The following is a 144,179-nucleotide window of genomic DNA, read 5'->3' as shown; positions in this document are numbered from 1 at the left end:
TTTTACACTTAGTACATCCTCCATCCAAAGTCTATCTAGATCGCCATCTAAGCTCTACTTGAGAGCGTACAGGTGGACAGCACTATCACTTGTACGTAGCTCTTTGGTATAACCAAAATTTTTAATTCTCTCCATTGTGTATCTATTGCATTGTCTATTGTGCTTTGTCTTGCTATCTCTCTTTCCTTTATGCCATATTCTTGTACAAAATACCTGCAGTTTATGAAGCTTAGCACAATAGCATATGTCTTTGTGAAACTATTTTGTTAAATATATCATATACTATAATGACCCACCACTACCTAATAAATCTATCCTTAAAGAAATAGTCTTCTATGCTCACTTATGTTTAGCCCAAACAATCATATTTCAAGCATCAAATGGAGTGCTAGAAAATCAATGCATTTTTTATCCATATGGCTTTCAAGGAAAACATAAAAATTTTGGTCAGCCTGAAAATCCTCTTTCAACAAGAGCTAAAGAATCATGACATGTAACTCCTCACCAAAGTTTCACCCTATCAAGTTGTTAACCACACTAGTTAACATCATTTTTCAAGCGTGCTTATTCTTCTTGTAATCCATCATTATATGTAACCATGCTTAGCGCTTATTGAGAAGATATATGGTATGATCAAGCTTACGACTTTTCTAATGCCGGTCGTAGGAATGAGCTAGATGTACATAGAGCTAGCAAGCCAATTTTGGGCCCCCAATTGTAAATAGGCGGCCGGCCATTGTAAAAAGTGAGCTCATGTATATAAGTGATTTATGAAATATGAAAAGGGACAATCCTATTTGTCACAATTAAGTCTTACCTTACCTCTCCCTGTCACTCTCTTGTGTTTATGGTTGTAAGCTTTTGTGCTTGCTTGCTTGATTATGGTGTATACATTGAGTGGGGATAGTGCTAGTCTAATCTTCTCTTCTCTTCTCCCTTCTCTTGTCTCCCTCCTCTCAAGATCCCTCTTGCATGCACATTGGCATTGAGTGGAGGTAAATCTTTCCATAGCTCCCTTCTTCCTTACTCATCTCACTACCTAGCTTTTGGATCTCCATTTGAGTGACACAAGTGGAGGTGGAGTGAGCCCCTAGTGGCCTCACATCGGGGAGTTAACCCTCATTAGGGTTGGCTAAATGCAAGTCTCCAAATCGACCCTTGCATGGTATCATTCTCTTCTTCTCTCCCTCTCTTGTGCAAGGTAGTATGTTTTGGTTAACATCTTTGGGACCGCTGTGCCAGCAGGGATTTGCATTTAGCTTAGGGTCCTCCATACATTTTCACCACTTGCTAGAGCCATCACATTGCCCGGTTAGAGTGCAAATCCACCGCCGATGCTTACATGTTGGATGATTTTGTTTTCTTGTTGTTTGCTTTTGTTTACTCTTGCCATGGAGATCAATGGAGCATGAGGAGCATCGAAGTCTTCATCGGATGCGAGAGACACAAATAGGTGCTTAAACCTTGCTCTTGTGACTCATGCAATTTTTGGTTTTATTCAACATTTGTCAAGTTTTTTATAATTAACTTAATCCTCTAATTAATCTTAGATAATTTCCAACCTGAACCCCAAAATCTTTGTTGCTTTGTGCGTAAATCACGCAACAAGAAGTTAGCGCTTTTGCAGAGAAAGAAGCCAAAAATTTGATAGAAAAGGACAGAGCTAAAGAGGAGGAGACTAAACAAGTCCCAAAACACTTCAGAACCTTTAAGATGGTCGATTGATTTGTACAATATGACTCGGCCCAAAGGACAGAGCTAAAGAGGAGGAGACTAAACAAGTCCCAAAACACTTCAGAACCTTTAAGATGGTCGATTGATTTGTACAATATGACTCGGCCCAAAGGACTCACAAGAGAGAGCCAGGGACCTTGTATGATGGTCCAGCCAAGGTGAAGGAAGTTAACCTGGCAGGCCTGGGCGAAGACCCAAGGCCTATCTACATTGGGGATGACCTCTTGACTGAGGAAGAAATAGAACTCATCACTCTCCTCACTGATTTCTATGCCTGGAAGTAAACAGAGATGAAGGGTGTACCTCCCAAAGTGGTCAAACATACCATTCCTATATGGTAGATGGAGTGAGACGACCGGTCAAGCAAAGAGCTTATCCCATGAATCCAAAATACTCCAAGATGGTCCGGGAAGAAATTGATTGACTCATAGGTGGCGGATTCATCTACGAAATTGAGCACGTGGAATGGGTCTCACCCATTGTGATAGTGTCCAAGAAGAATGAAAAGGTGCGAGTGTGTGTGGACCCCAAAAAGGTTAATGCCACCACTATACAGGATCACTATTCCTTGCCCTTCATAGAGCACGTACTCGAAAGAGTTGCAGCAAAGGAAACCTACAGCTTCCTAGATGGATTCTCTGAATATAATCAGGTGTTGATGATAGATCCAAAAGATCAACACAAAACAGCCGCTTGCAACCGAATGGGAAACTTATACATATCGTGTCATGCCTTTTGGGCTAACAAATGCCCTCGGCACCTTCTAGTGCCTGATGTGCACAACCTATAAGGAGTATCTCCAAAAATTCCCTGAAGTATTCATGGATGACCTCTGTGTCAATTGCACGTGGAAAGCACACCTTGACTGTTTATGGAAGGTAATAGAAAGATGTAGGCTCTACCATATTTCCCTGAACCCTCTCAAATGCCAATTCTGGGTTCAACATGGAGTCATCTTGGGACATATTGTCTCCAAACAAGGAATCTCCACCACTGATGAGACAACAAGGTGCGACTCATCCTTGAGGTGCCACCACCAACCAACTTTAAAGGAGTCCAGTGCTTCATGGGAAATGTTGGGTACTATCGTCGTTTCATTTTCATGTACATCGATATAGCTTGCCCCCTTTATAGACTTCTAATCCTCTTTGAGTGGATAGAGGAATGAAAAAAGGCATATAACACCCTAAAGAAAGCCTTGGCAAGTGCTCCCATTTCGAGGTCCCCCAACTAGGACGACATCATATTTCATGTCCACATTGATGCCTTTGCCTTTGCAGTTGGGTGTGTGCTGGCTCAACCTGGTGAACATAAGATGGATTTCCCTATCAGTTTTGCCAATCGATAACTCAACAAGGCAGAATGAAATTATACCACCACTGAGAGGGAAGGGTTAGAAATGGTTTACATGGTCAAGAAGTTTTGCCATTATCTTCTAGCAACCAAATTTATCTTCTTTGTAGACCATCAGGCTCTTCTCTATTTAGTAAACAAGCCCTGCACAACCGAAAGGATCACCCTATGGTTGTTGATCTTGCTCGAGTTTGACTTCACTATCACAGTGCGGAAAGGCTCATAGCATGTCTTAGCGGACCATATGTCATGAATTCCCAATGGCGAGCTGCCGGTGGGAGTCGATGACAATTTACCAAACACCACCTTGTTCCAACTGTGCGTAATTCTAGAATGGGGAGAGGAGGTTGCACACTTCCTCGCCCAATGGCCATTGACCCACTCATCAACAAAGACCAAGCAAGGTACCTCATCAAAAAGGTGGCCACCCTACCAATTGACTGCAGGCCCAACTCTTCATGCAGGGAAGGACAAAATTATAAGATGTGTCTGAGAAGACGAATATATATTTCTTTTAGAAACAGGCTTAATCCACCTGTGCTAGGGGGCACTTCAAAGCAGATATCACTGCTCGCTCGTAAAGTCCTCATAGCAAGGCTATGGTGGCCCACCTTGATGGCCAACATAGCTGAATATGCCAAACGGTGTAACAAATGCCAATGAGTGGCAATTCCACGCTTTAAGGACAACATGCCCCTGAACCCCGTCGTGTCCTTGTTGTAATCGTTTGAAAAATGGGGCATTAATTTCAGATGACCCATTAGTCCAGCGGCTCGATACACTCAACCTCAATACATCATTGTAGCCACGGACTATTACATGAAATGGGTCGACCCACAAGGTTGATGCATGATCCACTACCAAATTCTTGTATGAGTCAGTGATCACTCACCTTCAGAGGCCCTCTTGAGATCATGAGTGACAATGGCACACACTTCATTAATGAGGTGATACAATTCTTCTTACAAGAATTCCTAGTCACTCATAGAAAATCCTCCCCTTACTACCCACCAAGCTAATGGCCAAGCAGAAAGCACAAATAAATTCCTTTGTGCCATTTTAACCAAAACAATTGAGGCTAGCCGCGCAATGATTGGGAACAAAAGTTGCCTGCAGCACTCTAGGCCTATCGAACATCCTACAGGGCTACCACCAATGCAACACCCTTCAATTTAACCTATGGTACTGAAGCAATCATGCCTATGTAGTTCTTCATCCCTAGCTTACAAATTGCAGTAAAGGAAAAACTCACAAGCAATGTCCTCGGTTGTTGCTTGTTTGAGCTAGAAAAGCTTGATGAAACATGCCTCCTCTTTGTATATAGTATGATTGTCAAAAAATTAAGGCGTAAACAATGGTCTGATGACCAAATTAAGGATAAAAAAATGAACAAGGGTGACATGGTCCTCCTCTTTAGCACAAAAAAACCATAAAAATAAACTCAAACTTCGAGGCTTAGGACCTTTCCTAGCCATTGAGATAACCCCACAAGGCGTAGTGCGCATCAAAACACTCGACGGCGTCGAGCTGACGAGATATTTCAAGGGTACAAATTGAAACGCTACTATGGCCCACTCACCGAGTCCACACATCCATGACAAAAAACAACAAAAAAACAACACGAAGAAATGAAAGAAACCGCCCAACAAGAGGCTAAATAACGCCAAACCAAACTTCGGGGGAAAAACATCCTGGTCAACATGGCCCAAGTAGTAGACCTTGAAGAAGAAGAGTGGGAAGTGAAACATGCTTAGTTGTGGTTAGGAATGACCACCCTGACAAGCTTCACCCAAAAATTGGCTCTTGTCGATACATGGGCTAATCACAACTTAATGTTGTATGACACATTGCTTTCCCTCGAGAGGCCCCCATTAAAAGATACCCCAGCCACGGTCACAACAGTGGCCTCAGAAGCAGTTCAATGTTTAGGCACAATCACAACCTTATTCCACATTGGAAATAATCCCTTATGTGATGCCTATAGGAACTATGAGTGAGGAAATTCTTTTCATATGAGGATGGGACAAAACCGTTGTAACATCGCGACTGGGATGCAAGGACTGCCACCACCCTAGAATTGGCCTCCAGCCAAGTTACAGTCCTAATGATGGAAGAAGAACCCGTGCCCTTTGATCACTCATTCCAAGATGATAACCCCCTCCTTCCCTCACCACTATTATTCTACCCTCCTTCCCCCTCCTTCCCTCACCACTATTATTCTACCCTCTGACCAACACCGATCCATGCCACTTAAAAAGAGTCCTCTTCCCACTCTGAACACCCAGTTGCCTCACATATCCTTACCACTACCCAACTCTGCAGAGCAGCCCAACCCAACATTCCAAATGCCACTGCTGCTGCTACTGAACCCCCTCGCAAGACTAACCCCACTCACAACACTAACCCTACTAACAAATCTAACCAGCATACACAGGGCACGCATTCTCGCCAGTGGATACTTAAGAAGCTTCTCACAACCCAACAGTATTATGAAGGTGACACTACTCTGTGGATCCCCTGCCAACCCACTTCCCACACTCACATACTGGAAACACCAGTTCCTTGTCCCTCTCGAAAAAAGGTAACCCATTGGGCAAACCCAAGCCCTCAGGGTAATTTCCGGTCCAAATGCCCCCTAAGGCCAAACCATCCTCACCCACACCCTCAGCCTTGCCCAGGACGACGGTGGGTCCCTAAGCCTCTGCTTTAAGCTCAAAACTACTATCAAGGAAATTGCCAAATTTGGGTCCCCAAACCACCAAGGTACCCCCTTCCTCCCCTTGTCATCTCGCAATTACCAACATTTCCAATGGAAGCCCAAAGTGACCTCCACCACTACCATTGCAGAAGAAAAAGGAAAACAAAAACTTCACGAAGCACCCTTTCCCCTCCAACTGAAGCCCATGGTCCCCAACTATGATATACCCTCGACTTTGACTACTCCCCCACCACTTAAAATTCAGCTCCCTTGATGTACTCCCACTCAACCCTTGGCCTCTCCACCCTCAGCTGCTCCCTCCTTTGAAGCCTCTAAACTTCCAAAGGATATCCCAACCTTGCCAACTCCAAATTGGAGCCGTCTTCTCACTTTGGCAAATTGGGCACGGAGTCAGTACAAAACCCGCAATGGGGTGCTGACTACATAGCCCAGGGGTACAAAACCTGTTTGTAGGGTGCCTTTAGAAAAAAGAAGAGAGAGAAAGAAAGACACAACCATACCATCTGTCAAAAGACATGGGCATACCTTGTGAAGCCATGGGCATACCCTTCTCAATAGCTCAGACCACAGCCATGCCAACCTAACACACGGCCGTTCCAACCATTAGCCATGGCCATACCAACCATCAGCCACCACCACAGGAATACCCTAGAGAAGACACACCCATACCCTTATCACCACCTTAAGCCACACCCATTCCAACCTCAATCCCCGTCCGTACCTTTCTCTGCCGCCATGCCCATGTCCTTCCTACAAAACTATAAAAAGGGGCCCACCACTTCATTTTCCTCATTCTTTGCTCTCTCCCTAGCCAAACCCTTGCCAATTTTTTTCTTGAGCACTCACCTTCCAGCCTCCTATCCTTAGTACAATAACCGAACATTCAGACTCCTCCCTCAAGGTACTCACCCATACCCCCAAAAGAAGAAGCATCCTATGGGGGGCCGCTTTGAAGAATATGCAAAGCACCCCTAAACAGTTGTCCCACCTAAGGAAGACCTTGATGCGTCAATTCAGTGAACACACTATCCACAGCCTTATGAAAAATAATCAAAAGGTGGAGCAGAAGCCCCTTTACAGAGCTGTTGTGGACCCGGCCATTGTCACCCGCCTGGAGCAAATTAGGCTTAGCGGTCTGCCCACACTGGAACCATGGGGCCCAGATTTGTTCAACTACCTCTATTTTACCGAGACGTATGATGCCAATGCTGCCCACAGGTTAGGTGCTGGATAATACAGGCCAAACCCAGATTGTCAATCTCAATCTCGATGTCATCTACGAAGCCCTGCATCTGTCAAGGATGGACCAGCCATATGTTCGTCTGACCCAATGCCACCCGCCTTTCTCGTAGCACTTAACTTACCAATGCACCACCACCAAGAATGGATTGGAGTGGTCCAACATCACCAAGCCGGACCTCATCATGCTGGCCAGGGCCTTGTCATTTCTTCTCACCACCAGCAGATGGATAGACTATTTTAGTAGTTAGTGCAGCATGTCTACACTCACCCCACAATCTCGGGGGGTTCACTATAGATGTTGTATGGTATCACGCGAGTGTAAGGGAGGGGGGTTTTTGGAAGGGGACACTTAAGCATATACATCAGAGGTAGACCCCTCTTAATTTCCTATATTGAACTTAAATTTAAGGAGGGGATAGAGGGAAAAAAGAAGGGGGGGGGATGCATTTGATCACCTCTCTCCATAGATTGGTTTTTCCATGGCATATAAGACACCTTGACAACTAAGGTTAAAAATTTTAGCCCTCACATAGTAGGGTTATTGACCCTAAGGTTATTGACCCTAAGGTTTCTAACATAGTAGGGTTATTGACCCTAAGGTTTCTAACAAAAAAAACGTTAACAAACTGTGAACAAGCATCGACTGTCGTTTCTGCTCCCGCCGCAACTTTGGATCATCGTCCTTCAAAGCTCCAGGTTCTTTTCCTTCATCATAGTTGCCCACCATGGATAGTTTTTCCATAGATTTCTCCTTTTGCAACTCTGTTGTTCCTTTCTCTCTACAGGTCTTGCTTTTGTACAACATGATTGACCTTCTCTCTTTTGGATAGCTTGCAGGTTGCAGAGGTTTTTATTGGGCTACTGTTTTCTTGGGATATATGCTGTGTGAGCTTCCACAAAAAAATGGCACTATTCCATTCTCCACAAACACCCTTGTCTTCATGAACAGGTATGCAACTTCCCTTGACCACTCCATTCTTGTTGCGGGCTTGATTCTCCTCTCTAAATAGCATTGCTGACTATCTTCTCTTCTGCTCAAAGCTCCTGCAAGGATCCACGCACTGGCTTTTGTTTTGACCTACTTGTGTTGCAATTGATCTTGTTCATAATGGTCCCAAAGATTTTTTCTTCTCTTTGGTTGACTTCAAGCAGCCCACTATTCATTTTGAATCATCGATCAGCACCATCTCCTCTCCTTGAGACATCTACTCTTTCTTACTTCACAATTCTACTTCACTAGTGTTCTCTCTGCCACTTCTATTGTCTAACAACAACAGAATCGTGGTTCTCTTGTTGCACTTTTTTGTTGCAACTAAGAAAATAAACAATATCTTTGCTTTTTCCTTCTTGCTACATTTATAAAATAGTACGTAATTTGAGGCACTATTCCATGAGCTCACAATGAGAGAATCCTCAGTTTGGAGGTATCTTCAACATGTATTTCATTCAAGGATATCTATGAAGGGAAGTACTTTTAAACACATACATGTGATGCTTGTGTTGTTGCTACTCTTTGCTAAGTTCACTCATTCATGTGTACTGTAATTTGTGACTACTAACTAGATTTTAGTATCATGAGTTTCAAGGTGCTTGGTAAGAGGTTAAACCCTAGTTTTTCTTAGAGCAAAAAATTAAATCTTTATTTTTTGTTTGATTTTTTTTTCTTGATTTGTATTAATCATAGTGTGGGAGGGGGGAATTGGCACTCTCCCATGGTTTTGGTAGAGAGATCCAACTCCCCCTCTTCCAAAGAGAGCTTGGTGTCCGCTTGGTGTAGTCACTTTAAGTGTAAAGGTGGGTTCGATTCCCCTACTCTCTCTCCTCATGTGGTAAGGGGGCACGGGCACTCAAAAACATTGCGACACATACTTCGATGGTATCCAAGTTTCACTACATAAATCACTTTGTGATATGACCATTTTGATACTTTTAATTGCTTAGGATAATTCCAACTTTTAAAAAGAAAGTTAGTATATGTTCTATGAAGACTTACATTTAAGAAAGGGGATACATAAAAAGTCATACATGTATATATCTTATAAGCTTAAATAGGGGGATATATTAGTCTTACAAGCTTCATAAATAGGGGTTTTTTTAGCACGTAGGTGACATGTCTTCTTTACTATGAGTGAACCCCCCGGGCCCACAATTAACCAAGGTGTATCTATCAACTGGGTGGAATACCTGCACAAGGAGCTACACTCTCTATGTGAAAACCCACAGGGAAAGCTCATGACCGCATCACTGCTCACAAAAGTTCTATATCATGCCGCAAGGTGGGAAGAACTCCCCAGAGCCATCCAGCTAGAGGGTCCCAATGCCGTACCAACCTCTCTCCCTCCGCCTTGCTCCTCTCCCACCTCTCCACCCCCCAAGTGCCATCACCCCGACCCTCAACCATAGGAGCATGCTCACCCCCACTAGATCCATAGCCCAAATACCAAGGCACAAGATGTTGAAGCCCGCCACACCCGCAAGGCCACTGAGGAGGAGGTACAACGCAAAGCATTCTTTGACCAAAACCTGTATGAGACACCACCACCCCCGGTTCCTCTCCATTCTCTTCTCACTTCTTGGAAGCCGGCTCCTCTTCCCCTGCCTCCTCCTAGTGCAACACATTGGAAACCCTCTGCTGGGTGCAAATAGGCAAGTTTCGCTCACATGAGGCTTACTTGGAGGGCATCCGTTCATAGCATGGAGAAGTGCCAAACTTCGCCCAAGGCTTCTCACACTTGGCCAGAGACCGTATTAGCCAGATGACAGATTGCATGTACCGACATCAAGAGCAAGAGACTGTAGCATAGCAACAAATGTTGCTTGCAAAGACCCAAGAGCAACAAAGCCAGGAAGCTCTTTATGATGCCACCATCGCCAACATTAACCTCCAACGGGCATTGGAGGATCGTGAGCAAACTATTGCACATACCCTCTCCTAGCTCTTAGAGCTTCAGTGGACAACTCCATGCGGCCCAAGAAGCAGAACATTGGGCACTACATGCCCTCTCTCTTGCCCAAGCCAAAGCACAGGACCTCGGACAAAGAGCAGCAAACAACAAAATCTCACAACCATAAACCTCGCCTTCTAGCAGTACCACGAGGTCGTCGAGGAAGCCCTCCACCACAAAACCTCTCAACTCGAAGCCGCAAAATCCCAACCTCCACCCACCCCATCTAGCCATGTCCCCAATGCACTTAAAAAAAGGTCAACACGCTAATGGACATAGCCATCGCACTCCCAATCCTCGCCATCCCCCCTTAGAACCATGCCCAACTCCTCGAGCTCCATTTCCACGCCATTCACCTAAATTTACTCCAACAGGATATCTTCATTGACGACCCCTCTCACAAGCCACATTCTTATATGTCCTCACCAAACTACCCCTCCATCTCCCTCCCACCAACCTTTTTCTTTCAGGGACATCTTTCTTTCACACACCCCACCATCTTTTTTGATCTCCCTCCCCATCCCCTCCAAGCCAATCTCATGAACTGGGCTCATCTCCTTCACATCGGGAAACCAACAGAGCAAACCGTCCCCCATCGACCTCACGGTTCTAGCTGGGCTATGCCCTTGTCCATCTTCCTCCCCCCGCACTGTCGACACCCTCCAATGCCTCCACTGCACCGGCGGCTGGGATATTGTATACACTGCATACAAATCCCTCTGTCGCACGAGATTCTGCCGTATACAGTTGAGGGTCTCCTCATTCCTTATCAACGGTGCCATCTTCAACTAGAGGTAATACAAGTCACGGCGGGGATCATGCAGTTTGATGACTCCCACGTGGCCTTCCCCATGGAGTTCACCCCCCAAGAAGTTCAACCCCATGGAGTTCACCCCCCAAGAAGCCACCTGCCTGAAGCTTCCTCCACTCCAAGAGCCCCGACAACACCTCCTTCAAAGACGATAACAATGACAACAGCCGGCAACAGAGGAGCCCCAGGCAACCACCCCCCACCATCAGCAACCCCCACCCTCATCTCCCCCACATCAACCCCCTCCTCCCAACCCATCTCACCCTAGCACAAGCACCCAACCACCCCCACCCAGCACCACCACACTTTCTCTATTCCCCTCACAATCCTATACACCCCCTCACCTCCCCACTCTACCTCCCTAATCAACTCCTCCCTCACCTCCCACCCTGAATCTCCACTTAGGCCTTCACATACCCCTCAATGACATACACTCGACATCGACAAGGCCTCCCCCTTTATTTACCGCAACCCTCGCTACTCTTGCATTATCATCGGCCACTCCTCCACCTTCGTCGAAACCACCCCTTGACATCCCTTCCCCCACACCCTTGGAGGAAGGGTAAATCCCCCCACCCCCACCGTAAGAGCAGAACAAGGTAGATCCCCCCCTTGAACCCCCACACCCTTGGAGGAAGGGTAAATCCCCCCACCCCCACCGTAAGAGCAAAACAAGGTAGATCCCCCCCTTGAACCCCCTCAACTGGCACAATCCATTAGATCACATGAAGTTCGATCAAGCAATAAACATCCTGCTCGATCGACAACTCCAAGAGGCCCCCATCACCAAGGTGACCCACCAGGGTGACCGACCATGGACATCCATTTCCTACGGCCCTACCTTGATGCCAAACATCACCGGTGGAAGCGTGAGCACCCCCTCGTCAACGTGGTGGCTACCACAGGCCCCCTGCCGTGTGTTTCTCTCCCCATCATGTTTGAACACATGGGCAAGCAGTCGGCCCTTCCTCCTCAAACCCTTCATCTAGGAATAGTACTAGAAGGGCCATGCCAACTATGCATCAATCTAGCATATTTGCCCATCTACTGCCCCACTGGGCCTCGAACCTTTTTCATCAGGAGCAAGCAAAGAACCCAAAACTTCACTACAACTTTCCTTGGTTCGCTCCTCCAAAGCCCCAAAACCTTGCACTGAAGACACCATGCTCAAACACATACACGCCTTCATCGTCGATAGATACGAGCAAGTGCCAGATCCCACGGTGGTGGCCACCATCCAATTTTTAAACCTCATCATCACTCTCTTGCAAACCGTCCTAGATGGCACCACTACCACGAGGGCAGTTAAGGCCTGGCCTTTGACCTCAACAAAGGCCTCACTCTAAAGCAACTTTTCGGCTACTATACAAGTGCATCCAGTGGATGCCTGCCTAGCGCCTACAGACATTTGAAGATATAATGGAGATCACCTTCTAAAAAAGTTACAAAGTCTTCCATCGAGCCCCCCCACATCCGATGTCGTGGGCGAGATTTCATCCACACTTACTTGATCTACTACCGCTAGATCCTTTGCCAGCTCCAAGGACGGATCTGAATTAGGGAGGGGGGTATGTTAACCATACTAGTTAACATCATTTTTTAAGAATGGTTATGCTTCTTGTAATCCCTCTTGCATGCACATTGGCATAGAGTGGAGGTAGAGCTTTCCATAGCTCCCTTCTTCCTTGCTCACTACCTAGATTTTGGGTCTCCATTTAAGTGACACAAGTGGAGGTGGAGTGAGCCCCTAGTTGCCTCACATCAAGGAGTTAACCCTCATTAGGGTTGGCTAAATGCAAGTCTTCAAATCGATCCTTGCATGGCATCATTCTCTTCTTCTCTCCCTCTCTTGTGCAAGATAGTGTGTTTTGGTTAACACAAGTATCCATCCCCCGACATCACTTGATAAAAAAGAGGAGGAGACAACAAAAAAAAGTTTCTACACAAAGCATTGCAAGTATACCATTAAGACATTCAAGTGCACAAATGGCACACTATTGTACACAACCTCATTTACTACTGTGACATGTGATACATCTTCTTGGTAGCATCAACAAAGTTTCATTGAAAACTTGATAGCATGCACTAAATGTGAGTATATCATAGTGTCTGGCTGATTGTCAAGCTAACAATAGGATAGGCTTTCAGTTTTCTTATACCAATTTCCTTTCACAACATAAGTGTTTGTAGCAATTGTGTTTACCCACTAGTCCTTTGTTGCCTTTTCTACATGTTCCTTTTCTGAGGTGCAATGCATAACATAGAAGTCCACACCTTCATCATTTTCCTCTTCAGCATTCACAGCAAAGTTGTGCATCACTAAGAATCTTATGATGGGCCTCGTATGCTAGTTCATTGTAGTCTCATAATCGGCTAACCTCCTCATCTTCTGTGGCTTCAATAATTTGATACTTTTAGGCTTCAACGTGACCTCTTTTTGCACATCTTCTCCACTTTCCTTGCATACATGCAATACAAAAGCATGATCGTCTACTTGTTCTCAATTGCATGCTAGTGGATTAGCCCTGTGAACACAATGCAATGAGTATGATTCTGGAATAGCTTTGCATTCCCACTTCTTAGATCTATCAACATCTTCAGCTTTGACTTCCCAAAACACCCATGTGATGGCTCTTTGTTTTGATTTAAAGGTTGCCTGGGTCCCATGGCTCAAGGTGTCTGTAAGAAATTTCACATCAGAAGCACATTGTAGTTTTCTACCATCAACCTTTAGCTTCTCATCTCATGAGTCAAAGCTCTTTTCACCATAGCACCTACTCCATCATGCTCACCCTTCCCATTTCCATATCCAAAGAAATGATGAGCCATTGTCAAATCTATCAGCCCTTTGTACCTAGCCATAAAGTAGAATGATCTTTTGGCTTTAAACTGGAATGCTACACCATCAAACCAGACCCAATGTTCACACAACAACAATCCTTTCTCCTTCAACCAAGCATAATGTAGCATAAATTAGTGCTGAATAAAGAGAGTATCATGCACTCCATCATCAGAGATATAGAAATGTACTATCCTTTTGCTCTAGTAATACAAACATAGGTGATGTGAACTAAGACTGTCACCTGACTAATACAAACATAGGTGATGTGAACCAAGATTGACACCTCGCTAGAGTGCCAGTGCATGGACTGTATCTCATTTTGCTCTGAAAATGTATTATAATTCTTTGCAAAATCAACAACAAACACCACCACTTCCTTAGGGAATGTAGGTGTAGTCCAGCTTTAGAATCACTGGCAAAGATCCGTCACGTCTACCATGCGTGCCAATGATATAAATGTGGAACAGTCAGCCATGCACATCGTGAGTGTTAGCTCTAGTTGAGCTTGATATCTCAACACTCCCCCTCAATCTTAACTTCACCTCCAAGACTCCAAGCATGCTGCAGAATCTATGAAGCTTCTCAACTTTCAAGGCCTTGGTGAAAATGTCAACAACATGCTCCTCTATGCCGACCTACAAGAGATCAATATCTCATGCTGGTAAGACCTTCTCTCTGATGAAGTGATAGTGGACCTCTGTGTTTGTTCCCCACACATGAAACATTGGGTTCCTGGCCCCAACTGTATGCTACTAAGGTTGATAACCACATGCATCCCCAAATTTTCAAGTAGCTTGTGTAGCCAAGCTACCTCATATCTTACCACCCCTAAACTTTGCCTCTGTACTCGTCGCGAGACAAGATGCTACCAGCCCAATATACATCAATGTATCCATACACCTGTAACTCTATTCTAGCCTCATAGAAGAGACCATAATCCACTATGGACCTCATGTAGTGTAGTGTGTTCCTCACACCATCCAAATGTGGTTTTTGAGAAACCTTCATAAAGTGGCTCTCCAACCCAACTATGTAGTTCAAGCCTAACCTGGTGATCGTCATGTAGATCAAGCTACCCACTATCTTCTTGTACATGTGGGATTCTCCAACACATCTCACATGTATTCGCACTCAACTTGCCCCATTCTATTCCAGTGGTATAGAAAAGGGCTTATAGCCAACCATACCATATTTGCACAACATATCTAAAACATATTATCGCTGTGATAGCCATATGCCCTCAAGTGTCCTGACCTCAATGCCAAGAAACTATCTCAACTCACCCAAATCCTTGATGTCAAACTTCTTCTTAAGGAGACCCTTCACATGCTCAACTTCCTGCTCATTATCACCCCCAACAATCAAGTCATCCACATAAATGGTAATCAAATGCTTTAGTCTTCCTTACACTAGGTTTTCTGATAGTTGGAATCCCAAACTCTTCCTCAAGGCTCTACTCTGAGCCACTAGACTCTCCATCAATAAATGAATGCCCTACTAAAATGTCAAGCATACCAAGGGGCTCGTCAACCTTCTCTTTGCCTTTATGTGATGTACCTAGTGAATTTCTAGGACTGACATTGTGATTCAGCCTACCAATCCATGGTCTATCAACAGACCCACTACTAGAGGAATCTCTCGGTCCACTCAATGATTGTGATTGTTGGACTGCATTTTGTGCAACCATCTATTCTTGTGCATCATCCCCAATTGAGTCTTTTACATCAACATACCAACTACACATCTCATCAAATACAACATCCTTACTTACCCTCATCTCACGTGTGATAGGGTTATAACATCTATATCCCTTTTGCTCAAGGAAGTAACCAATGAAAGCACATTTTTCAGCCTTTGGATCCAGCTTATTGCATAGCTCATCATGAATATATATATATGCAATGTATCTAAACACTTTCAAGTGTGACAAATCTGGTTTTTGGCCATTGTACTTCCCCTCTAGAGTCATACCATGCACTGCTAATGTGGGGGTCCTGTTTATAATGTAAACTGCAATCACAATTGCTTCAGCCCAATAATAGTGAGGCATGATTTTCTCAACCATTAATGCATGAGCAACTTCTGTAATGTGCTTGTTTTTTCTCTTAGCAAACTGCATTTTAATGTGGAGTGTATCTGCAGGTAAATTGCCTCTAAATTCCATGCTTTTTCATATACGCATTGAACTTGTTGGGGAGAAATATTCTCCCCCTCCATCTCTGACCAAAGGCACTTAACCTACAAACCTATTTATTTTTCAGCCAACATTGTGAAATTATGAAAGTGAGTAAACATTTCACTTTTATCTTTCATGAAGTACACCCACATCTTCCTTATGTGGTCATGAATAAAAGATACAAAATAGTGACATCCTCCCATTGATGTCATCTTTGTCGGCCCCCATACATCTGAGTGCACAACATCAAGTGCCCTCTTCCTTACATTTCTGTTATGTGGAAATCCATTCTTTGTTTGCTTTCCAAATTGACATGCTTTATAAACCTTCTGCATTCCATCCACCTTAAACTTTGGAAATACATTCTTTGTTTACTTTCCAAATTCACATGCTTCGTAAACCTTATGCATTCCATCCACCTTAAACTTTGGTAAACATGTAACAATTTTACAATTCTACATGGCTTTTAATCGCTGCTCATTTACATGATCAATATGTTTGTGCCAAATATCTATATCAGCTACAACACCTGCACCTTGTGCAAACATAGTAGCTTTGACCTCAGGCATGCTTACATCCAAAGTAAACAGTTTTCCCACTCTCTTGCCCTTTGCAACCAAACGACTTGAGTTGTGATGTTGGGCACATGACTTGCATAGGATGAGTTGTGTCATCCCCCATCTCTACATAACATGGCTTTTCCAAGTTCTTCACATCTCTAAACCACTCACCATGATAGGTCATGTGGTTAGAGGCTTCTGAGCCCACATACCATACATCAGCATTTGTGAATACTTCTGTAGTCACTATTTTTACCATGTGTTATATAACAAATAAACTCCCATATCTATCTTCAGCCTACTTTCTTGAAGATGCATAATTATTTTGCTGTAATTTTTCATTCTTCATGTCACTTTGCTTCTTGTGACATTCTACAAAAAAATTGGCATGGTTTGCTACAATAATAGAAATCTCTGGAACTTATTCTTAATTGGTATCTATTGCCACGACCTCTTTGGCTCCCCTTTCCTTGAGACTAGTCTCTTTCACATGTGTATGATTACCGCTGCTCTGTGAATCATTAGACTATTGTTGTCCATAATTCTAGTTTCCATGCCGGCCACCACCTTGGCCTCGACCATGACCATGACCTCTACCCTTTCCTCTATCTGAATTGGAGTAGAAGGCCTATTCTGTTGTGTTCTTGCTTTGTGACGAAGAGTCCTCACCCAGAGACTTTTCTGCTATGATCAACATAGACACTAAGTCCTGAAAGTTGGGAACATTCTCCTTGACTACAATGGAGGTCTTGAATGGCTTGTTCTCTTTACCAAGACCATTTACACAAACGCTCACTAAATCATCATCTTCCACCAATACATTGATAGACCCAAGGGATTCAACAATACCCTTAATCTCTATGACATACTCATTGATAGACATGTCTTTCTTCTCCATAGTATGTAGCTCTTGTTTTAGCTATAACTTCCTTGCCTTTGTATTGGTCTAGAACATCTGCACTAGGTTCTGCTATACAACTAGAGTGTTGGCATCCTGTAAGCATCCTATCATTGTGTCTGTAGTAACACTGATTGAAAGCCAATACATGAATTTCCTTGCATCCCGGTTCCATTCCTTGAATGCCTTTACATCTACTAGAGTGGCATTCTCTTCAGACAACTTTAGAGGCTCCTCGTTTTCTTCGTTGACATAGTCCCGAAATCGTTCACCCAGCAGGAAATTGGTTACCAAATTCTCACTGAAAATTTGATTGAGTCCGTCAAACATGTTTGCCTGTAAAATAACCATAAACCTGCAAACAATTATTGTATGTAACTTGTAACACAACAATATCTTCTATGATTGCGGTAGGCGCAGCAGTACTTCTACCTAACATGTATGTCACCAGATGTAACCAGAGTACATGTACATATATCCAAGATCAGCAATACATATGCAAACACTATCTACACTCCTAAAATGCACTGCTATAGTGCAATAGCGAGGTTTCGAGTAGAGATAATTCTCAAGCAGAACTTCCCGAAACTGCCTAAAAACAACTTGCCATAACCGAATGGAGACCGAAACACACTCGAAATGAAAATGTGGCCACAAAACTGTAGTACAAAGTATTGTGCACCTTACAAGCACCTCCATGCCTATGAAGACAACTCCTCAATTGTTGTTGCAGACATGTAGCTCCCAGCGCGACGGAGCTACCTAGGGAGTGTCGTACCTAAACAAGAAGGGAAAAAGATGATGATGCTCTTACCCATGTACTGCTTACTTTGCCTTTGTAACTTTCTTTACTTGTCGCTCAACTCCTTAACTTGAACCACTCTACTGATACCATGAAAAGATTGGGGGAGGAGAGAGAGCTTGAGCTCTTGTAAGCACACACACACTCTCTCACAATAATGGATAACATACACATGAAGATGGAAGACTGAAATCTTCTTCTTCCTCTTACTCTCAAAAGAAGGCTACAAAAGATAAGTGAAAACCCAACATAATTACTAGAGTACTATGTACAAGCGATCCATAATGTGAATACGCTGAATTGGTAAGCTTGCAAGATAAGTATACCACAACTCAGTGGTGGACTATGTAGGTGTAGTCCAGCTATAGAATCACTGGCAAAGATCTATCGTGTCGGCTCCCAAACATGCCAGTGATATAAATGTGGAACCACATGTCATGCCAGCCTTGGTTTTACACTGGGGCTAGTCACAATGTTTTGTCTTAGGAGACATGGACCTCATTAACCACCCATCCCTTATACCATTTGTAGCTACCCTTACCATGGTAAAGAAATTCTTAATCCATAATCGTTTTTTGTGGTTATTTTAAAGAAAAGTTTTTCATTAGATCTAAACCTACATTTTGTAAGTTTTATGTGAGCTCTCCTTCTTCTCCTTACCCTCTTGCTTATGTTCTATTGATGAATCTTGATTTCTTGATGGATACTTGCTAGATAGGTTTGATTATATGCTTCTCCCTCTCATGAGATTCTTCTCCATCCACCTTTTACAAAAGAAAACCACTACAAAGGCTATATCCTTCTCGTCTCCATCAAGGCAAAGGAATCTCTTCATTCACCCCTTATTAAAGAATCATTCTGGTGTAACAATGAAGTGAGAATGTGACGGATTTGCTAGCACACCCACATGGGGATGTTATATTCTCTATGGTAAAGTACCACAAGCGACGACACTTGATTTGGCAAGGCTAAAGCACTTGGCTTGAACACTAGGTTAAGTTAATTTATGTCTCTCATTGATCCAAATTTGGATCTCTTGTGGATCTCATGATCTTAGAAAACTATATCCATGTAGTATCTAGTGTTGAAATAGCTTCACTTGTTTGGGATATTTCAAGTTAAACATCGGGCTCATCCCTAGATCAACCCTCTCTTTTTGGCTCATGATTGACACATTCACTATTGCTAGAATCTTGACAATTGAAAGATTTAAGAACTTCTTTGAGTACTTTATGATAGGATAAATCTCTACTAGACAGATGAGATGACTAGACATTGTTTACAACACTTTCTTTGTAGAGTAGTGGCATATTCCAAACAAATTGTCCTGAGTGAAAGTGCATGAATTGGGTGAAGCAAGAAAAAAATTGCCAAGTTTGATCAAACTTTTACTCTCTATACCACCTTTAAATTCTTCAAAATCATTTACTTATGTAGTCATAGAAGTCCTACACTTTTATAATCATAAAAGTTGGACTTATTTGGTCATATAATTGCTTATACAATAGTTGTAGAAGTGTTACTTTTAAGTTTTCCAAAATCACTGACTTCTTTAGTCATAGAAGTCCTACATTTGCAGTTAGAAAAGTTGTTCTTCTTTTGTTCATAGAAGTGTTCATACAACAACAATAAGTGTTACTTCCACAACTTGAGAATTGTTAAGATTTCTATGAAAATATAAGTGTGTATCCAATTTTTTACAAAGATGATTTCCACAGCAAACAATTTTTGATTGGCTTAAATGGAAAAGTGATGAATTCTACAATCGAAGAAGTGGTACTCCTATGAACAAAGAAGAGGTACTTTTACAATCAAAAAGTGGTACTTCTATGAAAACGAAGAAATCTTTCTTCACATACAGTCATAGAAGTGGTACTTCTATGAATAAAGAAGTCTTTCTTCACATGCAGTCATATAGAAGGTAGACTTCTATAATTGGAGACGATTGGAGAACGGTTACTTCTACTATCAAAGAAGTGTGACTTCTATGGGCAATCTTATTCAACATGTGGCAAATTTTGATTGGATAAATTTGTTTATATACAGTGCTTGTAGAAGTCATACTTCTATGGACACAGAAGTGCATACCATAAGTTTGAGAAGTCCTTCTTGAGATTAGTTCCTCATACTCTGAGTTGAAGCATATGCTGGTGCTTTTCTTCTCGCCTTGATAAGTTGAAGCATATGCTATATTTGTATGTTGTCAAATGTCAATGGCTAGAAGAAGGGAAAGTTATAATAGAAATGAGAGTTTTGTTTCTTCTCACCACCAAAATCTAAGGATGCATTGATATATACTTGGTATGTAACATGGATCAATCCTTAAGCCCCTTGGAGTTTGAATATACACTCGTGCATGCTTAAATCCTAAGGAAATCCTTATGCCATCGTGCTAGCTAGATTTTGAAGGCTTCTAGGATGCTTTTGTGTTCCACTTGTGGTAGTTGTACAATGGCATATAGAGATCTGCTAATTGGTAAGCTTTAAGTGCTTGGCCATCTTTTCCCATAAGGTACCTTCACCACTTATTGGTACTAGCCCGACCAATTTTAGCATTGAAGCTCTAATAGGATAAGGCATCCAAAATGTCTATTTCTTTGTGATGAAAATGTCTCACAAAATGGATTAAACGATGTTATTTCCAATAATGCATTGAGCATAGCCTCTTCTTGCCTCTATCTGTTAATCTCTTCAACTATTGTTGCTATGCCAATGTCTTCACCTTGACCTTTAGGAACCACTATATTTTTCTATGAAGCCTCTAATTCCTCAGGATCTAGAGGGTTAGTAGGTGAAAAGTGATGAGGAGAAGAAAAAGAATAGTTAGTAATGTTATCCTCTACATCGACATTGTGGGTCTCATCCTTTAAGAGAGTAAGAGGGAAATAGGGTGGATGTTAGATGGTGGGTCAATGGGATAGGTAAGCAAGTTCTCTTCAACTATTGTTGTTTTGCTAATGTCTTCACCTAAACCTAGACCTTTAGGAACCACTATTTCTCTATGCTTCCTCTAATTCCTCTAGATCTATAGGGTTAGTATAGGTGAAAAGTGAGGAGGAGAAGAGAAAGAATAGTTAGTAATGCTATCCTCTACATCGACATTGTGGGTCTCGTCATTTAGCAAGTAAGAGAGGGAAATAGGGATGTTAGATTGTGGTCAATGGGATAGGTAAGCAAGTTCTCTCTATCTTTTTTCTCTTCATTCTCATCCTCATGGTCAGGGGGGAGGTTGTGGCTTAGTGCAATGAAAGAATACACATCTCCTACTCCTTGAGAAGTTATTATGGGGTGAATAGAAAAGTCATAAATTGTAGATGATAACAACCTTTCTAAATGAGTAAATACATTACAATATAATATTAGAATACCCATGAGATGATGTAATTAGTTGTTATGTAGGAGCAAGCATTGATGGGTATCATAGGCTTCTAGCAAACCTTATGTTTTGAACCAATCAAAACTTTGTTATAACTTCTTAATGGAGGCTAATGTGGAAGGTAGTGGATTGGGCTCTAACATGTCCTCCCTATCACCAAAGATGGTGGAATTCTGTAGCACTCTACACTAGGATTTAAAGTTAAGCATGGGTAAGAGTAGATAGCATTAACATCTAAGATGTCTATGGAAACATGAAAGACATAATAACAGTGGGGTCTACATACCTTTTTAGTGTTGTGCTTAATGAGTCCTATATAGACTAGGGTTAGTTCCTTCACAATGTCAATATTAAATTGAATAAGAGAGAGTGTTGATGTAGAAAAGAACAAGGAGAAGGTTTGAGGAGGGGCTCAAACTTATTGATAGAGTAGCCAAAGTAGAAGCCTATTAATAAGCATATCCATCTTGCTATCTCCTTATTATGTTTGTGACCTTGTGCTGCTTATGAGATTTTGCTCTAGCTTTTGCTCTAGAGTGGTCACCTTTTGTTCATGTGCTTACAAAAGTTGGGAGATTGCATCTTCCCTAACATGTCCTTATACTTCTTCTTCTTGTTTGGCTTACTTCAACTGGCTTTGTGCTTTTGTAAATTCATCTCGTACCTTATATGTATCCTTCTTTGTTTTTTAGGTGACTTGACACCTCTTGGTGGCTCTTGTGCATGTCTTCTTTTTACTAGTACAGTCTTTGTTCCGAGTCATGTGCTTCCCTTACCTTTGACACAATGTCCTTAAGGCTTCGACATGAGCTTTATTACTCCTCTTGCTGTTTGGCTTGCACCAACTGGTTGCACCTTATATGTATATACTTCTTTGTCATTTAGGTTGGTGGAGTCTTTGTTTCTTCATGTGCTTCCCTTAACTAATGTCATTAAGGCCTTTGGCATGAGCTTTATTAACCAGTTTCCTCTCTCTCTCTCTCTCTCTCTCTCTCTCTCTCTCTCTCTCTCTCTCTCTCTCTCTCTTTATAGCTTTGTTATTTGATTGGTGTAGCTCTGTTATTTGATTGGTGAGGGAGTCTTTTTGTATCTCAAGTTCATTTATTCGATTGCGTAGTAATTTTTCATGGCTATAGCTACATTCTCTACTAGAGTGAGCGTTTCCTGCATGGAGGCAATATATTTTGCCTCTTCCTTGAGCTGCATTTCATGATTGAGCTCAGCATCCTACATCCTTACTATCTTCCTTTAGACTTGCAAATCCAGCCTTTACATTGCAACAAGAGAATGATTATCCTCCTAAAGCTCTTTGACCTTAGCATTTTCTTGCTACTTTTCTCTACATAGCGTCATCTTCGAGCTCCTTTTTTTGGCATCAATTCTTTGCTTTTCTAGTACCTTTTCTCTCTTTTTTTTATTTCTGCCAGGAATTTCGTGTCTTCTCATCGCAATTCTGTACATATTTTGTGATTACAATTTAAGATGTGCCTTAAGGTCTGTCACCCGATCCTCATGGATCTTGTCATGCATATGGGGTTGCCCTAGATTGGCATAATGGGATTCATACTTTGATGCTAGTAGGTATTGCTCTCATACCTAATTTCTAATAAGAACTCTTCTATACATTCTTCTGGAAGCTTACTTGTTGTGCATAAGGGATGTTGTGGCAATATAGCATCTTTATACTCCTACACAAAAAGCTTCCACTTCTTTGACACATGCTCTTCTTTTGATTTATTTCCTATACCCCTTTCATCATGCTTTGTGGATGTGCTTATAGATACATCAAATATGTTAATTAATTACGGCATCCCAAGTGTCCTCACAGTCAGCATACTAGCCATTACTATAAAGGCATCTAAAGAGGTGAGAGCATCATCATATGAGGTTGTCTCACTACCTGAGTGACTACAACGTCTTGTTGCTTAGGCAATGGCATTACTGAACAATTGAGCAACTTGTTAAATTGGTGGCACATTGATCAACACATCATTTATGTTTGACACCTACTTCTCCACCCAATACTTATCCACTTCTCAACTGCTTAGCATTGCTCAATGAATTTCTTAATGAATAATGGCACATTGATCCTCAAAATATCATTTATGTTTGACATCTACTTCTCCACCCAATACTTATCCAATTCTCAACCGCTTAGCATTGCTCAATGAATAATGGGGCAATTCTACCATGCCCACTTATGCTATGATAAAACATCAATATGCTTGGTGGAATTGGTGCATGGTAGAATGGTCCCAAGGCCATTCTCTACCCCATGCATCATGCAAGGAAAATCAAGAATGTGCATGGTATAATGGCCGAAGGGCCCTTCTATACCCCCTTGTTCATCGTAGAATGGCCTCAAGGCCATTCTACCATGCATAATGTGCTTTAGAATGTGTGCTTTAGAATGTCCCAGGGGCGATTCTACCATGTACAAGGAGGTATAGAATGGCCCTATGGGGCCGTGGCCATTCTACCATGCACATTCTTGATTTTCCATGCATGCAGGGGGTAGAGAATGGCCTTGGGACCATTCCATGCCCATTTGGGAGAATGGCCTTAATGCCATTTTATCATGTCTAATGTGCTTGTTAGAATGGCCCTACGGCCATTCAACCATGTACAATGTGCTTAATAGAATGACCCTAGGACCATTCTATACCCCTTATGATACATTGGAGCAATAATTTACATTGTAGAATGGCCCTAAGGCCATTCTATGCCTCTTGTGCTACACTAGAACAACAATGTCCATGGTAGAATGGCCCTATGGCCATTATGAGCATGGTAGAATGGCCATAGGGCCATTCCATACACCTTAAATATTGAGTGCATTCTATGTTTCCAACTTCTGGGCATTTGCATGATCATGTTTGTGATAATCTGACATTAAAATGACAAGGATGGATGCTCAACCTGGAGACAATGTCTTTATGATGCTAGGTTGAGTTCTCCAAGTGCAACTTGTGTAGTTCACTCAAGGCTAGAATGGGAGTCAAGCCAAGTCTACAGGAAAGAGCAAAGATTAGGGAGGAAAGGAACATTCACATGAGTGAGCAAACAAACAACAAAGTTGTAGAAAGTTGTACTATATGCATGGCGCGCACGTTTTCAGAATTACAACCACAAAAAATGTGTGCATCATCCATGACAAGATGGATCAAAAGAAGACAACCATTCCTAGACTACAGACGATACCAAAGGATACGGATCCAGCATGGCAACTATAGGTGGCATTGATTGGTATAATCACTCATGGACATGGGGAGGGTCATTATGGGCACTTCGTGCGCTAAATGGTTTATGGCCATCTGATCCCAATCTCACATTTGGATCCATTGCATTCTGTTTACAGAACTTAGAGAGAATGGATAAGCACCCTCTTGGTGATCTAGCAACAAACCGGCCTCCAAGGAGCAATGTTTCACTTCCTGGTGCTTTGAACTCAAGGGAAGATTTAGACTACCATAATATCAATGATGGTAAAGATCCTATTGCTAAACAAGTGGCAAGTGATAATGCACATGCCACTTCCACAACTAGGAATCCCGTGCCACCTTTTCAAGCAGCTACTACCTCACCAACAAATCAAGCAAGTTCTTCTACTTCCAATGCATGGCCCATGGTATCAAGAGCACCAGCCACACCAATGCCTAATTTAGTTGACCAACCATCTGTAAATGAAGGTGCCAGTGTGGTTTCATCATTCCGCAAGTTTTCAGAGAACTTACTACTACAGTTGGGTAGATATAAATAAAATTTGGTACTTGTTTGCATATTTTTCTTTCCTTTTGTGTTTTTAAAACTATCAAGTTGGGATTTTTAATGGTTGGACACACACGAGGACATAGATGCAATGTTTAGTAGGTTTTCTGAGAAATTGAGAGTTGGGCAGACCTTCACTTTACCACATTTGATGGATACTTAAGGACTAGCTTAACTTCCTCTCCAGCGCTCTTCTTGCTTACAAATGTCCCTAACTTCAAGAGACATTATGATGGCTTCTTTTGTGATGGGAAAGAAGCACTTATAGGCCACTCAAGACCGCTTCAATTTCAATTCTTCATGAAGGAGGACACATCAGTAATGCAATATAAAGTGCATCTAGACACTTGATCTAAGGCCTAGTGATGGAGGCATCCCAATATGAAAGAAAGACAATGAAGGTAAATCGATGTTACAACCGGGGTAATCCACCTCTATTGCCAATGGCAGAGTATGTAAAGGGGAATGAAGATGTGATATCAGGGATAAAGTCTTACATAAAATTTTGGCATAATCTTGGAAATGGTTCATGTGTTCCAAGATATTATAAGCTTGTGATAGATTATTGGAATAATGTAATCCAAGAGCCTGAGAAACAAATAGCATCAAAGGCTAGATTATACACACATTTTTGGCCAAAATCTCAAGGAGCCCAATAGCTGGATGATGCGGGCACTAAAATGGATGTTGATTCTTAGGTTGTAAAGAGCACAATGATCATTATTGTGGGCCTCAAACGAGAAAAACCAAGGGAAGAATTCAGCCCAATGTTAGATGTTAAGCAAAGGGACTTTATCTTGTTGCACCCAGATAACAGAGACATATATGCCATGTGGCTTGCTATGGCTGAATCAAAAGCTTCTTGTAGTTCGGTGACGTCCTGTGTCCATATCAATGATTGGAGACATATGCTATGGTTGAATCAAACATTGATCTGGACAGGATGTCATCGAGCTACAAGAAGCTTTTAAAACAATATTGGGGACTTTGTGCAAGGAAGAATGGTATGACAGATGCAGAGGCCTATGTTGATTGTTGGAAGGGGTTTTGGGTGGAGAACAAGATAGATCCACGAGTGTGGGAATAGGCTAATGTAATTGTTTGATAATGGAGACCCAAAAAAACCAGGGCCATACACAAGAATCAAGATGCTAGTTAGGAAAGCCAAAAAAGCACAAGGCTTGCGCCTCACTACTAGCGTGCACGAACCTAATGGGGATGAACTTGATGGTGCCTCCATTGAAGAGTAGCAGAATCTAGATTCAATTTTTTGGATACTGAAGTTATGTTTCTCCAAAAAAAAATGCTTTTTTGTATCTTCTTTTTTGTACTTAATACGAACCATCTTTCGTACCTATATTGTTGCTTTGTTTTTTCAGTGTTGATATCTATTAGATTGTTTCATAAATTTTGTGTCATTAACTATAAAGTTTCAATTTTTAAGTTTTACTTTTTATACAATGTTGAATCCAATTGGTGCAGGTCTATGCAAGAGACAAATGCCACTTCCTTGTATAGTTTATCAATCTCCTTTCCTACATGGTTTACCAATCTCCTTGCAAATATGTATCTCTATACCTCGGGGGATTCAGTATAAGTAAACCTTATGTATCACATACGTTCAAGGCCTATTTTAAAAATCCCTTATCTGTGAATTTTTCATGAATAAAACATACCCTTTTTCTATTCAACCTGTGAATACCAACTTTAAATGGTACCGTTCTATATATAAAAAATGTGTTAAAAAAGGATTTTAAAAATCCCTTCTGTTGAACCCATGTGCTACGCTTACATATTTATGAATGACCCCCTCCCCCCCCCCCCGCCCCCCGAGCTCTATACCTACGTTTGCTTTCCCACATTAACTTGGAAATTTCCAACTTATATAAAACCTCTCAATTTTGAAATTCCCAAAATGCAAGATTTTTTCCATATTTTCTAATATGGTGTTTTAACACCAAGCCCTCTTGGGCCTAGTGTCTTACGGATCTTATCAATACATGATATTTACCACATGGCGACTTGTAATGAAAACTTGCAACTCATTAGAAGAGAAAGATTTAGAGTTCCTTAGAGCAGTCAATAAAGGTGACCTCTTTTTTCCACTCCCTCCATGCCACCAACTCCAATAAAGATGGGTTCCACTCTATACGAAATCTTGCCCTTCATGCCACAAACTCCAGTAAAGACAATTCTGCTCTATAGGAAATCTCACCCTCCCACTACAATGTCTTGAACTAGTTGTTTCAATTATTGTTATAAACCTACTAGGTTCTTTAATTCAATGTTTTCTTCTTACGTGTGATAAGTTGTAAATTATATGGTTCATCTCAAGTAAAATGTTAATTTTGATTAAAGTCTCTCAAGTCACTCTATGTTTTAGGAGTTCTAAGGCTATTAATCACTGCTTGTGTTAGCAGGCATCACCATCATTGAGTATGCCCAATATCTCTGATTGAAATTTATAGAGGTAACATATGTTGGTTGCATGGGTACTAAAATACCATGGTGTAATCATAACTTTAAATGTAGTCATCTTATCTACCTTGTATATAAATTTTGATGATAGAGATTAACCTGCTTTGATACTTTTGAAGTTAAACTTTGAGTTCACAAACATAGTAGATACATAGTATTGAGAGTTTTATCATAATGTCAAAAATCATATATAATACTATAAACTGCACGAGTATATAAGTTGGAGATGATTAGGAATAGCTTGATTCAACCCAAGCCTATTTATAAAATACATGAGATTTAAATTTTTATCACACAACTATATAGATGGCACACAAGTGTATTCATGCAGAAGTGTTGTGCTATAAATGCATGGGTTTGCTTCTCTCAACCCAAAACTATATAGATGGCACACAAGTGTATGCATGCAGAAGTATTGTGCTAGAGATGGGTAGCCCCCGCCTTGAATGATTAGTCAATCAGTTATATATGCAGCACAAGAGGTTGGGACATCCCACTTGTCATTTGTCTGAGGCCATCCACTACAACCCATCAAATTTAGCAAGCTAGATAGAATGTATGCCATTGGAGAGCTAGTCAGATCCTGGGAACAGCTGGAGAGAGCATTCTCTTACACTCACTAAGGAAAGGTCCAAGAGTGCCTCCTCTAGACCAAACTACTTTAAACAATAAGAAAATCCCATGCTTGGAACTACCGTCTCTAGCTATGGCATCTCATATATGGAGGAGGTTGATGAGTTTAATTAGTTAAAAGATGGAAGAGATGACCAGACCTCAACTGATATCTGCAAATTCTACTCATCATATGATGTTACTCAAACTTATATAACAAGAGTATGGATATGGCAAGCTTGCAACAGAAACACTATCCTCACAAATCAACAAAGGTCATTCCATTAATAACCCTTAGACAATGGGACTTTGAGCAGCTAATAATTATGTTTTTACAACCAATACATGATCAAACCAATATATCATTTGTATGACAACAACATGATAGCTTCTACACATGCATCTATTGCACACAGAGTAGCCAACATCACATTGCAAGACCATATTAGGGAGTTTGGAAAAATCCCAATTCCCATTTTGTAAGATAAAAAAGATGGGGCACAATGAACCCTTTTAAACTTTTATTAAAACTAGCTCATCTAATATATCATAAAGCTCATGAAGAGTAGGTTCTAAATCCACATTCTCCATCAACTTTGGATTTAGTATGCTAAAGATATACTAAAAGTTATATTGAAAAGAAAATTCCTAAAGTAATGGGAATTTTCCAAGCTCCCTAATATAGTGTTTTGTGATGTTGCACACATTTTGATGTTGTAATGCTGTAAGATTCCTCCCCAGCCTCTCAAAATGTCCAGCATCTTCCCCTGTAATCAATCCCTCTTCAGAAATATAAAAGACTTGTTTCTAACTGTTTTAACCTAGAGAGAGAAAATATTCTAGAGAGAATATTCAGATTTTTAATATTTTTGGATAGAAAATTATCTCATCTTATTAAAATAAGTTCCCCTGAAACAGAAATTCAAAAAGAACTTTCCAATGTGCAATTGGAATTAATTGGAAATGGGTATAAAGGACCTTAGCCTAAGGGTCTAGATTTTCAAAAAATTTTGGATTATGGTCCAATTAAGGTTCCTATGGGCCAATAGCATCAATCCATGTGTAGGGAGGAGATAAATCCAATTTGTAAAAGAAGATACCCAAAAATGAGTAAATGCTCACATAAGATGAAGAGTTGAAAATGTACAAGGCTTATTAGTAAAAAACTATGAGCAATATTAAAAATATGAGATATTTTGGGTATCCAAAAATGAGTAAATGCTCACATAAGATGAAGAGTTGAAAATGTACAAGGTTTATTAGTAAAAAACTATGAGCAATATTAAAAATATGAGATATTTTGGGTATAATGATTCCATTTTGACACATATGTAAGGAAGGGGAGTTCTTTAAAGGAGGTGCATATTTCACATAAGATGAAGAGTTGAAAATGTACAAGGTTTATTAGTAAAAAAACTATGAGCAATATTAAAAATATGAGATATTTTGGGTATAATGATTCCATTTTGACACATATGTAAGGAAGGGGAGTTCTTTAAAGGAGGTGCATATTTCACATGCTTGAATGAGTTTTAAACTCATAAAAATTGAGATATTTTATCTCTCCTCTCTCCTCATTCAAGTCTAGTTCCAAAAAGTTAGCTTAACTGACCTAAAAATGGTCAAATATTGACCAAACTGATTTAGAAAATTCTAGAATCAGTTTGTTTGGTTAGGAGCTCAATTTTTCCTATAAATAGAAGCCTCCTCCTTGTTGAAAAATATATAGTGTTTATGCATCGTTACTCTACTCCACCTAAGCCAAGAACTGTGAATTCATTAATAATTCACTAGTTTTTGGAGCTTCCCTCTTTCTTCAATCCTCATTAGTGGCTCCATCAACATACTAAACCAATTGATTGGTTGGGGGCCTCTACCATGAACAAAGAATCAAGCAATTTGTAAGGTAAATGGTGAATTTTGATCTTTTCTATAATTCCTTAATGTTTCTCTCTTCTCAAACCCTCTCAAGCTTGAGAAGCTTAATTGGAATGGTTTTTGAATGCTATTGAAGTTAATTGATGAATGTTAGTGAAGAGTTACATAATTTGATGAATGCTATTGAAGTTAATTGATTAATAATAGTTAAGAATTACATAAATTTCCATTTATGCTTAATTCTAATGGTTTTTATGTAATTTCTCTCTCTCACTCAAGAAATGGTCATACTCATGACCCATTCTCAATCCAAATGAAGCTTTTCATAAAGCTTTTCCTTAATCCAAGATTAAGCTATGCTTGAGGCCAAATTAATGGCTTTTTTCTATGCTTTTAGTTTATGTATATTGATGATTCAATCCATTATGGATTGATGATCCAATTAGAGACCATTCTAATTATTTCCTTAATGATAAGCTTTATCCCTTAGAAAAAAATTGAGATTTATCAGTCATAGTAGCGGAGCTATGGCAAAATTTTTATAAAATTTACGCATAAAATAATTTCATTCAAAGCATAAAAAGAGGACTTCCTACCATATTCTAGGAATTATCATCCTAGATTAATTGAAGATATTCATTGTAATCATAGAGAAATTGATTTTTATATTATGCATAATTGATTTTCATGCATAGAGGTATGCATAATAGATTATTATTTTAACATAAAAGTGTTACTTTTATCATAATTAGATTTCATGCATAGAGGTATGCATAAAAGATTATTATTTTAATGTAAAAGTGTTACTTTTAACATAATTGAATTTCATGCATAGATGTATGCATAAAAGATGATTATTTTATTTTAAAAGTGTTATTTTTATCATATTTGGATTTCATGCATAGAGGTATGCATAAAAGTTGATTATTTTATTATAAAAGTGTTACTTTTATCACAATTGAATTTCATGCATAGAGGTATGCATAAAAGATAATTATTTTATTATAAAAGTGTTACTTTTATCACAATTGAATTTCATGCATAAAGGTATGCATAAAAGATGATTATTTTATTATAAAAGTGTTATTTTTATCATATTTGGATTTCATGCATAGAGGTATGCATAAAAGTTGATTATTTTATTATAAAAGTGTTACTTTTATCACAATTGAATTTCATGCATAGAAGTATGCATAAGAGTTTATTATTTTTTTATAAAAGTGTTACTTTTATCATATTTGGATTTCATGCATAGAGGTATGCATAGAGGTATGCATAAAAGTTGATTATTTTATTATAAAAGTGTTACTTTTATCACAATTGAATTTCATGCATAGAGGTATGCATAAGAGTTGATTATTTTATTATAAAAGTGTTACTTTTATCACAATTGAATTTCATGCATAGAAGTATGCATAAGAGTTGATTATTTCATTATAAAAGTGTTACTTTTATCATAATTGGATTTCATGCATAGAAGTATGCTCCAAAAAAAAAAAGATATTCTTTTTATACTAAAAGTGTGATTTTCATCATAAATGGATTTTATGCATAACTTAGATGCATAAGAGAAATTCTTTTATTCTAAAAGTGTAATTCCTACCAAATTGAATTTATGCATAGGAAGATGCATAAAAGATTGATTCAAAAGTGTCATTCTCATCTAAATTGAATTCATGCATAGGAAGATGCATAAAAGATTGAATTTATGCATAGGAAGATGCATAAAAGATTGAATTTTAATTCAAAAGTGTCATTTAAAATGAATTTATGCATAGGAAGATGCATAAAAGATTGATTTTTACTTCGAAAGTATTAATCTTCTTAAATGGAATTTATGCATAAATAAATGTGTAAAGAAATCTTATATCAAATATAAGAATTCTCTTGTATTCTATAAATAGATATGAGATGTGATAGGATGTGATAAGAGGTGTATAAGATGTGATAAGAGGTGATAAGATGCTTATGAAATAAGTTAGCAGGTGATAAGATGAATTAAGATGTGATAAGATGTGTATGAGATGAGGTAAGAAGTGTATGTGATAGAATAAGATGTATATGGGTTGTGATAGGGTAAGAATGGATGTGATGTAAAAGATTAGATGTGAAGGCATATGGGGTTATATGAATGGGAATGTGGAAATGGTGGATGTATGTATGTGGATGTGTGAATGTGGAGATGGGAGTGTGTATGTATGAATGTGAAAATGGATGTATGCATGAAGATGTATATGCGTAGATGTGAATGTGGATGTAGATGTGGATGTATGTATGTATGTGGATGTGGATATATGAATGAGGACGTGATAATGGATGTATGCATGTAGATGTGAATGTGGATGTGGATGTGGATGTATGGATGTGGATGTATGTATGTATGTGGATGTAGATGTGGATGTATAGATGTGAATGGGAATGTGGATGTGGATGTATGAATGTGAATGTGGATGTGGATGTGGATGTATGGATGTGTATGTATGAATGTGGATATGGGATGTGGATGTATAAATGAGGATGTGAAAATGGATGTATGCATGTAGATGTGGATGTATGGATGTGAATGTGAATGTGTATGTGAATTAATGTGTCGTCGATATGAGGAAATGGATGAGAATGAGTACACATTGAATGGAATGTGAAATAAGTAATGTGGACTAAGGAGGGATAATGTGGAAAGACGAGAGTTCGATTTAGAAATTGTATTTTGTGACTGTTTGTAAATGATTGTTTTATGTCAAGAATGCTGGGGAAGCATTTTGACCATCTTATGGATTAGGGTCATGGAGACCTAACTGATAAAGTTGCAACTGTTGACGGAGAGTCAATGGAGGACGTCTCGCGTAGCAAGGTCGGCCGAGGTCTTGACCAGCCTCGGTTCGATTTAAATGGTGAGCTTCCGGTACGGTGGATTAGGGACCAAGGAAGCGACCTATGAGTGAAGCGCTAGGTCACCTGACCATACGGTGCTCGGGCTCTGGGTCGTCGAAGATACCCACACGTGCGTCAAGGAAGATATTGGAACAAGGAGTAAGAGTTGTTTTCCGAAACCGGGCATGGATCTGGTTGATTTCCCTTGCTGGTCCTCAACGGATGAGTCCATGGCTCTTTTATATGGATCTGTGGGTTGATCTTGCTGATCTTCCACGGAGATTCCATTCTATTATATGAATATATTGCCGGTTACTATGAGCTAGGAACTATGGAAAAGGCCCCTGAGTGAACAGGTGGTGAGCGTTCTGGTTGCCAATGATGCCATAAGTATACCGATGAATGAATGACTGGAAATAAGGATTCAACCAGAGACTTTGAGGATTGTCATCAGTGACATAATGGTTTCATTAAAGGATTGTTTTAAAGTTAGCTGATGCTAAGAAAAAGGCAATTTCATATTGGGTGTATAAGTGGTGTGACTAGTTTTATGTTTGCATGAACTTCCGGCTAGGGGGCCTTGGAACTCTTTTCCTTGTGGTACCCGGGACAAAACCTAACCAAATTCTTAATTGGATCCCATCACTACAGTGGTTGGGCAGTTGGCTAACCCATGGGACTGGATGGGGTTAGGCTGGACTGATGGATCCGTAAATCGAGATTTAATTTCTATTATTACGATAGATGAAGTAAATCCCGAATAGTAATTGTTCTATGGATAGGAATCAACGGCTGTGCCTCTTGATGGGAAAAAAAGCGTTGATCCCAATGATCCAAGTGCAAGTTTCTTCCTTGATTTGACCAAGTATCGTTAGAGGTGCAGTCAGATCAGTTTGATCAGTAATGATCTTGACTACGTTAGAGTAAAGAGTTATCCTGGTGGAATCGCCCGTGCTTTCCGGGTAAAGGAAGTTTTTCCGGTTTCGGTTTTGGACAGACCGACGGATTAGTCTCTTGTCCGGATATCCATGGGTGAGGCCCCGAGTGTGAGACCCCTACCCGCGCACGATGTGCTACTTCCGCTGCTAGTACCCCGAATCCGTTGCGTGGTGGAGACCGGGATCTTACAGTTGGTATCAGAGCGAAATTGAAAGCTAATAAAGATAATTAAATTCTTATCTGAAATTGGTAATAAGAATTCAGAAACAGCATTTTCATAATGTATTTTCATTCCATAAGCTTCTTAATGAAGAAATTTTAATCAAAGAAATTGTTTTTATAGATGGAAGTTCCCCACTTATCTGGTATTCCCGACCTCACCCAGTCTCAAGATATGACTGCGTTCGCCTTCGAACATCTCATCTCTTCCGCTTCAACTCAAACAAGCCGAGCAAGACTTGCACGCCGTTTCGCGGATTTATATTTTCCTACCCCAGCGGAGAGAATACAGCATAAGTGGTTTGCAGGGCAATATGCCCACGCCCCTTGCGACCGCCGTACAATGCTGTGGCAGAATCTCTCATTGACTATGATCCTGTTAAAGCTGAAAATGGTGCGTGGTGTCATTCTATATCATTCGACGCCTCGAAATTTCAAACTTTCTTGTCGAATTTATAGACTCCTTAGTCGATTTATCCCTAAGGAGAAAATAATAGCCCCCTTCGCAGTTAGAGAACTTATGTAATAGGGCATGACTATGGCCCTGTACGATCCTCTTATATGTCTTCCGAGGAGATTTTGACCGAGTTGCTCTATGTAAACGAACGTTTTTCGGTGAAAAAAATTCCTGTTGGATAAATGATTGTTTATGGCGGACGATCTGCTGCTGATAAAGGAAAAAAAAAGAAAAAAAAATCTATTATCGGACATATGTCATAGATCTCCATTAAGATCTTGTCTTGTATAAGAAATTATTTTCCGAACTCTTAAGTCTTAGGATCTCGTGAATAATATCAAAATAAAAATTTAATAATATATAAATTTTGGCAGAATCTGTATGGAACCCTGACTTACTTGAGGCCTAGACATGATGGTATCTATCTTATAGTTCCAAGTATCCTGACTACCCGTATATACCGAGAGTATAACTGCAGCTCTTTACTGACAGTATATACGAGTAAATCTAAGACTTGAAATTATAAGCATTAATGCTATCCAGTTGATGAATTCGAATGTGGTTGATATGATTTTTAATTCTGTTTGGGAACTGATGAATTGATTGGGATTCTGATTGAAAAATGATGATCCCTGAAAATGGGTTGAAATGTAATAAAGTGAGCGAAACCACAATATGGATGATTGGGGGGAGTCCCTCTGATGATAAATGATGATAATGATTTCAGCAAATCACTATAAGATTAGTGGATTGTGCTATCAAATTGCTACTGTTAACACTTGACTCGTTAGATCAAGTTAAGAAATGACAAATTGAGAACTTACTTGTCTGAAATTTCCGTGGGGAAATGTTCATAAAGAAATTTTTCGGTCTAATGGACCATTATCGTATTAAAGATATGAATGATATGATTAAAAGAATTGTTATTTAATGATGAGTTCTATTTAAGGGATAATTATCCCCGTATTCTATTGGGTTGACCAGAATATAAGGAACCCCAGAATAAATTGGATCTTAAGAAAAAGAGTTGTCCTCTACTTTGCGAGATAAGGACATCTCGCACTTTTTAAGTGGGGTAGAATGTAAGATTCTCCCCCAGCCTTCGAGGTATACAGGAGTAAGAATCTCCTTTCCTGATCTTATAATTATTCCCTCTCTAAATAAAAGAAAGATTCTGTTTAAAAAGGGAAGACACTTTACCCAGAATACCTTCTCAGGAGCCCACCTGTTTTAAAGATTCAGAACAATGAATTCATAAGTGAGAACCGGTGTTTTGGATGCCAAGGTTTTGACCATCAGTTAAAAGACTGCCCGACTCCTACCATGAAAAGGGCACAGGAAAGTCTAGAACCCAAATTCAGAGACCAATTCCTTCATACCAATCTAATCAGGGTCCGTCTCGGACAAGATTGCTTAACTCCATTAACTAGGTCCGACCCATTGATTAGGGTCGAGATGAACAGTCAAATGCTTGGCGACTTAGAGCAACAGATGCAGGCAATTCATAAAGATATAATGCTGCCCAGGATCGACAGAGACAATATACAGATAAGAAGAGGACAGTCAGAGAATTCAAAGAAGCAGTTATAGTCTTCATTTGAATAGGGACCAAAAGAATTTCTTTATCTCTAGGGGAGTATAAGTAGTGGACCAAAGAAAGTAGGTGACTTAGCCTACGAACTTCTTTTATCTCTTCATCTCAAAGTTCTTAATGCCTTCTATAGAAAAATGTGCCAAACCCAAATCATGGAAAGACGGAAAAACTTCAGTGGCAAGATACCGTTGGCTTCTAGGTTACGCTAACTCCTTCCTTTATATAAGTCGTAACTTTTACTTATCGCTCACAGTAATCTTACTTCCATCGATCTCCCTTCTTCTTAATCTCCTTCATGGCTTGGCAACAGGAATTAGTTTTATCCATGATGATTTCTCACCTTCAAGATGCAAGTGAGTCTGTGAAGAAAGATTTTATAGAACAGTATGAGCGCTCACTTTTTCCTCACTTGGGAACGTCTGTAGCTCAGACCAAATGGCGGACCTATCAAGACATAACTAGGGTAACACCGTGGGGTCAGCAGCACTTTCGTAACAATGTCCGCTTGGCCATGGTTATTGAAGCTTTGGGTTTGGGTCCCCGATACTACTGCGTCATGAGATCAAGACATCTTGGGTTTTCTGAGCGGGTCTTCTTATTGGCGTGTTTTCTTCCTCATCAGAAGATATGCCTTTACCCCGTTTTTGGCTTGCCTCTCAGAGGTCCTTTTGTTAGATCACCTCATACCACTGAGATAGGTGCGGCAATAACCAACAGAATCATTCCCATAGATGAGTTACCTTATACGTGCGCAGCTTGTGAGTGCTGCTTTTGCGATCATATGATGGACGGGCTTATGGAAGTGTAAAGAGTTCTTCTATCTTTACTGTATATGTTCCAAGAATGAATAAAGTTTAAATCTTGTTCTTGTCTTGACCCTTACTCTCTTTAAGATTTTTTTAATTGGTGATTAATCTTAATTAAAAATTTTCTCTCAGTCTCATACTTGTGCATCTTGCGAAATTACCCCCAGTTGCGAGATGAGAGCATCTCGCATTTTTCAAGTGGGAGAGAATGTAAGATTCCTCCCCACCCTCTCAAAATGTCCAGCATCTTCCCCTCTGTAATCAATCCCTCTTCAGAAATATAAAAGACTTGTTTCTAACTGTTTTAACCTAGAGAGAGAAAATATTCTAGAGAGAGAATATTCAGATTTTTAATATTTTTGGATCGAAAATTATCTCATCTTATTAAAATAAGTTCCCCTGAAACAGAAATTCAAAAAGAACTTTCCAATGTGCAATTGGAATTAATTGGAAATGGGTATAAAGGACCTTAGCCTAAGGGTCTAGATTTTCAGAAATTTTTGGATTATGGTCCAATTAAGGTTCCTATGGGCCAATAGCATCAATCCATGTGTAGGGAGGAGATAAATCCAATTTGTAAAAGAAGATACCCAAAAATGAGTAAATGCTCACATAAGATGAAGAGTTGAAAATGTACAAGGCTTATTAGTAAAAAACTATGAGCAATATTAAAAATATGAGATATTTTGGGTATCCAAAAATGAGTAAATGCTCACATAAGATGAAGAGTTGAAAATGTACAAGGTTTATTAGTAAAAAACTATGAGCAATATTAAAAATATGAGATATTTTGGGTATAATGATTCCATTTTGACACATATGTAAGGAAGGGGAGTTCTTTAAAGGAGGTGCATATTTCACATAAGATGAAGAGTTGAAAATGTACAAGGTTTATTAGTAAAAAAACTATGAGCAATATTAAAAATATGAGATATTTTGGGTATAATGATTCCATTTTGACACATATGTAAGGAAGGGGAGTTCTTTAAAGGAGGTGCATATTTCACATGCTTGAATGAGTTTTAAACTCATAAAAATTGAGATATTTCATCTCTCCTCTCTCCTCATTCAAGTCTAGTTCCAAAAAGTTAGCTTAACTGACCTAAAAATGGTCAAATATTGACCAAACTGATTTAGAAAATTCTAGAATCAGTTTGTTTGGTTAGGAGCTCAATTTTTCCTATAAATAGAAGCCTCCCCCTTGTTGAAAAATATATAGTGTTTATGCATCGTTACTCTACTCCACCTAAGCCAAGAACTGTGAATTCATTAATAAATCACTAGTTTTTGGAGCTTCCCTCTTTCTTCAATCCCCATTAGTGGCTCCATCAACATACTTAACCAATTGATTGGTTGGGGGCCTCTACCGTGAACAAAGAATCAAGCAATTTGTAAGGTAAATGGTGAATTTTGATCTTTTCTATAATTCCTCAATGTTTCTCTCTTCTCAACCCCTCTCAAGCTTGAGAAGCTTAATTGGAATGGTTTTTGAATGCTATTGAAGTTAATTGATGAATGTTAGTGAAGAGTTACATAATTTGATGAATGCTATTGAAGTTAATTGATTAATAATAGTTAAGAATTACATAAATTTCCATTTATGCTTAATTCTAATGGTTTTTATGTAATTTCTCTCTCACTCAAGAAATGGTCATACTCATGACCCATTCTCAATCCAAATGAAGCTTTTCATAAAGCTTTTTCTTAATCCAAGATTAAGCTATGCTTGAGGCCAAATTAATGGCTTTTTTCTATGCTTTTAGTTTATGTATATTGATGATTCAATCCATTATGGATTGATGATCCAATTAGAGACCATTCTAATTATTTCCTTAATGATAAGCTTTATCCCTTAGAAAAAAATTGAGATTTATCAGTCATAGTAGCGGAGCTATGGCAAAATTTTTATAAAATTTACGCATAAAATAATTTCATTCAAAGCATAAAAAGAGGACTTCCTACCATATTCTAGGAATTATCATCCTAGATTAATTGAAGATATTCATTGTAATCATAGAGAAATTGATTTTTATATTATGCATAATTGATTTTCATGCATAGAGGTATGCATAATAGATTATTATTTTAACATAAAAGTGTTACTTTTATCATAATTAGATTTCATGCATAGAGGTATGCATAAAAGATTATTATTTTAATGTAAAAGTGTTACTTTTAACATAATTGAATTTCATGCATAGATGTATGCATAAAAGATGATTATTTTATTTTAAAAGTGTTATTTTTATCATATTTGGATTTCATGCATAGAGGTATGCATAAAAGTTGATTATTTTATTATAAAAGTGTTACTTTTATCACAATTGAATTTCATGCATAGAGGTATGCATAAAAGATAATTATTTTATTATAAAAGTGTTACTTTTATCACAATTGAATTTCATGCATAAAGGTATGCATAAAAGATGATTATTTTATTATAAAAGTGTTATTTTTATCATATTTGGATTTCATGCATAGAGGTATGCATAAAAGTTGATTATTTTATTATAAAAGTGTTACTTTTATCACAATTGAATTTCATGCATAGAAGTATGCATAAGAGTTTATTATTTTTTTATAAAAGCGTTACTTTTATCATATTTGGATTTCATGCATAGAGGTATGCATAGAGGTATGCATAAAAGTTGATTATTTTATTATAAAAGTGTTACTTTTATCACAATTGAATTTCATGCATAGAGGTATGCATAAGAGTTGATTATTTTATTATAAAAGTGTTACTTTTATCACAATTGAATTTCATGCATAGAAGTATGCATAAGAGTTGATTATTTTATTATAAAAGTGTTACTTTTATCATAATTGGATTTCATGCATAGAAGTATGCTTCAAAAAAAAAAAAGATATTCTTTTTATACTAAAAGTGTGATTTTCATCATAAATGGATTTTATGCATAACTTAGATGCATAAGAGAAATTCTTTTATTCTAAAAGTGTAATTCCTACCAAATTGAATTTATGCATAGGAAGATGCATAAAAGATTGATTCAAAAGTGTCATTCTCATCTAAATTGAATTTATGCATAGGAAGATGCATAAAAGATTGAATTTATGCATAGGAAGATGCATAAAAGATTGAATTTTAATTCAAAAGTGTCATTTAAAATGAATTTATGCATAGGAAGATGCATAAAAGATTGATTTTTACTTCGAAAGTATTAATCTTCTTAAATGGAATTTATGCATAAATAAATGTGTAAAGAAATCTTATATCAAATATAAGAATTCTCTTGTATTCTATAAATAGATATGAGATGTGATAGGATGTGATAAGAGGTGTATAAGATATGATAAGAGGTGATAAGATGCTTATGAAATAAGTTAGCAGATGATAAGATGAATTAAGATGTGATAAGATGTGTATGAGATGAGGTAAGAAGTGTATGTGATAGAATAAGATGTATATGGGTTGTGATAGGGTAAGAATGGATGTGATGTAAAAGATTAGATGTGAAGGCATATGGGGTTATATGAATGGGAATGTGGAAATGGATGTATGTATGTGGATGTGTGAATGTGGAGATGGGAGTGTGTATGTATGAATGTGAAAATGGATGTATGCATGAAGATGTATATGCGTAGATGTGAATGTGGATGTAGATGTGGATGTATGTATGTATGTGGATGTGGATATATGAATGAGGACGTGATAATGGATGTATGCATGTAGATGTGGATATATGGATGTGAATGTGGATGTGGATGTGGATGTGGATGTATGGATGTGGATGTATGTATGTATGTGGATGTAGATGTGGATGTATAGATGTGAATGGAAATGTGGATGTGGATGTATGAATGTGAATGTGGATGTGGATGTGGATGTATGGATGTGTATGTATGAATGTGGATATGGGATGTGGATGTATAAATGAGGATGTGAAAATGGATGTATGCATGTAGATGTGGATGTATGGATGTGAATGTGAATGTGTATGTGAATTAATGTGTCGTCGATATGAGGAAATGGATGAGAATGAGTACACATTGAATGGAATGTGAAATAAGTAATGTGGACTAAGGAGGGATAATGTGGAAAGACGAGAGTTCGATTTAGAAATTGTATTTTGTGACTGTTTGTAAATGATTGTTTTATGTCAAGAATGCTGGGGAAGCATTTTGACCATCTTATGGATTAAGGTCGTGGAGACCTAACTGATAAAGTTGCCACTGCTGACGGAGAGTCAATGGAGGACGTCTCGCGTAGCAAGGTCGGCCGAGGTCTTGACTAGCCTCGGTTCGATTTAAATGGTGAGCTTCCGGTACGGTGGATTAGGGACCAAGGAAGCGGCCTATGAGTGAAGCGCTAGGTCACCTGCGAAGGATCCTAGAGGGTGCTGACCATACGGTGCTCGGGCTCTAGGTCGCCGAAGATACCCACACGTGCGTCGAGGAAGATATTGGAACAAGGAGTAAGAGTTGTTTTTCGAAACCGGGCATGGATCTGGTTGATTGACCTTGCTGGTCCTCAACGGATGAGTCCATGGCTCTTTTATATGGATCTGTGGGTTGATCTTGCTGATCTTCCACGGAGATTCCATTCTATTATATGAATATATTGCCGGTTACTATGAGCTAGGAACTATGGAAAAGGCCCCTGAGTGAACAGGTGGTGAGCGTTGGTTGCCAATGATGCCATAAGTATACCGATGAATGAATGACTGGAAATAAGGATTCAACCAGAGACTTTGAGGATTGTCATCAATGACATAATGGTTTCGTTAAAGGATTGTTTTAAAGTTAGCTGATGCTAAGAAAAAGGCAATTTCATATTGGGTGTGTTTATAAGTGGTGTGACTAGTTTTATGTTTGCATGAACTTCCGGCTAGGGGGCCTTGGAACTCTTTTCCTTGTGGTACCCGGGACAAAACCTAACCAAATTCTTAATTGGATCCCATCACTACAGCGGTTGGCTAACCCATGGGACTGGATGGGGTTAGGCTGGACTGATGGATCCGTAAATCGAGATTTAATTTCTATTATTACGATAGATGAAGTAAATCCCGGATAGTAATTGTTCTATGGATAGGAATCAACGGCTGTGCCTCTTGATGGGGAAAAAAGCGTGGATCCCAATGATCCAAGTGCAAGTTTCTTCCTTGATTTGACCAAGTACCGTTAGAGGTGCAGTCAGATCAGTTTGATCAGTAATGATCTTGACTACATTAGAGTAAAGAGTTATCCTGGTGGAATCGCCCGTGCTTTCCGGGTAAAGGAAGTTTTTCCGGTTTCGGTTTTGGACAGACCGACGGATTAGTCTCTTGTCCGGATATCCGTGGGCGAGGCCCCGAGTGTGAGACCCCTACCCGCGCACGATGTGCTACTTCCGCTGCTAGTACCCCGAATCCGTTGCGTGGTGGAGACCGGGATCTCACAAATGCCATGCACAAAAGAAAGTTTTAACAATTGTGGGGAATTATAAGTTGCATGTAGAGACAATCATAACAACCTAGGCAACAATCGCATGAGAAATACAAAGCTAAGAATAACATGAAAAATGCAAAAATGAGTATAGGCACTATGATAACAAAGGACGCGTTTTGAGATCCTGTTTCATTTTTCTGAAATGCTTACACATGATAAATCATACAAATACTGTGTTGTGGACTTTATCCAAGTACATGGTGACAGTCTCCATGTTTATAGCGTTGTATGCATTTGTTGTGAAATAGTGCACCTCATGGTATTGATGAAGAGCATCATCTATTGGCTTTTCATTCATCTCCATGTTGTGCAACATACAACATGCAAAAATTAGCATTAGGAGCTTGTAGATATGTGGATTATGAATAGTTACATGTAAGATATGTGGATTATGAATAGTTACATGTAAGATATGCCATAGACCTTTCAACCATCCAAATGCATGCTTCATTACCATACGTGTCAACGAGAGCCTGAAATTATAGCGTGCTTGTAATGGAAAAAGTGGAGATTGGAATGGAATTCGCTTGGGGGGTTCACCTAAAAATATGTAAGTAAAGCACGTGAGTTCAAATGAAGGGGATTTTTAATTCAAAATTTTAATATAAATTTATAGAAAGGGTTTTTAAAATCGATTTTGAAAAAAAAAACCATAAGTCCATTAAAAAAAAGAGATCATTTTACTCTTGAAAAAATCATATAGGTAAAGGGTTTTTTTTAATACCCCTTAAAACACACGTGATACATAGGGTTTCTTAGTAGTGCACCCCTGAGGGAATTAGCAGAGCAGCCATGAAAGTTGGTAATAACCGCCATCTCCAATAATGTATTCCCTTATGGCATAACCCCTCTCCATAAAGCAAGGACCATTGGACGAGGTTCGATTACCCCAGATAAAAGATGGTAAATTTTTACAACACTCTATTGTCATTGGTGGGCCTTTGGAAACCCATAAAAACATCAAGGAACCACATATTTGAATCAGCGATGCCCTGCAACACCATGGAGTACCTGGCCTTTTGGTCAAACTAATTGGTTGAGTGCTAGGTAATCGAGACGCTGGAAAAAAAAATATATACAACGCATGGAGCATTCAACGTCCCTGACGGAACCATGGAGCATTCAATGTCCCGCTCACCAACGCGACTGGACCCTCTCTCTCTCTCTCTCTCTCCCTCTCTCTCTCTAGTGACCAACCATGGGGGATAAGTAGTAGTGACCAGCCCCACAGTTTCGACTGGACCCCTTTTCTCTCTCTCTCTCTCTCTCTCTCTCTCTCTCTCTTTCGAGTCTCTTTGGAGCTGGAATTCTCCGGGAGCACAAGTAGTCATGCAGGTGCTGCTATATTTTCTCATAAACTCTTTAGTGATTACAATTAGTGGGGTGATTGCCGCAAACCCTTGCAGCTACCCTGCAATGTTCGTGTTTGGCGACTCCTTGTCCGACACAGGGAACGCAGTCCTCATGGGCCACTCAGACGCCTTCAGGTCGACCGTGCTGCCTTACGGTGAGACCTATCCCGGCAGACCTGCTTGCCGCTTTAGCGATGGCCGCCTGGTGATCGACTACTTGGGTATGTTTGAATTTTTCACGTTTATTATTATTATAATTATATATACAAATACAACTATTTCTATATATATATATATATATATATATATATATATGATCGGGTCGGCTAAGAGAAGCTTATTGTGTGCAGCTACATACTTGGGTCTACCACTATTGAACCCGTTCCACAATACCACAGCCAACTTCACCACCGGCGTTAACTATGCCATTGTCGGAGCAACTGCGCTCAACCGATCCCAACTTAATAGCCTTCACATCTACTCAAGCGATGATAGCTATCTTGACGAGCAACTCTTATGGCACCTTACCCTTAAAGCAGAAGTGGAGCACGCACACGAGACACTACCACGTGGGAAACTTAAAAATACTTTGCATCTGCATCCATATACTATGTATGTACTTGTCTCAAAATTTGTATATTTTGTGTGTAGGCAAGCCGAACCGAGCTTCATTTGCTAATGGATTATATGTCATTTGGATCGGTGGTAATGATTACACATCTGCTTTTAACTCGAGCACCCACTCAACGAGTTTTATCAATGCAACCGTTGTGCCTTTTGTCATTCAAAAGATAAGACAACTAGTAGAGGTAATGTTTCTTATTCCTTGCTTTGGTGAACTACTTGTCCAATCTAAAAACTCTATTGAAGTCCAAAGAAATTATTGGTTTAAGTGAATGCCATGTTTACCTTTCATAACCTAATTAAAAACATGTTGTACAACAGACCTTATACATCAATGGGGCAAGCCACTTCTTAATTTTGGACATCCAACCTATCGGTTGCTTGTCTAGATTTCTTGAACCAAACCTTCTTGCCACCAGGAATAACGATGGGTGCTTGCGCGACTATAATATTGTTGCTTACAACCATGGTGTATTGTTGCTCAATGAAGTGGAAAGCCTAAGAAGAATATACACTAATGGCTCATTCCTCTTTGCAGACTATTATGGTGCTCACATTCATATTATGAGGAATCTAGCATCATTTGGTAGCTATATACTTTCTAATTTTCTATCATATTACTAAGGAAACCATCACAATTTTGGCTAACTAGCTATTGAATTATGTTATTAGCTAACCTATGGACTTTTAACAGGTTTGACCAGTGCTCTTGATGCATGTTGTGGTGCCGGGCCTCATTTTCCTTATGACTTCGATAACTCAAATGAATGCAGCATTAGTTCATTCCTGTGCTCTGACCCCGGAACTTATATCCTGTGGGATGGTGCCCACTGTACAGACCACTTCAACTCAGAAATCTCCAAACAAATGTTCAATACGGGTTTCTACCTTGACCCACCTAATGGGCTTAGCGTTTGCTCTTATGCTGAAATCTCTAACAGTAAAGCAGCCACCACTACCATCATGTAGCACTTTATACTTGAATTATGATCTCAAACATTCATGCATACGATTATGAGTAGACATTGATTAAATGGTAATTGTTTCTTTTTTACATCACCAAACGTTTACAACTGTATGTTGCATGTGATCATTAAAATGTTGAATAGATGATGATCGATTTTTTGATCGACTCACTAAGCATTACATCTAATTAGTAACATAGACTTTTGTGATCATATATTTTCATTTCTCACTTGCTTGCGTTCTTTTCTTAGACAAAACGCAAAAGATAAATGTCATTCATAGATTGCAGAAGATATAGTATCATCAAAGATCATAGAAAATTGCTGAAGTAGTATTCTTCTACTATTCTTGCGAAGATCCTGACATGAGTAAGATTAGACCTTAGCTCATGAAGCTACATATTTTCTTGCACATTCTTAGTGGTGATTCTTGATGGCCAAGTGACTATGTTAATGTTCTTCATGTGACATTGTCAAGTCATCATTGTGGTATTTGCCTCATGCCAATTCCTTGGTCCATGTCTCATCATTGTCACTCTTTTTTGACCATTAGGTCACTTGCGTGGAGATAAAAATTAGAAGTGGTCCTATTTTACATGTTCTTTACTTATCTCGTAATTATGTCTTATATGGGTACATAGTTTTTAATTCATGTTCCCACACTTACTATATAACACTCACTATGGTATACTTTTGGTGATAAGTTTTGGATGCATTTGCAAGACATGGGCAATATCAACTTGACATGTTTAATTGGTGTTGTATATCTCTTCTAGCAATACTTTTGTGGATAGGTTCTGGATGCACTTACAAGACATGGGTCTTTGTTTCTCAATATCAACCAGTGCTTGATTGGTGTACATTAATTCGGACATGTGCATTAGAAGGAGAAATAGGTGTAAATATTATTGAATCAATATCAACTAGCCATTTTTCAATTTGTGATTATCATGTGTAGAGGTATACAAGACACATCACAAACCCACTTATTGTTAGATGCTAAAGCATTTGGAGTGATTCATTTATTTACTCAAATTTAAACAAAGTGGTTATCCTGTTAGGACATAGAGGAAGTTATAAAGTAGTATTGGCATTATAAAACTTTTTCTAGGTTAAATTTGGAGAAATTTCCAACGTGCAGAATGTTCCTACTATCATAAAAGCATTAGATGATGTGGTAAAATGAGAGAATGATTAGTGCATCAAATATAGAATTAAAGGAATAGATTGGGAAACATCTCCTAAGATGTCCGTCTTTTATTCTAGAAGAGGAATACTTGTGAGTAAGAAAAAAAAAGTACTATAATAAACTCATGTTGCCTTGCATCTTTTTGCATGCCACACTTTTGCTGAAAACTTTTGCTAAAATGTAAACTCGGGGGGTCACTCATAAATATGTAAGCGTAGCACGTGGGTTCAATAGAAGGGATTAAAAAAAATTAACACATTTTTTACATACAGAAGGGTACCATTTAAAGGGAGTATTTACATATTGAATAAAAAAAGGGTGTGCTTTATTCATGAAAAATGTATAGTTAAGGGGTTTTTTAATTAGACTAAAGTCGTGTTCTTGTCCATTGAATACCAATGAATGCCCTATTGAGGCAAAGGATATTGTGCCCTCTTACAATATCCCTCCCAACCTACCTCCATCAAAATTCCCTTCTTTAAATTCTCACTATATTTCCCACTCTCTTCTTTAAAATCCGCTAGCTCTCTTAAAAATTCAAAACTCCCCATCTCTAAAATAACTTTGCTTATTTTTCTAACTAAAGGAATCTAACTTTTCTAAACTAACCCACCTCCTAACATACACACTAAAATTTTAACTATCCTCCTTTCCTTTTTTCCTAATAACCTTTTCTCCTTTTTATTTATATTTCTCACTAAGCCTCCCTGCCTCTAGTCCTTTTACACAAAAAAGAGGGAGCAAAAAATATTAAACACCACTCCTCGGATTGATGTTTTTTCACATGTGCCCACATGACTCATTTATGCCTTGATTACGATCCACACCCATCTTTTTTGGTCATGGCACATCTTTTAGCACGTGTTCTCAACACCATCTTGTCACCATACGAGCGTTCCTATTCCATGAGCTTCATGCACATCCTTAGGTGGTGTGAGGATTGTGTTTTTCTGTTCCTTGAGGACACATGGGACGATCTTGTAGATATCATGTTGGGTGAGCCATGGTCATCTCACCGTGAGATGATTTATCAACATTCATTGCATTTTTTGGCTTTTCACATAATTTTTTATTGCTCTAGGGTCACGTGGATTTTTTCCACACACATCTTCACATTGACCTACTTTGTTTTGACCCTTACATTTACCCATCACTTGAGGTCATACAAGCATTATCAATATCAAACATCCATTACCTACGTTACTTAGATCACATCGAAGTACATTATGAGGAGCTCCACATGTCCCTTATTTTCGTGCCGTTAAGCCTTGTATTGACACATTTTGAGCCTTGGGAGTAGTACTCTTTTACTCATGTATCCTCTCCATCGAGTATCGTATCCAAGCATCCTCTTCTTTTTAAGGAGGATCTTTCCCCTACTCTTACTACATCTGTCGAGGGGACACCCCTTCACCCATGTGATTACTTGCCAATCATTAGAGATGTATTCACCACTTCCATCATCATCCACCACCCTGACATTGCATGGTTCTCATGCATCATGGGCATTTATAAGAGCACCTACTCTTAGCATGTACATTTGGGATCCGGGTGTGCGGATACTCTTACCTCACCACCATCGACTTTTGAGGAGGTTCCCACCTCCACTCAGTACTACACCTTCTGAGTGGAGGTTCCCACCTCCACTCAGTACTACACCTTCTGAGAGGGAGCCTCTCTATCCCTTCCATTCCATGTCATATTGGGAGGGTTTAGCTCCATCTCTTTTACCTTATCCCATAGGCCTTACTTTACATGGATACCACTCGTCATTGGCCTTCACTCAGGCACTCACCTTTAGCCACTCTGTATGGGATCTTGGATTAGCCTACTTTCACTTTTTGTGTAGGCCACGTTATCGATACCACCTTCTTCATCAACATTTTATTCATTGGCGTTTGCTAGAGAACCTACTCTAGCCTCTTACATTTGGGATCCTTGCAGATAGGATTGACTATTAACATTTTTTGTGCCATCGACAAATCTTATGGATCCTTGGGCATAGGTCGTCATGCTCTATATTGACACATCCTCAGCATGATCCCTCTTCCTTGACATCGGCCTTGTCTTTTTTGTACTCATCCCCCCTCCATTTTATATTCATTGTGCTACCTCATTCGACCATATCCATGGGACCAGATGTGTATTAGACTTGGGGGGATGGGATGTTAACCCATTTTCGTACATGACTATACCACATTTTTCTTTGGGCACATGCACACATGCATGCCTTGTATATCTCATTTGTGCATGAGGAAGATGCATTGCACACCTCTTTTTGATGTATTTTGGTGGACTCACCTATGGTCACCATTTGTGGTATATGGGGTTGCCCCACTTTTACTATATATAAAGAGCATGGGTGAGGAAGATCTCATTCCCCTCTAGCCCAAGTGGATTCCATTCTTGTCTACTCTTTGGTTATTGAGTGGCTAATCCCTTATGTTTTCTTAAGAGTTGTGAGTGTGATGCTTGAGGAGAGAGGCCAGCTAGTTTACCATTATCACTTTACTATGCTTGCATGAGAGGTGAGTCTGTGGAGTGAGTGTTGTGTGGAGTGGTTTAGTGTGGTGATTGTGTGAGAGGTGAGTCTGTGGAGTGAGTGTTGTGTGGAGTGGTTTAGTGTGGTGATTGTGTGAGAGTGAGTTGTGTTGCTTTCCCTTTTCCTTTCATTTCTCTCTTGTAATCCTCTGCCCCTCTTCTTCTTCCCATAGATTAGTGGAGTACAACTAGATTTGTTCACTCATTATTCTTTGTTCATTTTCCAAGGGTTTGGGTAAGAGACACTACAACACATTGGGAACGTAGTAGTGTTTTTGGAAAGAAAATATCAGGGGTTTTCAGGATGCCCAGCTGCTCCGCAATGCTTTTTCACTTCTGCTAAGCAGTGCTTTTTGTAGTGAAATATCGTTTATCGAAATAACGATGCTCCAGCAGCGTCTATAGCAACAGAAAAATGCTGCTATACTATAAAAATATCTCGCTTTTTGTCACTTTTTTGCCACCACGTAGTTTTATCTTTTGAATACAATAAACTTGTACTTTGAGTTTTTTTTTAAGGTTTCTACCTTGTCTATCACTTCTACCTCTCTTACCCTATTCTCCTCAAGCTCAAGCAAGGTATCTCTATTGTTTTCATTTATCTCCTATGCCTCCATGAAAGCTATCTTTTGAGTATTTTCTTTCTCTTTTCTCTCTTTTAAGTTTTTCTTTTCTTCTTTTTTTCTAATTAAGAGCTCTTCATGAAGGTTCATATGGTAAGAGATCTTGATTTTTCTTAATACTTTTTTTTTCTTAACTTGGTTTAATTTTGTAGGTTTTCAACACATACAAGCCTGCTAATCATGTGTCTTCAGGCCATATAATTATTTCTCTTTCTTTTTTGTCTTTTTGTTGAAGGCACTCTTCAATGAATGCATTACTCCCATTGGTGTATGAAAAGGGACAATCACGCTTTTCACCTTTCTTTGCTTCTTCTTGGTCAATACCCATGATGCCTTTGATAGGACCATCCACTCTCTTCTATATTGGCCATGCACTTTGAAGGCAACCAATGTTTTGAAAGTCATCCCTTGTGCCCTTGGTATCTCGTTTGCCAATTACATGGTCACAAATATTTGTTTCCACATTCTCAAAGATGTGCATGGAGTCTAAGAGATGATAGTGTCTTGAAATTCCACCGCGTGTGGTGGAATTTCAAGACACGAGGTATAGAGAAGGACCCCAAATTCCACCGCGTGTGGTGGATTTGGGGTGCTTCTCCATACCTCGTGTCAATCTTTGTCTCTTATCACAAGTGGTGAGATATCATGTGGCACTTTCGTGGGATGTAAAGGGGGAAGAAATCGATTATGTTTGTCATACACCACCTTCTTTAGTGTATAGGGCTTCTCCGAAAAGAATTGATGGTTCACAAATCAAACATGCATGATGTCTAGAGGTTGTGAAACCTATTATAAAATTAAGATGAATGAGAGGTAGAGTAAGACAAGTTTGAAGTTATAAAGTTATAAAGTTCAAGTATATAATTTGAGTACTCATAGAAACTGGGATAGTCATGCATCATCCTTTCACCTCCATATCAGGCCTATTTATTTGCCTTGAGACATCATGCACTTTGATACCTCGCCATATTTTCTCAAGTTCCTCAACCAAATGCTTGAGATACACATCCATATTTTCTCAAGTTCCTCAACCAAATGCTTGAGATACACATCCATATTTTCTCAAGCTCCTCAACCAAAGGCTTGAGATACACATCCATATTTTCCACCTTATACTTGCCTAGTACAAGGAGAGAAACCATAATATAACCTTTCTTGATTACCACCTATGGAGGGAGATTGTAATTCATTAATACAATAGGCCAAGTAGACCAAGATGTAGACTTGAATCCAAATGGGTTAACACCATCCATGCACAAGTCAAGACATAAGTGATGGAGCTTATCTTTAAACTCTAGCCATTGACGCACCACACGTTACCATGCTGATGATCGATCCTCTCATGATGCCAATGGTTGAGCGATGAGTTACATGTCATGTCATGTCATGAGATATGTAATCCATTTACATTTAAAGGCCTATCTCACAAGCCGGGTGTGATAACCCTACACCTCAATCTAGTACCCACACCGACTAGACCCACACCTGTCCCCTCATGTCCATCTTCACCACCACCACAACATAGGAGTCTAGTAGGGGGTCTACTAAATGTAGTAGTGGTTGGAGAGCAAGGTGCTTTTTCTTTGGGAGAAGCTCTAATAAGTACCCCACATCATCTCCATCATGTATAGAGGAGGGGGGCTCATCATCCCACACTTATGAGCGATCGTACCACATGATCCACGTGAGTTACCATATAGTATAGATGTGGATGGGTTGCTTATCATGGATAGTAGAGGAAAACAAGTAATTAACCGAATGCATGTGCTTGTGAACTTAGAGTTCTAAAATTGTTTTAAAAACATCAAAGCATAAGATAAAGTTTTAAAGTAATATGTTATTAATGTACTAAAAAGTGAGTTTTCGTCTCACATACATGCCTTGGTTTCTTAGACGAGTTTATGAAAAGAAGAATGAAGCTTTTTCTCTTTAATAGAAGAGCAAACATTAAGAGAGTGTTGCTAAGTCAAACTCAGAGAAGCCTAGTGTTTGCACGCACAAGAGGAGTGGAGGCATATACGAATATTTGTAAAGAAGAATCTACATGCATACAAACAAGCAACGGCAATTACTTCAAGACTATGGAAGCAAGGAGATTCTCACTTTGGGTCGGGAGGAAAATCTTCTTTCAATGTGCATTTTATAAGTGTATATTTTACTCTTTGAATTAATCTAATTTGGTCTTATATTTCACTCTTCTCTTAACATTAATTTGACCTTCTATTTTAGTTTTTCTCTAAAGGGAGGTTGGTTGCCCCAACAAAGGAAGAATCTGATTATGGGTATACAGCCCCTCGAAAAAGCAATTATGGGCATGGATGCAGATTGTGAGGTGTTCCCTTGAATGAGTCCATTTTGGGAGCTACAGTTGACGAGGTAAGTAATATATAAGCCTTTTTCTTATGTATATGTTCTCTTTTACTATTTGATAGTTATCTTATTCATGTGTGCATGTATGTAGGAAAGTGAAGATGATCCGCACTATGCACATGAAGAAGACCAATCTAGAAGATCAAGAAAATGATTTCAAAGATGAGGATGACGATGAAGATGAGGATGATGATGATTAATCATCCTTTTAGCTTTATGTTTTATATGAACTCAGTAAATATATTTTTGTGTTAATGTTCTTGTCCACACTTCTTTCTACTATCTCTTTATTTTAAAAAAATCTTGGATAGATAGCTTTTTTTAAAAGCTGGGGCAGATTGGGGAGTTCTGCGTGAACTCCCCATCACAAAACAACCTAGAGTTCTCTAATTTTTTGTTTGTTTGCAAGTTTGTTTTTGTTACACTAGCGCTTACACTAGCAAAATAACGCTATCCAATAGTGTTATTTTGCTATTCAACAATGTTATTTCACTACTCAGTGTAGCAAAATTTTGTTGTTATTAAATCTACTAAGTAGCACTCTCGCTAGCATTTTTAGTAGTATCTTTAGTCGCAAAATGACCCCCACATTCATCAAGGCTTGTAGTTATAATAACACTGCTATACTATCAATTTGTTATAGTAGACACGAAAAATAGAGAAACTATGAAAATAGCAAGGAAAAAAGATACAACTATAGTTGATGGGATCACACTGGTTGTCATTTAATACATGGGTGACACATGGTAGCCTACCATTGGCTTGGTTATACGTGCCGTGATCATGCTGATTTGCTACTGTGATCCCATTGACCAAATCACGAGTGAAAATCCATCAAAAGGAATGCATCAAAATGTAATTGTAACATAGCATGGAGGCTCAAGATTTTGGTGTTTTAAATGGCGTGATTCTACAGGTTTAAAGAATCACGATGTTTGAAATTGATATTTTTGAGCTTTTGATGCCACATACCAATTTCTTATGCATTGTAGCCTAAGGGCTCTTATGAGTGGATTTTACCTATTTTTGTGTGATGTGATTCTGCAAGGTGTAAGAATCACAGCCGTGAGGCCATCCGTGTTCACAGCTGTGATTTGTGTAGAATCACAATGATAGGATTACCTTTATTTTGGTTGTAGAGGCCTTAGGATGGTTGTTAGTGGTGCTAGAATTCAGTTAGTTTTTATTAATTCACCTTGTTCGAGTTCTTTTAGGTTACCATGATTTTTGCAATCACATTGACATTATTTTTAAGCATGATTTGGTGTTGTTGCCGCTTTAGCGATGGCCGCCTGGTGATTGAATACTTGGGTTCGTTCTTTGATGTTTGAATTTCTCACGTTTATTATTATTATTATTATTATATACAAATACAACTATTTCTATCTATCTATATATATATATATATATATATATATATATATATATATATGATCGGGTCGGCTAAGAGAAGCTTATTGTGTGCAGCTACATACTTGGGTCTACCACTATTGAACCCCTTCCACAATACCACACCATAGCCAACTTCACCACCGGCGTTAACTATGCCATTTGTCGGAGCAACTGCGCTCAACAGATCCCAACTTAATAGCCTTCACATCTACTCAAGCGATGATAGCTATCTTGACGAGCAACTCTTATGGCACCTTACCCTTAAAGCAGAAGTGGAGCACGCACACGAGACACTACCACGTGGGAAACTTAGAATACTTTGCATGTGCATCCATATACTATGTATGTACTTGTCTCAAAATTTGTATATTTTGTGTGTAGGCAAGCCGAACCGAGCTTCATTTGCTAATGGATTATATGTCATTTGGATCGGTGGTAATGATTACACATCTGCTTTTAACTCGAGCACCCACTCAACGAGTTTTATCAATGCAACCGTTGTGCCTTTTGTCATTCAAAAGATAAGACAACTAGTAGAGGTAATGTTTCTTATTCCTTGCTTTGGTGAACTACTTGTCCAATCTAAAAACTCTATTGAAGTCCAAAGAAATTATTGGTTTAAGTGAATGCCATGTTTACCTTTCATAACCTAATTAAAAACATGCTATACAACAGACCTTATACATCAATGGGGCAAGCCACTTCTTAATTTTGGACATCCAACCTATCGGTTGCTTGTCTAGATTTCTTGAACCAAACCTTCTTGCCACCAGGAATAACGATGGGTGCTTGCGCGACTACAATATTGTTGCTTACAACCATGGTGTATTGTTGCTCAATGAAGTGGAAAGCCTAAGAAGAATATACACTAATGGCACATTCCTCTTTGCAGACTATTATGGTGCTCACATTCATATTATGAGGAATCTAGCATCATTTGGTAGCTATATACTTTCTAATTTTCTATCATATTACTAAGGAAACCGTCACAATTTTGGCTAACTAGCTATTGAATTATGTTATTAGCTAACCTATGGACTTTTAACAGGTTTCACCAGTGCTCTTGATGCATGTTGTGGTGCCGGGCCTCATTTTCCTTATGACTTCGATAACTCAAATCAATGCAGCATTAGTTCATTCCTGTGCTCTGACCCCGGAACTTATATCCTGTGGGGATGGTGCCCACTGTACAGACCACTTCAACTCAGAAATCTCCAAACAAATGTTCAATACGGGTTTCTACCTTGACCCACCTAATGGGCTTAGCGTTTGCTCTTATGCTGAAATCTCTAACAGTAAAGCAGCCACCACTACCATCATGTAGCACTTTATACTTGAATTATGATCTCAAGCATTCATGCATACGATTATGAGTAGACATTGATTAAATGGTGATTATTTCTTTTTGATATCACCAAACGTTTACAACCGTATGTTGCATGTGATCATTAAAATGTTGAATAGATGATGATCGATTTTTTGATCGACTCATTAAGCATTACATCTAGTTAGTAACATAGACTTTTGTGATCATATATTTTCATTTCTCACTTGCTCGCGTTCTTTTCTTAGACAAAACGCAAAAGATGAATGTCATTCATAGATTGCAGAAGATATAGTATCATCAAAGATCATAGAAAATTGCTGAAGTAGTATTCTTCTACTATTCTTGCGAAGATCCTGACATGAGTAAGATTAGACCTTAGCTCATGAAGCTACATATTTTCTTGCACATTCTTAGTGGTGACTCTTGATGGCCAAGTGACTATGTTAATGTTCTTCATGTGGCATTGTCAAGTCATCATTGTGGTATTTGCCTCATGCCAATTCCTTGGTCCATGTCTCATCATTGTCACTCTTTTTTGACCATTAGGTCACTTGGGTTGGGATAAAAATTAGAAGTGGTCCTATTTTACATGTTCTTTACTTATCTAGTAATTATGTCTTATATGGGTACATAGTTTTTAATTCATGTTACCACACTTACTATATAACACTCACTATGGTATACTTTTGGTGATAAGTTTTGGATGCATTTGCAAGACATGGGCAATATCAACTTGACATGTTTAATTGGTGTTGTATATCTCTTCTAGCAATACTTTTGTGGATAGGTTCTGGATGCACTTACAAGACATGGGTCTTTGTTTCTCAATATCAACTTGATTAGTGTACATTAATTCGGACATGTGCATTAGAAGGAGAAATAGGTGTAAATATTGTTGAATCAATATCAACTAGCCATTTTTCAATTTGTGATTATCATGTGTAGAGGTATACAAGACACATCACAAACCCACTTATTGTTAGATGCTAAAGCATTTGGAGTGATTCATTTATTTACTCAAATTTAAACAAAGTGGTTATCCTGTTAGGACATAGAGGAAGTTATAAAGTAGTATTGGCATTATAAAACTTTTTCTAGGTTAAATTTGGAGAAATTTCCAACGTGCAGAATGTTCCTACTATCATAAAAGCATTAGATGATGTGGTAAAATGAGAGAATGATTAGTGCATCAAATATAGAATTAAAGGAATAGATTGGGAAACATCTCCTAAGATGTCCGTCTTTTATTCTAGAAGAGGAATACTTGTGAGTAAGAAAAAAAAAGTACTATAATAAACTCACGTTGCCTTGCATCTTTTTGCATGCCCTACTTTTGCTAAAATGTAAACTCGGGGGGTCACTCATAAATATGTAAGCGTAGCACGTGGGTTCAATAGAAGGGATAAAAAAAATTAACACATTTTTTACATACAGAAGGGTACCATTTAAAGGGAGTATTTACATATTGAATAAAAAAAGGGTGTGTTTTATTCATGAAAAATGTATAGTTAAGGGGTTTTTTAATTAGGCTTTAAACGCACGTGATATAGATAGTTTACATATAGTGAACTTCTCAAGAATGTAAAGTCGTGTTCTTGTCCATTGAATACCAATGAATACCCTATTGAGGCCAAGGATATTGTGCCCTCTTACAATATCCCTCCCAACCTACCTCCATCAAAATTCCCTTCTTTAAATTCTCACTATATTTCCCACTCTCTTCTTTAAAATCCGCTAGCTCTCTTAAAAATTCAAAACTCCCTATCTCTAAAATAACTTTGCTTGTTTTTCTAACTAAAGGAATCTAACTTTTCTAAACTAACCCACCTCCTAACATACACACTAAAATTTTAACTATCCTCCTTTCCTTTTTTCCTAATAACCTTTTCTCCTTTTTATTTATATTTCTCACTAAGCCTCCTTGCCTCTAGTCCTTTTACACAAAAAAGAGGGAGCAAAAAATATTAAACACCAAAAAGATACTCCTCGGATTGATGTTTTTTCACATGTGCCCACATGACTCATTTATGCCTTGATAATAGGCTAATGTTGGACATTCATATTGATAATAGGCTAATGTTGGGCATTCATATTTGATAATAGGCTAATGTTGGACATTCATATTGATGGTTGGCTCACACTTTATGAAGTTGGGCATTCATATTTAATGTTAGGTTAATGTTGGGCATTCAAGGTTGGCTCACTCTATTTCAAGTTGGGCATTCATATTGAATATAATTTAGGCCAATGTTGGGCATTCATATTGAATGTTGGCTCACTCCTTATGAAGTTTGGCAGTCATATTTGATGTAAGGCCAATGTTGGGCATTCATATTAAATGTTGGTTCACTCTTTTTGAATTTAGACATTCATATTTGATGTTAGGCCAACATTGGGCATTCATATTGAATGTTGGCTCACTATTTATGAATTCGGGCATTTATATTTAATGTTGGGCATTCATATTGAAGGTTGGATCACTCTATTTGAAGTTGGGTATTCATGTTTTGATATTCGCTAATGTTGGTGGGCATTCATATTGAATGTTGGCTCACTCTTTATAAAGTTGGGCATTCATATTTGGTGTTAGGATAATGTTAGGCATTTATCTTGAAGGTTGTGTCACTCTATTTGAAGTTGGGCATTCATATTTGATATTAGATTAATATTCGAGAATTATAAAGCATGTATATGATAAATGTTTAAACACTTGTTTTGTTGATTAAAGAAATTTTTCCCCTAAGTATTAGAGAGTAATGGATTAGTTCTTTCTACCATTTATGCAATTTTTACCTAAAGAATATTTGATACAAGATTAAACACTAGTTGGAGTGAATATCATTTTTCTCTTCATTAAGTAGAATGATTCAAGGTTTCTTGATAGTATGTGTAGATGCAAGCTTACTTTCTTAAATAGAAAATGTTTCATGCTTAGTAGCTTGCTTAATGACATAAGTTGAAAGCAATGTTAGTATTTATTTAGAAAGATTTACATGTCTAGTTACTTAATGTGAAAAATGAATGCTTGCTTGAATAGCATGGATTGGAATGCATGCTTATCTTTTTGCTTGAATAGCATGGATTGGAATGCATGCTTATCTTTTTCATTGGAATGACGATTAAAGGCATGAAATAGAATGCTAATTAATGTGAATGAGTAAATATCTTTTCATATCTAGTGGAGCTTGAGAAGAAGGATTCTTTATTAGAATGATGATTCAAGGCATTGAGTAGAATGCTAGTTGATAATGAAAAAATGAGAGTGAATGCCTCTCATAAGATTCATGTTATGACTAAGCTTTTGACCTTGCTTTTACATTAAATAATCCTTCTTATTGATTTCTCTTCAGAGATGCATGGTCTCATGTATGACATGTTAAGCTATCTTCTTTAAAGATGCTCATCTCATGATGATAGTTGAGATCATAGTTGTTATTCTTGTTGCATAATTGAGCTTGATGCTAATTTTATTATAATAATATTGATGAAACTTAATGCTAATTTTCTTACAAGAAGCTTCATGCTAGCTTAATTCTAGTTTTCATATAAAAAAGTTTGATGATAGTTGGGACTTCAAGTTAGAAAGCTTGGTGTGATTAATTGAGTTTCTATACTAAAAGCTTGATAAGCCAATCATAATTATCTAGTAATTATTGACATATTAGAAGGCCTGGTATCAAAGTCCAAGAACTATTTACAGGTGCTAAAAATATTAACACTTTTTTTAATATATATTTTAACAGTAAAGGTGGTGGCTAAATGGTCAATAATCACATGTTAATTAGGGCTTCCTCAATTGACTAAAAGTCAAGGTTTAAACTCATAACTATCATATTCATCGAATAAGAAAGGCTTTGAGGAAGCCGCCTCAATATTGCCTATCACCCCTGACCACTATACACAAGAGAATCAAGTATTGTTACGTCAAGGATCTACTTAGAGAAAAAATGTTTCATGGTGTACTCTAGGGTTTAACATAGAGAATATCCTAAACTCATTAAGCATGGTGGACTCTTTCTTTCATTATACGGAGCTCCAGAACCCCATCAACGAAGGAAAAACTCATAGACTCTTGGCACACAATGACCTTAAACTAAGAACATCACAATTTCTTTGCCATATATCAATCCCCTTAAGTTGGTTTAACCCAAGTATCCTAATCCAAGGTTGTCCACGAAAAATCACACATCTAAGTCTAAACATAATAGTGTAATATCAATTGTGATCTTACTGGAGACATTAGAAAGGAGGGGTGAACAGAGGGACACCTTTTTGGAAAAGGAAGGGTCAAACTATTCAAGGTGCAATTGTATGCTTTCTATGGATCATAAGGGCTTCCTTCATCTATCATCTCTTGGTGCCTACTATATACTTTTTTTTAAGGTCTGAGTTGCATAGTTTTGATAACTCTTTAAAGTAGGATGTTTATGTTATAGCAAGCACATCCACCAGTCATGCTGTGAGCAAGATTGAACCCATAAAGTCACATTGTGACTCTATTTCCTTACCAACTAGGCTACATCGTTGGTGGGGACACTCTTAACAACAATATTGTAAAGCAAGTATCTTGGGTGCATGTGCATAGTACATGAGATATCAGAGGGAAAGTCATTTTTATGGTATATAATCTTCCTTGTTTGCTTTTGTTCTCTATCTTCACTGGTATGGGAAAAGAATGTAATAATTCTTTTTAAATGTTTAGTAATTTTTTGGAGGTGGCAATTCTTTGTAGCTACTCTCGAGTTGTCGCATAACTCGAAAGAGAAATTGAAGTGGTGGATTATCCCATATGTAAGAGCATGGTAAGTCAATAGCAACGGGCTAGGAGATGGGAACCCAACCATCGACGTTGCTCAGTTCCCTAGGGTGGTGTGCGTGCTGCTGCTTTGTGACTATGACATAATCAGCTTGTGAGAGGCCAGCCCACCCTGACCTCATTTGACACTTGTATTCGTTAGAGGGAAGAAAGGGTAGAAAATCCTTTCATTTGGGGCAATATGGGCATCCTCAAAGCAACTAGAACAATAAAAATAGTAGGTAGACAAGCTATTCAAGATATTCAACCTAGTGTTGTCAACAAATCCCAGGAGCAACAGTTAGGCAGTTGCAGGGAGCACTCTCTTACACTGCTCATTTATCTTTATTGAGCTAGCCTGGGTTCTAACATATCATTTCTAGTAGGGAGAAAGGAGCTTGGAAATGATCAGCACACACCTTATTGACATTGATACTCTCCTTGCAAATGCTAACTACTTAGTGAGGCCTCTCATGCGTTTGCTTCACTCAACCCAAAATTATATAGATGGCACACAAGTGTATGCATGCATGAGTGTTGTGCTAGAGATGCATGGGATTGTTTCACTCAACCCAAAACTATAATAAACCAAGAAAGAATTAACTCAAGCTTTCTATCTAGAATAGTAAAGCTCATTGTAGCATAGCCAAGTTTTGTCCCTGTTAGGTTTTATTTTAGTAGGCTCAATTATGCATAATGTTACTTGTTGGTTTGTTATTACATGCAGATGACATTGTACTCATTTCAGACTCACCAAAGGGGGTTACAGAGACACCTAGATGCTTTACAGGAGTTCTACACATCCATAGAGAAAGCATGCATCCTTAAAGAGTATGCATGCTCTAAGGCTTCTTAAAGCCTTAGATCATGCATCCCATAGAGCAAGCATACTTTTTATTCAGCCATAGAGTATGCATACTCTTTATGTGTGCTCTTTATGCATAGAGTATGCAAGCTCTAAGCATGCATAAAGAGTATGCTTTATGCATGCATAGATCATGCTCTGCGCATAACAATCACCTCAAGAGCCTTAACTGGTAGACTATGCAAGGAGAACTTTTTCATACAATCCCCAATTACAAGGCTCCAAACCAAGACAAGGGCATCATCCAAGGGAACACTCAAGGCTTCTTAATGAGGAGAATTATGGCTTTAACTTTGAACCAAATAGGTAAAGGGACTAAGGAGCAAACCCCAAACACTACACCTAGCCTCTAAAAGAGCTAATGAACTAAAACCACATATAACGATTCCATTCATGATGTATATTTTTTCATGTCATGAAAGTGAAAAAGTAGCTACCTAGTATCTAATTTATGTGTAAATGTCTAGTTTATACACCAAAAGGGATACAAAACATCTATTTTAGATATATATTCTATCTATTACTTATTAACCATGGACAACCAAGGCACAAGGAGAGGAGAGAAAAAAAGAAATCATGGATTTTTTTAAAATAAGAGAAAGAAGTCCCATCGATTTGACCCTTTGTATTTCGGCTTTCATTCCTAATTTGACCATTTGTATTCCGGCTAACATTCTTGTGTTTTGCTTCTTAATGTCTTTTACATACCACAACAACGTGCAGGTTGAGTACTAGTATTTTTTTTTTATGCTCAATAGATAGGATGCATTCACTTTATGAATAATTTGCACACAAAATGAATACAAATGCAATTTGTTTGTATATAAACCCCATTACCCAATAGTTCATTATGAATGTTGTGTAAGACCTCCTTATGGAACGCCTCAAGCCGCAACCGAGTCATGCTCCCTTCTCTTCAAGTGGCAGAACAATAAATATATATTGAAGTGAAATTGAAATTTGGAATTTAAAAATTTGAAGAATTAAAAATTCAGCCCGATCAAGTGCTTTTTTTCTATACCAAGAGAGAATTGAAACAGTTATAAACAAGCATATTGTGCATTAAAGTTTAGCATGTGTATCGTGTCTGGACTTCGGGTATGAACTTTGTAATACTTCACCCTTTATCATTTTGGTCTCCTATTTTGTTATATGCAAGCAACTTGATGTAGCTTTGAACTCTATGGCTAGCACTTTGTTAGATGCAGGCAACGTGTATGACACTCGCATATGTTGTGATCTTTTTATTATAAGGCTTTTGAAGCATCTGAAAGAATCATGTTTACAGCCTTGACCATCCACAATGAAAAATTATTTAGTAAAAAGTATTGACGCATTCTCTCTGCCTCAGACGCTCTGAAGTGGACCGCATGCTATGCTTGCAGCTACAATCTGCAAGGGAAGAACCTAGCTAAGCTATCATGCAGATACCAGGAAAATTCTCTGCACACATCCACAGACATGTAATTGATACTCTTCCCAACGCAAAGGATTTTCCAGCGTTGACTTCAGAGGCGAAGCCCCTTATGGTACAAAACAGCCCGGACAAGCATCCCTAGTAGATTAATCCTCTTGCCGCTGAGCCAAGCTCTCTGTAAACTTAGAGACGCGGCATGCAAAGAAATCATGCTTATGGTAATGCAAAGAAGAGGGGTTGCGCCAGAGACAGAGATCTGAGAGAGAGAGAGAGAGAGAGAGATATTAAGCGTCTACTAAAGACCCAATGGGCCTATGAGACCAAAGTGGTAAAACAGAATGAAAACATAAATATAGCTCTCACTGGGGGAGAGAGAGAGAGAGAGGATTGAGTGGGTGAGAGAGACACGTGCACAGAAAGAAAAGAAGGGCTGCATGGAAAAGCCAAAAGTTTTGAACATTTTTAAAAGAAAGGCTGCCTTCCAAATGGGAGGTACAGGGTTCGAATCTATCCATGTGGGCATGTATTTCAGTACCCCCTCTTATTATTAAACAAATGTGTCCAATGCGAAGCACACACCCACCATTGAGCTTAGATTTTGTTTGTAAGGAGCCTGCTTCAGAATTCTTGGTTGCCACACCTTGCTGTCTTCTAATGAAAGAAGAAAACTATTTTATAAAATCTTTCCGGTCCTATGATGGTATGAAACCAAATTTGCCATAGACAGCAATGACAGTATGGCACAGAAGTTTCTCTGGAACACGTGAGTTAACAAATAACCTAGACACAAAAAGTTATTAAAAAAACTTGGATCAAAAATTAGCTGCTCTGTTCATTCAAAATACAGTTGGGATCTGAAAATAAAACTTTTCTCAAGCCAAATCAGCGTCACAAGCTATATTCTTGAATGCCTTGCCACATTTGAGCCACACAGTGCACACCGCTGGCATCCATCAGAAACATTCCCCTTTTTTTTTTTAAAGGCTCATTACTTTAATTGCACCACTGTACCCTTAACATGCAAAATTCAGAAACACCAAGCACCATCGCCTCTGCATAAATTTGCGCCATTATCCATGTAAATACATTACAAAGAACTACACTTAAAAGTGAAAAATATGTCTTTATGCAAAGGTCAGCCTTGGAAATTTGGGAAACCTCCAAGACAAACTACAATTTTAAATGGCAGTCTAGGGCCTTTTTCTCGTGTTGACCCTCTTATTCATCATCTTTATAGGGGTATTCTTCTGCTACCTGCTTCAAGAGCTTCAGCCTCATTTCATAACCATCATCTCCACGCAAGACATCTCGAATCCACCTAACCTCCGTACGCATAGATACCTTCAAGACAAGTAGTAAATAGTCAATCATGATATGTGCACAGCTAAAAAGGTGTATAACGCAAAGGTATGAGTTGGTCGTGATCTCATCCAGAAAACAGGCCAAAGGAAAGCGTTTACCATTTCAAGTGCACCTCTGATAACCCCACACAACATGTTGCAGTAATAGAGGCCCTGGCAAGTCTCTGGCAGCTCCACAAAGTCAACAAGGGGATTGTCATCCAGGATGAGACTGCATTCAGTGCCATCGGTATCCCAGTTTGTGACTGTTGCAGTCACTCCCAAGAACATTTTAAAGCCTACCTACATAATCACACCTTCACATAGGTTAAAAGGGTTCAGCAAAAGAAGAATTGGTGGCAAAAATAAAACACCAGCCCATCTAAACCTACAGATTAGCTGTAAAATTATAACATAGACATGCACATACCCACAAAAGTTCAGTCAAAAAACTGGGCTGCTTGAAAACTATACACCCAACCTTTCAACACCTAAAAAGAAAATGCTTTAAGACTTGAGGGTGATTTCTTTATCCACACTACATTAGATGCTACCTTCCCTGACCATTGTAACGCCATACGGACAAAAATTGCTTGTACATTTCTCGTCAAAGCAGGGTAATTGCGGTATTTCCCACATTGATTGTTTATCATGCTTGTCATCTGATTTGATTGTTGGTGTGTGCCTGCACCAGAGCAGTCCAACCCTTTCCATAGACATGGCGGTTTACAAAGGGTCCCTTGTGACAGGCTATGGTGGTATGGGATGCCAAGGCTGACTGGTTTGGCAGGTGCAGAGTGGAAGCTTAGCCCATGGCTCAGATGGAATCGACGGTTGGGAGGTGAGTTTGCATGCACCCTTCTATGTTGTTCTATTCTTGTGTGTTTAGCCGGTTATCACGTGATCCTTGGGAAGGGATATTTCAGTTGGTATCAGAGCTTGCCCGATCATGAAGGCGGAAAAACTACAAGGTTTGCGTGTCTTGCCTATGTCTTGATCTTCCAAAGAAGTACGTGCATTTCTTGTTTTTGCCGGCAAGATAGGATGCGTGTTGATTCTATGCCTCTGAGAGAGAGAGAGAGAGAGAGAGAGAGAGAGGTATATATACACATGTAAGAGGGTATTCTGTCCCGGTTGCCCTAAAATGCAGAAACCCTAATTATATGCACGTCTTCTTCTTGACGGGTGCTGTAGCAATATGTTTTTTGCACGATTGCAGTGTGTTTCTTGTAATGCTTAGTATGTAGCTATGGGTCATGCACATAATCATTTGCCTAAGGGAGCTCATGCATGGACTACATATGGTGCAAGCAAAGTGGTTGTGGGTCACATGGTAGAGCTGCAACCAAGGCGGCCATGGGGGGTACAGTTGGGCTATCACCATTTGTGTCATGTGCACAGTGTGTATCTACCATGTGCTACACGCACGCAAGACTAGTTTCGAGGCTTGGGGAAGCTTGGAACTAGGCAGGCTGATTGACGAGCTAAGTTAGGGATATACTAACGGGCGGGCACCCAAGTATGGACGGGCGGGCGCCCAAGTGTGGACGCCCGATGACCGGCCAAGAGCCTATAAAAGGGTGGCCAAGGTAGTTATTGGGATATAGAGAGTCTCGCGAGTTTGTGAGAGCTCTATGGTCTTGGAGCCTAGATCTAGTGCAGACGCGCACCTGCTTTACGCAGCCGAGGGGGCAGCAATCTCGAGGCCCGCGAGGGCAGCTTCGTGGCGGTATGGGACGTCGCGAGGAGGAGATTGGTCGGTACATCATCCTAGTTAGCTCAGCTCGTGGCTCGGTGGGGACAGCCAAGATTGTGGGCTCGCCCACGGCTGTCATGGTTGGGAGGTGAGTCAAGCCTGCACCCCCTTGATTGTTTATTCGTTTGTTTGCAAGATTCGAGTTTCGTACCAAGAACGATCACGAGGGGATTCGACAGTGGTATCAGAGCATACCTCGTGAACGAGCAAGTCGGTAGGTAGAGAAGATGAGGTTGAAGAAAGATGTGTTAAAAAGCTTGCTGTTTTTCTGTGCATACTGCTGTTTTCAGATTCAGTATGTGTTTTTTCTTCTTCAAAGAAACCCATGTTGATGGGGATGGTAGATGGTAGGGTCGTTTGCTTTGCCAAGAAGAGAAGAGATTTGTTTGTGCAATCGCATGAACTGCATGGAGAGAAAACAGAAAAGCACGATGCTTTTTTGGTTCAACGCGTAAGAGAGAGAGAGAGAGAGCGAGAGTAGTGCTGGTTGACGTGTTGCTGGCGGGTGTGCATACTGGTCGAAAGAGGCCCTGCTGGCGGCGGGCGCCCAAGGCCGTGTAGGCAGCTGCGTGGCCAGGCGGCCTAAGGCCTGCATGACTAGGCGGCCAGGCCTGCCAAGCCAAGCGGCCAGGCTTGCGTAGCCAGCCCAGGCAGTGCCTATGCCAGGCGGCCAGGCTTGCGTAGCCAACCCAGGCAGCGCCCAAGCCATGCCGACAGGCGCCCAGGGCCACACTGCCGTGATGCCCAGACCCACGCAGGCTGCACACAGGCGCCGACAGCACTTCAAGCGCCGGCACCAGTTGGCAACGGCAGCAGGTCGACGTCAGCAGGACAGCAGCACGCCGGCGGGTCTAATCCAGGAGGAGAAAAAAAAACAAGGAAAGCCCACGTTTTTTTAGAGCTTTCGTTTTTTTTTAGTTTAAAATTTTATTTTATTTTTAAAGTTTAAAAGACCCCTCCTCCAAGGTTTCAAAGGTGTTTTATTTTTTTTTAAGAACCTAGAATATATATATCCATATATATATATATATATATATTAATATATTTATTTATTTATTTATTTTAAAAAAAACAAAAGCAAAACCTAAAAATAGCTTTTAGGGGCTTTTAGTTTTTGTGGAAATCTTTATAAACCCCCTCAAGTGGACTTCTCGGGTATGGATACCTTGGCTTCAGCTTTAGGCCCCAACATTACTCCGGAACCGTTCAGGGGCGAGCAAAAGCAGCGCACCAAGGAGATCGTGGACATGTGGCTACATAAGTGGCAAGTTCACTTTCAGTTTCATCCATATGATGATGAAAAAAAGATCCAGTTAGCAGCAGGTTTCCTCTCCGACAAAGCTTTGCTTTGGTGGAAGGAACTCAACCCTAAGCCAATGACTTGGGCACAATTCGAAGACGTCTTCAAGAAAGAATTCCTCAAGAAAGAGGATGATTATGATGTTGTTGCCCGGTTTTCAGCTTTGACCATGACCTCGCAGTACCTCACTTATGAGGTCTACCTCCAGAAATTTAGAGACTTGCAGATGAAAGCTACAAAGATGGATCCCACTACTCTTTTGGGGTTTTTCGTAGCTTGTTTACCAGACTCATACCGTTTATAGGTAAAAAATAACAAATGCAAAACATTGGACGAGGCCATTCATTCAACTCGTATCTATGATGATACAATGGTCTCTTCCAAGTCGAAACCCGTTACCGAGCAGGGGAACAAGAATAAAAGAAAGTTCTCCGCACTTATGGCTAACACGACTGAATGAAAGTCTTCGGACCAACCTTCCAAGAATTCCAGTTCGACACCAGCGAAGAAGAAACGACTCCTTAGGGCTTTAAAGCTCAAGAAGGAAGGACGTTGTTTTATCTGCGAAGAAAAAGGACACATACGTAACGAGTGCCCAAAGCAAAAGGATACCAAGACAAACGCAGGACCCAAGCCAAAGGCAGCTAACCAGTTGTCTTTGATAGGTACGTCAATTACTGTACTTTCTCGCCCTAGTACTTGTTCTAATTGTCTGTTCAATTCTAAAGTATTTGGCTTGCATGATCTTCTCCGAGTTTATGGAGAAGTGACTGGCCATAAGATTCACATTCTTCTAGACCCTGGTAGCTCACACAACTTTGTTAACTACAAACTTGTGCAGAAATTGAGTCTTGATACGACACCCAACGATCATACCTATGAGGTACGCCTACCTGCGGGAAGGCAAGTATAGGATCGAAAGGTGGAGATGCTTCCAATCCAGATTCAGGACTACAAAGATACTCTGGAATGCTATGTAATGCATCTAGAAAATGTAGACTTGTTATTAGGCATTGAGTGGTTTAAGACTCTTCAAGTCCAGATAGATTGGTCTAGTCATATTTTTTCTTTTCAGCATAGGGACACCAAGTATAGTATTTTAGGTGATTGTATTCATCCCTCTCAGGGACCTCTTGTAAATACAATTGATTTTGGAAATATAGTGGATTCTTCTTTGTATACCGCTTTCCATTGTGTATTGATTCCACTTTCTTCCTTTCTCACTCCTTCCATGGATATAAATGAATTGAGTGTGTTTGAAAGCAAAGAATTACAGAAGATACTTGATTCATTTCAAGACGTATTTCCTAAGGAACTGCCATCGGGTTTACCACCTGAACGGGCAGTAGATCATCTTATTGACTTGATCCCTGGTGCTCATCTTGTCAGTATTCCACCTTACAGGATAAGCCAAGCTGAGAAAGATAAGTTGGCTAAACAACTCGAAGATTATTTGAGGATGGGCCAGATCCGTCCAAGTAAATCACCTTGGGGTGCACCTGTGTTGCTTAGGAGAAAGAAGGACAACACTTGGAGAATGTGTACAGATTACAAGAGATTGAACAAGCTGACCATATAGAACCGTTATCCTCTCCCTAGATCAGATGACCTGATTGACCGGTTAGCAGGAGCAAAATATTTCACGAAGATAGATTTACGTACTGGCTATCACCAGATACGTATTCATGAAAGGCATGTCGAAAGAACCGCCTTTCGGACTAGGTATGGCCATTACGAGTTTCTTGTATTACCTTTTGGGTTAACCAATGCTCCAGCCACTTTCCAGCAAATGATGAACGATCTTTTTCGTGAACATTTGGAAAAATTTGTGGTGGTGTTCCTGGATGATATTTTGATATATAGTCGTACTCTTGAGGATCATGTCAGACACCTCACGATTGTCTTATCTATTTTAAGAGAGAATCAACTCTATGCTAAGTTAAGTAGATGTGAGTTCTTTATGACCGACATCATTTACTTGGGACACAAGATCACTAGAGATGGATTGAGCATTGACTATGATCGAGTTCAGAAGGTTCTGGACTGGCCTATACCGGGAACAGTGAAACAACTTCGTTCTTTTCTCGGTTTTGTTATTTTTCTTCGAAAATCGGTACGAGAGTACTCTCAGCTCACACTACCGATGACCGACTTATTGAAAGGTCATGGACGTAAGTCAAATCAGCCTATCACTTGGAATAACGATTTGGATATGGCCTTCAGACTCTTGAAGGATAAAGTCAAGGAAGTTCCTATCTTAGTCTTACCCGATCCTAGTCGGCCTTATGTTCTTGAAACTAATGCCAGTGACTATGCTATCGGAGCTACACTATTTCAAGATGGTAGACCGGTTGCTTTTGAAAGTAAAAAGCTAGACGACACTCAATCTTGTTGGCCAACCCTTGAGAAGGAGCTTTATGCTGTGATTCATGCTCTCAAAGTTTGGAGACATTATTTATATGGCTCCAAGTTTGTGGTATTGACTGATCATCAGTCAATCAAGTATGTGTGTGATGCGGATGATTTGAGAGGAAGAAAAGCTCATTGGGCGGAGTTAATGCAAGATTTTGATTTTGAGATCCGTTATCGGAAAGGGTCCATGAATAGTGTTGCAGATGCGCTTAGTCGAATTAGAGAGGTGAATACTTTGTCGTACACCGAGATTTCTACTGACTTATTTCAATCATTGAGAGGGCTTTGCAAGACTGATAGTTATTTTGGTCCATTTTGGCAGAAGATCCAGGACGGGAGCTCATTGATTGACCAAGACTCGATGACTGAGCAGTCTACCATTCAGGCTGCAGGAGGCCAGTGGATGATTCGGAATGGTTTACTATTCCGTAATGACAAAATTTGTGTACCACAGATCCCGGACATAAGGTCCAAGATTCTTAAGGAGTGTCATGACGCCTCTTCTGCTGGACACCCTAGGGTACACAGGACAATATCATTAGTGAAACACACTTTTTATTGGCCAAAGATGAAAGGGTATGTAGAAGATTATGTTCTCAAGTGTCAAATTTGTCAGGCAAATAAAGCTGAACGCTTTAGACAGAGACTAGGTTGTTGCATCCTTTGCAAATCCCAGGTAATAAATGGGAAAGTATTTCCATGGATTTTATTACCGGATTGCCAAGAACACATCAAGGCCACGATTCTATTTGGGTTGTGGTAGATCGCTTGACAAAAATGGCTAGACTTTTACCGACCCGGAAGACTATTACAGCTACGCAATTAGCACGGCAGTTTATCGAGCAATTGTTTAGACTGTACGGGTTACCGCAGGACATAGTCAGTGATAGGGACTCTAAGTTTACGAGTGATTTTTGGAAACTTGTTTTTGAGAAGTTGGAAACAACTTTGAATTTGAGTTCCTCTGATCATCCTCAATCTGATGGCCAGACTGAAAGAGTGAATCAGATTTTGGAGGATATGCTTCGAGCATATGTATCCAAAAGACAGAGTTCATGGGAGGATTATCTTCCTATGTTAGAATTTGCATATAACAGTACTAAGCATAAAAGTACAGGGTTTAGTCCTTTCATGCTTATGTATGGTTTTCAACCTAGATCACCTGTTACAGTAGGATTCTCAGGACTTCAGCATGATGCACACGTAATTTCTTGCAAGATATGCAGCAAATGTTACAAGTTACAAAGGAATCTGTTAGAAGTGCTCAAGACCGAGACAGGTTTTATCCTAATAGACATCATTCACCCAGAGAGTTCTCTGAAGGAACGATGGTGTGTTTGCGAATTCCGAAAGATTCCGAGACTTTACGGACAGGTAGATCTCCGAAATTATCTCCTAGATACTGTGGACCATTTCGTATTACACGACGGATTGGTTCAGTTGCATATGAATTGGATTTGCCTTCTCATGTGAAAGTTCATCCTGTATTTCATGTCAGTAGACTTAAGGAAGTACTGGGTGGAGCAAATCGGTTAGTTACTCCTCAAGAAATTATAGATGTCGAGGACATGACATTTGTTCCGCACGAACCTGAAAAGATTCTTGGATTTCGTGAACGAAGATTACGTAATACGCTTATCACGGAATACAAGATCAAGTGGAAGGATCGTGTTGAGAAGGACGCTACATGGGAGACATTGACTGCTCTTCAGAGAGATTACCCTGGCTTTTTAGTGAGCTTAGGGGTGAGCTCTTAGAGGAAGGGGAGTATGTCATGTGCACAGTGTGTATCTACCGTGCGCTACACGCACGCAAGACTAGTTTCGAGGCTTGGGAAAGCTTGGAACTAGGCAGGCTGATTGACGAGCTGAGTTAGGGATATACTAACGGACGGGCACCCAAGTATGGATGGGCGGGCGTCCCAAGTGTGGACGCCCGATGAGCGGCCAAGAGCCTATAAAAGGGTGGCCAAGGTTAGTTATTGGGATATAGAGAGTCTCGCGAGTTTGTGAGAGCTCTATGGTCTTGGAGCCTGGATCTAGTGCAGACAGCCGAGGGGGCAGCAATCTCGAGGCCCGCGAGGGCAGCTTCGTGACGGTATGGGACGTCGCGAGGAGGAGATTGGTCGGTACGTCATCCTAGTTAGCTCAGCTCGTGGCTAGGTGGGGACAGCCAAGATTGTGGGCTCGCCCACGGCTGTCATGATTGGGAGGTGAGTCAGGCCTGCACCCCCTTGATTGTTTATTCGTTTGTTTGCAGGATTCGAGTTTCGTACCAAGAACGATCACGAGGAGATCCGAGGGGATTTGACAATTTGGCCACCCAAATGGTCCACCCTTGCTTTCTCACTATTGTTAGAAGTCATCCCCTGTCCTATACATATACACCAAGGCCTCTGCTGTGGGTGTGCCCGCCCGTATTAGGTGTTTTCTCATTTTTCCCCTCTTCATATTTTTTCCCCATTTTTCCATGGCTTGGGTGGCTGCCCTGTGATGACAGGAGGACCCAATTGCTGGCCGACTGCATCAGTATGCATGTGTTCACACATCAGATGCAGGCCAACACCTTTTCTGCTGGCCGACTGTTCACATATGCTGGTCGTGGGTTTTCTTGTCCTGTCGGCTGTCCTTGATGCAGGCCGACTGCATGTTTGGAGCCATATAAAATGGCCCCATTGCCCCCATGCCATTGTATCATGTTTTCGGGATTTTCTTGTGTATATAGAGCAGAGTTACACGCCTCTCTCTCTCTCTCTCTCTCTCTCTCTCTCTCTCTCTCTCTCTCTCTCTCTCTCTCTCTCTGCTGTGTTTTTTCTGCAGTGCACTTGCTCTTGTATTCTCAGATTTTGTCATCATCTCCGCTGCATATTCTGACATGGTATCAGAGCTTTAGGCTCTTGATAGTTCTTGGGAATTGTGTGAGCGAGGGGGACTGTTGTGTTGTTGATTGGTGGACTGTTTTGGACTGTTCGGGAAGAGAAGCAAGAGAAAGGCGAGCTGATTTGCTGGACAGCCACTTGCAGGTTTAAGTTCTTCTTTGTTCCCACCCACCCACCCTTTTCAGTTACATCCCCGCAATGGCAGATCTGCTTGAGATGGCTGAGAGACATGTGAAGATCCCGACACTACCCACGTGGGTTCCCTGCACTTTCCTAAAGACTTTGGTCGCAAAGGATCGCGACAATTAAAGATTTCAACCTTGTGTACACTTCCATCGTGAAGACTTCTATTGTCATCAACTCTATTTGCAATTAGTAAGCTCACATGACCAATTATGGTAGCAAGTAGCGAGAGGGAAGGGCAAGACCCCGTTTTCACATACATTGTGTAGTGTTCTCTTGTCTTGCATGCTCTCCTAAAGATTGTTTCCTCTTTCACTTCCATCATGAAAGGCGATCACCACGAACACAAGCTATCTTTACACTTAAAACATTATGGACAGCCATATAATTAATTTCACATGCGGAAGCTCTGGGAGTCTTCTTCAACCCTAAGCACTGCATAGAAACACTTAATGCAAGAACAATCAACATAGACAGAGAAGAGAGAGAGAGAGAGAGAGAGAGAGAAAGCGAGAGAGAGAGAGAGAGAGAGAGAGAGAGAGAGAGAGAGAGAGAGTAATGGTCGTATATGTTAACAATCCTAATATGGGATTGATCATGGTGATAGACACAAGATTAAGCATAAGATTAAGGTGGATTAAACCACACAAGAAACTCCATGACTAGAGAGAGAGAGAGAGAGATTGCACACTCAACACAATATCTCTATTGCATATCACAATGAACCATACAATGATATAGGCCTTCTAGCCTTATCCCACTTTACACAGCATCATGCCATGTCACACTCCCTTTTCCATATTCTTTTATGTGGCTCTCAACATTCACACACCACACAATATCATATGTGGCATTCTTATCTTACCACAATATCTTGCATCTCTAGGGTACTTACACACATTCACGCATACACCATGATTACATCTCTCAACACCCCCTCTTAACCGAGGTATTCTCAATCACCTATCACCCACTCGACAATAGGCATTGTGCCTTTCTACACTCCCGCTCAATGCTATCAGAGTGTTACATCACATTGTGCTACCGCAGGAACATACACACCATCCACTTTTGAGTCTCAACTCGGGTAGGACTACACCCTCCACTTTGAGCACCTATTTTTGCTGAGGCTAGGAACCTAGTTCCATTTTTAGCACCATACATCTCTTTTGAGATTTTCGCCTCAAGTAGGAGAACCTGTCACCATTTGGCCACCCGAATGGTTCACTCTTGCTTTCACACTATGTACATATTGGATTGGTGTCCATGGCTTATGGAATATGCCTATGCAGGTGATTGACACGTGTCATGCTGTATAGTTGGATATGATATTCCGCTGGGACTTGATGTTATCATGCCCGGAATATCTGGAGGACTTGGCTTTCCGCTGGGACTTGTGCCTTTGTGTACATGCCCGGAAACGCCTGGAGGACTTGGCTTTCCGCTGGGACTTGTGTCTTTGTGTACATGCCCGGAAACGCCTGGAGGATTGGCTTTCCACTGGGTCTGGTATCGCATATACTTGCCTGGAAACGCCTGGTCTTATATGGTTTCATGAACGGAAATTGCTCATGCCAATGCTGCATTGCATAGCATCTTTATGTGCTTGCTTGCAATTGAAATTGCGTGCTGTTTTCATGCTTGCTTGACCAATGTGTAGTTCCGGGTAAGGGGACGCCCGCCCGTGAACCGTGCGTGTGAAACTGTCTGCTGACATGGTTGTGTGGCATGTGAACAGGTGGTAAGTATTACCCAATCTAGGCTCAAATAGCCCTTAGGACTTAGCCAATATTTATAAGTGAGTGCGTTCCCACTTCATTAAAGTTTGGGCGCCCAAAAGTCACTTATAAATTATGACCGCTTCCAAGTTCACACTCACTGAAGTCCCGAGGCGGACAAGACTCAATGTCCAGGACCTGATCCTCCCTTTTTACTCATAAATGGGCATCTCCCCATGTCCCTTCACCTGATTGGACCCCAATTCACTTACTTATTAAGAGAAATTCGTGTTTTCTCTTCATGAGGATTTTTGGAGGCTGAAAACTCTGTTTTTCCACCATTTCTCTCCATTTCCAAGCTCTCCATAGCCATACCCAACTTGCTAAGGTGTTTTCCAAGCTTCCAAGAGTGTTTCCAAGTGCTAATCACTCTCCTACTCACTCCCAATGACTGAAATTCAGCAAAACAGCTCTCATTTTTGCTGTAATTTCTAGTCTTTTTGCTGAAAACCCTAATTTCAGCCTTCCTTTCTCAAGTTGAACCATAGGGGAAGCTTTCCTAAGGTTCCCTTCATCCTCTTGAAGACTTTTGTCGCGAAGGATTGCGGCAAATCGAAGATATCAACACTTCTAAAGCTTCCAACGCGAAGGCTTCCGCTTGCAACAACTTCTATGAAGACTGGTAAGGTAATTGGACAATGTATTGTCATTACTTACTCAGTAGAAGGGCAGGACTCCTTGTTTAGCCGCCCTGTGTAGTATTTCTCTTGTCCTATGTGCTCTTGAAGATGCTGCTACCTTGCTTGGTAGAACATAGAGCCAATGGTAGAGAATATGGGCACTGAAGTCGGGCCGGGCATCAAGGCAGCTCCTTGGTGATCTACATCGACATACCATTGTTTTCTAAATGCTGAATTTCATATGCATTGGCATGGAGGATTTGGCAATGGATGCCCGTGAAACTATGTATTGAATTTCTCCAAAAGTAATACAATTTACTCAAGGGAGGGGTCGGCCGTTCCGGCTCAGTGTGTGCCTCTTGTCAATTCAGCAATTTACTTCTTGTATTTGAGCAAGTGTCCTTCAAATCTTAGTGTATTTAAGTGTATTGATTAGCCTTGTGTTCAACCAAGTTACATTGGTATCAGAGCATACGGTTCTCTTTCACTTCTATCGTGAGAGACGATCACCGTGAACACTAGCTATCTCTACACTTAGAACATTATGGACAGCCATACAATGAATGTTGGAGATGCTAATACAAGAGGCAGGGACAATGAAATGCATGCCTCCAATGCTTTACAGGATGAGCAAACTCATGTGGTGCACGATAGGCAACATGAATATGTGGGACAGCCGTCCCACGGCAAAGAGAAGATACAAGAAGAAGAGTCCATAGTTTTGAGGGCTGAACTTACTCGTATGCAAGCTCTTCTCCATGCACAACAAGAAGAATTGAATCTCTATCGCCGCGAGGATCCATTGGTACATGACCGTTTGAAGGCCAAGAAAGCTGAATCTTATATGGATCATGCACTGGCAACGATTGCTCAAGAGTTGCACATGCAACCGAGGGATGCAGCACGTGCATACTTGGCTCGTACCGAGGATGCCTATGCAGAAAAGGCAACCATCCCACATGTCTTGGAATCCCCACAAGTATCCGAACGAGAACTTATGTCTAAGAGGATGAACCTCCATGCGATGGGAGAGGAACAATCAGTGACTTCACGCCATGCAGGAATACCTCATGTAGCCCGTGAAGGATACAATGTTTATGGCAGTGGTCCAAATGTATGTCAAATGTCATTGTCGGCTGAAAATGTACATGCACAACACATGCAACATGGGCTGCAATTTTCTGTTGGTGCAGGTATTCCGCGTATCTCTCATGCCACTCATGCCTTCGAGTGTGCTCGTGAGGGAAAAGTTATGGCTGAAAATGTATCAATGCATGTTGAGGGGCCAGCCATGCCTCGTGCTTACAGGGCACATGTATCTATGCCTTATGCATCACCTTCTGGTCCAAAAATGATGCCAGTCACAGGAGCTATCCCAATGGACAAACATGGGGGAAAACATGTTGAGATGCACACACATGCATCAAAGTCTCGTGACTTCAAAGCCGGAGACAAATCTGTGAAGTTTGACACATATCATGGAGAATATGATGCATCAAAGGCACTTGCTTTTATTGCCCAGTTTGATATTGCTTTCAATGATGAGGATTTCACTCAGAAATCCATGATCCGGCATGTAAGCATGTTCATGAAAGGCACTGCTGCCCATTGGTGGCTCACGGAGAAGCTCTCACCGAATCCTGTTAGATCATGGAAAGAGTTCAAGGAGAGGTTCTATGCTCAATTCTTGCCTCCCAATGCATTGAATGAGATAACAATGAAGTGGGATTGGGTAAAGCAAAATGAGGGGGAATCGGTAAATGCATATGTACAAAAGTTTTGGAAAGTGCTCTTGGAGGTGTCTCCATTTATGCGTGTCACCGAGGCGGAAAGGAAGAGAAGGTTTCAATCGGGATTGCAACCCGTGTACAAAGCGGGATTACAAATGTATCCTGGTCATACCTTACACCAATTAATCGCAGCCGCCACCGCCACCGAGCAATTGGAACTCAAATTGAGTCGATCCAATAAGGCTAAACCCTCATTTCAAGGCAAAGAGAGGACTGTCCAAAACCTGCAAAATGATGGACAGCCACCTAAAAGGGACCAAAACCAAGCCAAATCAGGTCCAAAAGCTGAAAATAAGTTTGCTGAAAAGCGCTCTTATAAGCCGGCAAACTTTGGTCTTAGTGCTGAGAAGAAGGAGCAATATATGCGTGAAGGCAAATGCTTTACTTGTGGCAGCACTGAGCACATGGCAAAAGCATGCCCAAATAAGAAGAACAAAGCTGAAAATGCTAATGTACCGAAGCCTAATGTGCATATGGTTCCGGATGTGCAAGGCAACACTTCACATGATAGCAAAGATAGGGTTGTATGTAAAGCTTGGGGACAGCTCAAAGATCAGCCCGCTTTGTTCATGTTTGATGATTGTGCATCTGAAAATTTCATATCCACTCAGATGGCAGCTGCTTTGGGTATTGAAGTGGAGGACATGGGTCCTCAAATTGAAGCAGGGGCTGCCTTTATTGGTAGAGAAGTGCAGGTCATGCCTATTTTTGGCAAGTTGCGCATACACATTCAAGACTATGTGGATCATGAGGATTTTCTTGTGGCGCCTTTGAATGGCTGTGATATATTGCTTGGAAAGCCTTGCCATACACGTATTGATCCTTGCAAGGCTTACAAGACTAACAGGATCACCTTCATGCATAAAGGCCGAGAACATGTAATTGATGCTGGTGAAGAGGGTGATACCATTCCCCTTGTATCTCATGTACAAATTAAGAAAGTAATGAAAAAGAGTATTTTTGCGTACTTGATTTTTGTACGAGATCATGTTGAGAAAAATAATGTACATGTAAACACTCTTAGTAATGATAGGCTGAAATTTTTGCAAGAGCACAATGATTGTTTTGCTGATGAGTTACCAAATGAGTTACCACCTCTACGACCGGAAGATCATCGCATTGATCTTGTGCCGGGTAGCTCACCGCCTAATAGGCCAGCCTATCGTGTAAGTGCATCCCAAAAAGAGGAGATCATGAAGCAAGTAAATGAGCTTCTTGAGAAGGGTTTGGTTCAACCAAGCTCTTCCCCATATTGTTCACCCGTCCTCTTAGTTCAAAAGAAAGATGGATCCTTTCGTATGTGTGTGGATTATAGAGCTTTGAATAAGCTTACCATCAAGAATAGGTTTCCGATTCCACGCATAGACGACATCCTTGACAAGTTGGATGAATCGGCATGCTTTAGCCGAATTGATCTCAAGAGTGGATATCATCAAGTGCGTGTAGTGCCTGAGGATGTACACAAAACTGCTTTCAGGACAGGATTTGGGCTTTATGAGTATCTTGCTATGCCTTTTGGTCTTACAAATGCCCCGGCTACATTCAATAGAATGATGGATCGCATATTCCGTGGGTACAGGAAATTTACAGGTGTCTTCTTTGATGACATCCTAGTCTTCTCAAAGACCGAAGAAGAGCATAAAGCTCATTTGGCTATTGTTTTTGAAGAGCTCCATAAGCATAAACTCTTCATAAATGCAAAGAAGAGTGAGTTCTTCTTGTCAGAGATACATTATCTTGGTGCCGTGTTCAAATGGACTAATGTAGAGAGAGATGCATTCCTCAAATTGAAAGATGCAACTACTCATGGTCCAGTGTTGATCGTTCCGGATTTGCAAAAGCCTTTTTGTGTGGAATGTGATGCATCTGGAAATTGCATAGGGGCTATCCTTAATCAAGAGGGACATGCCGTGGCTTATGAGAGTCGTAGATTGCATGATGCAGAGCTATCTCTTGGCATTTATGAGAAAGAGCTCTTGGCTGTAATTCATGCACTTACTATATGGAAACATTACCTTCTTGGGACTGATTTCACTGTGAAGACAGATCACCAGAGTTTGAGGTATTTTCTTACTCAAACTAAGTTGTCAGAGAAGCATATGAGGATGGCCAATTTCCTCTCTATGTTTCATTTTCAGATCTTGCACACCCCGGGAAAGAAGAATGTAGTGGTCGATGCATTGTCACGAAAGCCGTATGTAGCAGCTATCTCGGTTGCCTCTCATGGGGACTTGTCTACCATGCGTGATTTGTATCATACGGATGCTGATTTTGCCACTATTTGGGCTGATTTGATGGCTGGTCATGCACATGCCTCATATGTGATCAAAGAGGGTTATCTCATGAAAGATAATTGCCTATGTGTGGTGTCTGACATGAGGCAAAAGGTTTTGGATGAGTGCCATGCTCCTCCATATGCTGGTCATAGAGGCATAATGCCTACTACGCACATGATTGAGCGGTATTTCTTTTGGCCAGGTATGCGGAAGGACAGAGAGGCACATGTACGTGCATGTATCACCTGTCAAAAGGTCAAATTTGATAGGCAAAAGGCACCAAGTTTGCTTCAGCCATTGCCTATTCCCACGCAGCCAAGGGAAAGTATTACAATGGATTTCATTATGGACTTGCCACGTACCCAACAGGGTAATGATGCAATTTGGACAATTGTGGACAGGTTTAGCAAGCAAGCTCATTCCTTGCCGGTCAAAAAGACCATCAAAGCTGAGCATATGGTTAAAATATATCTTGCACAAGTGTTCAAACATCATGGAATGCCGAAGTCCATTGTGGGGGATAGAGATCCCAGGACTACATGTCTCTTTTGGCGGGCCTTATTTGATAATATGGGCACCAAATTGGACTTCTCATCAGCTTATCACCCTCAAACGGATGGGCAAAGTGAGGCTGCAAATTCAGCCGTGTTGGATCTCTTGAAATGTTATGTGTCGGATCAGAAGTCTTCTTGGGAGAAGTACTTACCGCTTGTGGAATTTGCATACAACAACACGGTGCATGCATCTACGGGAAAGGCCCCGTTTGAGATTGTTTATGGTAAGGTGGTTTTGCCACCCATCCTTCGCACAAAGGATGAGATATTTGCAGCTGATGAGTATGTAAGAGACTTGGATATTGCTTTTTCTCAGGTGCGGACAGTCATTGCAAGGTCACAAGACAAGCATAAAAAGGCTGCCGACAAGCATAGAAGGCAATTGGATGTTAAAGAGAATGATTGGGTATTGCTGAAATTTGAGAAAGCAATACTTGCAAAGAGGCCTGGCAAAGAGGGTGCATATCCTAAGCTTGCAACCAGGTACTATGGGCCTTTTCGAGTGATCGAGAAGATCAATGAAGTGGCTTTCAGATTGGCATTACCTAGTCATTGGCACATACACAATGCTTTTCATGTGAGTCTCCTTCGCAAGTATGTAGGGCCGGAGCCCAATAAAATGGTCATTGAGGATCCACCAGAAGTGGATGAGCTTGAGGAGATCTTGCAGCCAGAGCAGATTGTGTATCACAAGGAACGCAAGCTTGCTGGAGGCAAAGTTGTGAGGCGTTACCTTGTGAAGTTTAAGAACTATCTTCCCATTGATGCTAAATGGGTAGATGAAGAGTTCTTCAAAGATTGCCCGCATGTGCTTCAGACATATTTGGATGCATTTCAGTTGCGGACAGCTGTTTAGAAGCGGGGGGGAATGTCACCATTTGGCCACCCGAATGGTTCACTCTTGCTTTCACACTATGTACATATTGGATTGGTATCCATGGCTTATGGAATATGCCTATGCAGGTGATTGACACGTGTCATGCTATATAGTTGGATATGATATTCCGCTGGGACTTGATGTTATCATGCCCGGAATATCTGGAGGACTTGGCTTTCCGCTGGGACTTGTGCCTTTGTGTACATGCCCGGAAACGCCTGGAGGACTTGGCTTTCCGCTGGGACTTGTGTCTTTGTGTACATGCCCGGAAACGCCTGGAGGATTGGCTTTCCACTGGGTCTGGTATCGCATATACTTGCCTGGAAACGCCTGGTCTTATATGGTTTCATGAACGGAAATTGCTCATGCCAATGCTGCATTGCATAGCATCTTTATGTGCTTGCTTGCAATTGAAATTGCGTGCTGTTTTCATGCTTGCTTGACCAATGTGTAGTTCCGGGTAAGGGGACGCCCGCCCGTGAACCGTGCGTGTGAAACTGTCTGCTGACATGGTTGTGTGGCATGTGAACAGGTGGTAAGTATTACCCAATCTAGGCTCAAATAGCCCTTAGGACTTAGCCAATATTTATAAGTGAGTGCGTTCCCACTTCATTAAAGTTTGGGCGCCCAAAAGTCACTTATAAATTATGACCGCTTTCAAGTTCACACTCACTGAAGTCCCGAGGCGGACAAGACTCAATGTCCAGGACCTGATCCTCCCTTTTTACTCATAAATGGGCATCTCCCCATGTCCCTTCACCTGATTGGACCCCAATTCACTTACTTATTAAGAGAAATTCGTGTTTTCTCTTCATGAGGATTTTTGGAGGCTGAAAACTCTGTTTTTCCACCATTTCTCTCCATTTCCAAGCTCTCCATAGCCATACCCAACTTGCTAGGGTGTTTTCCAAGCTTCCAAGAGTGTTTCCAAGTGCTAATCACTCTCCTACTCACTCCCAATGACTGAAATTCAGCAAAACAGCTCTCATTTTTGCTGTAATTTCTGGTCTTTTTGCTGAAAACCCTAATTTTAGCCTTCCTTTCTCAAGTTGAACCATAGGGGAAGCTTTCCCAGGGTTCCCTTCATCCTCTTGAAGACTTTTGTCGCGAAGGATTGCGGCAAATCGAAGATATCAACACTTCTAAAGCTTCCAACGCGAAGGCTTCCGCTTGCAACAACTTCTATGAAGACTGGTAAGGTAATTGGACAATGTATTGTCATTACTTACTCAGTAGAAGGGCAGGACTCCTTGTTTAGCCGCCCTGTGTAGTATTTCTCTTGTCCTATGTGCTCTTGAAGATGTTGCTACCTTGCTTGGTAGAACATAGAGCCAATGGTAGAGAATATGGGCACTGAAGTCGGGCCGGGCATCAAGGCAGCTCCTTGGTGATCTACATCAACATACCATTGTTTTCTAAATGCTGAATTTCATATGCATTGGCATGGAGGATTTGGCAATGGATGCCCGTGAAACTATGTATTGAATTTCTCCAAAAGTAATACAATTTACTCAAGGGAGGGGTCGGCCGTTCCGGCTCAGTGTGTGCCTCTTGTCAATTCAGCAATTTACTTCTTGTATTTGAGCAAGTGTCCTTCAAATCTTAGTGTATTTAAGTGTATTGATTAGCCTTGTGTTCAACCAAGTTACAGAACCCTCATGCACTGGGTGAATACAAATTCTTGTTTTGAGTTTTTAATTGCTCGGGTACGGTTACCCTCATCAACTGGACACGCTGGCTAGATAGCCCTAGGCGCCTGCCCGCCTGTAGCTGCCGGTAGCCCAACTCCAACACCCGCCACATGCCCACTCGCCAGCGTGTCCACCTCTCACACGCGTGCTCTCTCTCTCTCTCACTCGCGTTCAACCAAAAAGCATCGTGCTTTTCGTTTCTGTTTTCTCTCTGCAGTTCGTGCGACTGCACAAACATCATGCCTCTTCTTTGCAAAGCAAACGACCCTACCATCTACCTTCCCCATCAACATGGGTTTCTTTGATGAAAAAACACATACTATTCTGAAAACAACAGTATGCACAGAAAAAACAGCAAGCTTTTTTTTAACACATACCTTTCTTCGACCTCATCTTCTCTACCTACCGACTTGCTCGTTCACGAGACTGGCTCTGATACCACTGTCAAATCCCCACCGGATCTCCTCGTGATCGTTCCTAGTACGAGACTCGAAACCTGCAAACAAACAAACAAACAACAAGGGGGTGCAGGCCTGACTCACCTCCCAACCATGACAGCCGTGAGCAAGCCCACAGTCGTGGTTGTCCCCACCGAGCCACGAGCTGAGCTAACTAGGTTGACGTACCGACCAATCTCCTCCTCACGACATCTCATACCGCCACGAAGCTACCCTCGCGGGCCTCGGCCTCGGCTGCATAAAGCAGTTGCACGTCTGCACTAGATCCAGGCTCCAAGACCATAGAGCTCTCACAAACTTGCGAGACTCTCTATATCCCAATAACTAACCATGGCCACCCTTTTATAGGCTCTTTGCCGATCATCGGGCGTCCACACTTGGATGCTCGCCCATCCATACTTGGGTGCCCGCCCGTTAGTCTATCCCTAACTCAGCTCGTCAATCAGCCTGCCTAGCTCCAAGCTTCCCCAAACCTCGAAGCTAGTCTTGCGTGCGTGTAGCACACGGTAGATACACACTGTGCACATGACAACCCTCCTGCTCTTTAGTCACGCTGCTCTGCAACTTTCTCTGCTTCATTGCTCCACGGCTATGTTGAGAACGTTTTCGCTATGGGAACCTCCACAAGTTACCTTTCAAACTTATGAAGCAATCAAATGGCTGAGCCAACTTCTGTTGTAGCCGTGAATTACAGTCGCCTACATTGCTTACTTGTTACAGCCTTTTCTCTCCTTTTTGCTTTGTGTGTGTGATGCAAGTCTTGACGTTCATGTTAAAAAGCTTCTTTACTCCTCGCTCTCACAATGCACTATTGTCAATGCTGATGACCCATACCTTCTCTTTTAATTGAGTCTCAGATGTGTTTTCGCCATGGACAGCGTGCTCTCTACAGCAATATTTTCTTTCTTTTTGTTTGTCTCTTATATAGACCAACTGAGTGTCTTTACACCACCTTCATTGCTCCACGGCTATGCTGAGAACGTTTTCGCTATGGGAACCTCCACAAGTTACCTTTCAAACTTATGAAGCAATCAAATGGCTGAGCCAACTTCTGTTGTAGCCGTGAATTACAGTCACCTACATTGCTTACTTGTTACAGCCTTTTCTCTCCTTTTTGCTTTATGTGTGTGATGCAAATCTTCACGTTGATGTTACAAAGCTTCTTTACTCCTCCTCGCTCTCACAAATTACACTGCACTATTGTCAATGCTGATGACCCATGCCTTCTCTTTTAATTGAGTCTCAGATGTGTTTTCGTCGTGGACAGCTTGCTCTCTACAGCAATATTTTCTTTTTTTTTTGTTTTTCTCTTCTATAGACCAACTGAGTGTCTTTACACCACCTACTACCTTCAAGCTCAATGTTTTCTTTCTCTTGCTGTGAACTTGCTTCCGACTGTGAGCTCCTTACTAAGCTTAAAGCTCCACAGTTCACTTTCTAGAAACCCACCTCCTCCTTGAGGTTTCTGTGATGCAAGGTGGTTCCAAACGTTATGTACTGTACGGATCCGTACGTACTGTACGTTGTTTGGTACGGGAAAAATTTTTAAGGTACGTAAAAATACGTACCATTGGTAAAAATACATAAAAATACATAAAATCTCAGAAATTTCAGCCACCTACATAAAATTTCAGTCCATATCCACATTGACATATAATTTTATAAAACTTTCGAAATAGAGACACGACAAGGTCAAAAACCTACTAATTCAAAAGTGAGAAACTAGAATCACAAAGTCGTCAATCATACTTAAGTTAATCGTACTTAATACTTAATACTTATTACTTAAGACAAGTCACATTGTCACAAGTGAGTCGTGACAACTCACAATTCACATCAAAAAATGATGAAATTTGAAAATGAGTCTATGAATAATGACAAAATGTGCCATGTCCATACAACACCAAATCAAAACTAAGGTAATCCAAATCAAAACTCATCATCCGATGAGGATGATGACCCTGGAGAATCAAGCATATAACCCTCCGTGATGACATTGCCCTCGTCATCATACTCAGGCCCTGTCATCATGGGCACAGGCGGGTGGGCTGCCTCAGATGTCCATGTCCCTGCCTCTGCATCATCCTGCTGGGTAGTGTGAATGAGGCGAACGGCCTCATTCGCACGTGCTCAAGGAGTCTGAATAGGCAGCTTCCCTCTCCGGGCGCCTCTCCGACCAGAACTCTCTGCATTTGCAGGTCCCTCATGTAGCTGAATTTTATAAGCCCGGGCTCTCGATCTCGTCACCCGCCTGTCTACACTCTCCAGCTCTCTATGCAGGAGGCAAAGAATCTCGTCCTGCTCATCTCTCAACCGTTGCTCTGCCTCATCAATGGTGGTAGGATCTAGGACCAGCTTGACACGTGTTGGATCCACCTATTCAACGTAAAACCAAAGAGAACGCGGAGTGTCAACGACACAACTTTTTGTATACTATAGTTACTAGTATAAAAGCTATGTAAATGGGAGGCCAATCCCCATAAGAGAATGAATAGGATAAACTCACCTGTTTTGGGGTGCCCAAAGCATGATAAGCTCGTACGAGCTTCATGTTGGCCCTACAATAGACCAGTCTCTCTAGTTGAGAGGTGCTCAAACGATTGCGTATCTTTGTATGTATGAGCGAGTAAGCGCTCCAGTTGCGCTCACAAGCACCTGCTGAACAATCCTGCACTCCAATTCAAAAAAAGTGCTTCATTCATGTGAGCTCGGCAATTCCCAACAAGCTTCACAAGACTAGTTCAAATGGCATAGTACATACATGATATACATACCTGAGATAGCACTCGCAGAGCTATATCTGTAAGCTGTGGAAGACCCCGTCTTCCATAGCTTTGCCACCAAGTAAGAGGAAGCTTGGTGGCCTCTAGTCTAAGAGCAACAGCTCTAGCAAATGAGGGTCCCAAGTTGTTGACCCAGCTGCAGAGCTCCGCATCAATCTCCAATTGCTGCTCCACATCATACATACTATTAATGTACCTATCTCGTAAGGTGAGCAACTCCCTATCATGAAAGAGAAGTGGCGTCTTGTAGAAAGGATGAAGAAATGCAGCCATCCCATGAATGGGGCGACTCATATACCCCCATCGATAATCCACAATAGCCAATATATCATCTCGGCTGCAAGAGTAAAATAAACATAGAAGTAGAGCAATTAGTAAACCAAGACTCAAGAATCAAGATTCTGTAATCGGCCATCAAGAATCAAGATTTTACTTACCAATTCTGTGTCAGGGACGTACAAGCTGCAATATGACTCTTCATCTGCATGAAGAGGTGGTACACTAAGTCCAAAGTGGAGCCCTCCATTTCTGTGACTCGCAGAAGTACAAATACTAGCTGCAAAGCCACTAAGAGAGTTTGCACATCCGTCCAGAGGGTCTCATCCAGTATCCGTCTCTGTATGTATTTGGTGGGCTCTGTCTGTGAATGATACATATCTCTCCACTTTGGATCCACAACTGTCTGTAATAGTGGATCTCTCAATTTGAAAAGCTTGTGTAGCACCAAATACATATAGGCAAATCTTGTCTTGGATGGCCGCACCATATCTAGGTTGCTGTGGCTCCTAAAGATAGCCAATGCCTGCTGCTTCTTTCTGAAGAATGTAGTGATCTTCGTGGCATCAGAAACTGTGGGTTGCACCCAACTCAGCTTGCCTATGTCCTCCATAAGCAAATAAAGGCAATGGGCTGCACATGGAGTCCACACAATGCGAGGAAACTCCGCCTCCACGATGTCTCCCATTGCCTTGCAATTAGCAGCATTGTCTGTTACAACCTGCACCACATTCTCTGGACCAACCTCAACAGTTGCCTGGCGAATATGCTCGTAGATACTCTCAGCAGTGATGCGTTCGCCTGCCTTCCCAGCATCCACAGCGCGTAAGAAATACGTACCAAGACATGAAGAGACAAGAATATTGATGATGTGTCGTCGCCGTGTGTCACTCCAGCCATCCGAAATGATAGTGCAACCAAATTGTTGCCAACCTGCTTTCATTGGCACCAATGCCTTGTCTATCAAGGCCTTTTGCTCATCAAGCATCGTGGTGCGCATCTTTTTGTACTCAAGCCCTGACCATGACTCCGTGTGTCCAACCTGGGCTATAGCTCTGACCATCCTCTTCCATTGGTTAGTCCTCAAAACATTGAAGGAGATATTGCACTCTATGAGAGTGCGAGCAATCTCCATCTCAGCCACCTTTTGCCTTTCTTTGACCCAAGACTGTGCATGCACATGAGAAGGCAAGGTGGTTTGCCTTTCCGTATGTGTATCACCCTCATTCTCATCTTGCATGACAGAAGGCCTCTTTCTGGCAGACGATGCCTGCTCAGAAGAGGCAGGCTGAGATTCATCAACCTGCGTGGATGGACCGGCCAAGTCCCCAAGAAGAGCATCATGAAGCGCATCCTGTGTCTCTTGTGTGCCTCTTCCTCTTCCAGCTGCCCCCATTGCAGGGAAATTTTCAGCAATCAACTGATGTCTCAATGCTTCTGGCACTCTCTTGCACCCTGCACAATTGTTGGTGGTGCCAATGCCTGTGAGGTGCTTGATGACGCGAGTAATTGTACTCGTGAGGGTGAAATTACAGTACTTGCACTGCCATTGTCGAGTGCCACTACCTGCCTGCCCTGGAGTAGTCACAATGCGAATGACGTTTGTGTGCTCCTTCCAGTATGGGTTCTCTCGCTTCGGCATGATTGCTCTGACAAATTCAATGCACAATGCCATACAATTTCAATCAGGATTCAGCAATCATGCAATGCATAATATTTAGTGGGCAGCTCAGCTGAGAGTGAGAGTGAGAGTGAGAGTGAGAGAGAGAAGGAGAGGGAGAGGGAGAGGGAGAGGGAGAGGGAGAGGGAGAGGGAGAGAGAGGCTGAGAGCTAAGTGCATGGTCCACAGATGGTGGCCTAAGGCTCCGAGAGAGAGAGAGAGAGAGAGTTATGTTGCTGCCTTGGGGGCCTGAGCAAGGGTGGGTGGGGAAAGGGGGCACGACAGCCCAAGAACACAGAAGATGGCGAAGGGTGGCAACAAATGGGGGCGAGAGCAGAAGAACACAGAAGATGGCGAAGCAGAGGGAAGGCGGTGGCAACAGTAGCGGGGAGAGAAAGAGAGAGAGAGAGAGAGACTGTACCGGAAGGTGTGCGCTGGTGGCTGTACGGAGTCCAGGTGCTATCGTTGGCGGCAGTACGGAAACCAACGCTATCGGCGAAACCCAAAAGAATGTTCAACCCCAAAAAAAAAAAACATTTATCGCAGGCGAACAACGAAAACCCCACCCCAAAAAAAAAAGAACCACACATACGGATCCCCGTACTGTACGGATGTACGGTACGGATTGGATCCGTACGTACGTTTTGATCCTCCCTTGTTGTGATGACCATCAACATGGTCTCTGTTGCTGCTGCTGGAGCTCCCATTTGAGCTCCATATGTAGCTACTTGATTGCCTCCAACTTGCCTCAGCTTTTTACATGAATGAACCTCCTCCTTGAGGTTTACACAACCATCCATATGGCTACAATAAGTTTCTCATTGAGCTCAAAAAACTGCATGCTTCTCCCTTGCATGCACCACTTAAGGGTGCTTCTCCATTTTGGTTTCTCTCAAGAAACCAAGGTGCAAACCAATCTGAAAGCTCCAAAGGCTTCCACCAAACATTGCCCACCTTCCATGAGCAAACCATGAGCATCACTCTTTCCAATGTGCTTCACTATGGACTTCTTCCAAGCCCATAACGGCTTGTCCTTTCTTAGACAAGCATTGCACCTCTTACAACCATGGGATCCTCTCATCCCATAAATCAACAACCCTTCTTTACATTGAGCGTTCTTCCATGCTCAAACCAAAAATTAATGAGGTAAATAATCACAAAATACCTTCTTTGGTAATCTTCTTGGCAGCTTCCTTGTTATCTTACCACAATATCTTGCAACTCTAGGATGCTTTCACACACACGCATACACCGCGATTACATCTCTCAACATTATGTTCATAGAGTACAAAAACATACATCATCTGTGGCCTTTGGCCTTTTCAAAAAGGATAACAAAAAGCCTAATCTATGATGTATTCCACCTTGGAGGAAGATATTCTACAATGAGCAATGAGAGGCCTTTTATAGGCAATTCCATGGAGATCCCGAAATATATAAACTGCCGACTGGAAGTACAAGACCTCATAAATCTAATCGACAGGATTCTAGTCCACCTTTTAGCCCTCCTCAAGCCTGTGTGACAACTGCTATTGCTCCAACACCTAACGTTTATCCTACTGCAAATCACGGATTAGCATGTCCATGTGCATGCGCATGACATCTCTTTCTGCTAAACTTGATGACGAGATTCCAATCTTTGACTCTAGATGACTATGATCATTCCCTTTCTCCACATAGGTCTCCCATACTTGTCATCCTTCCCTTCTTGGCAACCTTTTCACTGAAACACTTGGATCATAGAGACCAACGCTTTTTTTCCTCATTGAGAGGCACAACCGTTGATTCTTTTCCATATAGAACAATTTTCTTAGTTCTTTGAATCCACTCCAAATTTGATGTGGAGATCTATGCATCTGTTCCACCTTGTCCCCTTGCCTTCTTGCCATGTCCCTGATCACAAACATGAATCCTTCTTCTTGAAAACTGATCCTGGCACCCTTGGGTCCACCCCTTGGACGAACTTCATCTCTTGGAGTGCACCATAAAAGCTTATGGGGCAGTCCCAATTGGCTACCAACTCTCATGAAACCCTCCCCTTGGGTTTGCCTGACACCAACCAGCTTTTGGGGGTCTTAACACATGTTGCATTTCTCTCCTTGGACCTGCGCACTTCTTCTAGGACACCAACAGCACTTAGCATAGTTGAGCCTGACGCTGATACAATGTTGCTTGGTCACCGCACCACCAAAAGATTAAGACACGGGCGATGGTTTCATCCATGTGCGATGCAATAAGGGTGGGTGGGACATGTGCAACAACAATCTCTCATAATCAGCTTCTTGAAGCTCTCAATGTCACATGCGGAAGCTCTAGGAGTCTTCTTTCAACCCTAAGCACTGCATAGAAACACTTGATGCAAGAGCAATCAACATAGACAGAGAACACACACACACATACACACACAAGACATCATATGTGGCCTTTGGCCTTCCCAAAAAGGGTAACAAAAAGCCTAATCTATGACCTACCCACCTTGGGGGAAGATATCCTACAATGTGTAGTGAGAGGCCTTTTACAGGCTCTTGGGCGAATAACCAACTGGCCAACCTACTGTCCGCTAGTTCCATGGACATTCCAAAATATAGCATGTCCATGTGCACGCACATGACAATTAATCTTGAAGATGCCAACACAAATGCTCCCAATGCCTTACAAGAAGAGCATATGCATGTTGTGTATAACAAGGAACATGAACATGTGGGACAGCTGTCCCATGGTAAAGAGAAAGTGCAAGAAGGAGAATCCACAACATTATGGGTTGAACTTACTCGTATGCAAGCTCTTCTTAATGCACAACAAGAAGAATTGAAGTTCTACCACCAAGATCTATTACTTTGTGGTACAAAAAGGTAACATAAATGTCTGTACATCTGCCAAGCCCTTAGTCTACCCACTCTGGCCTTCTACATGATTTCCACAGACTTCTATGCTTCCTCTAAAAGTTATATGCTCTAATGCAAATGATGTCTTATGCTTATATAGGTTCATGGGCTGCAAGTCGGCCATATTAGCTGCTATCGGCCAATCTTTGGACAAACAAATATATGAAAATGCCATAAATGTCGTGGTCGACCTGTGGCAATGATGGTCGGCCAGACTGTGGACAAATAATACATTAAAAACTGTTGTATGTTGGTCAGCCTACATGGAAGCTCGGCGGCATCCTAATGTAATCCCCATATGTGCATCAAACTCTTGTCCGCCTACTACCACTACTATATATGCTTAGCCTTAATCTTGCCCTAAATGTTGTCCTAAACACAAATTTACTCTAGATATGCTGAGATTATGCCATGTCCACTACTCTACAAGTGACATATGTGGACCTTACAGGATGCTGAAAAGTATTGGTGAGGTGGCTTATAAGCTAGAATTGCCTCCAAATGTGAAAGTTGATCTAGCTTTTCATGTGAGTGAACTCAAGAAGAAATTGGGGGTTACACCTTAAGAACTACGAGAGGCTGAGGACTTGTCCTTTGATCCACATGATCTGAAGCTTTTATTGGATTTCAAGGAGAGGAAGCTTACAAATAAGTTGATCCCTGAGTATAAGATCAAGTGGGAAGATGAGGCGAAGGAGGGACTCAACTTGGGAGACAATTGCTAGTTTAGAGCAAAGGTTCCCTAACATTGTTTCCTAGAGAGGGCCCTAAGATTAGGGGGGACGGCTGTAGCAAGTTACAAGTGGCTAATTTCATTTTTATTGACAATCCATGGTTACTAGCTATTTATGACCGGATGGTTATTTATGGCAGCAATAGTCACTATATAAGTGACTTGTGGATTATTTAGGTCATACTATTATACTTGACACTTGGTATGTGCCTGGTCCAAAGTAGTCTTACACAAGTTCACATGCGATCTTACCCTCAAAACAAGTTCTAGTCTAGTGGTATGGGACACCAAGGCTGACTGGATTAGCATGTGGGAAGTGGAACCTTAGCCCCTCGTTGGAGGGGGATTCTGGATGGAATCTAACATTGGGATGTGAGTTTTCCTGCATCCTTCTATGTTGTTCTAATATTGTGTGTTTAACCTGTGTATCACATTCTGAGATTGCTGGGTGATGGCCTCTACAACACCACCAACAGACACACAAGAAGAAAATGTAAAGGGATCAAAATTGAGTGACACTAAGATCCCATCTCCAAGAGCACCAATCAACTCTGCACCTATCCTCAATCCTTCAGCTGACACAATCGGACACCTCCACACCTTCCAATCCGACTCAAACAGCCCTGAGACGTGGGCACAAACATAAGAAGAAAACACCAAAAAGCTCAAGGATTCCCCACAGGTAGACCTCAACCACAAATCTCCAAAGCTTTATCTTCAGCCACGAATTCGAACCTCACAAAATTCACTACCACAAGCAGCATGTCTTCTTCAAACACATACAAAAACTGTCTTCATCTGACGGTCAGCAACAACAGTTGAGCAGGAACTAGTCTAAGTCATGTCTCTAACAGAGATGTTGCACAGAGAACCTAGGGCACACACATCCTAGCTGACTCTCTGGTCTTTAGCACACCCTCTGCTCTGACCCCAAACAATTTCTCTCACATTGTCCTTTCCTTTTCTCTGAAATCTTGAAAATCAACAAGATCTCTAGCCTGCAAACTTCTACAAATCAAACTGCCCTGCAGGACTTCTCCATCGCAGTCGCTCTAACTCTCTCCTCTCTCTGGTGGTCCTGGAATCCCCAAAAGTTCTCTCTTCAACCCGTTGCCGCCTCGATTTCTTTCATAATGTTGCGCCGCCCGACTTACTCGATCACCCATACGCTTTACTTTTTTTGTTTCGCACCTGCGCATAGACACTTGGTTGCCACACATCGCTTTTGCCACCTTGGATCCACTTCAAAGCATCCTATATACATTTTATTTTTCTTTCAAGGGGGAGGAAATGTTATGAGACTGACAGGAAACACTATAAGGTAAGACTAGAAAAGATTATTCATATGTGAAAGGTTTGCATATAAATAAGGTTCAGGGGATTTCAAATTGGAAATACCTAAAGCAATGCTTAATAAGCATTACGGTTAAAGTAAAAGAGATGTAGATGGTGCATAAGTGAAGCCCAAAGGCCACAAAAGTAAGCACCCCCTTCTAGAGGGAGTTGAGGAGACATGGGATAGTAAAAAGGCCATGCCTAGCCAATGAAAGGTCAAGGGACTGAAGTTGGAAGGTCATGCATCACTTAGGCCTATATGACGATGTGTTTAGGGTCCATTTGAGATATGGTTGGGTGGAGAATCAAAGTTCTAGTCTTACAAGTCCTCAAGCTTATGATGCAAGGAGCTTCCAACCTATTGACCAAAGCCCTAAACAAGAACCTTCTAATCCTCAGTGGGGGGCACCAAAGCATGTGAGGTTGATGGGTGATAGTGTCTATAACACCATCAACACACACACAAGAAGAAAACGTAAACAAATCGAAACTAGGGAACACTAAGATCCCAGCTCCAAGGGCACCAATCAACTCTCCACCTATCCTCAGCCCTTCAACTAACACAATCGGACACCTCCACACCTTCCAATCCGACTCAACTGACTCTTCTAAGTCGGTTCTGACCTCCAATACCTTTGATCTTCCACCAATATAGCCCAGCTAACCTCCTCTGACAACTAGCTTACTTGAATCCTTCTCAACTAACACAGAGCTGACTGTAAACCGAATCAGATGGCTAATGCTGACTCTGGTCCGATATGAGTCTTCCAGGCTCTTCTATTATCCTCCAACATCACCTAACCTTAGATCCACAACCCCAGGACCTCACTGAACTCTTTGATGATGCTCTGCTGACACCTGACTGACTGAATCCGACCGGAACTAACTCAGCTGTCAAAAACAGACCCGGCTAACTGAACTGCCTCAACTGAATCAAAAACTTTCACTTATGTGTCCTCTAACTCTTCCTGACTCTCAAGAAACTCTAATTTCAAAGAAATATCACACTAAAGACTCTCTGCTAACTCACAGCTGACTCCAATCTGACTGTTCTGACCAAACCGACTCAGCTGACTGAGACTTCCTCTCCTCTGTGTCCTCTGACACTTCTAGATTCTCAAAACACTCAAACTTGACAAGGATCCAACACTATAGACACTCAACTGACTGCAACGACACAAAACTGACTCTGGATCACCTTTCAATCCACTATTCAGTCTGTCCACCAACTCCTGACTACTCACAAATCTCTGACTGCCAGATCAGACTCACAAACACTTCCGTCAAACCGAGACAAGCCAAACCAAGCCCTCTACCCCTTCAACTGACTTCATCTGATACTCAACTGACCTTGCAACTCTGTACCTTCTCAACTGATGCTGACTGAGTTAGCACCAGCTTCCCAGACACCAAAACGAACACCCACAAATGTTCTATCTCCATGAACTCAATCAAAGCAACTCGTTTACCACAGCAAAAACATCAAAACATAAACACTTTGCATCCATTCACAACTGACATAATCCAAACTCTTAGACTTCATCATATAGACAAAAACACATCAGTGTCTCAACATGTCACATGCACTCTGCACTGTAGTGCATGGTGACAAGCTGGCTCATCATCAGCAGTGCGACATTTGTACAGTATTAGTTTCATTCAGAATGATATTTGTCGTACGCCATGACCCCGTTGTATATCCTCAGTCCAGGATAAGTCAGGCACGAGCTACGTAGGTCGTTCTCAACCATAGTCAGTCAGCCAGCCAGTCTAAGTCCCTTAACCCACTTAAAAAGACGCATTCATGCATATACAGTCAGTAGAAACCTTAGGGTTTGCATCAGAAAGCATCCTGCATATTGCAAATCATTCATACATAGCATCTAGACCATTGCACGAATCTTAGATAGCATCTAGGATTTATCTAGGATTTATCTAGGATTTTTTGGTAATTTTCCCAGCATTTATAGGATTTTATAGATCATTTAGACATTTTTATTTGGACTTGTGCAGTCGGTCAGCACTGTAGCCAGCCGACTGGCACATCTTGTCCATATAAATAGAGGCTTTGCATAATCATTTAGTCATTCATCATATTCAGCAAGAGAGCCATCAAGCGCTTACCATCCTCAACCCCAGGAGCATAGGCAATTGCAGTTTCAGCCCTCTCTCTTCAGCGTTTGTCTCCTACAGCCCTAGGCGCCTCAAACACATGAGCATTCAGCCATCTACATCAGTAAAACGCAGCAGTTCAGCATTCAGCCTTCAGTCCATCTTGCATTTTCTGCATCCATGCAGTTTTCAGCATTCATTCATTCATCGTTTTGCTCCAGCCACTAGGTGAAGGTAAAACGCAGCATTCTCATTCATTTACAGCATTCATATACAGTCTAGAACAGTCCCAAACAGCCCCTCTCTCAGCCCTAGCTTTGCATCCCTCCCTCATACCATTGGGAAGAGTGCATAGGCTCGAGATTGGACATCTTTGGTGCTTCTACAGCAGTGCACAGTTCAGCCCAACACTTGGTCTTCAGAGGTCTTGCGTTTGGCTTATCATCAGTCACACCGTTTGTCTCTTTAAAGATAATAAAGCAAATACTATCTTGGTAACGGTATAGGGGGCCCTTCAGTGGGTAATTCGGGACACCGTACGGTGTACAGTTCTCATCTCTCTCTCTCTCATATCTCTCTAAAGTTTGAAGTATTAAAGTGGATTGCTAAACTCGCGAAACTTAGGATACAGAAGACGGTGTGAGCATTTGTGTGATAGGATCCTCCAATACGAAGACTTCCGCTGCATGTTACATTGGTATTAGATTCAACTTGTCCACACACACCGTATCCTAGCGTGAGGGCATCCTTGGATGGTCAGATTGCATTCCGGCACAACCACCGACTTCAGCATCATGTCTACAGAGGAGAGTACTCATTAGCCGGAAGACGTCTCCCCCGAAGGAGACCTTGCTCTTCCGTCTACCGCAGACACCATAGCTCTTCTTAGAGCTCAGAACCAACTGCTCATGGAGCGTCTCCAACTCTTGGAGGAAGCAGCAACACGTCCTCCTCTGCCTCCAGCAGCACCCGACCACATCTCCCTCTTCTTTCAGATGGAACAACAAAGGAGAGAGGACGAGGCCCAAAGGAGAGAAGAAAAAGCAGAAGCGGAAGCTAGAAAGCAACAAGAAAAAGCAGAAAGACGAGACTATGAGGAAGCCCAACGCAGGATCGACGAAGATCAGCGTGAAGCTGAACTCGCCGTCGGGAGCACCAACGAGAGCTCGACAAGAACGTATGTTACTCGACACCAAAGGGAAAAGGAGGCCATTCATCTTAGATACCAGCACCTCCCTTCAACATCCCCAGTCTCAGGTGCCACTAGCTAGCAGTCTACAGCATCAACTACCGTCATTCGAAGTCAACCTAATTTCAGTAAGTATGATGGTAAGTGTGATCATTTAGCAGTAACTCAGTTTATTCATCAATTTACTGCTCATTTTTCATTAGCTAGGATCACAGATCCTCAGGATAGAGTCCACGTAGCGGCTCCCCATCTCACTGGTGAGGCAATCACTTGGTGACAGCATTGGTCTAATCTCTATACAGACCAAACCACAGGTGTCACAGCTTTCAGCTGAGATACCTTTGTCCATGACCTGAAGACCAAATTCCTCCCGCCCCAGTACATGACCGGTTTGGCAGATGAGTTCTATGGACTCAGACAGAACGGATCCCCAGTGCTTCAGTTTTCCGGAAAGATTATCACTTTAGCACAGCAGTTAGGGCTATTTGCGCATGCAAAGATGAAGCAATTCATCCGTGGATTGGATCCTAACATTCGGTTCACAGTTCGTAACTTTGAACCCAATACATATGACCGGGCTCTGACTCTCGCTCAGAATGAAGAAACAAAGATGAACGGAGACAAGCCCAAGCAGTCATCTCAGTCCAGTACCAAACCCCAATTGGGGAAGGGTAATTCGTCTTCTAAAGACACTAAGACAAATAACAGTCCTAGCTCTAGTTCACGGGGTAAGGAATCCAAGCCTAAGAAAATCCCTAAGGAAAAGGCTCAAGCAGGCATCACTGGAGGCTATCTTCCTCCAAAGGAGCAAAGACAGTATCAGTCAGAAAACCGATGTTTTTTCTATCATACCATTGGGCATGGTAAGAAGGATTGTCCAAAAAGGCAAGCGGAGCAAGCCTCCAAAGAGCTTTCTTCCACAGTTGCCGCAGTATCTCCCGCTCCTCCAGACCCACCTGCTACCACCAATGTAGTTCAGATCTTATCTTCTAGGCATCCCATGCCATCCATGGTACTTGATGCTAAGCAGGAGGGTGAGGCAACAACCACACAGAAAAGCCTGATCCGAGCTTATAGCTCTGCCAAGGGCCGACAGTTCATAATCCTATTTGATATGGGCAGTTCTGAGGATGCCATCTCTCCCCAGTTGGCTACCAACATGAGCTGTACCTTAGTGCCCTATCATTTGGAGGTAGACGGGTTTACACCTGGTCTCCGCACCCACATTTCTTAGAAGGCATAGCAGTTTTCTTTTCAAGTTCAAAAGGCCTCATTCCAGTGAGATTTCATTGTCTCTCCTCTTTTGGGATGTGACATAATCTTAAGAATCTACTGGTTTCGTCAGTATGAACCTATTCCCATTTGGGGGCAGGACACCTTTATTATCTCTACAGGTTTTCCTGAGCCTGTCATGATTCGGGGGGATAGGAGCATTCTTGGCATCCCTATGATTTCGCATCTCCAAGCCAAACAAACTATCCGCAAGGGAGCAAAAGGAGCATTGATTTATGCTCACACAGCTTCTATCTCATCGATAACCGCTGTCTCATCATCTTTAGACCCTCAGTTGGCAGATCTTCTTTCTCATTCAGACATTTTTAAGGATGATCTCCCACCCAGTATCCCACAGTTTTAACTAATAACCTTGTCCTTAGTCAACTCTTCATCTTATATCAGTATTTACTTATTTTTGGGAAGATTTTCTTTCTTATTTCAATTCATCTCCTCCCTACATTTGGATTAATCTAATTGGCCCCTCAGAACCTTAATCTAAAATTTTCAAAAAATCTGGACCCTTAGGCTAAGGCCTTTTAAACAGATTATAATTTATTTCTAATGCACCTTCTGAAATCCTTTTTGAACTTCTGTTTCGGGGGAATTTATTTTCATAAGAAGAGATATTTTTCCATCCAAAAATATCTAAAAATTGAATAACCTCTCTCTAGAACATTTTCTCTCTAAGCCAAAATAGGTAGAAACAAGATATGTTAATATTCTGACAAGGGGAATGATTACAGGGAGAGAGATTGGACATCTTGAGGGGCTGGGGGAGGAATCTTACACTTCCTTGGCCCACATAAGGAGATGGGCAATCCTTGAGCTGGTGCCCAAACCCTTGACATCTGAAGCATCTGTTCTCGCTTCGAAGCTCTTCCCTTTGCATTCTCTTGAGAGAGCCAAAGTTCCTAAGAAAGTACTTCGAGGAAATGTTATTCCTTCATTCTTGAAGCTTCATGTCTCCAGATTTAGGTTGGGACCTTGGTGTCTCTTTGGAGGAGGCGAAAGGTTGGAAGAACTTCCCGGTGTCTGGAATCTTTTGAAGGATGAGGGAGCTGGCTTTGGCGGGACTTTTATGATGAAAGCTTTGGCGATGTCCTTCGCCATTCTGACAGCTTCTGCTATGGATACTGGCTTGGCATTTTTGACTAGTGTGTTTAAGGGTTCGTTCATTCCCCGAATGAACCTGGACATAAGTTGCTCTTCGTCTAGGGGTGGTAAATACTTGAGTAGAAGAGCAAATGCCTGGTGATATTCTTCGATGGTTTTGCTCCCTTGATTTAGTTGGAGGGAATGTCACATGCACCCTGCACTGTAGTGCATGGTGACAAGCTGGCTCATCATCAGCAGTGCGACATTCGTACAGTATTAGTTCCATTCAGGATGATATTTGTCGTACGCCGTGACCCCATTGTATATCCTCAGTCCAGGATAAGTCAAGCGCGAGCTACGTAGGTCATTCTCAGCCATAGTCAATCAATCTAAGTCCCTTAACCCACTTAAAGAGACGCATTCATGCATATACAATCAATAGAAACCTTAGGGCTTGCATCAAAAAGCATCCTGCATATTGCACATCATTCATACATAGCATCTAGACCATTGCAGGAACCTCAGATAGCATCCAGGATTTTTCTGGTAACATTTTTAGCATTTTATACATCATTTAGACATTTTTATTTGGACATGTGCAGTCGGTCAGCACTGTAGCCAGCCGACTGGCACATCTTGTCCATATAAATAGATGCTTTGCATAATCATTTAGTCATTCATCATATTCTGCAAGAGAGCCATCAAGCGCTTACCATCCTCAGCCCCAAGAGCATAGGAGATTGCAGTTTCAGCCCTCTCTTCAGCGTTTGTCTCCTACAACCCTAGGCACCTCAAACGCATGAGCATTCAGCCATCTACATCAATAAAACGCAGCAGTTCAGCATTCAGCCTTCAGTCCATCTTGCGTTTTCTGCATCCATGCAGTTTTCAGCATTCATTCATTCATCGTTTTGCTCCAGCCACTAGGTGAAGGTAAAACGCAGCATTCTCATTCATTTACAGCATTCATATACAGTCTAGAACAGTCCCAAACAGCCCCTCTCTCAACCCTAGCTTTGCATCCCTCCCTCATACCATTGGGAAGAGTGCATAGGCTCGAGATTGGACATCTTTGGTGCTTCTACAACAGTGCACAGTTCAGCCCAACACTTGGTCTTCAGAGGTCTTGCGTTTGGCTTATCGTCAGATACACCATCAGTGTCTTTAAAGATAATAAAGCAAATACTATCTCAGTAACGGGATAGGGGGCCCTTCAGTGGGTAATTCGGGACCCCATACGGTGTACAGTTCTCATCTCTCTCTCTCTCATATCTCTCTAAAGTTTGAAGTATTAAAGTGGATTGCTAAACTTGCGAAACTCGGGATACAAAAGACGGTGTGAGCATTTGTGTGACAGGATCCAACAATACGAAGACTTCCGCTGCATGTTACACAACAGCATTGAGACGTGGGTAGAAACATAAGAAGAAAACACCAAAAAGCTCAAGGATTCCCCACAAGTAGACCTCAGCCACAACTCTCCAAAGCTTTATCTTCAACCACGACTTCGAACCTCAAAATTTACTGCCACAAGCAACATGTCTTCTTCAAACACATACAAAAACTGTCTTCATCTAACAGTCATCAGCAACAGTTGAGCAAGAACTAGTCTGAGTCATGTCTCTAACAAAGATACTACACAAAGAACCTAGGACACACATCCTTAGCCGACTCTCTAGTCTTCAGAACACCCTTTGCTCTGAACCAAACAATTCCTCACACTATCCTTTCCTTTTCTCTGAAATCTTGAAAATCAGCAAGATCTCAAGCCTGCAAACTTCTACAAATCAAATTGGCGTGCAGGACTTCTCCACTGCAGTCACTCCAACTCTCTCCTCTCTCTGGTGCTCTCTCTAGCCACCCCTCTTGGAATCCTCGAAATCTTCCCAATTCTCTCTCTTTAATCTGTCGCCGCCTCGCTTTCTTCCAAAATGTTGTGCCACCCGACTTACTCGATCGCCCATACACTTTCCTTTTTTGTTTCGCACCTGTGCATAGACACTTGGCTGCCACACATCACTTTTGCCACCTTGGATCGCCTTCACAGCATCCTATATACATTTAATCTACTCTTACACCATGTTTAGATTGGGCTTGGGATTCCCCTCACAACGTTTTACCTCTCGTCCTTCAGGAGGGGTCTTACACCACATTAGGGCCCCAGTTGGGAATCAAGCCCCTAGCACACACCCTCCTCCATTTCTGCTTTCCCCTTTGTGCCATACAATTTCATTAATAATGAATTATCAAAAACATCTCGTCTCTTGATTACATAATAGCCTTTTAAGTAGGCTTCATATAACGCTAGATTTGGTACTTCTCCACTTGCTAATTCTAATCTAGGGTTACAAAGAAACATCCTCTTTCAAAAGTGTAGAGTAGAGTTCCAACAGTAACTTCCAAATTTGGAATGACTTTCAAAAGTAGCTACCTTAAGGAAGTGGAGAGTAAAAGGCTATTTACTGAGCATATAAATATCACATAACTCTTTTTCCTAGTGCCTCTTTCAAACTAATAAGCCATGAAAAAAGTTGGAGCCTTTCGAGACGTATCAAGGTGCCCAAAATTGAAAAAAAACAGCCATAGGATGACCCAATAGGTTATATACCTAGATGAATCCAGGAACATGCCCAAATTCACCTTTTAGGAACGTGCATGTTATATACTCATGGTAGTCAACCCACAAGACTATATAACTATCAACTCCATTATGCATAGTATGGACTAGATACTACGACATCCCCACTAACGTCAACAGTGCCCAATAGTGGGTGTAGAACTCTGTATCAAGATATGCTCTCACACACGCACTCCACACACACACATAAGAGCATATATTCAAACAAAGCCCTTCGTACTGAGTTTCTGTCAAACCTCCGGAGATGCAAGGCAGACTCAGCCATAATGAAGCCTAGCACTAAGGGAAGTGGCAAATAGAAAGAATTAGTACAGCAAATAAGTAGTTGATAGGGCAAATGCACCGCTAAAGATATTATGAATGCAACCCTTGCCTGTCATTTGTATCACCAACCTCCCACTTTAGCATAAGGTGGACGCAAATTGCTCGCTTTTATTGGCAGCTGGGAACAGCCCACTTGAGTCCAACTGTCACAATCCTCCAGAGATATGTGACATGCGGAAGGATTTCCTGGAGCATGATGGATTCACTCATACAAGAGCTGGTGACTAGTAAGTAAGAAGAGTTGGTGACTCTGACTACTGAATTTATGCACTCATACAAGGGTTGAGTGTGTAAACTCATGAAAGAGTTGGTGACTTTGTTCAGTGAGTATGTGCACTCATGGAAGGATTGGTGACCCTAGTGAGTTAACTGGACTCATGCAAGGGCAGTTGCTCTAGTGAGTACAGTATTTGGATCCAGCATGGGTGGTGCCCACGGTCACGACTGTTTTGGTGTACAAGATGGCAAGTTGGGAGATTTAATCCAAATCATTGTGCACAATCATTTGCCTGTGAAATGCACTTGCATGTGTGACTTGTTTTGTTTGCCTAGACATTGCATGGTATTTTGCCTGTGAATGTCCACGGGCATCAGGGATGCCTCGACACCCCGTGGATGCATGTGTGCACACCTGTTTGGGATTAAGGCGATGATTTTTATGTGTTTTGTAGGTGAAAAGTGTGTACACTCAACCTTATTTAATTATTATTTCCTTTGTCTACTAAAGTCTATGGTTGCAAGTTCATACTCATTAAAGTTTGGGCAGACAAACTTATAATTTATAAGAGAGTTCACATCCGGCTAGACTTTATTAATGAACCGGGACCAGTTATGAGTGTTGGGCACCCAGGCACTGTACGAGTTGCCAAAAATGGCCGAGGTTTATGGCACAGGAGTTGCTTTTCTGGGAGGCGGTGTGCTGAGCAAGTCAGTGGCAGCCAAAAGGAGCTGGTCGACTTCTTCTTGGGGGAGCTCAAGGCTATTGGACAGCAGAAAACAGAGCTTTGAAGCTGGCCGACTGCTCCTGTTGATGCCAGAGAGCTGGCCGACTGCATAAACATGTACTGTATAGTTAGTCAACTAGTTGAGCATGTATTGTGTGGCTGATCGACTGCATAAAAAAGTGCGGCAGAGCTGGTCAACAGGGAATTATCTTTTTTCTTGTGCTGGCCGAGTTGTATACAGGTCTTCTAGTTCTAGTCGACAGTTTCTCTTGCTTCCCTACAGGCTGGCTGTGCTGATTTACAGCATAACTCCGCAAGATAACAAGGCTTTCTTGGGTGGCTTGTGCCGGGCTTCAACCCTATTCACTGGTTGCAAAACGATTTGGCCAAAGTGCTGTTTGGGCCTGTTTGGAGCTGTTGATTTTCACAATCATGTGGACAGCCGTGAAATCAAGGAAACAATTGGTGACTGTTTAGCCTTGGTTGGTGATCAAGGGCTTGGTTTCACTGGAAACACTCGCTATATAGATAATACACTTAGCACTCCACGGCTTTGTAGGTGAGTTGGTAAGTAGTTGGACTCTTCAGCAGGAGGTCTCAAGTTCCCCCTCACCTCAGCCGATGGACACCTGGTCCTCCACTAGTGGAGGATAACGGTATCTCCCCCACTCCTGGGGTGGGTTGAACGAAGAGGTGAAACATCGTCAATTGAATAGCAGGATCTCTACCTGGGGTGGAAAAACACACACACACACACACACTTGGCACCAAACCTGTCTTTCATTTCTTATGAGCTTTCATGTATGAAACTCTTAATACAGCTGATCTTCTCATATTTTTTAATGACATGCCAGATGGTGATGTTCTTCTGAATATACCTTAGTCTAGATGGTCATCACTGGCAGAATTTTTAACTTAGATTGTGCTTTTAAATCTTCTTCTTATTCCTTTCAACCACTGGGTTTATGAGAACAAGCATACAGTGGAAGTGATACAAACATCTTATAGAAGACCAGCAGTGCGCCATAAAGGAATGACGAGAGCTAGAACTCTTACTGAGCATCAACAGATCATAACAGTGAGTGTGCAGCGATACCTAGGGAGGATTTTCTTTTTCCTTCAACGTGGAATATCTGAGAACCTGCTGAGCACGTATCCATAAGGAAGTCCCCACACACACACCGACACGAACTGTGGGAGAACATGGGAATGGTCCAGAGGAGCTTCTCCGCACAACAAAAGAGGGGTGTAGGCAACTCGCTTTCTGCTGATGTACCCCCCTCTCAAGCAAGCAGCATATCTCTCTTCTTCTCAATTTTGCATTGGCAGTGTGCAAAGATATCTGATTGACTCCCTCTCTATTGGTGTACCTCCTCTCAAGCAAGCAAGGACCACCCTTGTTCTCACTTCAGCATTGACTGTGTACTAGGCAACTTGATTTATTGGAAACATGTCATCTAAACCTTAAAACATGGAAAAGTGTCCCCCTGGAGACAATTGACCAGATCTGGTCAATTGTCTCTAGGATGTGTGAACAGAGAAAGAAAAAACCTTTGCAATACGTGTGATCTAGCTAAGGCAAAAAGCATGTCATCTAGCTAAACTAAAAAGTTTAAAACATGGAAAATTGAGTCCCCCTACATGACAACCATGTAATACATGTAAATGTGTGAACAACATACCTCTGGAAACATGTCATCTAGCTAACCTAAAAACCTTAAAACATGGAAAATTGTGTCCCCCTACATGACAACCATGTAATACATGTAGGATGTATGTGTACACAGAGAGAGAAAAAACCTTTGCAATCACTTCTGCTGTCTCTTTGAATTCTGTACACCTTGTAACATTGGACTTCGAGAGAAAGTCATCAATTAACCTGATACCTATATGATAGCCCCTGTAAATCATTAAAAGTAATGCCCATCAAAAAAAACTCCTTTTGCAACTTCGACTTGTTTTACAACTCTCTCTCTCTCTCTCTCTCATGGATGAGCGGCCCATGGATTAGCGGTTTGGGGCCTATGGGACACAAACCAGGCCACTGACAGAGATACACATAGCAGTATGGAACTGTAATGGTTCACTATGGGTGCAGCCTGGACGACTGGAGCATGTTATGGTGGGGAGAGACATCATCCTTCTGACAGAGACACATCAGAGCCCAGAGAGAGGGCTACCTCGAGTAGAGGGATTCCAGTGGGAGTCAGCATACAGGAGGACCACACGCCAGGGTACCTCGAGAGGGTCGGGGGGGAGTAGCAGTCCTATTCAGACGGGAGCTACAGGGGAGACTGAGAGTGGCAGCACAGGATCCAGAGGCCAGATACATGTGGATCAGCTTACAGCTCTCACAGGACAGGGTTATATACATAGCTCTATGTTACTTTTCTCCATCAGGATCCTCCTATGTCATTACAGAGGACATGCCACAGGAGGAGGAGACAGGAGCCTCGCCATACACTTGTCTGTCAGAGGAGATTATGCATTATTCTACACTAGGGGAAGTATTTCTTACGGGCGACTTCAATGCCCACACACAGAGCAGACAGTGTGAGGTGTATGACTATGATGACATGGAGATCCTCCACCCTGTGGATCCAGAGGAGATAGGGGCTAGTCGGGCACCAGAGGACACTGGACCAGATAGAGGACATTATGGGGACCACTTACTAGAGTTGGGAGCCAGGCATCATCTCGTTATTTATCACGGGATGCTACAGTGGCCGGGATCAGGAGGGCTAACATGCTTCCCACATGGGGGTCATACACGGACCGGAGGCACGGTGGTAGACTACATTATGGGGTCTTTGGAGGCATCACAGCTTGTCACCTCATTCTCCATTCCACCTCGTCCTATTGGGGCAGATCATACATACTTGGCATTTTCACTAGCCGGATCACCAGTATCACCAGCCCCCACATACCGACGCCACACACTACCATCTACTTCACACATGACATGGCAGACATATACACTGGCAGAGTAGAGGATGGGCTCCTACTCATGGATCCCCTGACATCTATGGATACCATTACAGCCCAGCTGGCATCACTCCTACACACGGCTGCATTACAGAGCTTCCCACATCGTGTACACTCAGGAGAGCCTGCGAGACCTGGGACTATGCCCCAGAACAGATGGTATGATGACGAGTGCAGAGCCCTATACTCACGACTCCGCATACAGAGAGCCTTGGGAGCCATCACAGAGCAGGAGTCGAGGAGAGAGATGAGGAGACTTACTCGCCGCAAAAGGCGGGCCTTCGCAGAGATACAAGAGCTAGAGATCTTTCATTTCTTCATGAGTAGAGATAGCCCTGTCTCATGGCGGCACTTCAGAGAGCCCCGGACCCCGACACCTATTGCAGACCCACAGACATGGCACACATATGCAGAGGGTCTATACCATGCCCCACAGCAGCCACCTATACCTCAGCCACAGAAGCCTCGACCTACCACAGCTAGCTTCTTTACCCACTCGATGGTACAGGAAGCTATCTGCCGCCTACAGCATGGACGGGCCGCCGACCATATGGGCCTGCAGGGTGAGCATCTCATATATGCAGTAGATTCTTTAGCTCCTTTTCTTGCACACCTGTTTAACAGGGCACTAGCAGAGGGTTTGCCTGCGGAGTGGACGATGCACACCATTGTGCCGATTCACAAAACAGGGGATATGCTCGATCCGAGCAACTACAGGACAGTTATGGTTGGCCACGTGCTGGCCAAACTCTATGGTGCAGTGCTGGAGCAAGAGCTTAGCTTATATGCTGAGCGAGCAAGTTTACGCTCATCAGGGCAGGCAGGCTTCAAGAGAGCTTTCTCTACCACTGACCATGTATTCACTTTGAGATGTATGATTGATCAGGCCAGAGTGAGGAAGAGAAAGCTCTATTGCTGCTTTGTGGATTTCCGCAAGGCATTTGACACAGTACCACGAGAGAGGCTCTTTCAGCGCCTGCAGTCTCTTGGCATACCAGCAGATATGACATGGGGCATCTATGCATTATATGAGCAGGTTTTTGGGCGAGTCAGATGTCCAGGAGGTATGAGAGTGAGGAGCATTATGTATGCAGATGCAGAGCATATACAGCCATCAGAGAGAGATATCCCATTTTATTCAGAGAGCCACATTCCCTACGCCAGATCTTTGAGGCAGCAGACCAGCGCATACTGGGGAGATACATTCTAGACATACAGCGCCACAGAGAGACATTATTACAGGCTCAGACAGCTCCAGAGGGGGGGCGACAGACACAGATTACTACATTTTTTCAGAGATCCATCCCCCTCCCAGCCCCTACACGGCAGGGAATTACTCTCCAGAGAGCAAAGACACTTAGAGCCCGCAGGAGACAGAGGACACCTGGCTTTCGGACACCACGCCTATACCAGAGAGAGATGACAGAGATCAGAGCTCAGTTTCACAGAGAGGGTGCGGAGGGACTCGCTCGCTTCAGAGCACACCCAGGCATGTTCTTCAGGGAGCTGTGGACACCCCCTTCACTCATGTATACCATTTTATACCCCCAGTATGGTACAGGATGGAGCTAGCTAGGTTGCATATCATGATTGTATACTCCATGCATATAGCTTTGCATTCTCCTAGTAGTAGAGCTCCATCCCCTGCACACCCAGATTCAGCTTTTTTATTCAGTACTTTTTCATTTTGTTGGGATGACAGAGGATACCCCATACAGGTACTCCGATTTGTCTCATAGGCCAAGTTCGGTCTTTTGGAAGACGTTAATAAAATCTCTCTCTCTCTCTCTCTCTCTCTCTCTCTCTCTCTCTCTCTCTCTCTCGCGGCCCGTAACCCACCCAGCCCTGACCTATCCCTAACCCTAATGTTGTCCTGCCCCCGCCACGAGAAAGCACGATTTATGTGGATACGACTCACCAGGCCTAGCATGAGAGTTATACATATTGCAGTATGCTAGTCCCCATATGCACCTCTATTTGTTGGCATTGCAGAGTTCTCCCAGTAAGGGGATATACTACTGGGGACTTTAATGCTCGGACAGCAGGCAGGCAGTGTTTCCATGCTGATGCCATCAGATTGTCAGAGATTGATTTGGCTGACATGGCATTAGAGAGTAGCAACAAAGATGAAGGGGGTGTCACAGCTTTATGGTAGAGGCACTTCCTAGAGATAGGGGGGATGCATGAACTGGTTATATACAACAGGATGACAAGATGGCCACAGTCAGACAGAATTACGTCCTTCTCACATGCAGGGGCGGACTAGCATAGTGGACTACCTCATGGGGCCTCCTGCTCTCATACCACAGATCCTGAATTTCACCACCACCACCACCACCAACGATCTGGCCATGGAAACAATAAACTAATGGAATTCTAAAAAATCACGTAAAATCATCAAATTAGAGCTCAAGCACTCACCACAATTTGGGGGTTTTACAAAATTCAGACTTCTCCATCAACTTGGAAGTCAACAGAAGCTACACAATGCTTGAGAAATTCAATGAGGCCAACTTTCCAACATGGCAAATAAAGACGCGTTTTCTCATGATGAGAGATGGTGTCTCGAACATGGTCAGCGGCACAGACGTTAAACCAAGAGAAGGAGATGAGAAGATTCACACCTAGAGTTACTCGAATAACAAAGTCATGGCACTCATTGGGCTCGGTTTGTCTAATAACCCTAATTCATCATGTGGACTTGGATATCCTACATAGGCATATCTGTTTGTTTTGTATTCATTGATTGTATTGATCATGGCCAACGTGCCCGTGGATTGTTCTTGAATAAATTCCTGAAAGGAAGCGGGGCCTATTCCAGTGTGGTGTACTGTGCAAGATCCCTATACCCTTCTTTCCCTCTCCTCTCTGTCTCTCTTTACCTCTTGGACACGTGGTTGAATCTGTCACGGCACGCCCCGTTGGGCTTACACTGACGACACTTTACCACATAGTCTTTGACTTCTGCCCTCACCTTGGGCCAGTAAAACATATGTTTTCTTTTTTTCAACTGGCCTTTGGCCCAAGATCCGCCCAGGGGCCCTTATTTATCCACCCGTAGGCGATGCCGCCGAGGAAGCACCAAGGGGGGCTTTGAACCCAGGACCTTTTGGTTCTAGACAAACACCTTCACCACTTGAGCTATCACCTCATTGGCAGTAAAACATATGTTTTACCAAGTCATGGATTTGTTGCACCCCAGAGGACTTGCTCTAGGATGTCATGACAGTCATAAAGGATCCTCCTACTAATCTCAGCACTATCCAAAACGGAAACTCTACCACTTCAGAACAACAATCTGTTCCGAATAAGATACTGACCTCCAGCTACCTTGACAAGTGGAATGACTCCTACACTCGTCTGTAAAAATGGAGCTCCTTGCCTGAACTTGCTACCAAAACAACCAAAATATCTATCAATCTCCCGTAGTTCTCTTAGGGAATCATAAAGGTCAACCTAAAATCTTGGTGAAACTCAAAAGATTCACCTCCCCAATTCGACTAAAAACATCTGCAACCTTGTTCAAGCTACCCTTCCGATACCGAATCTCCATGTCAAAATCATGCATCGACACTGTCCACTTGCCTTCCTCCCTCTAAACTTAGGTCTATCACAAACATATTTGATTGTCTCACAGTCAATCAAGACAACAAATTTAGATCCATACAAGTAATGTCCCAAATTTTCAGTGCGTGAATAACCGCATATACCTCTTTCTCCTGAGTATGCCATCTGACCTGGGTATCATCAAGCTTCTTGCTACACGTCGGCCCTCCTAGAATAAGACAGTCACAAAATCAATGGTATCAGTCTCAACCACATTTGGTTTGCCATGATTTGGTATAGCTAGAAGTGGTGTCTCTCACCATAAGCTTCATCCTTTTAAAAGCTTGATCAAGCCTCTCATTCCATGTAATAGGAGCATTGGACTTTCGTCCACCTCCTTTGAGGAGGTTAGAAAGGGGAACCGTTGTATCTGAATACTCCCTCACTGACTTCTTACAATGAATCCTAAAAACGAATGAACCAACTAACAATCCGAGGTACCGGCCAATCTAAAACCTTTTGGATACACTCAAGATCTATGCTCATCCCATCTCTGAAAATCCGATGACCTAGGTATGTGATGTCTTTACAAAAGAACTCACACTTGAAAATTTTTGCATACAACTCGTGCACGCCTTAGAATCCCTAAGACATGCCTCAGGTGCTTCACATGCTCCTCCAAAAGAATGGCTATAAATCAAAATATTGTCTAAGAATATAGGATTATACATGTGGTAGTGACCGTGTGAACAAGGGCTTATCGGGGACACTTTTTCCCTCTACACATTCGGAGCTCAAGGCACACAGGAAGAGATGGGAGCCGACCCGATGTGCGATGAAGTAAGGGAGGGAGAGACTATGGAGCAAGTGCACGGTGCTGCCACTAGTCCAGGGTAGGGACAGAATACAAAATTAGGGAAGGAGAGGGAGGGTTGGGAAAACCAAAACACAACAAGGTGCTGCTGTAGGAGAAATGCAACAAAGAAGTGCTGTCCAGGAGGCAAAAAACAGCCCCAAATCAATGCAAAAAAACATTGATTTGTGCTCGAAGTAAATCTCCAAACCGCAACCACCAAGGAAGCAAAAGAGAGAAAACAAAAACGCATGCTGAAAACTCTTCTTACTGAACTGTGGAAGCACAAGATCTCTCATACCAAGTGAGAAGATGTGAATATGAAGAAGAAGCAAGTGGAGATCGTACAAGAGAGAGTAGACAACCAAGAGAGATCCAACACTTGAGCCAAGAACTCAAAAGTATTGAATGCTTATGAAGGCACAATGGCCATGCTTACATACACCTCATGGAGAGCAGTCGGCCAGTAGCAAAAGGCACACGACTATAGCAAAAGTGATAAATACCTAAAAATAAGGTATAAAATAGTGAAAAAATATGGGAAAAATCCCTAATGACATCAGAAAAATATCTTGATAAAAAGGGGCATAAAATGGAGTAAAAGAGAGCTGGAGATAACATGTCCAACAGTTTTTGGTTGTCTTGCATATGCCTATGTGCCTCAACAGATGAGAAGCAAGCTTGATGACAAGGCAGCAAAATGTATTTTTGTGGGGTAAAGCAATGGTAGCAAAGGCTACTGTCTCTATAATCCACTCAGCCAGAGGATTTAGAAGAAGCAAGTGGAGATCGTACAAGAGAGAGTAGACAACCAAGAGGGATCCAACACTTGAGCCAAGAACTCAAAAGTATTGAATGCTTATGAAGGCACAATGGCCATGCTTACATACACCTCATGGAGAGCAGTCGGCCAGTAGCAAAAGGCACACGACTATAGCAAAAGTGATAAATACCTAAAAATAAGGTATAAAATAGTGAAAAAATATGGGAAAAATCCCTAATGACATCAGAAAAATATCTTGATAAAAAGGGGCATAAAATGGAGTAAAAGAGAGCTGGAGATAACATGTCCAACAGTTTTTGGTTGTCTTGCATATGCCTATGTGCCTCAACAGATGAGAAGCAAGCTTGATGACAAGGCAGCAAAATGTATTTTTGTGGGGTAAAGCAATGGTAGCAAAGGCTACTGTCTCTATAATCCACTCAGCCAGAGGATTTAGAAGAAGCAAGTGGAGATCGTACAAGAGAGAGTAGACAACCAAGAGAGATCCAACACTTGAGCCAAGAACTCAAAAGTATTGAATGCTTATGAAGGCACAATGGCCATGCTTACATACACCTCATGGAGAGCAGTCGGCCAGTAGCAAAAGGCACACGACTATAGCAAAAGTGATAAATACCTAAAAATAAGGTATAAAATAGTGAAAAAATATGGGAAAAATCCCTAATGACATCAGAAAAATATCTTGATAAAAAGGGGCATAAAATGGAGTAAAAGAGAGCTGGAGATAACATGTCCAACAGTTTTTGGTTGTCTTGCATATGCCTATGTGCCTCAACAGATGAGAAGCAAGCTTGATGACAAGGCAGCAAAATGTATTTTTGTGGGGTAAAGCAATGGTAGCAAAGGCTACTGTCTCTATAATCCACTCAGCCAGAGGATTTTTTAGAGTAGAGATGTGGTGTTTGCTGAAAATGTAAATCAGCCTATGGCTGAATTTGGTAGACAGTTGTACGAGGGTCAACAAGACATGTTTGAAAGGGTACTTTCACTTGCAATTGATGGTGCAGCATTACAACCCGCAATGAAATATGTGTTGTAGCCAAATAGACATCATGAGTATAAAAAAAACAGCCTTTATACATGATGATGTAGAAGAGGTGGTGAGAGAAGAGCGGACAGCTCTACAGGAGGCCAAATCAATCCCTAGATGAAACTTGGTTGAACACAATGCTAATTAATACACTTAAATACACCAAGATTTAATGGACAACAAACTCAATACAAGAAGTAATTTGCTGAATGACAAGAGACACACAATGAGCCGGAAAGGCCGGCCCCTCCCTCAAATAAAGTATATTGATCTTGGGAGAATCAAGTACATAGTGTCATGGGCATTTTTGACCAGATTTCCATACCAATGCATATGAATACAATATTGCAAACAATGTGGTTGTCGGTGTAGACTTGCAACCCACACTACCCTCTAAAGTGCCCATGTTCTCTACCATATGCTCTCTTCTTCTTTTTTCGTGAAATGGTGTTTTATATATGTAAAAATGTACATCAGCCACATGGCTCACACAGAACCTATGGCCCCAAAAAAAACCCCCACAAAAGATCCTCTAAAGGATTATGACCATGCAAACCTGTACACTAATAAGAAAGCCTCCTAGCCAAATAAGCATCCCAGATATAAGCATCAAAGATGAGCCAGCCGAGCCGCGTAGACCATAACGAAATAACATCTACATCCAGTAGCTGAGCTGAGAGAAGAGAAGAAAACTACCAAAGCAGCAAACCGCGGATACGTAGAATGTGCCCATGTATTCCAGACAAGGAATCAAAGATGAACCCATTCCGTGTAGTCCAAATATGCCAAAGTCCTGTCCATCTAAGGAAATGGAATATCACAAGGTGACTGTCCGAAGTAATGACTTGAGGACAAATCCCAAATATCCACTGATGAGCCGAAACAGTAGACCTCTCTACTGCCTCCCAAACGCGAGAGACAAAAGACCAAATCTGACGGGCCACTGGACAACTCATGAACAGATGCATAACTGTTTCAGTGCATGTCGTGCAAAAGAAGCAAGAGGCCAATGTAATTTTACGACGGCTGAGTTGATCCCGTGTAGGTAACCCTCCCACCAACATCCTCCAAATGAAAACCTTACCTTGGTAAGGGAGTTTAGACTGCCAACCACGCATAAGAGTTTTCTGCCGCCATGATTTAGACTTGTGCAATCCCCACACCTTATTGGCCTTGGCTGAAACCCAATCTTTCTCTGATACGAGCTTATGATAGACCTGGTTAGCTGAAAGTGATATCAAGTCACCAAATTTACATAGTGCCCAATCAAGCCAAGGCTGATCTGCAGATGGCCGAGGCAATGGAGTAAAAGGCTCAACTGCATGCATGATGTCAACCCATAGTGGCTGAAATGTTCGACTCCCTAAAGTGCTGCCGAATACGACGAAACGAATATGGCCTGTCACGACCAGGTATCACAGCATCTCGGATTCTAACTAAGCCTAACCTGACCATGCGGTTAAGTCGTATGCGTGAAGCATCTCTGTCTGGCCAAACAATGACACGCGACTCCACAAATGTTTCGAACTGCAAAGAGTTCAAAAGTAGTCTTTCATGACCAGGATCCCACCAAGCCAATAGTAGAACGTCATGCCAAGAAAGGAGAATTGTTGCTACCATATGCTCTCTATGGTAGCAACAATCTGCAAGAGAGCACGTAGGACAAGAGAACACTACACAAGGTATGTGATCATAGAGTCCAGTTCATCCCTCCTACTACTTGTTTCCATATTTAAGTATCAAAGCTTACCAATTGCAAGTAGAGTTGGTGTAGACTTGCAACCCACACTACCCTCTAAAGTGCCCATGTTCCCTACCATATGCTCTCTATGGTAGCAACAATCTACAAGAGAGCACGTAGAACATGAGAACACTACACAGGGTATGTGATCATCAAGTCCAATTCATCCCTCCTACTACTTGCTTCCATATTTAAGCATCAAAGCTTAATAATTACAAGTAGAGTCGATGGCAGCGGAAGTCTTCGCGATAGAAGCATTTGGAGTCTTGAAATCTTCGATTCGTCGCGATCCTTCGCGACAAAAGTCTTCAAGAGGATGAAGCTTCCCCTGGGAAAGCTTCCGCTATGGTTCAACTTGAGAAAGGAAGGCTGAAATTAGGATTTTCAGCAAAAAGACTAGAATTTACAACAAAAATAAGAGCTATTTTGCTAAATTTTAGTCGTGGGAGAGTGAACACCACCTGGAAACACTCTTGGAAGCTTGGAAAACACACTAGCAAGCTTGGATGTGGAGTTGGGAAGAAGAAAGTGCACAAAATACAGCCAAAGAGGCCTCATGAAACGGGCACCTACTTCTAGAGAGAGAGGGAAGAGAGATGGTGAGTTGTCCACTCTAGGTGCTAGTAGAGAGGACAAGTGCCTTGTGGTGCAAGTGTCATGTGCAAGACATGCACAAGCATATCTCAGAGCTAGTCCTGAAGAGGGAACAAGATAAAGAACCAGATAGGAGCAGATTTTGGAGCATGAGTTGCTAGATTTGGCAAGTGATGGACTGGTGTTGGATGAGGGACTCCTATCGGCTACAAGGACAGCAGTCAGCTGTAGCAAGACTTTGGTTTGTTTGTCCAAAAGCTGGCCAACTGTTGGTCGGCCAGTTCACTAGGTCCTCCGAGGCCTATAAAAAGACACAATTGCTCCTCGTTTTGGTCATTCAGTCCAGCAATGGGCTGGGTCTTAGAATTAAGCCAAGAGTAGATATTTTAACCTTTTCATTGAAGGCAATCAAGGGCTGCAAATCTGATGTACCTTTTGTACTATATGATATACTGAATTCTCAGCTATCTCTCTCTCTCTTCTGCTTGCGTTTTTTGCATCAACATGTCCCAAGATGTGTTTAGGGCTGAAAGAAGACTCCCAAAGCTTCCGCATGTAGCATTGGTATCAGAGCATCAGGCTCAACAAGGCTAAACACTGATTCAATCCCAGATGAAGCTGCACAAGTCCAAGGCACAGGAAAGTGCACAGGTACGAGGCCCAAGGCAAGGAACACAAGACAGGGAAGAACTCCCAAGAGGTTGGTTGGTGGTGTTCCACAAAGCCCAAGGGGATGGCAGTCTTGTGAGTCGGGTGCCACTTGGGGCACCCAGGAAAGGCTTTTAGGCAACGGTTCCAAGGGAGGTTGATCCTCCAAGGGGTGGAGTGAGAGTGCCTCATTTCTCATGAAAGAAGACCAAAGACAGTGTTCAAGGACAGGGCAGGAACGGAATGGGGACTGGATGAACAGATGCATAGATCTTCATCAGAGTTAGAGTGGATCTAGAGACCGGGCCAAGTGTTAAATGAAAAGGTTGCCAGAGTAGGAAGGATGACAACGGGGACTCCGGGAATAGAGAATGGGATGATGACAGTCATCCAAGAATACAGATTGGAATCCTGTCATCAAGTTTAGCAGAGGGGGATGTCATGTGCAAGACATGCACATGCATATCTCAGAGCTAGTCTTGAAGAGGCAACAAGATAAAGAACCAGATAGGAGTAGATTTTGGAGCATGAGTTGCTAGATTTGGCAAGTGATGGACTGGTGATGGTTGAGGGACTCTTGGTGGCTGTAAGGACACCTGTCGGCTGCAGCAAGACTTTGGTTTGTTTGTCCAAAAGCTGGCCGGCTGCTGGTCGGCCAGTTCACTAGGTCCTCCAAGGCCTATAAAAAGGCACAATTGCTCATCGTTTTAGTCATTCAGTACAGCAATGGGCTGGGTCTTAGGATTAGGCCTAGACTAGGTATTTTAACCTTTTCATTCAAGGCAACCAAGGGCTGCAAATCTGATGTACCTTTTTGTACTATATGATATATTGAATTCTCAGCTATCTCTCTCTCTCCTCTCCCTCTCTCTTCTGCTTGCGTTTTTGGCATCAACATGTTCCAGGATGTGTTTAGGGCTGAAAGAAGACTCCCAAAACTTTCCCATGTAACAACAAACTAGAACGGACACATGGCTGGTTGCTCCCATTTTACAAAGGGGATAAGGTTTAGGCGGTGGGTCAATCAGTGCTAATTCCTAAGGCTAGGTTTATGACCAATACTTACCACCTGTCACATGCCACATAACCATATCAGCAAATAGTTTCACACGCACGGTTCACGAGCAGGCAACACCTTACCCACAACTACACATTGGTCAGGCAAGCATGAAAATAGCATGCAATTTTAATTGCAAGCAAACACATAAAGATACTCTACAATGCAGCATTGGTATGAACCAAAATAGACATGCTTCAGGCAAGTACAGGAGGTACCAGACATAATGGAACACCAATCCTCCAGACATTTCCGGGCATGTACACACAGGCACAAGTCCCAACGGAAAGCCAAGTCCACAGTATCACATGAGTGGCATCAATCCCCGACATATGCAGGTCTTGCTCCCACCCCTACCCATATACTATCCTACAATCCTCCCCAAGTCAGTGACTCCATGAAGCTTACAACAACCAACTATCATACATGGTCTTTCTACACTCAGTTATTGCTGGAAGGAGCCGGTGTGTGGATGGCTATGTCCACAGCTCACTTGGAGGACCCTACTTTGTGAAGCGTATTGGATGCTCGGGCTCGTCTTATCATCATTCATTGCACGACTCCATCTATACACGCACAGTTTGTCTCTACCCGGAGTAATGCTCATTAGATGTGGATAGAGATCCACAGGAGGTATGGGAGAGCTTCGACAATGAAGATTGCCAAATTGGAGTCAGATCTGGAGAAGCTTACAATCAATGAGTCAAATAACTTGATTGAGAAGACTGGAGAGTTCACTCGTATCACGCTACAGCTTGAGGAGTATGGAAGCACCATCAAAAATCCCATCCATAAACTTCTTGGTAAATTGCCTGGACCTCCAACAACAACAGCAGCAAAAACAAAGACAAAGACAAGGGTAAACACGATTCAAAGAAGTCCAAGGACAAAAGCAATGAATGTGATTACTGTGGCAGGACAGGTCATACTCAAGCTGCTCGGCGTGATGACTCTCGAGCAACCAAAGCCAAGTATAAAGTCCAGGATGCTTCCAAAGCATCTGACAAGGACAACACCAAAGACGAGGGCAAGGACAAAGTTTCAAAGGAGGGATCTGCCAAAGCTGCATACATGGCAATCACACATTTATCTACTTCTTCACAGGATTCACACCTCATGATCACAGCGATGACTTCTCCACAAGAGGTCAGTGACACACCTGAAGCAGTGGAACGGGTCGGTGATAGTGGTGCTTCTGCCCACATGACCAATCAAGCCCATATCTTGGAGGACTACCAGACACTCTCTTCTTCAGTTCGTATCGGCGACAACTCTTCGCTTCCTGTCACACCGGTGTTAGTAATGTTTCTTTGGGTTCCTCTACCACCTTACATGATGTTTTATATGTACCACGGATTTCCAAAAATTTGTTTTACTGTATACAAAGCTTCTCATAAGGAACTTGGTGTGTACTTTGATGATGAGGTCATTGAAGTGATCGACAAGAAGACTCACACTGGTGTTGGTAATGTTTCTTTGGGACCTTACATGACGTTTTATATGTACCACGGATTTCCAAAAATCTGTTTTCTGTATACAAAGCTTCTCAAAAGGAACTTGGTATGTACTTTGATGATGAGGTCATTGACGTGATCAACAAGAAGACTCACACCGGTGTTGGTAATGTTTCTTTGGATTCTTGTACCACCTTACATGATGTTTTATGTGTACCACAGATTTTCAAAAATCTGTTTTCTGTATACAAAGCTTCTCATAAGGAACTTGGTGTGTACTTTGATGATGAGGTCATTGAAGTGATCAACAAGAAGACTCTCGATTGTTGCCAATGGAGTCCATGATGGGAGTCTCTACAAGATCACCAACTTTTCTTCCCAGATCCCTCGCACTGACTCACATATTCATCAGCTTCTCTCCCCCTTGATGGCTTTGGTTTCTGAGGCAGATACTTCTCTATGGCACTCTCGCTTCGGTCATGTACCCATTGTCTCTCAGTGTCACATGCACTCTGCACTCAGTGCATGGTGACAAGATGGCTCATCAGCAGCAGTGCAACATCTGTACATTATTAGAACCCAGTAGGATGATATTTGTCGTATGCCGTGACCCCATTGTATATCCTCAGTCTAGGATAAATCAGGCACGAGCTACGTAGGTCATTCCTCAGCCTTAGCAAGTAAGTCGGTCAGTCAAGTCCCTTAACCCACTTGGAGAGAATCATTCATGCATGTAAAGTCAGTAGTAGCCTTAGTATTTGCATCAGAAAGCACTCTGCATTTTGCATAACATGCATTCATATGCCTATGCATCACTTAGAACATCACAAAAGCCTTAGGAACTTCACTAGGATTTATCTGGTATTTTTTTAATATTTTATAGTATTTTATTAGCATTTAATGCCATTTTATAACATAAAGTTTATTAACTTTATGACCAGTCAGCCAACTTTGACCAACTCCCAACTAGTATAAACAGGCAAGCATTGTGCTTAGAAGCCCATTCAGCCATCAAAATCCAGGCGCCTCATATCCTCAGCCCTAGGAGCATATCCGCCTGCAGCAATAGTTCATCCAGCCCTCTGAGCATCTGCGTTTGCTTCTCCAGCCCTCTGAGCACCTGCGCTTTGCTTCAGTCAACCCTAGTTCTCCAACGGAGCAGTTCAGCAGTCCCACACAGCAGTTCAGCAGTCCCTACAGCAGTACAGTCCTCAAGCGCAGCCGTACAGTACCTCCACAAGCCCTAATCAGCAAACATATCTGCGTTTTCTGCATATTCCTCAGCAGACCTGTGCACAGTCCCCTACAAATCTGTGTTTCAGTCCTACAGCAGTCCTCAGCCTTCTATGCATTATCCACACATGCCCCAACCATCTAGTGAAGGTAACACAGCATTCATAAGCATTTTCAGCATATTTTCATAGCTTAGAACAGTCCACTACAGTCCCTTCTCCGCCTCAGGTGTGCAGCCCTTCCTCATGCCCTTGGGAAGAGTGCATAGGCTCGAGATCAGTTCATTGTGGTGTTTCTACAGCCATGTACAATTCAGCCAAGCTTCCGATCCTCCGAGATCTTGCGTTTGGCTTATCTACAGTCCACAGTCATTCTCTCTAAAGTAATAAAGCAAATACTATCTCGGTAACAGGATAGGGGGCCCTTCAATGGGTAATTTGGGACCCAATCTGGTGTAGTTCTCATCTTTCTCTCTCATATCTCTCTAAAGTTTGAAGTATTAAAGTGGATTGCTAAACTCACGAAACTCAAGATACAGAAGACGGTGTGACCATTTGTGTGACAGGATCCTCCAATACGAAGACTTCCGTTGCATATTACATTGGTATCAGATTCAGCTTGTCCACACACACAGTATCCTAGCGTGAGGGCATCCTTGGATGGTCAAATTGCGTTCCGGCACGACCACCGACTTCAGCATCATGTCTATATAAGAGAGTACTCATCAGCCGGAAGACGTCTCCCCCGAAGGAGACCATGCTCTTCCGTCTACAGCAGACACCATAGCTCTTCTTAGAGCTCCGAACCAGCTGCTCATGGAGCGTCTCCAACTCTTGGAGGCAGCAGCAGCACGTCCTCCTCCGCCTCCAGCAGCACCCGACTACATCTCCCTCTTCTTTCAAATGGAACAACAAAGGAGAGAGAATGAGGCCCAAAGGAGAGAAGAAAAAGCAAAAAGAGAAGCAAGAAAACAACAAGAAAAAGCAAAAAGACGGGACTATGAGGAAGCCCAACGCAGGATCGACGAAGACCGGCGTCACGCTGAACTCGCCGCTCGGGAGCACCAACGTGAGCTTGATCGAGACCATATGTTACTCAAGCAAAAAATGGAAAAAGGTGGCCATACACTTGAGGTATCAACATCTCTCTCAGTTTCCCCAGCCATAGGTGCCACCAGCCCGCAATCCGCAGCATCGACTATCGTCATTCGCAGTCAACCAAACTTCAGTAAGTACGATGGTAAGTGTGATCATTCAGCAGTTAATCAATTTATTCATCGGTTTAATGCTCATTTTCCACTAGCTAGGATCACAGACCCACAAGATAAAGTCCACGTAGCGGCTCCCCATCTCACTGGTGAGGCAGTCACTTGGTGGCAACATTGGTCTAGTATTCATAGAGACCAGACCACAGGTGTCACAACCTTTGACTGGGACATCTTTGTCAATGACTTGAAGACCAGATTTCTCCCGCCCCAGTACATGACCAATCTCGCAGATGAGTTCTATGGACTCGGACAAAACGGATCCCCAGTGCTTCAGTTTTCCGGAAAGGTTATTACTTTAGCACAACAGTTAGGGTTATCTGCACAGGCCAAGATGGAGCAATTCATTCGTGGATTGGATTCTAACATTCCGTTCACAGTTCGTAACTTTGAACCCAATACATATGACCGGGCTTTGACTCTCGCTCAGAATGAAGAAATGAAGATGAACGGAGGCAAGCCCAAGCAGTAATCTCAGTCCAATACCAAACCCCAATTGGGGAAGGGTAATTCGTCTTCTAACAGTCCTAGCTCTAGTTCAGGGGGTAAGGAATCCAAGCCTAAGAAAACCCCTGAGAAAAAGGCTCATGCAGGCATCACTGGAGGCTATCTTTCTCCAGAGGAGCAAAGACAGTATCAGTCAAAAACAAAGATTGAAACAAGTGAGCAAACATTGTCCCAAGCTTTCATTCGGTAGTTTTGGCCCTTTTCCGATAGTCAAAAAGTTAAGTGATGTCTCCATGAAGTTAAAGTTGCCTACCAATTGGACAATGCATGATGTTTTCCATGTTTATTGGCTAAAACCATATGTTGGTCCAAAAGTGTTTGATGTTTCAGATGAACAGCAGCCAGACGTGGTAGACGAAGCAGAAGTCATCGAGCTCGAGCAGATCCTTCTTCATCGTTGGAAGCATGGTTCCAATCAACGAATGCGTCAATTCTATACGGAATTCCGAGATTGAGGTACCCACGAAGCCGTAGAGAAGTTCTTTCAAGAGTACCCCCAGTTGTTGGCGGACTACTTGGAAGCCATGAACTTGCCGCCAAGCTAAGCAAGAGGGAATGTCACATGCACTCTGCACTCAGTGCATGGTGACAAGATGGCTCATCATCAGCAGTGCAACATCTATACATTATTAGAACCCAGTAGGATGATATTTGTCGTATGCCGTGACCCCATTGTATATCCACAGTCTAGGATAAATCAGGCACGAGCTACGTAGGTCATTCCTCAGCCTTAGCAAGTCAGTCGGTCAGTCAAGTCCCTTAACCCACTTGGAGAGAATCATTCATGCATGTAGAGTCAGTAGTAGCCTTAGTATTTGCATTAGAAAGCACTCTGCATTTTGCATAACATGCATTCATATGCCTATGCATCACTTAGAACATCACAAAAGCCTTAGGAACTTCACTAGGATTTATCTGGTATTTTTTCAATATTTTATAGTATTTTATTAGCATTTAATGCCATTTTATAACATAAAGTTTATTAACTTTATGACCAATCAGCCAACTTTTACCAACTCCCAACTAGTATAAACAGGCAAGCATTGTGCTTAGAAGCCCATTCAGCCATCAAAATCCGAGCGCCTCATATCCTCAACCCTAGGAGCATACCCGCCTGCAGCCATAGTTCATCCAGCCCTCTGAGCATCTGCGTTTGCTTCTCCAGCCCTCTGAGCATCTGTTTTTCTTCTCCAGCCCTTTGAGCACCTGTGTTTTGCTTCAATCAACCCTAGTTCTCCAACGCAGTAGTTCAGCAGTCCCACACAGCAGTTCAACAGTCCCTACAGCAGTACAGTCCTCAAGCGCAGCCGTACGGTACCTCCACAGGCCCTAATCAGCAAACATATCTGCGTTTTCTGCATATTCCTCAGCCGTCCTGTGCACAGTCCCCTACAGATCTGCATTTCAGTCCTACAGCAGTCCTCAGCCTTCTATGCATCATCCACACATGCCCCAGCCATTTGGTGAAGGTAACACATCATTCATAAGCATTTTCAGCATATTTTCATAGCTTAGAACAGTCCACTACAGTCCCTTCTCCGCCTCAGGTGTGCAGCCCTTCCTCATGCCCTTGGGAAGAGTGCATAGGCTCGAGATCAGTTCATTGTGGTGTTTCTACAGCCGTGTACAGTTCAGCCAGGCTTCCGATCCTCCGAGATCTTGCGTTTGGCTTATTTATAGTCTACAGTCATTCTCTCTAAAGTAATAAAGCAAATACTATCTCGGTAACGGGATAAGGCCCTTCAGTGAGTAATTTGGGACCCAATCTGGTATACAGTTCTCATCTCTCTCTCTCTCTCATATCTCTCTAAAGTTTGAAGTATTAAAGTGGATTGCTAAACTCACGAAACTCAAGATACAGAAGACGGTGTGAGCATTTGTGTGACAGGATCCTCCAATACGAAGATTTCCGCTGCATATTACACTTAGCACGTTGTCAACGGACTACCTCAGCTCAGGTCTCTGTCACACATTTGCTCATCCTACATGATGCATCGAGATGCATTTCCAAAGGAGGCCACTCATCGAGTAACCGAAAGACTGGAGCTTATACATGCAGATTTTGTTGGACCCATGGAGGTTGAGTCTCTTGGAGGGGCTTGATATTTTCTTCTTCTTGTGGATGATTTCACTCGCAAAGTCTGGGCCTGTTTTTTGGCTTGGAAGTCAGATGCTTTTGCCAGTTTCAGGACTTGGATCGTGATGGTGGAAAATCAGTCTAGGCTTTTCTCCAGACTGAAAATGGTGGCGAGTTTATACCGTTTGATAACTTCCTTGTGTCAAAGGGCATTCACCCACAAACCACAATTCCTTACACTGCTCAACAGAATGAAGTTGTGAAACGGAAGAACCGGACCGTAAAAGAGATGGCTCGTTCTTTGTTGCATCATGCAGATCTACCTCCTGCTTTCTAGGGTGAAGCTATGGCTACTTCAGTTTACTCATTAACCACTCTCTCACAAAAGCAGTTGAGGGGATGACTCCGGAGGAGGCTTTTACAGGACACAAGCCTTATGTTTCTCATCTACGTGTTTTCGGTTGTGTTGCTTATGTGCATGTCCTAGATCAAAAGAGGACCACACTTGCACCGAAGTCTAAGAGGATGATCTTCACAGGCTACAGTCTGAGATCCAAAGGGTACCGCTTCTGGGATCCAAAGATTGATGACATCATCATTTCCCGAGATGCTCCATTTGATGAGAGCTCGTTTGGCATGGACTCTCCTGTATCTTCAGCAAAAGGCTCTTTATGGTCTCAAACAGGCACGCATATTATTAATGCGAGCATGCCTTGTATTAATAATTTATCCGTTTGGATTGATTCTAGACGGTGTTTTCATGATTTTTTTGCCAATATCTAGCCACCAAATGCTAATTGAAGCATTTTTCTTATGTGCAGTTGATTCTAGGGAATTTACTAGAACTTTTGGTGAAGGGGTCAAGAGAAGGGTAAAGAAAAGTATAATCCAAATTCATAGAGAACTCATCTACCACGGCTCATATTGACTTTTTAGTCAATGACAATGTCGATGACATAAGTGATCATCCCAATTTTGGAAGAGAAGATCTTAAATTCCATGTAGAAGAAGAGGAGAAGGTAGCAAAGAGCGAATTTTTGGAGGTAACACAACGTCTCGCGAGACTACAATAGCAAAGTGCCATGATGAGATGGAATCACTTAAGGTGCAGTTCTTAACTCTATAGAAAGCTCTTCTAACCACCTCATCTACTCCTACCAAAGCAATTGCTCCGTCTTTTGCACCAAAGATATATGGCGGGGAGAAGAAGGAGAAAATGAAATTGTGTAGATACCTGGATTAACAGGTGGACTACACACTTTGCTTTTTACCCTTTCACTGATGCGCATAAACTGCAAATGGCACAAGGATTGTTAAAGGGGAAAGCTTTGACTTGGTGGAAGAATCTTAAAGAAGATTCTATTCCCACTACTTGGCAAGGATTTGAAGATGCATTCAAGAAGGAGTTTGTTCAACAACCTGAGGATGAATTCGAAGTTATTGTCAAGCTAGTAAAAATAACACGGCTAATTTGTCTTTTAATAACTATGTGCAAAAGTTTAGACAGTTGGCTACCAAAGCCAAGTCAGATGATCATACCTTGTGTAGTATTTTTATCAATGGTTTGTCTCGTGATTATCAATACGAGGTGAAGAAGTGCAAAGTTAAAACGGCTGTGAATGCTATTCAGGCTGCTCATGTTTTTCACAAGACAATGGTTGGTACCAATTCATCAAAACCAGCGTCAAGTGAAAAGAAATCCAAGTTTACTTATTCAAACAATGGATAGAAAAGAAAATTGGTTTTCACACCAAAACCAAAAAATGGTGACAACGCCAGCAAAAAACCAAAGTTTGTAAGGAAAATCTTCCATGCTTTAAAAGCAAGGAGAAAGGGCATACAAAGAAATTTTATCTTTTGAATGGAGCTACAACAACTTCGGCGCCTAGTCAAAAGACAGCACCGAAAAAGTTCATACCGAAGAAATCTGTACACATTACAGAACTTCAAGGTAAATTCTATGAAGTCAATATTACGTATCTTGAAGGAACCCAATGTTCAGATTGTACTTTCAATAAAAACGTTTATGGTCCAAACGAATTATTTCGTGTTTATGGATCAATGAAAGGACATTAGGTTCATGTCCTGGTAGTACTCACAATTTTATTAACAATATTGTAGTACAGAGGATGAAGCTGGAAACGATGCAAAATGATCACATATACAAGGTTAAGATGGCTGGAGGGACAAGTCCAATTTTGGAACAAGAAGGTGTCAAAACTACCGTTAGACATCCAATTGTACTCAGATAGGCTTGATTTCCATGTCATGAGCTTGGGTCATGTCAAGGTCATCGCGAAACGTTTCACTGCTGAAATGAAACGTTGCTGAAACGATTCATTTTGGAATGAAACGTTTCACCACCGGAAGGTGGCCAGTGAAACGATAGACCAAAACGATTATATACATAAAATCTGAAGGTTGGGCATGGTGCCAAAAGAGCTCAAAGTATACACAGTGCACACCAACAATTCAATAATCAATCAATCATAACCCTCAAATTGGTGAAAGAATTGGGCAACCAATTTGGGGGTTTTGCCCAAACCTGAATTTAGGGGTTTTGTCCAAATCCTCGAATTGGTGAAAGAATTGGGCAACCAATTTGGGGATCCAAATTGAGATTTACTCGAATTGGGTAACCAATTTGGGGATCCAAATTGAGATTTACTCGAATTGGGTAACCAATTAGGGGATTTTGTTCCAAATTGGACAAAACTCCCAAATTTGGACATCGAATTGAATGCCCATTTTTGGTGCACTCCAAGTAGACTTACTTGGTCTAATTTGACCCATACTCAAATATTCAGCTAGTTGTTTGGCTACCTCATCCTCCTCAGATTGGCTAAGCCGATACGGAGGAATACTAACAGGTTTCGCCCCTGGTACTAGCTCTATTTTATGGTCCACCTCTCGTTTAGAAGGTAATCCATGAGATAACTTGTCAGGAAATACATCCTCAAATTTGCTTTTAATGGAACTCAACACTTTACTTTTCCAAACATCTAAAGAAACAGTGCTTATATCAAAATGAACACATGAAGCCACTGGATCCATAACCATCTGGAAAAGTTCATAGTTAAACATATCTTCCATTAATTCTAACTCATTGATAAAAGTTTCCTTGGGTACAACAATGTTTTCTTTAAGAGTTACAAGGCTTCCATTATGATGGAAAGACATCAAATGTTTGATCCAATCAATAGATTTTTTTTTAAATTTTTGCTATGAAACTATTCCATTCCCAAAATTATATCTACATGACCCAGGGTCACCGCGAAACGCGTTTCACTTTCCCTGAAACGCGAAACGTGAAACGTTGGTGAAACGTTTCATGCATGGAGTGAAACGTAGAATGTTTCAGGACAGGTAGGTTTTTTTAATTTTTTTTAATTTTTAAGAAAGAGACTTCTATGAAGTATTGAGAATAACATACAAAACTCACAGCTATAAGCCCATCTTCTTAACATTCAGAAATGGACATTCAATTTGATAGATCAGATGATCTTATTGATAGGTTACATGGAGCTAAGTATTTTACAAAGCTTGACTTGCGAACCGGTTATCATCAGATCCGTATAGCAAAGGAAGATGTGCCTAAAACTGCTTTTAGGACAAGATATGGCATTATGAATTTTTAATGTTACCCTTTGGTCTCACTAATGCACCAGTAACTTTCCAACAGATGATGAATAATATATTTCGAGATCTGTTAGGAAAATATGTGGTAGTTTTCTTAGATGATATTTTGATATACAGCAAAACTTTGGATGAGCATGAGAGTCATCTTAAAGAGGTTCTAAAAAGACTCCGAGCGCCTCTCCGGCCAGAACTCTCTGCATCTGCAGGTCCCTCATGTAGCTGAATTTTATAAGCCCGGACTCTCGATCTCGTCACCCGCCTGTCTACACTCTCCAGCTCTCTATGCAGGAGGCAAAGAATCTCGTCCTGCTCATCTCTCAACCGTTGCTTTGCCTCATCAATGGTGGTAGGATCTGGGACCAGCTTGACACGTGTTGGATCCACCTATTCAACGTAAAACCAAAGAGAACGCGGAGTGTCAACGACTCAACTGTGTGTATACTATAGTATAAAAGCTATGTAAATGGGAGGCCAATCTCCATAAGAGAATGAATAGGATAAACTCACCTGTTTTGGGGTGCCCAAAGCATGATAAGCTCGTACGAGCTTCATGTTGGCCCTACAATAGACCAGTCTCTCTAGTTGAGAGGTGCTCAAACGATTGCGTATCTTTAAATGTATGAGCGAGTAAGCGCTCCAGTTGCGCTCACAAGCACCTGCTGAACAATCCTGCACTCCAATTCAAAAAAAGTGCTTCATTCATGTGAGCTCGGCAATTTCCAACAAGCTTCACAAGACTAGTTCATATGGCATAGTACATACATGATATACATACCTGAGATAGCACTCGCAGAGCTATATCTGTAAGATGTGGAAGACCCTGTCTTCCATAGTTTTGCCACCAAGTAAGAGGAAGCTTGGTGGCCTCTAGTCTAAGAGCAACAGCTCTAGCAAATGAGGGTCCCAAGTTGTTGACCCAGCTGCAGAGCTCCGCATCAATCTCCAATTGCTGCTCCACATCATACATACTATTAATGTACCTATCTCGTAAGGTGAGCAGCTCCCTATCATGAAAGAGAAGTGGCGTCTTGTAAAAAGGATGGAGGAATGCAACCATCCAATGAATGGGGCGACAATATACCCCCATCGATAATCCACAATAGCCAATATATCATCTTGGCTGCAAGAGTAAAATAAACAGAGAAGTGGAGCAATTAGTAAGTCAAGATTCTGTAATCGGCCATCAAGAATCAAGATTTTACTTACCAATTCTGTGTCAGGGACGTACAGGCTGCAATATGACTCTTCATCTGCATGAAGAGGTGGTACACTAAGCCCAAAGTGGAGCCCTCCATGTCTGTGACTCGCAGAAGTACAAATACTGGCTGCAAAGCCACTAAGAGAGTTTGCACATCCGTCCAGAGGGTCTCATCCAGTATCCGTCTCTGTATGTATTTGGTGGGCTCTGTCTGTGAATGATACATATCTCTCCACTTTGGATCCACAAATGTCTGTAATAGTGGATCTCTCAATTTGAAAAGCCTGTGTAGCACCAAATACATATAGGCAAATCTTGTCTTGGATGGCCGCACCATATCTAGGTTGCTGTGGCTCCTAAAGATAGCCTATGCCTGCTGCTTCTTTCTGAAGAATGTAGTGATCTTCGTGGCATCAGAAACTGTGGGTTGCACCCAACTCAGCTTGCCTATGTCCTCCATAAGCAAATCAAGGCAATGGGCTGCACACGGAGTCCACACAATGCGAGGAAACTCCGCCTCCACCATGTCTCCCATTGCCTTGCGATTAGCACCATTGTCTGTTACAACCTGCACCACATTCTCTGGACCAACCTCAACAATTGCCTGGCGAATATGCTCATAGATACTCTCAGCAGAGATGCGTTCGCGTGCCTTCCCAGCATCCACAGCGCGTAAGAAATACGTACCAAGACATGAAGAGACAAGAATATTGATGATGTGTCGTCGCCGTGTGTCACTCCAGCCATCCGAAATGATAGTGCAACCAAATTGTTGCCAACCTGCTTTCACTGGCACCAATGCCTTGTCTATCAAGGCCTTTTGCTCATCAAACATCATGGTGGCCATCTTTTTGTACTCAAGCCCTGACCATGACTCCGTGTGTCCAACCTAGGCTATAGCTCTGACCATCCTCTTCCATTGGTCAGTCCTCAAAACATTGAAGGAGATATTGCACTCTATGAGAGTGGGAGCAATCTCCATTTCAACCACCTTTCTGGTAGACAATGCCTGCTCAGAAGAGGCAAGCTGAGATTGTGAATCCTCATCAACCTGCGTGGATGGACCGGCCAAGTCCCCAAGAAGAGCATCATGAAGCGCATCCTGTGTCTCTTGCGTGCCTCTTCCTCTTCCAGCCGCCCCCATTGCAGGGAAATTTTCAGCAATCAACTGATCTCTCAATGCTTGTGGCACTCTCTTGCACCCTGCACAATTGTTGGTGGTGCCAATGCCTCTGAGGTGCTTGATGACACGAGTAATTGTACTCGTGAGGGTGAAATTGCAGTACTTGCACTGCCATTGTCGAGTGCCACTACCTGCCTGCCCTGGAGTAGTCACAATGCGAATGACCTTTGTGTGCTCCTTCCAGTATGGGTTCTCTCGCTTCAGCATGATTGCTCTGACAAATTCAATGCACAATGCCATACAATTTCAATCAGGATTCAGCACTCATGCAACGCATAATATTTAGTGGGCAGCTCAGCTGAGAGGGAGAGAGAGAGAGAGAGAGAGAGAGAGAGAGAGACTTGAAGGAGAGAGAGGCTGAGAGCTCAGTGCACGGTCCACAAATGGTGGGCTAAGGCTCTGAGAGAGAGAGAGAGAGAGAGAGAGAGAGAGAGAGAGAGAGAGTTATGTTGCTGCCTTGGGGGCCTGGCAAGGGTGGGTGGGGAAAGGGGGGCGAAGGGCGGCGAACATAGAAGATGGCGAACAGGGCGAAAGCAGGTGAACAGAGAAGATGGCGAACAGGGGAAGGCGCCGGGAAGGAGGCGAAGCAAAGGGAAGGCGACGGCGACAGTAGCGAAGAGAGAGAGAGTGCGACTGTAGAGGAGAGAGAGCATGGTGGCTCACCCTTACCGGAAGGTGTACGGCCTCCAGAGTCCAGACACAGACACAAGACATTTATCGTAGGCGAAACCCATTTTAAAAAAAACGTTCATCGCAGGCGAACCCCCCCCCCCCCAAAAAAAACAAAAACAAAAAAAAACGTACGGATCCCCGTATGGTGCGGATTGGATCCGTACGTACGTTTTGATCCTACCTTGCTCTACAGGGCTGCAAGCTGTTAGATTTGTTTCCAGAAGCTGGCGTATGGCTGTTGGGACTGTTTTTGTGCTACTCTGTTGAGAACAAGGCTTGGACGGAGTGAACAGAGCCTCAACAGGAGCTAGCCGACTGTTGTAAGGGCCATTATTGGCTGTTTTTACAGGTTTGCAGGAGGTTTCTTGCAACAAAACTTGAGCAAACATGTCCCTAGACAATTACCAGGCCTGGGGATGTGATCTGGTGGAACCTGTGGGTTGTTCAATTCATTCTAGTATATCCACACTGATGACGTCTCTATAGCTCCCTACTGTGTGTTCTTGCTATTTTTTGTGTACTTCTTCTACTAAACATTAGGGTTTCTTAGAACCCAACATTTATTTGATCCTCTTTCCAAAATTAGATGAGTAGGAATGCAAAGAGATCAGCTAATTCTTCCATAAATGGCCATAGATAAGGAAGGTGGGAGCTCAACCAATCTCCATGCAAACAGAACATGCTTTTCCAATCTTTGTCGACATCCATAGAGGGCTCCCTAGGGAAGATATGCAACAGTTCTCTATTCCTAAACAGAGGCAACTTTGTGACTAATTTGGAAGCAAGGTCTTTGTCCAAGAGAAGCACTTCAAAAATTCCTTTGCCCAAATAAAAAATCCTCCACTGCTTGCACTTGTAAAACATCATAGAGCCACCTACACTCTTCTTGAGCAAAGGGCACCTAGGATGTGAAAAAAAGAACTACTGCTTTTTCCTTAAGCAGGGACACATGAGAGAATGCCTTATCATCAGCAGATATTCTGTGAAGCGATTTTCGCAAGCTTTTCTCTGCACGAAAGTTCGTAGTCTTCTGCCTTGTGAACTAGGCATCACCTGGGGTTTTAACGCTTCGCTTTTTTGAGAGCTTTGGATTTCTTAAAATAGTCAAGAATTGCCTCCGCTTCTTACATAACAATGTGGTCTTAGATTTCTCATCGGGATTAGGAAATGATTTAATAAATCATGATTATGCTTTGATTGGCCAAAGTAGTGTAAGTTAAAGATCATTTTATAATTACAGCCAACAATAATTTGAAATTTCCAAGGGCACGCCAGATCTGAAGAACCCACAACAGCACAACCAAAAAGGAAGAGAGACTCACATTGTGTCCAGCTGCTTGTTGACTTCTTCCACTTCCTCGAAATCGGTGAGGAGCTGGCGTACAATGGCGCCATAGGTGAGGGTGAACAGCTCTGCATTCTACCAATAGAAGGATACCAAAACATTCAAATTTTAAGCGTGAGCTTGAGAGTCGAGAGCTTTGAAAAAAAACACCTGGGGCATACTGTACCACTTTTTCGACGTTTGGAACGGTGGCGTCCCCAGCCCTCAACAGAGGAGCCATCTCTCTCTCTCTCTCTCTCTCTCTCTCGTGGGTTCTTGTTTTTCAATTCGCTCGAATTAGGGTAGAAGGGGCCATACTAGTAGTACGTTATAACCCAGACCCGCCTTTCTCTCTCTGGCTCTTTTTTATTTTTCCTATACAAAAACTTTTAAACTAATTGTACTCTCTCCCCTCTCTCTTCCTTTTCCTTTCTTTTTTTCCTTTGTGGGAGGGTGGAGTATTTCCATTAGCTCACAAAGCACCCCCATCTCACAACTCTATGGTATCAAACCCGGGTGTTCTTAATGGGACCCAACAGCTCTACCAACTCGTCTACATGCTCGTAGGCTCTTTTTGTTTTCTCTCTCTCGCACTACCTTTCTGCCCCACCAGCTCACAAAGCACCCCCATCGCACAACTCGATGGTATCAAACCCGGGTCCTCTTAATGGGACCCGACAGCTCTACCAACTCGTCTACATGCTCGTGTGCTCTTTTTGTTTTCTCTCTCTCGCACTACCTTTCTGCCACCCACAAGTGGGGCAGATTGGCTAGTGCAAGGGCCCTTATAAAAGCCATGATCCACCCAAGTTCAAGTCCCACCGTTGGTCATATATGCCCTCGTGTTGCATTCTACCGACGTTAATACCTCTCTCTCTCTCTCTCTCTCTCTCTCTCTCTCTCTCTCTCTCTCTCTATATATATATATAGAGAGAGAGAGAGAGAGAGAGAGAGAGAGAGAGAGAGAGAGAGAGAGAGAGAGAGAGAGAGAGAGAGAGAGAGAGAGAGGTATTAACGTTGGTCATATATGCCCTCGTGTTGCATTCTACCGACGTTAATACCTCTCTCTCTCTCTCTCTCTCTCTCTCTCTATATATATATATATATATATATATATAAAGCTCATTTTTATTTTTTCCATTTAAAACAAAATACCTTCTTTTTTTAACTCTCTCTCTACCTCAAGCGCTCTCTCTCTCTCTCTCTCTCTCTCTCTCTCTCTCTCTCTCTCACACACACACACACACACATCGACTCTCTCTCACTGATGCTCTCTCTGTAACTCTAACTCTAACTCTAACTCTCTCATTAACGCACTCTCTTTACCTTTCTCTTTTTAAACCTCTCTCTCTCTCTAACCCTCTCACTCTCTAGCCCTCTCTCTCTCTCTCTCTCTCTCTCTCTCTCTCTCTCTCACCCTCTAACTCCCAAATAAAGTACAGTATAGAAGCGGAGGAGGAGGAGGAGGAGGAGGAGTAATGTCAAGACCTTTAAGACACTTGGAGAATAAATTCTAATTCTCAAGCACGAAAATAACAATCCTACACTAATTACATGTGAATTAATCCTACACTAATTATATGTGAATAGTGCTAAGCTAAGCTAGGGTGGATGATACCTAAGAACAACCATAAGATGAGTACGAGATTAAGACTTGTACTCATAAAAAGGCTTGAGAGCTTGCTTGATTCCATTGCCTAAAAGTGACCCCTTTTATATGAGGGAGGTACAACAAGGCTTTGATAGCTCATGTGGGATAACTTTAACTAGGTGACTTGGCACTTTAGCATTACTTATTTAAACAACCCCCCCTTGATGCTAGATTGGGTACAATTTTTAGGCTCACACTTCCTCTCTCCCCCCTTTGTGCTAGGCTACTTTGTCCCTTGTGCTACTTTGGCACTATAGGTACATTGGCTACTATGAATTTTAGCTTGAGTGTATCATATGGCCTCAAAGGCTGATTACATCACACTTTTTTTAGAGACAAGAGGGGTGAAGAATGCAATGGCTCTTTCTCTAGAACAGTGTGTCTTCTGCTGGAACATCTTTGACCTCGATGTAGTTTGCCTACTTCTTTTTGTGATAGCAATCTTCTTTTAGGTGACCAATTTTTCCATAGTAGTCACTTGGTTTATCTTTATTCCACATTCCACATTCATACATCCACATCCACATTCACATTCATACATCCATATCCACATTCCATATCTACATCTATACATCCACATCCACGCCCACATCCATACATCCACATTCACATTCACATCCCATACATCCATATCCACATTCTACATTCATATATCCATATCCACATTTCACATTCCTACACTCACCACATTGTTGACAACAGCTTGGCATATTTTAGGATGATAAGGGTCAGTAATAATTGAGAGAATATTCTTGGTATTCAGAATGGCTTTGACCAAATCCTTCTGTCTCTCTTCGTTAGAACCACACACCTGTTGTGCAAAAAATTCCTGCCAGAACACAATCATGACTGTTTTGTTTAAATCACTGAGTGCATAATGAAAGTTTATGTTACTTACTTTGTTGTACGAATCCTTTTCTTCTGTGCTTCACTTTAAACGCAAGAGATTCTATACCAGCCAATGTCTTTTTGTGTTCAACAAGCACCATTTGGCGTTTCTTTGAGTCGTTTGATAAGTTCCTCTAGCCATTGAATCTTTGCATCCTTCTCCACATTCTCTGCGAGGATCTCTTTCATTTTATCTGATGATGTTTTAAGTCCTTCTCTTGACATTGTAAAAGGGTGAATTGTGATTGGAGAATATAGGTTTGCCAAGCTCCACTTGTAGTCAATCTTCTACAGTATCCTAACAAGCCAAGCTCTCCTTCACTAACAAATTGCATAAAAGAGCATAAATCCCGAAAAGGAGGGTTTGCTCTTAATGGAGGGTCAATTGGATAGATGGGATATCTGGTTAACTAGGAATGCCTTCATATTTGATGCAAAAGTAGCTCACATAGATCATATAAAAGGGCTATTATTGTGGCAAGTCTCTTCCTTGCAGTCAGCTCATTTGGTGGAGAATGACACAGCTATATATTGGATAAGGGTACTCTGAGCTACACCTGTGGTTCGGAGTAATTAGTGAGGGAAAGCTAGTACATCACATGGCGGCCATGTGGCCATTTGTAAAGTAATTTTTGGTAATATATCTTCTATTACGAAAAAGAAAAAAAAAGTCAGCCGAGGTCTTGACCAGCCTCGGTTCGATTTAAATGGTGAGCTTCCGGTACGGTGGATGAGAGGGACCAAGGAAGCGGCCTCTCTCTAATTCTTAATCTCTCTCTAACTCTCTTTAACTCTTAATCTCTCTAAGTCTCTCTATTTCTCTTGAACTAGCGAACTCTCTCTGATACTCTCCCTGTCTCTCTAATTCACTCTCTTTATCTCTCTCTAACTCACTCTCTAACTCTTTGTAACTCTCTCTCTCTAACACTTTTTGTCTCTCTCTAACTCACTCTCTTCACCTCTAACTCACTCTCTAACTGTCTATAACTCCATCTCTAACTCTCTTTTAAAAACCTGCAAGTAAGGGGGTTAGTTTCAATATACATTGTATGTTCAAAGTATCCCAAACATGGCATGTTCAAGTTTTGTGTAAATGGAATTCTTTCAGGATGATCTGTGAGTGTTGGGACAAAGTCCATAACTCGAGGGTCATGAGATTTTGCTCTTGTTGTGGTGGATAAAGTTTTTCTTGAAGTGTTGGTGAGTAGGGATTCATCGAATTCCTCATGTGCTTTTTCAACCGCATCATTCGTGCAATCTGCCTTTAATGACTCTTCTTGGCTTAATCAGTTCATTTTATGTGGGGAGTGTGTGCAGCATTTGATACAGTGCCCATAGCCAGATTGATGAGGCGATTACAGGAGATGGGGGTACCCACAGAGCTCACATAGGGGATTATGGCTTTATATAGATCAGTTGTTGCAGGATAGGTACGCACCCCAGAGGGGGTCTCTACTTTTGTTCACTCCACTATAGGAGTGAAGCAAGGTTGCCCGTTATCTCCTTCATTGTTTGGTATGTATGTGGATGAGGCTTCTGACTACATTGAGAGATTGGGGGACAGAGGAGCCCAGCTAGCAGGTACATGGATCCCACTATTGTTATATGCTGATGATATTGTGTTGATCTCTGACTCCCCTGAGGGTATGCATACAATAGCAGAAGTAGTGGAAGAGGAAAGAGGTCAGATTTATGCCGCAATCGAGAAGCAAGGGCCAAATCGTCAATTCTCGATCATCCATACTCCAGCTGAGTATGGATGATCCATACGGGGCAGGTTGAGGTCTATAGGGGCCCTTTAAGCTGCCATATTATGATTTTAATGACTTTTTGTTAAAACGTTAAGTTTCTTTGACTTTAGATACCTTCTTGTTCTTCAAACGGCTAGAAGTTTGAATTTCAAAGTTTCCCGCCAAAATTGAATTTGAAATCGAGCGGCTCATATGTAGAAGTTATGGACGTCCGAAATTTCAAAAACTTTCCCCCCCACTTTTTGGGAATGAAAAGTACAAAAAGGCATCTTCTAGAGAATCTTGTCCACCTCAAAAAATAAAAGAAAACTCAATGTTATGAGTTATCCGGCCCATTCAGAATCTTGCAAAAAATCCAATCTTCAACCTTTACAGGCCTATCTGTTAAACGGAATCCATACGCGAGAAAGGAAATCCCACACCTTCTTTACCACCGCACATGAAATGAAAAGATACGGGCATGTTTCCAAGCATGTAGTACAAAACACACAATTACCTGAAGTAATCCATCACTTTCGCAAACTGGTCCCCCAATGGTAGGCCTCCAACTAGCATGCGCCATAGGAACACCTTCCCTTGATATGGAATCTTAAACCACCAACCTTGTAAGATTAATTCCTTTCATCAGGCTCTACTTTTCCTGATGTTCCATACCCTATCAGCCTTCTGAGTGATCTAGCGCTTATCTTCCACCATCATATGGTACACTTGATTTGTTGTATGCTGGACAATGTCTTGAGGCTTTCTAAATGCCCAATCTAACCAAGGTTGTTGATCCTCCAAGTGAGGAATATCACCAAACGGTGTAAGTCCTACCATCACCTTCTCCCATTGTACATATCCATGTGGAACCCGAAAATATTGATGGATTTTTCGAAAAGACAATAAGCGGCCTCTAGTGACAAAACAAAGCATCCATGATTCTCAGTAGTCCCAATCGAGCCATTTCATTGAATTTTGGCCGCTCAACAAGTTTGTTGGGCCACTCCAGAAGTTGTGAAGTAGCTAGCACCTCACACTTACCATAGAATTCAACTACAACCGCTGATTTGAAGGCTTCCATTTAGTGTGTGCCAACACCTCCTTCCATGAGATCATCAAATGATAAAGGAGTGGTGAAGCCACAACTCGAACCTATTGGGAACCATTCACTACATCCCACCATTTACCACAACTCAAACCTATTGGGAACCATTCACTACATCCCACCTCCTTCCATGAGATCATCAAATGATAAAGGAGTGGTGAAGCCACAACTCAAACCTATTGGGAACCATTCACTACATCCCACCATTTACCACAACTCAAACCTATTGGGAACCATTCACTACATCCCACCTCCTTCCATGAGATCATCAAATGATAAAGGAGTGGTGAAGCCACAACTCAAACCTATTGGGAACCATTCACTACATCCCACCATTTACCATCAATCCTCGTATTACCATACACAAGTGTAACCTCCTCTATTATGAGGGCCTCAGCTATTACCACCCAGGGCTCTTGAGATACACACATATCTTGAAATAAAGGCCATCTCCTAGCGACCATATGTAATGTGGCATCTAATAGAGCTGCCCCTCCACTCCTCTTCGGAGTAGTAACATGTTCCTAAGAAGTCCACATCTGCCTTGCCTTATTTCCTTCTCTTTTCCATAGCATAAATCTAATTGGTTGTTGTATCTGATGCAAAGATGTCCATGGCAACTAAGGCGAGAAAAAAGATATCATGCCAATCATAATGGATTGTGCCACTTTGAGCCGACCATACATAGGCCAACCCTAAGATTTCCAATACACAAACTTATCATTTATCCTTGTAGAAATCCATGGCAACAAAGCCTATGAATCAACATCAACTCCAATCGGATAACCCAAGTGGTGTGTGATGCATCCCCTTTGTATGACCTGCCTATTCCATCCCAAACCAAGCAAATCACTCTCTCGGTACAACTTATTAGAGCAGATTTCTACATATTAATATTTAACCTTGAAGCAAGGCCAAAAGTATCCTAAACAGCTATAGCCTTCTGAACATTATCTCTTTGAGCCTTGAGGAACATGAAAGAATCATTTACCAATGCCTAGCCAACCATCTGCTCTCGGCTTGGAAGAGTAAGCCCTACAACTTCACCGTCCTCCACTAGCTTATCCAGTTGAGATAAGATTGGATGTGTAGCAATTACAAACAAGAGAGGGCTAAGTGGGCATCCTTGCCTAACTGATCTCGTCAAATGAATGGGCTCAATCACCCCACCATTATTCACAAGCCTAGCCACTGCATGTTGGGCTAATAGTATGAATCAAAGAAGACATGCGAGGGCCAAATCCCATAGCTTGCATAAGCTGTGAAAGAAAAGACCAACTAACATGATCATAAGCCTTTTCAATATCCAGTTGAATCCTCTTGTCTCGAAGCCCTTGCATAATCAATTCCAATTTGTACATTTAATATATTATGCAAAATATTCCGACCTTTAATAAATCCATATTGCCTTGGATGAATCAGGGTAGGAAGAAATCGCTGCTGCAACTTGTTGGCCCCAAGACCTTTGTAAATATCTTATACATGGCCCCCCATCAATGTGATTGGTCTCCATTGATGTAGATTAACTGGGGATATAACTTTAGGAAATAAACATACAAGACCAATCTTCCAACTCGTATAGGCATGATACCTGTATTCCACAGTTCCTAAAAAATAGAAGCGAGAGGGACCTTCAACTCATCAACATAATTTGTAAAAAGCTCATTGGGAAGCCCATCCCATCATGGACATTTCCCTTTAGGAAAATGCTTCAACACATCTTCCACCTCATCCGCAGAAATATCTCTTTCCAATTCATTTGCAAAAACATCTGATACATGGTGACGAGCCAAGTGAAACAAAGACTCTTTAGCTGCAATGACATCAGGAGATATGACCTCCTATGGACCCAAAAAATGGTGATAAAAGTCCATACACACATCTAGAACATAAGTAGGATTGATCAATAATCAATACTCCTTACCTATCTTGCATCCTGACAATATTCTCACATGCATGCTTTTGCTACAAATGAGCAAAGAATGTATGTGATTGACAATTAGAATCCATTAGGACATCCATTCGAGCCATGAGCTTATATCTCATATATTGATTCTCATGCAATGCTGCAACGTGATGGGATAACCAAGCAATAGCTATCTCAATGTTAGGGCAAGAACCATCCTCTTGAACCACCTAGTTTAAATCAACCAACAACAATTCTAGGTTCCACAACTTCTCCCTAAAATATGATGCATTATGAATCCCATACTGGCGAGCAAGCTTTTGAATATTGAATATACAACACTCCCAAGCTGACACCCTAACAGAGATTACATGGCCTCAAAAGTTTTGTAACACCTACAACATAAAGTGATGGAAAACAGTATGCTCCAAGAAAGTATGGTTAACCTTAAGAGGAGCCTTTCCCAACAATGGCATATAAGTAACCATAGAATGGCTATGCATCTCCAATACCAAAGGGAAATGATATGACAAAATATGATTATATTCCACTTGCATGGACAATATCTCCAACAGAAACAAACCATGCTGGCAAATATACATTCAGTCCAGAGACGAGCTCTTGTATCCACGCACTATTGAAAGGCATATGTAAATCCTCTCTCATACGAGTGTAGCCATGACCACATATCTTGTTTCAAAACTTGATTGGCGTTTCACATTCCAGTTGAGCCTCTCCGGCCCACCCATAATAGAGTGAGGTGTAGAAGCATGCTCTGGCAATTCACATACATTAAAATCTCCCAGTACAAAGCTAAGCTTAGCGTGCACAAACATAATAAAGCCAGCATGACAATGCTACGCAACACCATTAGGCACATACAGCCCCACAAGCCATAATGTTTCATCCATAAACTTCACTTCCACAACAATGAACCGCCCCCGGACATCCTGCATAACCGATGATGGCTTAAACTGAGATTTCACTACAATCATGACCCTTGATTGTGTAGTGGGGTGCCCACTATAAAACACACAAAATTCCTTATAATCATATGCACTTGTCCCAGCCATGGAATGTTATTTATGCTCCACAGCACAAAACATATCCCATTGACCTTGAAACACAGTACACCACATGCTATAATTCTTGGATGGTAAACACACACCTTTTACATTCCAAGAGCAATCTTTATAATCCATTAAAAAAAAATCCAATCAATGAGAGGTACCACCATCGGCCTTTCTTTCCTTAAAATATTGCACAGGATCCTCAATGCCTTCTCTCTCCATTTATTCCCATACTCTTCATAGCAAAACATCCATCCATTTCTTCTCTCCTAAAGTACAAGCATCACTAGGTGACATATCATGTCTCCACTTGACATCTGGATACTTCTTGTCCCAGGCTGAGACCATAGCCCCTTTTTTAAAAAAATAGAAGAGGAAAATTTACCTGATTTTCTTTTGTAACTCGAGGTCTTAGATTATATTGTGAGTGTGATACCCTGCCTTGGTTATCTTTCTCTTGAGTCCATCTCGTGGCACTAGGATGAAATGATGAAGAGGCACCATGACCAGCACCCACATTTTGATTATCACTGGAAGTAGCTCTCTCTCTCTCTCTCTCTCTCTCTCTCTCTCTCTCTCTCTCTCTCTCTCTCTCTCTCTCTCTCTCTCTCTCTCTCTCTCATATAATCATTTAACTACGGGTTGCTTCATCTTGATGTTACGAGTTTCGTATGGCTATTTGTATTTTTTATCAATTAATTTATTAATTGATTGCATAGTTGATGTAAGTGCATATCCGTGGGTTGGATAACAGAGGAGATCTGGTGGTGATTAGGAAGATTTTAAGACACTTGATTTTGGGTGTATCGGTGGAATACTATTTGATTTTGTGTGCCGTTATTCTATTTATTGGGGAATCCATATTTATTAGAGCGGCATCCATATTTATTGTTGATGTATATATTTATTGGAAAATGTATTTGATTTTTCAAGAGATGTACACATTTATAAGGTTGAAGGTTACATCTATTTTTGAGTAGTTTGGCTTGCACGTCCAATAAAGCAAGCTATTTTTTTAGAAGTCGGTGTATTTGTAAAAGTGGACACTATTTTGAGCACCACAAGTTATTTTAAGCAATATATTAAAATACACCAAGAGGAAGTGTAGGCTCACTCTTGTGTGGGTGCAAATCGGACCCAATCTTCTGTTACGTTCATTTTTTATTCTATGCTTTGTGATTATTGCTTTTGTAATTACTAGTATTCAACCCATGTGTTGCTGCGGTATGTAAAAGACATTAAGAAGTGAAACACATGAATGGAAGCTGGAATACAAAGGGTCAATCAGAATACGCATGTACGAAATCACCTACATACACATAAAGTAAGCTGTGATCACCTGGATTTAGAAAGGAATCCCTATCTAAACCCGTCTATGAGAATTCATAAATAATGGAAAACATGAGAATATAAGATTCCATGAATTAACTCATAACAATAGCGTACTGATGAAAAAGAAGACGGAGATGATGACTCGTATTTTCAACCTTCTTCTCTTGGACCTTAGTAATAATGTCATTCATGGTTGCCTTAGGCCAATTCATGAGCTTGCAAGTACTTATTCTCAGCTACGTAGTCCAAATCGTCAGCTCTCTCATACCAATCTCTTGCCAACACCTTGCAAACTTATAGGTTTTGGTGATGAGAAATGAGCAGGCTCACCTTCATCCCCACTGGCATACGATTGTATGCTGCTGCTACGTCTTTGTTGAGTTTGCAGGATCCTCGACGTTATGTTGTTGTTTCTATAGAGGGAGGAGTGGGTTGGTGTGTGTGTTGCGGGGCTGGGGTATGTCTATAGATTGGGCAAGATATGGTGATGTTGGATGGCACAGACGGGTGGCCGTGGTGGCATAGGAGAGGTAGTGCACGAGAGCTGAAGTGATGGTGACACAGGTGAAGTAACAATGGAGACATAGGGTAATGTCGTCAACAAACGAAAACGACACACCAAGTGGAGTAAAGGAGGTGCAAGACTTGTTAACGAAGGAAAATCTTGGGGCGGGCAACTTAGGCGTACTGGATAGGGGGTGGGGGGGGAAACACATGTGGAGTGGATAGGGGGCAAGAGTTGCAGAAGAAGGCAAAGCCTGGGCTGAGCAATGTAGGTAGAGTGGGGATAGGGGGGCGAGGGAGGGGAGAAACGTTGGACTACACCATGTAGGGGGAAAGGGGTGGGTTGGGTTGCATAGGCATGAGGCTAGGATGTTGAAAGAAGTGGATTAGAAGAGGGTATTGAGTGCAAAATTATGAGAAGTGAGAGCTATGGTGGGTGGAAGATAGAAGAAGACATAGTTAAAGCATAGTATTAACACTAATCAAGATAATCAAGATATGAATCAAGGCTAATCACATATGCACTACTTACATGATTGAAAATGAGCTTGGTACATTAATTTTCAGCCACATCCTAGCTACCATCGACTTGACCTCATACATCATTGCTTACATCCCCTTTTTGACCACATTCTAGACTCTTTTTCACCTTTTACATTGATTGCCCATTCTACTTTGCTAGACCATAACATAGTTAAAGCATAGTATTAACACTAATGAAGATAATCAAGATATGAATCAAGGCTAATCACATATGCACTACTTACATGATTGAAAACGAGCTTGGTACATTAATTTTCAGCCACATCCTAGCTACCATCGACTTGACCTCATACATCATTGCTTACATCCCCTTTTTGACCACATTCTAGACTCTTCTTCACCTTTTACATTAATTGCCCATTCTACTTTGCTAGACCATAACCTAAGGTTCACACACATTTAAATACATACTCATTGCTTGATAAACACACGTGCCCCATAAACATGAGTCAGCACCACATTTCTCGACACCCTTCCTTAGTGCCCAAATGGGTCTCATCCCCAAAAGAAGGTAATGTGACATACATAGACATGACATTTGCTCCCCCTTAATAGAGGCACACACAAATACATCACTTAGCTTACATCATCGGTGGCTAGAGGTGATTACATCAACATGACATAACATCATGGACATGAACATAGACAACATCACATCCACACACATATGGGCACATCTTGACCAAGGGCTGCCCAATCCCAAGGTTGACATAGACATAAACATAGACATAATACATAACATAGAAACATCATCATTACACCTAGAAAAGTTGTTCTTGTGGAGCATCCTTGTGAGTTGCACCCACCATCAAGTTGCTTTGTTGCTTCTCCTTTGACCAAAAATTATTCTCAAGGTGGCCTACTTTGCCACATGCATCACATACAAGCTTGGGCTTGTTTCAATGATGACATTGGGCCATAATATGCTCTATCCTTCCATAGTGGCTACATTTGATATTGGAATTGTTAAAGAAAGAAGTCTTCCTACTGCTTGTTGAGCTTTGTTGCGTACCTTTTAATTTCTTACCTTCTTCAAACAAGGAGGATTCAACACCTTCAAGAGTAAGATTTGGAAGATTAGTAAGAGTTGTTACCACTAAAGAAAACTCTTTAGGCATGCTTTTGATTAATACTACAATTGTATCTTTCTCGTGCACGGGTGTCTTGATACCTGCAAGTTACATCATAATGCTCTTCATCTTATCCACATGCTCCAAAAACGAATCTTTGAACTCCATATCAAGCCCATGGAGCTGTAACTTTAAATTTATTTCTAATTTTTTTGCTCTGGCTCTAAATACTTTCTCTACTCATCCCATGCTTCTTTAGCATGCTCTTTGTTACTAATGTGATGAATGATATTATCCCCAAGACTTAACCCAATGAATCCCGAAGAATTAACCCAATGATGGTCATAGCTTTTTTATCTTTATTTATCCATGCTTTGACCTTAGTCTCTCTCCCTTCATTGAGCTCATCTCCATTTACTACCCCTAAAGCTCCTTTTGCATGAGTAAACACATGACTTTTGTTTGCCATGTATGAAATCATTCACTACTAAATTTATCCACTAAGATTTGAGTAGCCATGGCTCAATGAGGAGGTTCTTAACACAAGCTTATATATTTGCTTGAGCAGTGTCTACTCCCATACAAAGATTAGAGAAGAGATCTGGCTCAACTTGGTCACTAATCATTGATTAATTACACTAATCCCATGTTAATCCCCAGAATAATGAAGGTAGACATTGAGCAAGAAATTGGAGGAGCTATGCATGCAACTGAACTAAACACATTAGTAGGAGAGGAGGAGATTAGGCCTCTATTAATTGAGATTAGAAGCACTAATTTTAGATTAAGAAAACTTAATGAAAGACTCACAAAAAAGGGCAACACGTCTAGATCTCGCACCACACTTTACCAAATTGATTTCTGACTTCACAGGCTTGTAGAGCTTGCTCAAAAACCCCCAACCCTAGCTTGAATTAGACCATCTCGACTAGAACGACATGCATGGCGCTTTCCCCTAAAAAACTTGGCACCAGCTTGTGTGTTGATTTTTGTCGATCTACATCGAATTAGCTTGATTCCTTTGAGCTAAGTGGACGTCGTAATGTGGAGTGGATAGGGGGCAAGAGTTGCAGAAGAAGGCAAAGCCTGGGCTGAGCAATGCAGGTAGAGTGGGGATAAGGGGCGAGGGAGGGGAGAAACGTTGGACTACACCACGTAGGGGGAAAGGGGTGGGTTGGGTTGCATAGGCATGAGGCTAGGATGTTGAAAGAAGTGGATTAGAAGAGGGTATTGAGTGCAAAATTATGAGAAGTGAGAGCTATGGTGGGTGGAAGATAGAAGAAGACATAGTTAAAGCATAGTATTAACACTAATGAAGATAATCAAGATATGAATCAAGGCTAATCACATATGCACTACTTACATGATTGAAAATGAGCTTGGTACATTAATTTTCAGCCACATCCTAGCTACCATCGACTTGACCTCATACATCATTGCTTACATCCCCTTTTTGACCACATTCTAGACTCTTCTTCACCTTTTACATTGATTGCCCATTCTACTTTGCTAGACCATAACATAGTTAAAGCATAGCAGTCCATAAGAAACCAAGATATAACATTTGATTGATCTAGACCCCCAATTACAAACATTGATACAAGAGATTGTATATTGAGAGTCCCCTTAGAGTAGGATGCACTCTCCAATTTTAAAGCTTCATTGTAATGAACAAGACAAAATGAACAAGATTTTATAAATTGAGGTGGTGAAGGTATACTTATATATACAATCGCTACATATTAACATTATTAAAGATAGAAAGAGTCTCCTGGAGTAGGATGCACTTTGTCAAAATTACGGTTAAAAGATTTCATTTTGATGAAGCTTATTGTACTAAAGAGTCCCCTTAAAGTATGATGCACTTTGTCAATAGATAAAAGGAGTCTCCTTAGAGTAGGATGCACTCCATCTACGACTCCATTATAATAAAACATTGTAAATGAAAATGAATTTATTTTTTTGTGTTAAAATATGTTCAATGCCTTGCAAAAGGCACACAATTGAACAGCACGCTCCCGAAGATGGCCAGATTACAAAGACCCTTTATATTTTATTATAATAGAGACCATTTACAAAGACCATTTACATTCAATTACAAAAGGGAGTAACAAAATGTGCTAGTGTCATGGGGGTGTATTGGTTGAATGAGGTATTGAGCTTCTTTTTAAGCATGTTCATTTTGTGTACTCATAAGATCACACACTTAGATTATTCTCTCAATTATTATCTTGATTATCATCTTGATTGTTGAACACATTGTAGTAGCTATCATCGAGTTTCAATGTATTCTTATTGTTGTACAAAACATGGAGACCCCAAAAGAAATGAACTTTTTTGAAGAAAACTCGTGTAGTTATTTGTCTGAAATGGACAATCTAGTGAGATATTTTCCTTGTTGCTCATATTGAGGTGTCTAGCATGGCTAGCAGTCCAACGTCAATCACTTTATCTATTCACTTTAGATCTAGCACTTGAGCTAGACTTCAGTGGATGCAAGCTCCACCAAACGGTAGATCTAGACTCAAAATTCTAGTCGTATTGTATGACTTCCAAAGGTTTAGGTCTACCACACATGGATACTAGCTCCACCATGTGGTAAGGCCAAAATTCCATGAAGAGACCATGGCTGCTACCTCCACCACATGGTGGAGCTAGAGCTCAATAAGATACACATGGTGGAGCTAGCTAGCTTCATGAAATTATACATCTAGACTTCAATGGATGGTAGCTCCACCACATGGTAGATATAGACATAGAATTCTAGCTCTACCATCCCATATGGTGGAGCTTGATTTTAAGGGATTCTAGCTCTACCACATGGTAGAGCTAGAATTCTGAGCTAGCTCTACCACGTGGAGCAAGAACGCAGTGAAAGAACCAAGATCTACCATTTGTTCAATCTAGACCCCCAAGTAAAAACATTGATACAAGAGATTGTATATTGAGAGTCCCCTTAGAGTAGGATGCACTCTCCAATTTTAAGACTGCATTGTAATGAACAAAGACTAAATAAACAAGAATTTATAATTTGACATGGTGAAATTTTCCTTATATACACAACTACTACAAATTAACATTATTAAAGATAGAAAGAGTCTCCTTGCAGTAGGATGCCCTTTGTCAAAATGATAGTTAAAAGTCTTCACCTACTCTACTAAAAAAATAATAATTTGCAAAGTTTGACCAAAAGATAAAAGGATAAAAGGAGTCCCCTTAGAGAAGGAATTTTTTGCTTGTGCTAGAATTTGTTCAATGCTTTGCAAAGGCAAACATTTGAATAGTATGCTCCATAAGAGGCCTGATTACAATATCATATTTCAATATATGGACTTTTATTACATTAAAAAAAGGCCAAATTACTTGCATCCTCTACATTTGATTATATTAGGGACAAACAAAATGAGCTTCATGGTGGTGTATTACTTTCATGATGCC

At 41.5% G+C, this 144,179-nt stretch overlaps 3 protein-coding genes and 1 long non-coding RNA gene across 4 annotated transcripts; 1 reads left to right on the top strand and 3 right to left on the bottom strand.

Moving 5' to 3' along the window:
- The first annotated feature begins 43,771 nt into the window (after positions 1-43,771).
- On the top strand, positions 43,772-45,511 carry LOC147640599 (acetylajmalan esterase 2-like). The gene is made up of 5 exons (XM_086808493.1): positions 43,772-44,101; positions 44,231-44,449; positions 44,532-44,689; positions 44,826-45,090; positions 45,199-45,511. The coding sequence occupies exons 1-5, from the start codon at positions 43,858-43,860 to the stop codon at positions 45,471-45,473; spliced, it is 1,161 nt and encodes a 386-aa protein (XP_086664619.1). The 5' UTR covers positions 43,772-43,857; the 3' UTR covers positions 45,474-45,511.
- Positions 45,512-62,956: 17,445 nt separating this feature from the next.
- Positions 62,957-129,330, bottom strand: LOC147640596 (Transport protein particle (TRAPP) component). Its single transcript, XM_086813347.1, has 5 exons — positions 129,127-129,330; positions 128,938-129,035; positions 102,951-103,050; positions 63,449-63,631; positions 62,957-63,329 (listed from the first exon to the last, which is right to left on the bottom strand). Exons 1-5 carry the CDS (start codon positions 129,178-129,180, stop codon positions 63,207-63,209), a joined length of 558 nt encoding a protein of 185 aa, XP_086669473.1. The 5' UTR covers positions 129,181-129,330; the 3' UTR covers positions 62,957-63,206.
- LOC147640598 (uncharacterized) lies at positions 83,663-86,602 on the bottom strand. Its single transcript, XM_086807862.1, has 4 exons — positions 85,122-86,602; positions 84,676-85,021; positions 84,408-84,569; positions 83,663-84,277 (listed from the first exon to the last, which is right to left on the bottom strand). The coding sequence occupies exons 1-4, from the start codon at positions 86,600-86,602 to the stop codon at positions 84,032-84,034; spliced, it is 2,235 nt and encodes a 744-aa protein (XP_086663988.1). The 3' UTR covers positions 83,663-84,031.
- Positions 124,548-125,359, bottom strand: LOC147640597 (uncharacterized). The gene is made up of 2 exons (XR_015267385.1): positions 125,070-125,359; positions 124,548-124,946 (listed from the first exon to the last, which is right to left on the bottom strand). It is a non-coding gene; the product is annotated as an uncharacterized LOC147640597 (long non-coding RNA).
- Positions 129,331-144,179: the final 14,849 nt, after the last annotated feature.

The sequence above is a fragment of the Cibotium barometz genome, chromosome 2 (assembly GCF_041138505.1).
Source record: "Cibotium barometz isolate CiBa-2024 chromosome 2, ASM4113850v1, whole genome shotgun sequence".
NCBI classification, from domain to species: Eukaryota; Viridiplantae; Streptophyta; class Polypodiopsida; order Cyatheales; family Cibotiaceae; genus Cibotium; species Cibotium barometz.
The sequence above is the reverse complement of the archived record's forward strand: the minus strand, read 5'-3'. Positions and strand labels throughout refer to the sequence as shown.

What these genes read in the sequence shown, in the direction of transcription:
- LOC147640598 (XM_086807862.1), bottom strand. Translation starts at nt 86,602, where the DNA reads ATGCCGAAGCGAGAGAACCCATACTGGAAGGAGCACACAAACGTCATT. An exon ending in CTCTGCGAGTGCTATCTCAG is followed by an intron (nt 84,570 to 84,675) that starts GTATGTATATCA and finishes ATTGGAGTGCAG; the next exon opens with GATTGTTCAGCAGGTGCTTG. An exon ending in CTTTGGGCACCCCAAAACAG is followed by an intron (nt 84,278 to 84,407) that starts GTGAGTTTATCC and finishes TACGTTGAATAG; the next exon opens with GTGGATCCAACACGTGTCAA.
- LOC147640596 (XM_086813347.1), bottom strand. Translation starts at nt 129,180, where the DNA reads ATGGCTCCTCTGTTGAGGGCTGGGGACGCCACCGTTCCAAACGTCGAA. An exon ending in AACAAGCAGCTGGACACAAT is followed by an intron (nt 103,051 to 128,937) that starts GTGAGTCTCTCT and finishes AATGATTTACAG; the next exon opens with GGGCTATCATATAGGTATCA. An exon ending in CAGCAGAAGTGATTGCAAAG is followed by an intron (nt 63,632 to 102,950) that starts GTTTTTTCTCTC and finishes GTGATTATGTAG; the next exon opens with GTAGGCTTTAAAATGTTCTT.
- LOC147640599 (XM_086808493.1), top strand. Translation starts at nt 43,858, where the DNA reads ATGCAGGTGCTGCTATATTTTCTCATAAACTCTTTAGTGATTACAATT. An exon ending in CGCACACGAGACACTACCAC is followed by an intron (nt 44,450 to 44,531) that starts GTGGGAAACTTA and finishes TTTTGTGTGTAG; the next exon opens with GCAAGCCGAACCGAGCTTCA. An exon ending in GAGGAATCTAGCATCATTTG is followed by an intron (nt 45,091 to 45,198) that starts GTAGCTATATAC and finishes GACTTTTAACAG; the next exon opens with GTTTGACCAGTGCTCTTGAT.